General features: G+C 35.9%; 13 protein-coding genes and 2 long non-coding RNA genes across 25 annotated transcripts; 6 read left to right on the top strand and 9 right to left on the bottom strand.

The window, feature by feature from the left end:
- Window positions 1–3,346: 3,346 nt before the first annotated feature.
- Window positions 3,347–5,726, bottom strand: LOC147472720 (DNA topoisomerase 3-beta-like). Of its 2 annotated transcripts, none has more exons than XM_086588378.1 (4): window positions 5,559–5,726; window positions 5,200–5,328; window positions 4,815–5,027; window positions 3,347–4,216 (listed from the first exon to the last, which is right to left on the bottom strand). In XM_086588378.1, exons 1-4 carry the CDS (start codon window positions 5,643–5,645, stop codon window positions 3,590–3,592), a joined length of 1,056 nt encoding a protein of 351 aa, XP_086444504.1. In that variant the 5' UTR covers window positions 5,646–5,726; the 3' UTR covers window positions 3,347–3,589. The 2 variants fall into 2 exon arrangements, with proteins under 2 accessions (XP_086444504.1, XP_086444505.1); XM_086588379.1 differs by having other exon boundaries at window positions 5,200–5,309; window positions 5,559–5,692.
- Window positions 5,727–19,464: 13,738 nt separating this feature from the next.
- LOC147472719 (chaperonin 60 subunit beta 4, chloroplastic-like) lies at window positions 19,465–25,314 on the bottom strand. The gene is given in 14 exon segments (XM_086588375.1): window positions 19,465–19,957; window positions 20,143–20,266; window positions 20,833–20,924; window positions 21,038–21,130; window positions 21,485–21,589; window positions 21,670–21,771; window positions 21,830–21,888; window positions 22,574–22,750; window positions 23,095–23,329; window positions 23,418–23,605; window positions 23,608–23,659; window positions 23,957–24,052; window positions 24,329–24,466; window positions 25,058–25,314. Coding segments are annotated over 13 exon segments (1,509 nt in total). The 5' UTR covers window positions 25,211–25,314; the 3' UTR covers window positions 19,465–19,957; window positions 20,143–20,247.
- A 1,575-nt stretch (window positions 25,315–26,889) lies between these two features.
- Window positions 26,890–28,053, top strand: LOC147472718 (F-box protein At5g07610-like). The gene has a single exon (XM_086588368.1). The coding sequence runs from the start codon at window positions 26,890–26,892 to the stop codon at window positions 28,051–28,053; it is 1,164 nt and encodes a 387-aa protein (XP_086444494.1).
- A 3,327-nt stretch (window positions 28,054–31,380) lies between these two features.
- LOC147472717 (pentatricopeptide repeat-containing protein At4g21300-like) lies at window positions 31,381–34,278 on the top strand. The gene is given in 2 exon segments (XM_086588374.1): window positions 31,381–32,304; window positions 32,307–34,278. Coding segments are annotated over 2 exon segments (2,544 nt in total). The 5' UTR covers window positions 31,381–31,400; the 3' UTR covers window positions 33,947–34,278.
- A 4,085-nt stretch (window positions 34,279–38,363) lies between these two features.
- Window positions 38,364–41,493, top strand: LOC147472716 (transcription factor bHLH62-like). Of its 2 annotated transcripts, XM_086588336.1 has the most exons (8): window positions 38,364–39,697; window positions 39,787–40,032; window positions 40,130–40,195; window positions 40,289–40,357; window positions 40,458–40,529; window positions 40,619–40,840; window positions 40,919–41,018; window positions 41,099–41,493. In XM_086588336.1, the coding sequence occupies exons 1-8, from the start codon at window positions 38,828–38,830 to the stop codon at window positions 41,134–41,136; spliced, it is 1,683 nt and encodes a 560-aa protein (XP_086444462.1). In that variant the 5' UTR covers window positions 38,364–38,827; the 3' UTR covers window positions 41,137–41,493. The 2 variants fall into 2 exon arrangements, with proteins under 2 accessions (XP_086444462.1, XP_086444461.1); XM_086588335.1 differs by having other exon boundaries at window positions 38,370–39,697; window positions 40,130–40,357.
- Window positions 41,494–45,561: 4,068 nt separating this feature from the next.
- LOC147472715 (kinesin-like protein KIN-12B) lies at window positions 45,562–53,991 on the bottom strand. Its single transcript, XM_086588342.1, has 16 exons — window positions 53,514–53,991; window positions 53,282–53,419; window positions 53,100–53,183; window positions 52,872–52,997; window positions 52,716–52,775; window positions 52,578–52,631; window positions 52,393–52,485; window positions 52,000–52,095; window positions 51,682–51,827; window positions 50,036–50,185; window positions 49,831–49,960; window positions 48,397–49,473; window positions 48,202–48,300; window positions 47,874–48,026; window positions 46,985–47,785; window positions 45,562–46,070 (listed from the first exon to the last, which is right to left on the bottom strand). Exons 1-16 carry the CDS (start codon window positions 53,856–53,858, stop codon window positions 45,768–45,770), a joined length of 3,855 nt encoding a protein of 1,284 aa, XP_086444468.1. The 5' UTR covers window positions 53,859–53,991; the 3' UTR covers window positions 45,562–45,767.
- Window positions 53,992–59,229: 5,238 nt separating this feature from the next.
- Window positions 59,230–60,746, bottom strand: LOC147472714 (aspartic proteinase nepenthesin-1-like). Its single transcript, XM_086588367.1, has one exon. It carries the CDS (start codon window positions 60,628–60,630, stop codon window positions 59,230–59,232), a length of 1,401 nt encoding a protein of 466 aa, XP_086444493.1. The 5' UTR covers window positions 60,631–60,746.
- A 4,757-nt stretch (window positions 60,747–65,503) lies between these two features.
- On the bottom strand, window positions 65,504–68,362 carry LOC147472713 (uncharacterized). 2 transcript variants are annotated; one of them, XR_015210718.1, is made up of 5 exons: window positions 68,188–68,362; window positions 67,958–68,080; window positions 67,456–67,669; window positions 67,158–67,302; window positions 65,504–66,985 (listed from the first exon to the last, which is right to left on the bottom strand). It is a non-coding gene; the product is annotated as an uncharacterized LOC147472713 (long non-coding RNA). The 2 variants fall into 2 exon arrangements; XR_015210717.1 differs by having other exon boundaries at window positions 67,958–68,045.
- A 376-nt stretch (window positions 68,363–68,738) lies between these two features.
- LOC147472712 (uncharacterized) lies at window positions 68,739–69,352 on the top strand. The gene is made up of 2 exons (XR_015210710.1): window positions 68,739–69,005; window positions 69,081–69,352. It is a non-coding gene; the product is annotated as an uncharacterized LOC147472712 (long non-coding RNA).
- A 1,596-nt stretch (window positions 69,353–70,948) lies between these two features.
- LOC147472711 (putative xyloglucan glycosyltransferase 6) lies at window positions 70,949–76,477 on the bottom strand. The gene is made up of 5 exons (XM_086588344.1): window positions 75,599–76,477; window positions 74,110–74,418; window positions 72,820–73,110; window positions 72,618–72,731; window positions 70,949–72,035 (listed from the first exon to the last, which is right to left on the bottom strand). The coding sequence occupies exons 1-5, from the start codon at window positions 75,635–75,637 to the stop codon at window positions 71,397–71,399; spliced, it is 1,392 nt and encodes a 463-aa protein (XP_086444470.1). The 5' UTR covers window positions 75,638–76,477; the 3' UTR covers window positions 70,949–71,396.
- Window positions 76,478–77,823: 1,346 nt separating this feature from the next.
- On the bottom strand, window positions 77,824–89,631 carry SEC (Tetratricopeptide repeat (TPR)-like superfamily protein). Of its 2 annotated transcripts, XM_086588373.1 has the most exons (29): window positions 89,528–89,631; window positions 89,239–89,452; window positions 87,840–87,985; window positions 87,560–87,658; window positions 87,386–87,436; window positions 85,786–85,902; window positions 85,645–85,701; window positions 85,193–85,312; window positions 84,900–84,962; window positions 84,725–84,803; window positions 83,374–83,483; window positions 83,216–83,269; window positions 83,055–83,122; window positions 82,843–82,945; window positions 82,530–82,732; window positions 82,344–82,440; window positions 81,585–81,656; window positions 81,399–81,475; window positions 81,198–81,314; window positions 81,001–81,085; window positions 80,706–80,873; window positions 80,390–80,500; window positions 80,215–80,301; window positions 79,588–79,715; window positions 79,410–79,492; window positions 79,195–79,300; window positions 78,749–78,895; window positions 78,402–78,522; window positions 77,824–78,230 (listed from the first exon to the last, which is right to left on the bottom strand). In XM_086588373.1, exons 2-29 carry the CDS (start codon window positions 89,429–89,431, stop codon window positions 78,105–78,107), a joined length of 2,988 nt encoding a protein of 995 aa, XP_086444499.1. In that variant the 5' UTR covers window positions 89,432–89,452; window positions 89,528–89,631; the 3' UTR covers window positions 77,824–78,104. The 2 variants fall into 2 exon arrangements, with proteins under 2 accessions (XP_086444499.1, XP_086444498.1); XM_086588372.1 differs by lacking the exon at window positions 89,528–89,631 and having other exon boundaries at window positions 89,239–89,515.
- Window positions 89,632–90,733: 1,102 nt separating this feature from the next.
- Window positions 90,734–95,969, top strand: LOC147472709 (uncharacterized). Its single transcript, XM_086588337.1, has 6 exons — window positions 90,734–91,011; window positions 91,683–91,882; window positions 92,199–92,339; window positions 92,427–92,507; window positions 94,759–94,886; window positions 95,009–95,969. The coding sequence occupies exons 1-6, from the start codon at window positions 90,786–90,788 to the stop codon at window positions 95,049–95,051; spliced, it is 819 nt and encodes a 272-aa protein (XP_086444463.1). The 5' UTR covers window positions 90,734–90,785; the 3' UTR covers window positions 95,052–95,969.
- Window positions 95,970–98,057: 2,088 nt separating this feature from the next.
- LOC147472708 (oleoyl-acyl carrier protein thioesterase, chloroplastic-like) lies at window positions 98,058–102,240 on the top strand. Its single transcript, XM_086588351.1, has 7 exons — window positions 98,058–98,549; window positions 99,572–99,705; window positions 99,791–99,904; window positions 100,495–100,590; window positions 101,366–101,453; window positions 101,563–101,631; window positions 101,757–102,240. Exons 1-7 carry the CDS (start codon window positions 98,184–98,186, stop codon window positions 102,033–102,035), a joined length of 1,146 nt encoding a protein of 381 aa, XP_086444477.1. The 5' UTR covers window positions 98,058–98,183; the 3' UTR covers window positions 102,036–102,240.
- Window positions 102,241–103,171: 931 nt separating this feature from the next.
- LOC147472707 (RING/U-box superfamily protein) lies at window positions 103,172–106,672 on the bottom strand. The gene is made up of 5 exons (XM_086588343.1): window positions 106,460–106,672; window positions 105,849–106,166; window positions 105,679–105,751; window positions 103,837–103,955; window positions 103,172–103,607 (listed from the first exon to the last, which is right to left on the bottom strand). Exons 2-5 carry the CDS (start codon window positions 106,125–106,127, stop codon window positions 103,368–103,370), a joined length of 711 nt encoding a protein of 236 aa, XP_086444469.1. The 5' UTR covers window positions 106,128–106,166; window positions 106,460–106,672; the 3' UTR covers window positions 103,172–103,367.
- A 2,371-nt stretch (window positions 106,673–109,043) lies between these two features.
- LOC147472706 (uncharacterized) lies at window positions 109,044–115,107 on the bottom strand. Of its 7 annotated transcripts, none has more exons than XM_086588400.1 (6): window positions 114,989–115,107; window positions 112,033–112,105; window positions 111,592–111,947; window positions 111,162–111,497; window positions 111,002–111,059; window positions 110,442–110,825 (listed from the first exon to the last, which is right to left on the bottom strand). In XM_086588400.1, exons 4-6 carry the CDS (start codon window positions 111,222–111,224, stop codon window positions 110,611–110,613), a joined length of 336 nt encoding a protein of 111 aa, XP_086444526.1. In that variant the 5' UTR covers window positions 111,225–111,497; window positions 111,592–111,947; window positions 112,033–112,105; window positions 114,989–115,107; the 3' UTR covers window positions 110,442–110,610. The 7 variants fall into 7 exon arrangements, with proteins under 7 accessions (XP_086444524.1, XP_086444526.1, XP_086444527.1 ...); XM_086588401.1 differs by lacking the exon at window positions 114,989–115,107 and adding an exon at window positions 112,516–112,942 and having other exon boundaries at window positions 111,592–111,907; window positions 111,990–112,105; XM_086588403.1 differs by lacking the exon at window positions 114,989–115,107 and adding an exon at window positions 112,516–112,942 and having other exon boundaries at window positions 111,592–111,907.
- Between the last annotated feature and the right edge of the window lie 869 nt (window positions 115,108–115,976).

Here is a 115,976-nt window from a genome sequence, read left to right as displayed (position 1 = left end):
AGGCTCCTTCCATTTTTCGGTATTTGAACACTATATCCCTACTTCTAAAAATTGTGTTCGGTTCATAATGAATCAAAAGACCATGAATTCAATATTTTGGTCACAAAAGTCGTTGTAGCAGTACAATAAGGCTCTTGCCTTGTAAGTGCAATGCCGCGAATCAGGCAAGGCAACCCAGTAGCAAGATGACGCACGAAGTAAAGAATGGGGCTCGTAGATATTTCACTACCAATTGGCTTTTTACTATCATGCTAACCCTTTGTACTCACTGTACATTTCCCTTTCATATCATATTTAATAGAAATCCCTTTTACATGCACAGCATCTCCATATACAAATAAGGCAAAGATTCTTGGTTGAATGGTAACGACAAGAATTCGGCTTATTTTCACAGAATCTGTCAAATAAGGCAGACCAAGTCTCTAATACTGGAATTGCAAACTGAAGATAATGTCCTACTACATAGTCAAGCTGATATCTCCCATTACATTGTCCAATATTATACCGACAAGTTCCTGTATAAGGAGGTGAATATGGATGAAGAGCTACTGAATTTGATCCCACACAAAGTAACAGATGCAGGCAATATGATGTTGTGCGCAATTCCTACAGAGTGTGAAATTTGGACAGCAGTGAATAACATGAAGGCTACCAGCTCTCCAGGCCCCGATGGATACAATGGCCACTTCTATGTTCATTGCTGGGATTTGATCAGGTATGATGTTTGTAATGCGGTCAAATCTTTTTTCAGGGAAGGTATCATACCCAATGGTGGCAATGCGAGTTTCATTACTTTAGTTCCAAAAGATAGGAGTGCTTCTAAGTTATCGCAGTACAGACCTATATGTATGAGTAACTTTCTGATCAAGATCTTCTCCAAAATTATGCAACAAAGGCTCAATACTATCATCGATGACCTGGTTTCGAAAGAACAAAGTGGATTTGTCAAAGACAGAAACTCTCAAGCTAGTATTGGTTTTGCATCGGAAATGATAAATGAACTGGATAAGAAGAGATATGGTGGGAGTATAGCCATCAAGGTGGACATAACTCAGGCATATGACACGTTGAGTTGGGATTTCTTGTTCGAGGTTTTGAAAAGATTTGGTTTTTCAGAAAAATGGAATAGGCTAATCCTGGCTCTCCTTAGCACAGCTAGGTTGTCTATTTTGTTGAATGGAGGTCCTATTGGGTTCATAGCGCCAAAAAGAGGTTTAAGGCAGGGGGATCCTCTTTCCCCGCTGTTGTTTGCACTAGCAGAGGACTCTTTGAGCAGGGGTCTCAACTCATTGAGGGCGACAGGTTTATCTAAACCTCTTACAGTGGTTAAAGGGACTGCTAGCCCTACTCACCTTTTGTATGCAGATGATGTTATTATTTTTAGCAAAGGGGATGCTAGAAGTGTGTCTAACATAGCTGATCTTATGGAGAGATATCAAGTTTCGTCGGGTCAGATTATGAACAAGAATAAGAGTAGGATGTTTGTTGGGGGTATGAATATGGAAATAAGACATCACTTGCAACAACTCTTGAATATTCAAGTGGGAGCTCTACCCGAGAAATATCTGGGGGTGCCGTTGATCAAAGGTAAGGTTACTAGAGTTGTGTTAGCTCCCTTGATAGACAAGAAAAAAGAGGATTACAGTTGGAGAGGAAAATTACTATCCTTTCAAGGGAGGAGTGTTCTCATAAAGTCGGTCCCCGCCTAGTATTCCGGTGTACAACATGGGAGTCTACAAGTGGCCTGTAAGCATCATAAAAGAAGTCGAAGAATTGTTAAGGAATTTTCTCTGGACGGGCAATCCAGCTACGAAAAGACTAGTGACAACCTCGTGGGAAAAAGTTTGCAAACCTCAGAAAGAGGGTGGTCTCGGTATCAGAAGATTGAAGGAGTTAAATCTGGCTTTGTTAATGAAATTAGCTTGGTATATAAGGTTTAATGATGATGATTATGCTGTTTTCATGAGAAAGAAGTTCTTTACTAGAGACGGAGAGTTGATAAACTATTATGCAAAGTCTACTATATGGCTAGGAATTAAGTGGGCTTTGCCTGAAGTTTCTTCTAGGGCTCAGTGGATTTTGGGCTCAGGTGAGAAGGTAGATCTATGGAGAGACTGCTGGATTGGGGAGCAATCAATTCAACAGAGGCTACAATTACACAACCGTGAGGTTCTCAAGGGATGTAAAGCTAAGGTTAGCAAGATTTATCTCCGATGGTGCATGGTCTATCCCTCAAGCTCTTCAAGTCATTCTTATGATTGTGGTTTAACTTAAAGGGGAAAGCCTATTATCAATGGGGCGAAAAAACCATGCGATTTGGAAGCCCGACCAACAAGGTCAATTTTCTGTTCAATCTACATTTGAGACAATTAGAAGGAGAGCACGAGGCTCTTGGTGGTGCAAACATTTGTGGCACAATTGGTTGCAACCAAAGATCTCGGCATCGCTTTGGAAGCTATTGAGGAACCTGTCGCCACCGATGAGTCTCTCCAAAAAGAGGTGTTAAACTAGTTTCCGTGATGCTACATGGGATGTAATGCGGCCTGATACACTCCAACATATTTTGTGGGATTGTACAGAGGCAAAGAAGTTATGGGAATGGGCTGGATTTCAGTTTGGATGTAACGACAATTTTACAAATTTTTCGGAGGCACTTAGGCTACATAGAAGAAGTGGTTCTCGTTAAGCGGTTTGTGGGTGTCGACGGTATTAGCGGTGCATGGTCATCAACTGGAGAAGTAGAAATCGATGCATCTTTGAAGGGGAACAACCGAGTCTATGTCAAAGAAAAGCACAATTGAGGACTAATATCCAATTCTCTACTTGCGTTACTCTGGTCCGGATGAAAAGAGGGGGTAGTGAGTCTCAGATCTTGAAAAATTGGGGTTTGCAAGACAAGCTAGGGAGGGCACCTAGGATTAAGGATTGCAAATGGTACCCACCGAGGGTGATATCATAAAAGTTAATGTCGATGGGGCTTCTTGTGGTAATCCCCGCCCTTCGTGCTATGGTGTGTGCTTTAGAAATTATGAATGTGTGTTCCTAGCGTGTCTTTGCGGGAATATTGGTCATAGGACTAATTTCATAGTTGAATGTTTAGCAATTCTAGAGGCGTGGAGTATGCTATTAAGAGAAATTGGAGGAAGGTATGGGTGGAGTCGACTTCGACATCCTGCGGTTAATGCTTTTGGAACTTCAAGTGTACCTTGGTGTATGAAGCAGAGATGGCAGAGATGCATAAATCTTTTAGACTACTGCAAATTGACTCCAGTTTGGAGAGAAGCCAATTTCACAGCAGATCAATTGGCAAAGTACTCGGTCAGTTTGCAAGACAATGATCAAGTTGTTTTTATTGTAAAACCCCCATGGATAACCAAATGGGAGGTTCCAGAACATGTTTATTATAGGTTTTGTTAAGTTCTTATAGTGTTACTGTGTGAATGTCTGAGTAAATCAACCACTGTGGACCAGGACCAAAAAAATTCTGTGAAAAGAAATTGTCCACACCACAGATGTCAGTGAAAAAACAATCACTGCTCGAAGATCAAACCAAATAGCAATAACTGCGATTCAAATCTCTGAAGCTCACTCAAAAATCTCTGGAGCTCATCTTTGGGCCTTCCCTTTTCCCGCCTCTGCCCCTTCCTCTCCCTCTTCCTCTGCCTCTTCCCCCGGTGCGCTTGTAGAATGACTTGCCATGCTTCATTTCCACAAGGGAATGCAGTAGGTCATCACAGAGAATGCACCCACTATGCAAACTGGCTCCATCACTTAATGGTGTTGTCTTCTTATTGAAATCCACTTCCAAGATTGTTGAGTTACACTCCACGCATCTATCTCTCGTAGTTGAGATCCGAGGAGCACCCTGAGGAAGGAAGACAAGGCAGTTGCACATGTTGCAATAAAGGCGCCATTTAGGACCACTTACTGGATCAAGGACAAGAGTACCATCACACTCGGGGCAGGCACAGACTCCTTGTGCTATTACAGAGTGTTGACAAGTAGGATGTGGGCACATGAAGCACGGCATTCCAGCTCCCTTGCCGATCTTGCCTGAACTACTAGTCTTACTGTTGCTAAAAAGCGTGTCTATCCCTTCAAATGGAGGATTATTGTAGCAGTAAGGACAGAGAGGGAATGACTTGCCTTCTGGACCAGCCATGGAGAAGATCAATAGCTCAAAGTTGTCAAGAGGACAAACAAGTTCCTTGAATAGCTGCAGAAGCATATCATCAGTTCATCAAGAATGTGATAGCAAACAAACAAAACAGAATAAAACAAAAAACAAAAAGAAGCAGCGAACAACAAACAAAAAATAACATGAATTATGGACTAAATGGAAGTGTGTAATGTTTCAAAAGTAGCAACAAAAACTATATTTCCTCTACCAGTATCCAAGGTCCTCATTTTCCACACATAAACGATGTAATGACAACTGACAACATTTTATAATTGGCAATGAGTGGAGAGTCCAAGGAACTTATGTATTATTATTCAAGGCTTTCAATGTCCCATGATGGACTGTACTATACATCTCAACACGCCCCCTCGTGTGTGGCATCACTTGAGCCTAACACGTAGACAAATAAGCATACTGGAATGACGTGAAGTAAACGGGCCTTACGACCAAACACAATAGCCTGCTCCGATACCATCTTAAGCTTTGGAGCATCCAACCCAAAATCAATTGGCAATGAGTGGAGAGGCCCAGGAGTATATATATTGTTATGCAAGGCTTTCAATGTCCCAGGTTTGCAATGACGCCAACATCTGCAAGTAAACTCCCCTGCTTAACAGATTGAAATAAATGTTACCTGCTTAACAAAATAAGAGTACTTCTGTCTGAATTGCTGCAGTACATGTTCCACGACACAGGAATGGTTTGCTTGGCCCTTAGCAATTAGGGTGATCTGTTGCTCAATAAAGCTGCGGATATCTGGCAAACAGAGGTCTGGATCAATGGTTTGATATCCCCTTATCAGGGTAATTCCCAGTGTAGTAGGCACCAATCTCCTTCCCGCATGTATCTTCAGTTTGAAAGAAAAGTAAAACATTTAAAGGAGATATGATGTAAATTATAATGTATCTATATCAATTCAGATGTCCAAAAAGAAGAAATGCACCTGCTGTGCTCATTATAACAATGATTAAAGGTAAGTGCTGAGTCAACAGATATACGGCAGTAGGAAAAGACTATACCTGCACAAAATTACGCTCACAAATGTTGTTTATATGGACAGGTATGGATGCATCTGTGCCTATCCCATTCTTTTCCATAAGGGATATCAGCTCACTCTCACTGAGGTAATCTGGAGGTGATGTATTCCCCTACAAATACATATATCATCAGCACTTCCATTCTAAAAAGACTTTGCTAAAAAGGCGGTTATACACTTGAAGGATGGCATAACATGTTATTGAGTTACTGTGCAGATATACGAATTCAGCTATCCTTGACAAATTTGTATGGCATACGGATACCAGTATTACTTTCAACAGAGTCACAAATACAGGGCAAGGACCAGTAAGATCCTTGAAACAAAGTTTTCGACTTTTACCTCATAAAGTTCAACTTTTGAAATTTTCATTTTTTCTCCCTTTGCAAACTGAGGTAGATTCTTCTCATCTACTGCCAACCAAGGCATAATACACGTGAAACCTTTCGATATAACATGCTGACCCGTATAGTAAACACTTCCCTGCCAGTAGAAAATTCAACTTTTTTTCTGAAATGAGCATGAAGAGGGGTGTTAGCTACGAAGAAGTTCACAGCATTTAAACGCAATTGAGTTATTGAGTTAGTATCACAAGTCATTAATACCTTAATACTTGCAATCAGGACTTACTGTCCCCATGAAATGTTGACATATGTACTGGTATAATCTCCATGCATCATTCCCTAACATGTCCTCAGTTGCTGAACGCATTAGAGTAATTGGAGGATGATCACCTGCATCAGTTCCCACTCGTGGCTGAAGAAAACCAGTAGCTAGTAGAGCCCTTACATAATCTCCCCATGCTGCGTTATTACGTTGTGCTTCAAGCGTACTCTTAAAATCGAATTAGAGAGGGTAAGCTGTGCTCTCTGTACGTGGATAGCTACAGAGACCAAATAAACACAGATTGTTGAGCAAATACACAGAGGAAGTGAAAATGAAGGAAGCATGTCAATTATATTAAATTCTTTAGCTATTGCATATTGGAGGATAATTTAATCTCATTTGCTTGGAAATATTGATACAACAAGAATTGATGAATTCCCCATAGTAGTTATCAAGTATTTATTAGGCAAGAAATTCATTTGTCTGACTTCCCCATCTGTCTTTCATCTCTAGTCTTTCTGGGTATTGATGTATATATAAGGACAAATTTTGTAAGTAGAAAACTGAGAGAGAACATATGGAGCACGAAATTAATTGCTGCAGCTGGACGTCAAAAGTCTTAATAGGATAACCCACAGCACCATGACCATGAGCAGTAGGAAAACTCATCTTATCTACTATAACCCAAGTGGCATGAACACTTCATGTTCTTAAGAAAATCCGTGTCGGACACACAAACACTCATGTCGGACACATTGTGCATACATATTCAAATATTAAAATATGCCAATCAACATAAAATACATGTTGGATTATATGCCAATCAACTTAAACGCGTATCTGTGTCAATATGACGTAGATTATAACAAAATTATGGGACTTGGGTTATTCTTGAATATACAGACATACATAAAGAAAACAATAAAAATTTATAAAATGCTATCACTATTGACTATTCAGTATTCACACACAAGAATCTGATCGCCATTGCAGAAAAACTCCAACTACATCAAGACAATAATATGTGTAGATCATATAAAAAAGATGGCATAGTTAGGTTCACTCCACATACATTAAAAGAAAGGAGAAAAGAAAAAAAAAAAACACAAAAGGTATAATGAATAGGACACAAGAAAACCTGATGAAACCTTGTGTATACAAGCGCTCTGCTAACTGCATTGCTAATTGAGGTCCAAACCCTAGGGCACTTGATGCAATCTGTAAATAAAACAGGACGCCAAATTATTAAAAACAATTGCACGTTAATTCATACAGTTATTGAGATCAAAACATATTTAGAAAAAATAAAAGCAATTTAGAAAATTGATATGATCTGTAAAATCTATGAGCTATAAAAGTAACTCCATTAACCAATTGTCTTCTTCATATTCATATATAATAAAAAAAAATCATCAACTAGTATTTCCTGATATCTCACTTATGTTTCCATCTACTGGAATACATTCTAGTCCTAACCATCATTCCTTCAACTACACAGAGAAGCTCACCAACTCCATGAGTGGATATTTAAGTTACTTCACTTATCAAAAAAAAAAAAAATACTTCAAATTCTTACAAATTCCACACATAAGAGAATATTCCATGCTTCCACCATAGTACTTACAAAAAATGAGCCTGCATACTAAGCACACTAAAATACTCTATCGTGCCACTGATTACTAGATTGTTTGTGGATTAGTGCTTACGGCTTAGTCATAGTCGTTTCATCTTACTTTCGAGTTTCGACAATACAAGCTCACAACAATGTTTGCGACAGGGTTTGAAATTTGAAGGAACCAAGTAATGGAAAGAAACGAGGGAGGAGATGAGTTATTATTATGCAATGTTTTGGTTATAGAGATACTCATTAGAGCCGATGCAAGAACCATATTCAAGTCCAAGTGTGTCTCAAAAGGTTGGGAAACTTTGATATCTGAACAGTCTTTCATTAACAGATACATAAAAAGATCACTCCCAGTCCCACCAGTTGTCACTGGTTTCTTTATTTGCAGTACAGGTAAGATTACTGATTCAGATGGAGGGAAGTCTCACTTCATTAATATAAGTTCAAGTGGTGAGGATGTAGTTGTTGTAGAACAGCCTCTAAGTTTTATTAGTTCAGTGAAAGGACGACAACTTATCATAGTCGACTCGAATAATGGCCTTTTACTCTGTGCTAATAAGAAGCGTTTTTCTGAGCCTCTGAATACTATGAATACTAAATGCTGATTGCTGAATTATGAAAAATATGTTTGTTTTATGTTAAAATAACTTGCCTATGAAGGCTTAATATAAAACAATTTTACTTATGCTATCTATTTTAAACACTAACAAATATATATTATATTTGAGGAGGGGGAGATGGATTATTGAAGAAAAAAAAATGATAAATAAATTTATTTAAAATATGCTTTCACAAATATATTTTAACGGTTTATTTTCATATTTTGTTTATTTTCAGAAAATATATATATAATTCTATTTTTAACAAAGTGGATATCATTCACCCAAAAAAATGAAAAAACCAGTGACGCCAACATCAAATTTTGAATAACCTATTTTGAAGCCGTAAAAGTCAAGGTAAGAAAGTAGATGGGTTCTTGAGATTGGGTTCTTAAGAAAGGGCAAGAAGAGACTTTATCGTTTCAAGTATTAGAATTCAAAGATTCAGGGGAGAAACTTTGGTCTTTGAATCTTTGAATCTTGAAAGTACCACTGAATGCTTAAACTATTTAAAAAAAAAACAAGTTTTGAGCCTCTGAATGCTTAAAACTTAAGTTTAATAGGCTCTAAATACTGAATTCATAAAAAAACAAACAACCCCTAAGTGTAGTTAGTATGTAATCCTTTTACTACGCATTGAATTGCCTTGCCTGAACCGCGTCGTTGCACTAATATGGAAAGTGCCTTATTGTCCTGCTACAATAATGCCGACGAGTTTTGTGCCCAAAAGATTGAATTCATGGTGCTTTGCTTCATTAAGGATAGCCTACATTTTACACAAGTAGAGATATTTTGTTCCAAGACAGGAGAATGGAAGGAGCCTAAAAGACACAATGATGTTTCATATGATAACTTATTTAAGTGCATGACATTATATAATGGGTGCGCTTATTGGCTGCAAGCCAATAAGAGAATAGTTATTTATGATTTGAAGGAGGACAGTTTGCGTTCATTAGAATTCCCTGGAATTCTTCGTTCAACAAGTAGGTCGCTAGCACATTTGGGAGTTTCAGCTGGATCTTTATATGTTATTGAGATTTTTCGGATGAAGTTTCGTGTATGGAGTCTTGTGGATGGAGTTGGATTTCGTTTGAAGCACATTATCGAAATGAAAAGCTTCCTAGGTCATCCAAATTTTTTGGCCTATCATCCGACCAGGGCCGGCCCTAAGTTTCCAAAGGCCCAATGCAAAGTCCACAACATGGGGCCTATTTGCTTACTTTTTCTAAGCTATTGTTTGGGGTTTTAATACCATAGTGGGCTTTGTATAGTTTAATGGGGCCTTTAGTTTCGGTTTAAGGGGGCCCTATCAATGATCTCGATCCGACAAATAATCCGAACAATTACTTATATGCTTTTATATCGAGATCTAGGGGCAAGACAAGATTATTAAAGCTTATCAATGATCCTTAGTATACTTTCCAGCGATGAGCTCAAGCTCTGCATTCCACTCATAAAGAACATTCCATCATAAAAGAACATCTAATAGCGGATATTGGATTTGCAGTTTTTTCAATATATACATTTACATTTTTTTTTTTTTTTTTTTTGGTACATGTATGTATTGGTTTTAGATCAAGTGTAGTTAGTTAGTCATGTGCTGTGATTTTTATGCAAGGTTTTTAGTTAGGATTTTTTAGTATTACCCCCTACTAGATGAGCCAATTAGGATCCCTACTAAATGGGGAAATTAGGGTCTCCTCTTGAGTACACAAACAAAAAAAACACGGTCAACCTGAGAATCCTAACTGACTCATCTAGTAGAGGGTAATACTAGTTAACCCTTTTAGTTATCTGGCAAGTTAAAGTAGATGTTGCAATAAATAGGCTCCATTTTATAAATCAAAAGATTCTTGAACAAGTCTTGATTATATTAAGTTATTAATAAAAATGGTATTTGAGATCAAGATGGGAGGTAGTCGATCTATTTTCCTGGCATAAATCTCATTCCAAACGAAAGTGATATATATGTGTATAGATGTCAAATCCAAATCCAACCAACCAAAGATATTCATTCCAATTGTTTCTTAATTTTCTCTTTCTTTCAACCACATTAGCTTCTATACGGTGAATTCATCTTTCACTTATCTTTGATGTACGTATTTTACTGGTATTAAGTTCATGCCGACCACACTCCCTGAACCACCTTTTAATTATTATCGGAAAAAAAAGTTCATGCGGGCCAACTTTCATATATGCTATTCATCTAGCTTGACAAATAGGAAATGTACTTACACAAGGTATTCTCAAAATTTTGATTGCAATTTTTTAATTTTTACGCCCCAATTTAAGCCTACAATTCTTTACCCGTTAGGCACATCGATTTTTTTGTTTTTTTACTATTTTTTTATAATGAAAACTAAATACTCGTGTTCTACAGTAGACGCCCTTGTCAAGCCTAGGTATGATTGATTACATAATAACCAACATTTTACAATCGCAATTAAAATTTATTTATTTTTCCTCGACACATCGAAACTTGAAAACTAAATATTTATTTGCTACGATGGCCTGCCCTACTCCCCTCTACCCAAGCATATCGTAGTGTTTTATACAAATATTGATTCATTAAAAATTGAATACTCATTGCTAAACAACCAACATTTATGCCCCAATTTAAACCTACTATTCGTTACTCCTTGGCACATCGAATATGTTTTTTTTTTTATTATTACTTTTTTATGAAAACTAAATACTCATGTTCTACAATAGACGCCATAGTCAAGCCTATGTATGATTGATTATATAATAACCAACATTTTACACCCGCAATTAAAATTTACTTTTTTTTCCTCAACACATCGAAAGTTGAAAACTGAATATTTATCTGCTACGATGGCCCCTACTTCCCTCCACCCAAGCATAAGTCTGATTTGTTACTTAAAACCCACATTTATAACCTAATTTAATTTGTTTTCCCTCAACACTACACATCGTAGTCTTTTATACAAATATTGATTCATTAAAAATTAGATACTCATTGCTAAACAAACAACATTTACACCCCAATTTAAACCTACTATTCGTTACCCCTTGGCACATCGAATGTGTTTTTTTTTTACTATTTTTTTTTATGAAAACTGAACACTCATGTTCTACAATAGATGCCATAGTCAAGCCTAGGTATGATTGATTACATAATAACCAACATTTTACACCCGTAATTAATTAATTTTTTTCCTCAACACATCGAAACTTTTTTAGTATATACTATTTTGATGAAAACTAAATACTAATGACATATAATAGACCGCAACCATGCTTATGTTTGAATTGATTACTTAACAACTAACATTTACGTACAATACCAATTTAAATATATTTTTCTCTTTTTCTCACTTACGAACTATAATAGGCTCCCTGCTAGACATCGATCACTTATCGCCCTAATTTAAATATAGTATTGTTTTCCTCAGCACATCAAACGATTTTTTTTTTGTTTTTATCGACAACGAAATACTTATGGTCAACAATCCCAACCAAGTCTAGGTGTGATTGATTACTTAATAAACAACCTTTACGTACACTTCAATTTAAATATAATTTTTTCCTCGACATATTGAAGTTTTTTTGTTTTTTGTTTTTACTATATATTGTTTTGTTAAAAACTAAATACTTATGATATATAATAGTTCTCATTGAATATTTTTGAGGTTCTTTGTGAATTGAATATTTTATACTTGTATGGAAAACATGTTAATACTTTGCTCGACTTCTACCCCATAATGTCTAATGTCGCATACATAATAAAGAATGTAACATCTTTTTATCTTTTCTCATACCTGCTCGAAACTGTCCACATACTCTTCTAACGAAATGCTCAACAGGCTAAGCTGGACCGCCCGAAAGATAGTACCCCTGAGTGCGGCACTAGGAAACTCACGGTACAAGACAACAAGTCCCGCTAGTCCGCCCTTGCGCCAGAGAGACACGCACACCTCCCCCAAAGAGCTGACAGGTGTTCGTGCTCGTAGAAGGACTACATTTAAATATGTGTTATGATGGTGCTTACTGTTTAGTCGTTTACTTTCTGTCGCAAAAATCCTCAATTTTATTCAGTTTTACAAAAACTTGGATACATAGATAAAGATTAACAAAATTGAGCTACATTTCAGATGAGTAGGTGACAGTAGAACAACCCATTGTCATACTATAACTGGATCAAAATTTGGATGTAGTTTCTGCAACCAGGTATCATACTTGGAGACTGGATTGAAGTACCAAGAGAAGCCTGCCCATGCTCTTTAGCAAAACCAATTAACCTCAAATACTAATTCAAAAAGAGTCCTCATGTGTAAGATGTTATTATTGCTGCAAACATTTCCTGTGAAACAGAAACAAACAAGAATGTCAACAATATTAGAGCAATAAAGGCTTAAATCCTGTCAATTAAAGTTTATGACAGGAGTGTCGTGTCCTGATAGTTGTTACAAGTAATGATATTGATTGGCATATGATTGAAATCCTGATGTTGTTACCAACAACTTTTCATTCCAAAATGGTAGTTGTAGTATATATAGAGATAAGTTTTTTATTAGCCATCTTTAGAACCAAATAGTAGGATTTCCACAATGCATTTACCTAACTTTTAGTTTATTTGTTTTTGGTAAACTTTGTTGGTTACTCGATACTGTTTGAATGTTCTATGGAGTATAACTTTCCATTTCAAATGTTTATATATCTTTATGAATAGTTTTATTGTTATCCATTTCTAATGTTTGTTATATATAATATAAGAGTTATTAATAAAAATATGCTTTCCAATAAAAAAATAAATAATAAACAAATTTTTTCAATATTAAATAAACAATCCCCATCATGGGCGGGGCAAAATGGCTAGTTTTACTTAATTTCTAGTTGTTCACTTAATTTAGGCCTTCGGTCTCAACCAAACAAAAACACATAATTTCTAAACATCTATGGGAAAATGAGGAAATTAACCAAGTATATATAGATATATTTTCTAGTTTATTGGAATTTATTAGTTACTGAATGATTCAACGAAAACTTTCATTTCCCTACATCAACCTCATATCATTCGTATATTCAGATGACACATAATCATTCTGACAGTCCATTTGTCCCTAGCTAGTATCCAAAAGCTTGGAAAATGATTTAAGGGGAAACTACTATGCTATATACTAGCGGTAACATTTACCTATTCTCCATCCAATTGGCTACAGAAAAACGTTTTATAATCCATTGGCCTAAAAAGAACAAGTCCTAAAGTTCCCAAATTCATTAGTTTGCAACAACATTAACTTCTAGGTACCCTATACAACAAATCACCAATTACAAGCTCGTATATTAAAAGAAGAAATCAAACCATCAAAATGGACAATACTAAAATATTAAAGAAATAATTTGACAATATTCAATTTATTTATCAAATTCAACAAAACCAATTTTAAATTAAAGTAATTATATACTGTTAGAGCATCATCAACGCGTTGTTATTTTTTATTTTCATTGTGACAGTTGACAATGTTTATAGCAATTTGAGTCACCAACGCGTTGTCAAATGATCGTTTCTATTTTAAGAATTGTCAAAAGTGGAGCCAAATTGGTTAAGAAAATAGAAATGGTTCGCACGGTAAAACTAGACCCGTCCAAGATTACGCACGGGAAAACTAGACCCATCCAAGAGTAGAAATGTGTGCACGATTCTACTTTAGCCGTCCAGCATTTTTTTTTTTTTTTTTAATAAAAAATTAAAACGGTTCGATTTTGTACCGTTGAAATTAACGGCTATATTAACGACTATATTTAGTTCCGTTAGACTGGGCCTATATATATTCCATATATACTTAACTCATTTTTCACTAATTCACTTCATCTTCTTCTTTCTTCTTTTATTCTTCACCAAAATCACAAAATGTCTTCACAAAGATCTAGAGGTAGAGGAAATAGAGGTGGTAGAAATAGTGAAAACCAAAACCAAGAAAATAGCCAACATACCTATGTTCAAGGTCGTTCAAAAAATTTCACAACTGTTGAAGATGAAATTTTATGTCATAGTTGGATTTTTATTTCAGAAGATGCAGTTGTTGGAACGGGCCAAAAGAGGCATGTTTTTTTGAGAAAATTGTTGATGAAATGAACAAGTGTATGAGCCAGCTTGGTCATGCAGGGCAACCACGAACTGGTGGATCGGTTCAAGCGCGTTTTCACATCATCCAACATGCGGTAAGTTTATTTCAAGGTTATTATGATCAACAATTGAGAATGAATACTAGTGGTACTAATGCGGATGATACAATGTCACGAGCTCGTACTATATTTTTAACTGTTCAAAAGGAACATTTTAAATTTGAGCATTGTTATTGGATTTTAATTTTAAGTCCAAAATAGAATCATTTATATCAAGCTAGAAGTGATAGTAGTTCAAAAAAACAGAGAACCACTTCTAGTAGTGATGTTAGTGGTGGCATCAGTGGTGGATCAACCGCTAACAATATTGGAATAGCCAATATTTCATTAGATGAAGAAAGTCAACCATCGAGGGAAGTGCCCGGATCAGAAAAACGGCCAAAGGGAAGAAAGTTTAAGAAAAGAGATGTTGATGAAGTTGCACACCAAATGGCACAAACTCTAGAGGAGGTCAGAGACAATCAACTTACAACTGCAAAATATCTGTAAGAACAAACAGAGCTAAAACGACAAATGTTCCTCTCAATGAAAAAGGAAAAAGAAGACGAAATATTGAGGCTTGAAACACAGAAAGAACAAGATATCATGATGCTTGATCTAAGCAAGTTTAGCGGTATTCAACTGACATTTTGGGAAGCTAAGCAAGTAGCTATCTATCGTAAGTGGGTTGAACAAGAACAAGGTATTCCTGCTGCTCCTTCTATTCCTAATTATCCAACCTCTTCTACTCCATACATTCCAACCCCTCCTAGTCCATACATTCCAACCCCTCCTAGTCCAAACATTCCAACCCATTATTCTCAACAGTTTGGGTCTTTTTCTTCTTCTGGATCAACAAACAGTGCTAGTCAGTCTCGTGGTACGCAACCATGCTCTCCTAATCCATTTCTGAGGGATGAAAATGAAGAATATGAAGATGATGATTTTTAGTTGTAACGTTTTTAATTCCAAATATGTTGTAACGTTTTTAATTTCAAATATGTTGTAACGTTTTAAATTCCAATTATATTGTAACGTTTTTAATTTCAAGTATGTTGTAACGTTTTTAATTTCAAGTATGTGCAAATCTTATTCAACAAATCACAATCTTATTCAAACAAAACAAACTTGATAAAATTACACTTAACAGAAAATACATAAAGCACCAAAACTTGATGAAAGTACAGTTAACAGAAAATTCAACTAAGACAAATCAAACTTAAACAAACATGATGAAAGTACAGTTAATAGAAAATACATAAAGCACACTTAAAAAACACAGTTAACAAACTTAAACAAACTTATTAGTTGATCCTTTGGTTGTGGCGTGCACCATAACGTGCCCAATGATGTTCAACCAAATCATTCTTCAATTGTTGATTAGTAGCTCCACAACGAATACTTAATATCCTGGCTACCATGTTTTGCACAAACAGATAGTCATTACTCTGCATCTCAACTTCATGCCGCAACCGTTCATCTGAAGGTGGTTTCCACTTTAGAAGTTGTACATTACGTTCATTCTCAACAATCATGTTGTGAAGTATAATACATGTCTTCATTATACGGGATAGAGCTCCTCTATCCCACTGATGAGCAGGCCTGCTAACAATTGCAAATCTAGCCTGTAAAACACCAAAACCACGTTCCACATCTTTACGAGTTGCTTCTTGCGCTTTTGCAAAATTAGTATCCATAGGAGTAGCAGGAGATGGGATTGTTTGAATCAATGTAGCCCATGGTCGATATATTCCATCAGCAAGGTAGTAGCCCATATTGTAAGGATTGTTATTAACTTGATAAACACAAGCTGGAGCTGTTCCTCTGACTAAATTATCAAATAAATGAGAATTATCTAACACATTAAGATCATTACACGATCTAGCCATTCCAAAGTATGCGTGCCAAAACCATAGCTCCTGGTCTACAACTGCTTCCAAAATCACAGTCGCTTTTCTAGCATGGCCCAAATGAGTTCCATGCCACGCAGTTGGACAATTTTTCCATACCCAGTGCATACAGTCTAAACTACCCAACATACCTGGCCAACCGCGTTCTTCACTTACTGTAAGCAAACGTGTTACATCTTCTTCCGTTGGGCTTCTCAGGTATTGTTCTTCAAAACAGTTGACAACTGCATTGCAGAAATGATGAAGTGATTCTCGGGCCGTACTCAAAGCCAAGTTTTATCCGGTGATCCATTGAATCAATTTGGACAACCATAAGCAAGCATCCATTGCGGTACCGTCATTTTTTACCAAACCCGAAACCCCAGGCAAACCAAGAGCATCACAAGAAGGCTTAAAATATGCATCAAAATTAGTGACAACTTCCAAATAATTGTTAAAAAGTGATCTTCTCATACGAAACCTACGATGAAACTTACCTGCTTTATAAGTTGGTCTATCAGCAAAATAATCAGCCAACAACCGTTAATGCACACCAACACGATCGCGGTTAGTGTATTCTCTACCATCAACAGATCCACCCCATTTTGGTACAGATAAAGCGTTGAAAGCCGGAATCATTGACGCCACAACAACTGCATCATTTTGCATTTGTTGAACGATTATGGTATTTTCATCATCATCGTCGAAAATTAGTTCACTTACTCTTTCGCACCAATTGCTATTATGACTACTAGAACCCATGACAAAATATAAAAAGTTTGATTGATGAGAGGAGATGAAGAAATGATGGATGCTTCAACTGTGATTCATCTGTGATATATAACGTAGAAAGTGGAGGGAAACAATGGGTGCGAAAATGGATTGGCACCATAAAAATGGGGGGAATTGATGGACGGGACAACTTGTGCCGTTTATAAAAGAATCATGTCTGCACGGGACAACTTTAGCCGTGCGAAATGGAAACAAGAATTTTTCTTATTTCGCGTTGGTACTTGATTCATTTTTGACTTTTTTGATTTCCTAAAAACGCTGATGTGTCACAATTGCAAATAGCAATGCGTTGATGATGCTCTTAAATTGCCAATTTCTCCATAAGCTTAAACTTATGTGAAGGGTCAATTCTATTAATATATTAGAGTAGGCTCAGAAACACTCATATATGTCAACACTACTTCTCAGCGAGACACGCTGGAAATACACAGGTAGAAGGACTAAACATTTTCACCTAGTCTGCAGGAGTGGAAATGCACAGGTAGAACTTCTGTGTGAATTCTGTTACAGTTGTTCAAGAAACATTCTGGGAGCTTGAGGATATGAAAGTGGTTGACCTTTTCAAAAATGATGGGACTGGCTGGGACCATGAGGTGCTAGCTCTACACTTTGAGCCTTTTATAAGACAAAAGATTCAGGAAGTGGTAGTAAGGCCTTTGGGGGCTAGCAAGGATAGGCTGATTTGGTGTGCGGATAGGTGTGGGAGCTTTAACGTGGAAATCTGTTTACTCCCCAATCACAGCAAGTGGGAGGGACGGACTTCCAGCCTATAGCTTTCGAAGACCATTGCCCACATCCGAAGGCTAGACTCCAAAGAAACACTATCTTATTCCTATGGAAGTCGTGATATGCTTGGTCTCCCTATGGGGGACAAACTGATCCAAAAGAAGGTCCAAGGGGACCTATCATGCCCCTTCTGCTACAAGACCATTGAAACTGACATACACTTGTTCTTTGAGTGTGATTGGGTGAGAGCCCTTTGGTTTGCATCTGGCTTGGGGCTAAGGGTGATTGGACCTGAGAAGGGTACTATAAAAAAATGGGTGGAAACTTTTCTGACCTGGAGCCAGAGTACCAAGGAGGACATAGCCTATGCTGGGGTGTTGGTTTGCTGCATGCTTAACAACATCTGGAGGATTATAAATGAGACGATTTGAAACGTATGTGCTAATAGGGATAGGGTGCTCAGGAGGAGCTCTGTGGAGGCCATGAAATGCTTTCAAGCTTTCAAGGAGGAGGGAGTTTCTTCTAACTTTAATATAGATATGCTTTTGAATGCTTATCCCAATCGACTTTTTTTGATATCCCTAATGATCGTGTAATTATTAGGTTTGACATTTGCTTTTACCAAAGAAACGGGATGGGCATGAACTAGTCTGCATTGCAAAACAAATGATGAAGGCAGAATGTGGGAGCAAAGAACAAGGAGGTGTAATATAGTAGAGATGTTGGAGTTTTAATATGATATGACCCGGAAAATACCGGCCGGAAGGAAGTCATTTTCCAAGGAGATTGTGCTGAGGTGATTAAAGCTATCACAAGTCCAAGTTGCTACTGGGCTTTGGAGAGCTTGAGAGACTCGATACACAATCTTGTATCTTCCTTACAGTTTCATAGGTTTAGTTGGATAAGTAGGATTTATAATGGGGAGGCTCATGACTTATCTGGATGGGCTATCCAAGAGTTAAGTTTGAGCCATCTTCCGAAGTGTATGCTTGAACAGAACATACAACCTATGGTGTTTTAAGTTAACAACTATGAGATGGGTAAGTTAATATCGAAAAAAAAAAAAAAAAAAAAAAAGAAACATTCTTGGCGCTGAACAAGAAAGCAGCAGAACATAGAATTGAAGCAACAAATGCAAAAAACCCCAACCCAATCACCCATGAAATCCCAGCTACCAACATGACTATCATACACTGGAAAGAAAAAAGACCCAACATCTCTTTTCTCTTCACATGTCTTTGAGAAGTGGGAATTGAGATTCGAGCTACAAATATATAAAGAAGAGAAGTGGGAATCTTTGTCTTGACTTTGTAACAAATGTCCACGAATGCATTGTGACATTGTGTCATGTCTTTTGTCTTCTCTCTGTCTCTCTCCCAGTTTAACTAACTTGGCAGTTACTGTTAGTTTCGTCATGGGCTTGTTCTTTTTTTTTATTGGGCCCATAAGAAAATCATCTGGGCCTGTTAACTTCAATCTATCTAGTACTTTAGTTGCTTCTGATGACGCATCGTGTCTCGTTAAATCTCATCAATTGGATGAAATTTTATCAAAACTTTGCAGTTCTGATGGCTTTGAGCTCCAACATTCCATGATTTAGTACTGGGGTCGTATGATACAAAAGCACTCTTTTGTTTATAACAGAAGTCATGCCTAGGTTATGGTCTTATGGGTCACATTGTTGTTCCCGGAGTTACTGGGGATAACAGCTGAAGAAACATATTGGTGTAAAATTTAGAAACTTCTGGATAACCGGTAGTCTGGTTCTATCAGTTAGCAGTAACCATACAATACAGAAACAGGAAAACAATGTAAGAGATTCAGTCTTAAAATTTTGAAGTTCATGCTGAAGCAATAGAAGCTACATAAAAGTAAGACATTACTAATCTAACATCAGGAAACTTTGATTGCCATTACTGTTTACACATGGACATACATGCACAACTTCAGCTGATAGGATAGCAACTGAGTGCAGAATCAAAAAGCAGAAACAATTACAATGATACATCAATTGTACATTTTGCCTTAATACAAGAAGTATTCCTACTATATTGCAAAACTGAGCTTGCTTTGCAGCTTTCCTCTGCTTGCCTACTCAAAACTGGGACCAAAGCTTTGCCTCACACCTTATCAAGCAGCTTACTCTCTCCACTAATCTTCATCGAAGTTACTGCACATACTAGAAGAATGAAATTCCCTTTTACATACTAGGACCATCCGTCTAATGAGATGTGAGTGATCTGTAACTATCCTCTAACACACTCGATGCCCTCTTTTGTTGCACGTAAAAGTCTTTTGCGCTTGGAAGCGGCAATGAAATGAGAGTTTGAACCATCTAACTCACTCCAAGTAACTAGAAACCAATAGGCCCAACACCTATATCAAAGTCATTTGATTTTAACAACTGATAGAAAATAAGTGTTCTTCATGAGTGTGTGTGTGGGCGCGCTGCTTTTCCTGGCCTTTGTTACTACTATAAAAAAAAATGCAAATATCAATCGTGATCCTTGTGTTCAATGAAATGAGTGAATGCAAATGCATATTCAAGTGACAACGAATACCCGATCATTGCATTGGCTTTCTCATAGGAGTAGGCTCACTGTCCTTAACATCAACAACTACCAAATCGGACATGAGAAAAGTCTTTGCAACTGAAGCAGCATGCTCTACACAACATCTGACCACCTAAACCAAATTAAAAGAAGCATGAGTACGTAGACAATTTGAACCTCAGCTTAACAGAAACTGAACCTCTGGTGCTTACACAAGTCAGGTGACCAGTTATTTTCTTTGTAGATAGAAACGTAAGACCTAATGTTTATTTATCTGCACAACTCCATTGCATTGTCCTAATGTGCAGACCGTGTGGTGAGGGTAGAGGCCTAATTTATTTGGACCAACTTGACTCTGATGAAAGTACATCAAGAATGTTTTCACTATTTCAAGAGACCAGGTTACCTTATGCATCTTAGTGATCATTAATATGCTACTATATATATCTTCAACGTATTCCATTTCACTATCTATTTCAAAAACTAATGAGTTTTGAAGATATGCGTGTAATACTAATATCTCTGACGTCTGAACATTTATCACATGACTGGATGGAGATGTCAATGTAGGGTTTCCTTAGTCACAAATATTGTTATCCTGTATACCTTCCGGTCTTTATCTATAATAGTAACAATATACAATAGTCAATAACTCAATATACAATAGTTATACATCATCAACTTATTCCACGATGTTACCTTGATGGATCCATTATTCCAGCAGCCATTAAATCCTCGTAACAGTCTTTTGCAGCATTATATCCATAATTCACGTCGTCACTAGACAGAACCTGAAAAATGGAAACCAGACATTCCAATGGTCAACTAAACCATGACGAAAAGGATAACTATTTTTAGTTTCGGAACTGTAAAGTTACAAGATACATGTCCTCGTGGAAGCTACCTTCTCTATGATAACACTTCCATTTACACCTGCATTTTTAGCTATAAGTCTTGAAGGGTATGTTAAAGCCCTTTTAAAGATATCAGCACCAATCTGCAGTTAGTGAAGAGTAAAAATATAATAAATCTAAAAATGATAATTACCAATATGAGCGATATAATGGTTTAAAAACCAAGGGAAAATGGGGAAAGCAACCAAAGGAGCATTCTCTATATGAAAGGAAGTATGGAAACAGTTCTGTTTAGGGATAGTTTTTAACTCAGCACGCTGATCCATTAAGAAGACGAAAAATGTATATTACACCTCTAACCAAATTTCGGTACCGGCATTAGAAGAAGAGAATATTGGTTAGGATTGATAGAAAATTCATGCACTCGGATATTCTTGTCTCGTGGCATAGTGCAGAAGAGACTGATACAAAAAATGGAAGAGAAAAGGGAGATTTGCCTTCTGCTCTTCATTCTCCAAACATTCCTTGATACTATCCACCTTCAGAGATAGCCTCAACAGACTACAGCCACCACCAACCACAACACCTTCCTCAATAGCTGCCTGAAAAAAGAAAATATGTATCAAATCTATGTATTAGCAATGCCATTTAACAAAATGAATTGAGAAGAGCGACATATGACCTTAGTTGCATTCAGAGCATCTTCAATCCTCAGTTGCTTATCCTTCAATTCAACTTCTGTTTGTGCTCCAACCTGCCAGTCAGTTGACAATATAATAAAGCACTGAAGGGCATCCTATGCCTTACAAGCAGATATCCTTTCATCATAAAATACCTGTAGCAATTCCACCACTCAGCCTAGCAATTCTTTCATTCAGAATTTTCTTTTGGAAGTTTTCGTCTGAGTCCTGCATATAAGTCCCATCAGCATTATAACTACACATTACAAGACTAGTGATACACTCATTAATTCCAAACGTCAGAGAAAATGTCCTGTATATTAAAGCTCAGAAATATTGCAACAAAATTCTAAAAGTATGACCCCAGAATTAAGTAGGTCACTTTGGCTAGTTAGGAGTGCATAACACAAAGATCTGAATTGAACACTACCTCCAACAGATGTTTCTATAGGTGCTTGAGGGTGGCATGTTCCCATGTCAACACTAATTGAAACTTGTGGGGTAAGTGTTAAGGGTTTAAGAGGTTCTCAGGTTTTCTTTAATTCCTTGAAATGCGCATCCCGGATACAATTTGGTGGAGCTCAAAAAACCTAAGGAACTAAAGTATGATGTCACACACAAAAGACAGAGCAAACTACAGTCTACGTTCACATTATGTATCAAACAGACAACTGAGAGAATCTACTACATATGAACTTCAAAACACAAGATACCCTGGAATAATTGTTTGTGCCCTCATATATGAAGTGACCTCGCATACAATTTCTTCTTCTTCTTCTTTTTTCCCTCTTTTTTTCTTCTTCTTTGATTTCTCTAACTATATAAATTCCTTGCTAAGACATTGAAGAGCAAACTATCTTAATTGCATGCTAGGTTATAAGATTGTCCAGGAGAAAGATCTGTAACAGCATACCTCAACAAGATTTCGCGTCTGAGCAACCCTTTTGTTTACAGCTTGTTGGGTGCTGCCATCTGTAACTATCAATGTTGAATCCTTCGTTAACACCACTTTTGTGGCAGTGCCTAACACCTCCTTTCCGACCTTTTCTAGGTTTAAGCCCATCTCATCTCTGACTACCGTAGCTGCAATACAAGCACAGAATTCAATTACAGGACTTTCCTACATTATAAGAGGAACACTAAGGACGCACTCCTCAAGGGAAAGCCCGGAGCTAGGCCTCATCAAAACAAGGGGATTTCGAGACTAAATTTTATATTTTTATTTTAAAGTTTAACAAGTCATACAAGTATACAACCACAAACGTTTTGTAATTTAGAGGGGTAGCATGGTGATACCCCTTATAAGATTAGCTCCGTTGCATTTACCAAATCATAATTAATGGAAAAATCTTTATAGTACGGAAATTGGCGATTGATGTATTTCTCATTCAACTTCTGAATCTTTCTCTGACCAACTATTCCATTACCTCCTGTCAAGATAGCAATGTCATCTAAGTAATGGCTCTTTCTCTCTCCAAATGCTGGAGCTTTTATAGCAACTGCCTTCAGCGCTCCCCTGAGTTTGTTCCTAATTAGTGGAGTGAGAGCATCCTTCTCTATGCCTTCTGCAATGATCACAACTGGATACTTCTCCTTCATCGCATTATCCAGTATTCTGAAGAAATCTTTCGGGTGGATTACCTTTTTGTCAACCAAAAGTATCTGCAAACAGAAAAACAATCGTGTGACTAGTAACTACTCCATAGGGCCAAAGTCGCCATATCTATAAACACAGTAGTTGGAATTATACCTTGCAGTTGTGGTACTCAACTAACATCTTTTTTCTATCAGTAACGAAATAATGGGACAAGTATCCATGATCAAACTGCATTCCTTCTACAACCTGCATGCTATTCTCTGTAGATTTCCCTTTCTCTATTGTGACCACACCTTCCCTACCTACTTGACAAAGAGCATTTGCAATCATGTTTCCTACTACATAGTCGTTCCCGCACTAACGGCAGCAACATCAGCAAGCTCGTGATCTTCAACCTTCAGCACATAAAAAGTTTGAAGAATTATAAAACTATAATATATGTAAATGATACTTTGTAATTGTTGTCATCTCTTTTACGATCTTATTTTTCTAAACTGAATAAATTTGGGAATAACATGTTGATAATTGGAACGAGGGATACATGTTCCGATGCCAGTACTTCATCCTTTGGCTGGCATTAATTGGACTATGATATTAAATTCCCTTGCTGAAGGTAGGCATCTGTCTAACTACACCAACTCCATGATTGAAGTGGAGCCATGAAGATAAAGATGCTTCACTCTGGAAAGTACCGCTCTGGACATTGCTTTCAGTTCAGAAACAAGGGCCTTTGCAGTTTTCCCTATTCCACGTGAAATTTGAACAGGGTTCATGCCTGCTGCAATCACCTAATAAAAATAAAATACACTTAATACGTAAACAAAATAGCGAGAGGAAATTTACATGACTAAGTGCATTTTGAATACATTATTACTTAAACTGACACTGTTTTCAGTTGAGTGGCAATTCTTCACTTTTTCTAAATTATGCAAGCTTTACAAAGGGTAAAAATGTGAAATGCGCACAAAGTATGCCGCAAAATTTAAAACAAGAAAAGAAGATAAAAGCAGTTTTGTGTTTATTAAAGAGGGAGCCAGGGAGGTTAATAAACTTTCAGTACGTACCTTCAAGCCCTCAGAGATTAAACCTTGAGCCAGGATGATAGAAGTAGTAGAACCATCACCAGCAAGATCATTAGTTTTTGCACCAGCTTGCCTGACCAGTTTTACACCAACATTCTCCAGGGGATCCTCCAATTCAATCTAAACATGTAAAACTTAAGAATTACATATTAGGTGAAGAAATGATTAATCCATTAAAACGTCAAAGGACACATCAAAAGATTTATCCTTTTTCTTTTTTTTAATGCCTTTCCAAAAACAACCACCAAATACCACAAATTATAAAAGACGTACCCCTAATGACAGGAGTACCTCCAATTTTGAAATAAAAGAAATGGAGGTATTGCAGATTCCAACTACTACCACCAAGTTAAAAAAAAAAAAGGAGTACTCCAATTTCTTTGAGGTGAAAAATGTTCCATCTTATAAGAAGCAAAACAATTTCGAAATAAACCAAATATAGGGTTTTGAGGAATAGCCTCCACTAGTAAAGAAACATACTTAGTATCATTATCGTCCAAAAATTAATACGTTAGTCCTATTACAAAATGAGAACATTAAAATGAACTTTCCATTTCATACAAATTTGAATAACAAATGAAATGCATTAATACCAAACGATATCCATTAGAGGTAACAAATTAAAATCTTAAATGAACAAATGTGATAACAAAATAACAGTAAACAAATGACAAAAATTAAATAAATGGAACATGGGCATCTCTGGTTCACCTCCTTAAGGACAGTTTCACCATCATTAACAATCTTTGGAGGACCATACTTGTTCTGCAAAACCACATTCCTTCCCTTTGGACCCAGAGTCACTCCAACCAACTCTGCCACCATATCTACGCCAGCATGCATGCATTTCAACGTACAGTTCATAAAAACTCATATATCCACAAAATGATAAAAACAATGTACACCCATCACTTATTATTATAACCTGTAGCTTCCTTATAGCTGAACCATCATGGTTGAAGTGAAGCTCGTTAGCCATAGGTTGAAGTGTTCAAAGTAGATAATAAATGTTTTCTTCTAGTTAAAGTGGTGAGTGTAAGATTAGAACATGCAGACATAGATGTTCGTGTTGGAAAACATGTACAAGCCAATGAAGCCATACTTAGTACTGTTTCTAAGCTAGACTATCATGTAGATTTCTAAGGTTGTTTTTTCTTTGACTTGAAGTTTTGAGTTGGATAAGAGAAAGATATGAAGTTTTAAGCAGTACTGATTTTATTACCCCACTCAAAGTTTAAAATCATGACATTGAACTCCTGCTATATCGGAATATATCTGATGACTGTGTCGGCAGATTACAACTTCAGATAGAGAAACCTTTCTGTCGTATCCTTTTCTACAATTTGCCAACAACAATATGTAATGTATGATGCCAATCTCTAGTATCAAATTCACAATTTTAGATTGAAGTACTAATAGCCTTATACCTTTTTATAGTTACAGGTATATAACAATGTTCTTTGCTTAAACGTATGACATTGGAAGAACAACTCTTGCAATATATCTTTAGTTCATTCCAGTGTACGTAGTGACTATATAAGTGATTATCCTGGGCTTACAAGGCATCATCAACAGGCAATTCATATCCACTTTTTTTCCCAAAGTAAGCCAAGGTTAGGCAATTCAATTCGATACTCAGTACAATGTTCCCACTTGCACTTGGTATTACATTTGGTATAGGCCCAGCAACCATTGAGAAGTATAAGCCACCGGTAAGAAAATAATAAAGGTGCAGTTCTTCATTCCACTGTAGAAACTGATTAGAATTACAATTGGGTTAGGTTAGTAAACAAGAATTTAAACAAAGTGGAAATGTGGGATTCTTTGTTCCATAGACAGGAATTAAACAAAGTGACATGCTCTTGGTTTCCAAGCCGCAATGGGCAATTCTAGTACTGATAGGTCCAACCATCTAAACCATGCAGAGAACAGTGTAGAAAATCTTGCATTAGAAGGCCAGTCTGTTGTGGCAATTAATTCTGAGTCAGTTGATGGTGATTCTCAAATAGTTCCAGTCGCATCTCTCCGTGTAGACATCTGTACCATGTTGTGAGTAATTTATGTTTCTAAACTAGTTCAGTGTCTTAATTAAGCTAAAATTAATAAAAAAAAAAAAAATACTTACACGACCATTAGAGAGTGCAGACGCAATTGAAAGAGCAATGCTTGGTTTCTCTTCCACATGTAAAAAAAACAGTCTCAAACTTCACTAAGCACAAAATAAACAAACCGAAAAACATGATTCAACAGTGATGTTTCTCACCATGAGTACTTTGGGTGGTGCCAGTGAAACGTTTCGGAGTGTATCATTTTCTTTCGCTCTATTTGGGCTTTTTCTTTGCTAAATTGGGCCCACTTAGGTCCACGAAATTGGGCCTAGATTTTTTCTCATGGGCCTAACACTTAGGTTCACGAATTTTGGAAAGAGAATAGGATTTTGATGCCCTTAGGAAATTGGAGTCCGAGTTATTGAGGGAGTCAACTACTCTAAAAAAGGCTTATAAGAGTTTGCGGCAGAGTTTGAAGTTTGAAGGAACAAAGTAATGGAAAGAAACGGGAGAGGAGATGAGTTATTATTATGCAATGATTTGGTTATAGAGATACTCATTAGAGCCGATGCAAAAACCATATTCAAGTCCAAGTGTGTCTCAAAAGGTTGGGAAACTTTGATATCTGAACAGTCTTTCATTAACAGATACATAAAAAGATCACTCCCAGTCCCACCAGTTGTCACTGGTTTCTTTCTTTGCAGTACAGGTAAGATTACTGATTCAGATGGAGGGAAATCTAACTTCATTAATATTTGTTCAAGTGGTGAGGATGTAGTTGTTGTAGAACAGCCTCTAAGTTTTATTAGTTCAGTGAAAGGACAACAACTTATCATAGTCGACTCGAATAATGGCCTTTTACTCTGTGCTGATAAGAAGCCAAGTAAGTGTAGTTATTACGTATGTAATCCTTTTACTAAGCATTGGATTGCCTTGCCTGAACCCCGTCGTTGTACTAATATGGAAAGTGCCTTATTGTACTGCTACAATAATACCAACGAGTTTTGTGCCCAGAAGATTGAATTCATGGTGCTTTGCTTCATTAAGGATAGCCTACATTTTACAGAAGTAGAGATATTTTGTTCCAAGACAGGAGAATGGAAGGAGCCTAAAAAACACAATGATGTTTCATATGATGGCTTATTTAAGTGCATCACATTATATAATGGTTGCGCTTATTGGCTGCAAGCCAATAAGAGAATAGTTATTTATGATTTGAAGGAGGACAGTTTGCGTTCATTAGAATTCCCTGGAATTCTTCGTTCAACAAGTAGGTCGCTAGCACATTTGGGAGTTTCAGCTGGATCTTTATATGTAATTGAGATTTTTCGGATGAGGTTTTATGTATGGAGTCTTGTGGATGGAGTTGAATTTCGTTTGAAGCACAGAATCGAAATGAAAAGCTTCCAAGTTCATCCAGGCAACACGAACTTGTTTTGTCCAAAACTTTTGGCCTATCATCCGACTAATAATCGGCTTTTGCTGGGGTACAGTTCATCTAAGTGTGCTTTATATCGTATATCTAGGGGCAAGATGAGGTTATTAAAACTTATCAATGATCTCGATCCCAGTATACTTTGCGACCATGAGCTCAAGCTCTTCCCTTACTCCCTTCCAGCGTGGCCTACTTGCATTCCACTCATAAAGAACAACATCTAATAGCCGGCATATTGCGCGTGGATTTGCAGTTTTTTTTATGACTCAATGTATACATCTTTTCATTGGATTTGCAGTTTTTTTTATGTCTCAATATATACATCTTTTCATTTTGGTACATGTATGTATTGGTTTTAGATCGAGTGTAGTTAGTTAGTCATGTGCTGTGATTTTTATGCAAGGTTTTTAGTTATCTGTCAAGTTAAAGTTGATGTTGCAATAAATAGGCTCCATTTTATAAATCAAAAGATTCTTGAGCAAGATGCCAAATCAAAAGTAGAAGTGTAGAACTATTTTCCTTGGCATAAATCCCATTCCAAACGAGAGTGATATATATGTGCATAGATGCCAAATCCAACTAACTAAAGATATTCATTCCAATTGTTTCTTAATTTTCTCTTTCTTTCAACCACATTAGCTTCTATACGGTGAATTCATCCTTCACTTATCTTTGATGTACATATTTTACTGGTATTAAGTTCATACGGACCACACTCCCCTTAACCACCTTTTAATTATTATCGAAAAAAAAAAATCATGCAGGCCAACTTCCATACATGCTATACGACTAGCTTATCAGATAGGAAATGTACTTACACAAGGTATTCTCAAAATTATGATTGCAATTTTTTAATTTTTAATTTTTACTCCCCAAGTTAAGCCTACATTTCTTTACCCATTGGGCACATCGATATTTATTTTATTTTTTATTTTTTTATTATTATTTTATTTTTACTATTTTTTTTACTATATACTCATGTTCTACAGTAGACGCCCTTGTCAAGCCTAAGTATGATTGATTACATAATAACTAACATTTTACATCCGCAATTAAAATTTACTTTTTTTTACTCGACACATTAAAACTTGAAAACTGAATATTTATCTGCTATGATATCCCGCCCTACTCCCCTCTATCCAAGCATATTGTAGTCTTTTATACAAATATTGATTCATTCAAAATTGAATACTCATTGTTAAACAACCAATATTTACGCCCCAATTTAAACCTACTATTCATTACCCCTTGGCACATCGAATATGTTTTTTTTTAATATTTTTTTTAATGAAAACTAAATACTCATGTTCTACAATAGACGCCATAGTCAAGCCTAGGCATAATTGATTACATAATAACCAACATTTTACACCCGCACTTTTTTTTCCTCGACACATCAAAAGTTGAAAACTAAATATTTATCTGCTATGATGGCCCCTACTCCCCTCCACCTAAGCATAAGTCTGATTTGTTACTTAAAAACCCATATTTATAACCTAATTTAATTTTGTTTTCCCTCAATACTGCATATCGTAGTCTTTTATACAAATATTGATTCATTAAAAATTGGATACTCATTGCCAAACAAACAACATTTACGCCCCAATTTAAACCTACTATTCGTTACCCCTTGGCACATCAAATGTGTTTTTTTTTTACTATTTTTTTTTTTTAATGAAAACTGAATACTCATGTTCTACAATAGATGCCCTAGTCAAGCTTAGGTATGATTGATTACATAATAACCAACATTTTACACCCGTAATTAATTTTTTTTTTCCTCAACACATCGAAACTTTTTTAGTATATATAATAGACCGCAACCACGCTTATGTTTGAATTGATTATTTAACAACTAACATTTACGTACGACACCAATTTAAATATATTTTTCTCTTTTTCTCATTTACAAACTATAATAGGCTCCCTACTAGACATCGATCACTTATCGCCCTAATTTAAATATAGTATTGTTTTCCTTAGCACATCAAACGATTTTTTTGTTTTTGTTTTTTATCGACGACGAAATACTTATGGTCAACAATCCCAACCAAGTCTAGGTATGATTGATTACTTAATAAACAACCTTTACGTACATCTCAATTTAAATATAATTTTTTCCTCGACATATTGAAGTTTTTTTGTTTTTTGTTTTTACTATATATTGTTTCGTTAAAAACTAAATACTTATGATATATAATAGTTCTCATTAAATATTTTTGAGGTTCTTTGTGAATTGAATATTTTATACTTGTATGGAAAACATGTTAATACTTTGCTCGACTTCTACCCCATAATGTCTAATTTCGCATACATAATAAAGAATGTAAAATCATATATTTTTATCTTTTCTCATGCCTGCTCGAAACTGTCCACATACTCCTCCGCGCTCAACAGGCCAAGCTGGACGCCCAAAGATAGCACCCCTGAGTGCGGCACTAGGAAACCCACAGTACAAGACAACAAGTCCCACTAGTCCACCCCTGCGCCAGAGAGACACGTACACCTCCCCCAAAGAGCTGACAGGTGTACGTGCTCGTAGAAGGGCTACCACCTCCAAGTGGTTAAACAACAACTGGGTGGCTAGGCCAGCTGTATCATTGAGCACGTACACCTATCATACTGGTGTACGTGTTAGAATTGTTACTGTTCCAATGCAAATCATACTGGATGGATAGTTATTCTTATAGGAGTAACGAATCACATAAAAGGACAAAGATATGGATTGATACTACTTTTGAAGAGAAGCTAAAGGAATTGGCAATGTTGAGGGTATGAGTTCCTTTTTTATTCTTAATGTGATTACTGTTCTTTGATTATTTATAGGGTTGATTTAGGGTTTTCTTGATGTGGATTAGTTGATTCCCTCTTGTTTATTGGTTTTCAAGTGCCTGGAGGTTAGTTATTTTTTTATGATTTAAAGAGGAGAGTATTCATGACAAAAGATTGTCCCTAGGTTGTCGTGGTGCTATAGCACTTACAGGGGTTTCAACTGGATCTTTATATATTATTGAGATAAAGAGGAATCGAACAACTGTGTACGGAATCTTGTCGATGAGGGTGCTCTGTATCGTAGAGACAAAGCAAGGTTAGAACATATCAAAGATTTGGATCCCAGACTGTTCTCTCAAACTCCTCCCCTACTCTCTTCCAGCATGGCCTACTTGCATTCCATGCAAAAACAACAAAACAACTAAAAGCCTAGTGCATATTTTGAAGTTGTCATGTGTGTCTTGCCATACATCTATTTATTTCCGATCATGTTATAGTTTTATAGCCTAGTTAGTCACCTATATGTGCTATGATTTATGTATTGGAGTTATTATGCAAAGCTTAGTTTCTATAGTAGATTAGCAGATTGCAATAGTTTCCAGCTTCAGTTTTGGTTTAGATTAGACTTAAAACTCGTACCCAACTAAGTTTTGATTAGCTAACCACGGCCCAAATATCTGGTCCGGCCCAATTGTTTGGGCCTTGGCAGAAACTTCAAAACTTTAAAAGCCCACCAACTTTCCCTCCATAAAAGAGAAAAAAAAACAGACATGCTCTACTTCTTCAAAGTTTCTAAGAAATGCAAAGAGAAAAAATCTTATTAACACTTAAAAATTTCACTTGCATTACCTCAAAACCAATTCACACACACACTAGAAACATAATCACCTCATCATCATCTTCATTTTCCAACTTAAACCACCAAGTTTCATCAACTAACTTGCTATCACTCTTACAAACTTGTTCAGACACTTTTTCTCTCAAACAAGGACACCAAGTCCATGCCCAAGTCATTATTAATGGATATAGTAACATGGATATCTTTGGAATTAAGATTCTAGGAATGTATGTAGTTTGCAAGAGTTTTAAGGATGCTACTAATATTTTCTTTGGGTTGGAATGTTTGGGCTATTCGCCATCGCCTTGGAATTGGATAATTAGATGTTTTACAATGATGGGTAGTTTTCAAGATGCTGTTTTGTTTTATTTTAAGATGTTGGGTTGTGGAATTATTCCTGATAAGTATACTTTTCCTTATGTTGTTAAAGCTTGTGGTAGTTTAAATGCTGTTAGGCTAGGTAGATTAGTTCATGATAAGGTTTGTGAAACGGGGTTTGAGTTGGATTTGTTTGTTGGTAGTTCTTTGATCAAAATGTATGCTCAGAATGATTTTGTGGACGATGCGCGTCGTTTGTTTGAGAAAATTCCTGTTAAAGATTGTGTTTTATGGAATGTGATGCTTAATGGTTATGCTAAGAGTGGGAGTTTTGAGGAAACTATTGGGTTGTTTAAAACAATGAGGTTTTCGGATGTTAGACCTAATTATGTCACGTTAGCTTGTGTTTTATCGGTGTGTGCTACTAGGGGTTTGATTGGACTTGGTACTCAGCTTCATGGACTTGTGATTAGATCAGGTTTTGATTCAGATTCACCTGTGGCTAATACATTGTTGGCTATGTATTCAAAATGCCGTTGTTTGGATGATGTAGGTTATTTAGTTCGTTGCCTCAAACTGATTTGGTTACTTGGAATGGGATGATTTCTGGTTATGTACAAAATGGTCTTATAAGTGAGGCTCGGGATTTGTTCAGTAAACTCCTAGCTTCTGATGTAAAACCAGATTCCATCACATTTGCAAGTTTTCTTCCTTCCATTTCAGATTCTGCGGGTCTAAGACAAGGCAAGGAAATTCATGGTTATATTGTTAGACATTCAGTATGTTTGGATGCATTTCTAAAGAGTGCACTTATTGATATTTACTTTAAATGCAGAGGAATAGACATTGCATGTAAGCTTTTCAATCTTACGACTACAGTGGATGTTGTTATTTGCACGTCGATGATTTCAGGCTACATTCTAAATGGGATGCATAGTGAAGCTTTGAAGACTTTTAGGCAGCTTATTGGAGCACGAATGACTCCAACTGCAGTAACTCTGGCAACTCTATTACCTGCTTGTGCTGGTTTGGTTGGTTTGGAGTTGGGCAAGGAGCTACATTGTAGCATCTTAAAGAATGGTCATGATGGAAAATGTTATGTGGCAAGTGCATTAACAGACATGTATGGAAAATGCGGGAGATTTGATCTTGCTTATCAAATTTTTGAGGGAATGCATGAGAGAGATTCTGTAGCATGGAATTCCATGATCACTAGCTGTGCCCAGAATGGAAAACCGGAAGAAGCCATCAGTCTCTTTCGCCAAATGGGGTTGGCAGGAACCAAGTATGACTGTGTCAGCATATCAGCTGCTCTTTCTGCTTGTGCAAACGTACCAGCTCTCCACTATGGGAAAGAAGTTCATGGTTTCTTGGTGAAAGGTTCCTTAAGATCTGACCTCTTTGCCGAGAGTGCTCTTATAGACATGTATGGTAAGTGTGGGGAGTTGGTTCTTGCACGCCGCGTCTTTGACTCGATGAAAGAGAAGAATGAAGTATCTTGGAATAGCATGATTGCTGCTTATGGAATCCATGGTTTTGTTAGCAATGCAGTTGAGTTGTTCCATAAAATGCTGAAAAATGGGATTCAACCAGACCATGTAACTTTTCTTGCTATAATATCTGCTTGTGGTCATGCAGGCCTTGTTGACGAGGGTTATGGTTACTTGCATTCTATGACTGACGATTATGGAATAGTGGCTAGGATGGAGCATTATGCATGCATGGTTGATTTGTTTGGACGTGCTGGGCGGTTAGATGAAGCTATGAAAATCATAAAGAGCATTCCTTTTGATATAGATGCAGGTATTTGGGGAGCATTGCTAGGAGCTTGTAGGGTCCACGGCAATGTTGAATTTGCTGAGATTGCTGCAAAACATATCTTTGAGTTGGACCCACAGAACTCTGGTTACTACATGTTATTAGCAAATGTTCATGGTGATGCCGGCCAGTGGGAGAGTGTCACAAAAGTTAGAAACTTGATGAAGACTAGACGGGTTCAGAAAATACCGGGTTGCAGTTGGATAGAGATTAACAGCTCTACTCATATGTTTGTCGCCGATGACAAAAGCCATCCACAGTGTTTGGAGATATACTTTTTGTTAACGAGTCTTTTTTTAGAGCTGAGAAAAGAAGGATATGCTCCTCAACCAACAACCATACATTCCCAAACTAGGCCAGGACTAGATTGAATCCTTCTTGGAAATCTTGACTATTCATTTAACGAAATTAGTGTTAAATTCTTTTACAGAACAAAACAGTTCTGTATACAAGAAGAAACTGAAAGCCGATATGTTCCATGGATGTATATTTATCGATCTTGGTATTCTAACGGATTGATCAGATTTTGGAGAAGTTAATAGTAGTAACACGTAGGCAGAGATAGATATTAACTATCTCTTTGATAATGTGTATAGTCATTTTTAGCTCATGTTCATTGTGAGTTGTAACAATGTAACATTACGCGGAAAAGTTGTTGTACATGATTTTTTCCATCTAATTGCTGTAAGAAAAACATTCATCTGCTCTGTTTTCAGGCTGACATGGTGTGTTTTAAAAAATTAACTTCTTCTGATTTTGTAATCCTGTTACCAGCTGGTATTTTTTCCTACAGGACCTGCTATGTATGCTCTAGGCCTTCAAGGTATATGACCAGGCTATGCTTGGTATTACCTTTTGTTTTACCTTGAAAATTGAATCGTTGTGTACATCATCAGTACATGACAAATTGGTTCTTGGTGTTCCTACTAATAGGCAACCTAAATGACACGGGTGACGTCTTTGACATTTGGCTGGTCAATTGGTTTGGCCGTTTGGCTAATATTTGGTTTGCCTAGTATATAAGTCGTTAACTAGCTAGAAGTTGACGTAGGTTAAATAGGCATTTGGTTTATCAACCTGTCTAAATGCTGCCATGCAGAACACCAACCCGAAGCGTTTCTAGGCTGGATTGACTACAGTGTTATTTAAGGTTTAAGTACTTGGCATTGGTCAATCTGAGCTTTTTCCCATTGTTTGATGATGTCGGTGATGATGAAGATATTTGTACTTGCATAGATACGTCGTATGGCAGAACTTGATTGTCGGCAATGGATCAGTAACTCGGCATGTCAAATACAATTTCAAAATTTTGGTGTGAGCTGAGTTATTGACAGCCAACATACCCTACAGTGACCATCTGTACAATATCCCCAACAAGTCATCTTCAGTTTTCGAAAAAAGTGAATTAAACTCAACGTCTCAACCCCCCACACAAATCTATTAAGTATAGAGTATAGACATTGTTGGTCAAGAATTAACAACCACCCTTATTTCCAAGGCTGACCCGGAACTCCACCGCCCAAATATACACACATGACACACGCATCTGTCTCTCTTCTCTTATTATTCTTTCTTCTAATACATATGTAGTCTTTCGTTTCTATAAGACTGTAACAAGTTTCTTCAAACTGCAAAGATGCTTCTTGTTTAAAAAAAGGCCTAATAAATTCATGCAGATCTACATTTATGGTAATCATTGACGCACACATATCAATACATGTATCTCCCCTATTTGACCATATTTGTTTTCTTTGGTAGTTATTGGTTCGTAAGTTGTTTTTCTCTATACATAAAACAATGGGAGGGAACTTTAAATTCCTGAATCATAAATAATGGGATGGCAGGATGATATGATTTTTATAGTTTGTTTTTACTATTCTATTGGTTAAATTATAGGGCATGTCAGTCCTATTGATGGTTGTATATATGCATGTGAGATGGGTGCAAGTACGTAGTATAATAAAACATGTATAATTGAGGTGTTCAAATTTTTTTGAAGGGGTTAAGGTTCACTGTGGTTTGTGTAGAGATACCATGGAATTGAGTTCAAAGCAACAATAACTCCAGAGGCCATGTTGTATTGTTGAAAGCACAAGACAATTTCGCATACCATTTGGATACATGAGCTAAAGGCACATCCCCAACTTGTTTATAATTGTGAATTTGACGAGGGGCCTAAATAATTATCCATTTACTAATCATGATGAAGCAACAAATAACAGTATAACGCGATGTTTTTAGCTGAAGTATGAGTTTTCATTTTTCCTGTTAATTTTAAACAGCACATATGAAACAGACCAAAACCTTGTTAATTGGTGCAGCTAGAATTTGATTTAATAACTCAAATGATTGACTCTGTACGAAAACACATATTCAAATAAAATGATACAGCATTGTTTATCTTCCTGCCTATTAAATATCATTTTGATTCCGGAGGAATTTTTTTTACTTCAATCATTGAAAAGATAAATGTATACAGTGACTTTAACTTTCATTTACCATTTGCTAAAAGTCAATGTAAATGCAAGAAAAATAAATGTTCTTACCAAAAAAAAATTCAGATAAAGATAATTTTAAAATTTTGAGGTCCATTGGTGCAGTGATTCCGACCACTTACCAGGGAACACGCTTCACTGTCAGGTGGATTTATCATATTCATTGTTTGAAATGCCAAGCTACCTGTTGGTTATAGAACTTCGATTTATTGTCTTAACAAAATTCAATATAGTATGGAGTACTAATGTACTATGGCCCTGTGTAAGGTACTTAGGTACTGTGTATTTTAAGAATTTAATTTACATATATTGGCTCAACCCTTTTAGGCATCAAAGGCATCAAACACACCTTTGTACCTTTTTTTTTTCGATAATAAACACAACTTTGTACTCAAGAAAACATGAAACACACAAAAGTAGAAAATGTATGATCCACCTGAAGGGCTTATGTTGAATTAAGCCAGAACAAGTGCATACCTGTCTAGATTCATTTTTTATCAATTGGCCAAATTTGGACGAAGCTATAGGCTATAGCCAAAAGCCTGAAAGCATACCAAACCTATGTTAGAAGTCGGTATTTTTTTTTCCGCTAATTAGTCAGGATATTGATAGTTACCAAAAGAAAAGTTATACATACTAATGGTTTCTCATCATACTTAGTATAGAGTTATCAGTTATAGACATAAAATCAGATAAATTCCTTTGACTCAATTGTATACTCGTATGTAAACACCGCCCTGCCCAGTTCCCCAGTGGCAGTGGCCACCTAAAAATTTAAAGTAACCATAATTTACCATATAATTTAAAACAAAAAAGTTTTCAACTCAGACATGATTTCACTAAACACCTCACTTGCTAAATTCCAAGCATAAACCAGTCGGATCTGCTCAGAATATGCCCTACTTAAAACCAAACAAATGAATGTTTAGTCTGTAATTAAAAGGCATTTACAGATTCACTTAAAGGTAAGTGGCATTTCACACCAACTCCACTACCATGTACTATTTTTAAAGCATTTAGATAGAATCTATCCCAACTCAGCAAAGGGTAGTTTTCCTCTCCTACAGTAAGAGGCTAAGAGCTATATCATACAAGACTTGCTAGCATGTCTGTGAACAGAAGTAGAATGAAGTAATTAGCTAGTGGAAGCATAGCTAGGGGCGTTTTCTTGGGAATCTGAACTTCACATAATATATTATCTTCTATATATAGCATAATTGCTTATAAAATTTTAAAGAGATTCATATATCTGATTAGATCCTTATGGATGAGAAACAATGTTATCTGGTATATTCAATCCATGAGGATCAAATCAATTAAGGCCCCAGTTTAGATTATGGGATTTGAGCTTTTTCACCAACAAATTATGCCCCTCCTCCACATTCCAAATCCAGGTCTTAAATATGATTATTATTATTGGATCAGAATCATATCTGGCCCATTTAAACCATCTTGCAAAATACCAGATAACAAAACATTTACAAGGAAAACTTGATGCCGGCTGAATTGAAAAAAAAAAAAAATATCCACAACATTTCGTGGTCCGAAACATTGTCTAATATCACAAAATTTCACGATGTTTCGAGTCATTTGTACAATATTCTGCTAGCATGTGCATACCACGTCACTACAAACGTAGATAGTAATAAACTAGTTGAATTAAAAAAGAAGAAAGCAAAAGAAATGGTAATAAGTGGACAAAAAAATTATCTTTGTTTAATGGAACACTTAAGAAACACTATTCTTTTTGTAATTTGGTTCCTTTTTTTTATATATTTTATCTCTTTCACCATCCTCTGTCTCTGTGCATTAATCATTGAATTCCACCTTATGACAAGCAGTAGTGTTTTTAGGACAGCCAGAGCCAGTAGATCTAGAAACAAAAAAATCCACCTATGCCCATTTATCTACTTTCTTTTTTATTTCCACTTTTCAATACAAGAACAAAAACTTCTAAGCCTACCCTTTAACTAGTTGCACTCATGCAACACATACTAGAATCTAATATATGTAACTCAAAAAACTCATAAATCACATGTAAAATTGGGGGAGTTCGAGTCTCAGAACTCTGATATCATCACCCAAAAATTTTACCGACTTTGCATCAATAATACGGATAAAGTACAAACTGTACAAAGTATGGTGATAAATGCATTTTTTTTTTGCGTAGGTCTAGAAATTTATAAGCATGGATTGAAACGGTGCAATTCTTTAAAATGGTTGTTTACTAACAATCTCTTTCCTACAAGAAGCTATGAAATAAAAATTATTAGACAAGGCTTATAGAGAGACCACTCTCTTTCAAGATTTTCATGGCAGAGACTAGAGAGTGAGAGACAATAAGCTAATCAGAGGAAACAGGGGACGCCATTAGCTGGGTTTGGCGTCCAAGACCCGGCATCCTAAATATTCACCTTCGATTACGGACATAGAAAGTGAAACAAGTCATTGCATTAAAAAAAAAAAAAAAAAGGTCAAAGAAACAATTGAAGAAGTGGCATTTTTATATACATTTTTCCCAATCTTTATTACTCACTACTCCATCACAATTCACTCCTCTTCTTTCGAAAATTCTTCATTCTCTCCATTTCTTCTCTCCTTGTACTCATAAGTCTCATATACAGCACTACCCTTGTTTCCTTTTGTTGCAAGTCATAGCAACTAGTTACACTTTGCTGCTGCATTTGCTTTCTGCTTCAATGATTCTGTTTGTTTGATTACAAACTAACATACCCAAGGCAATTTTGTTACACTTCAATGGAGAAGGAGTTTTTTATGAATGCAAATAGTCCGCCAACTCATTTAAGGAGTTTTAGACCACAAGGCATGGATGTTGAAGCTACTGAAGAGAGATTGCCCAACTGTTTTCTCAACCTCAACTGGGAGAATTCAATGGATCACAGTGTCCCTTTCGAGTCGGCGTTAAGCTCATTTGTATCCTCACCGGCTGGTTCGAATTCTCGTGGACAGTCGGAGAGTATAGTTATTAGAGAATTGATAGGGAGATTAGGAAGTATATGTAATTCAAATGATATATCTACACAACAATCACAGACACTGAATTATATGGGTGAAAGCAATAATAGTACTAATACTTCTTGTTATAGTACTCCTTTGAATTCTCCACCTAAACTTAATAACAACCTTTCTATGCTTGATCATCAATTGTCAATGCCTGCTCATCCTAGTTTAGCTCCATTTCCAGCTGATCCTGGATTTGCGGAGCGCGCTGCCAGGTTTTCTTGCTTTGGTACTAGGAATCTTGGAGGAGTAATGGGCCAATTCGGGTTCAATGAAACTACAAGGCAGATGGAGAATGGTAAATTATCAAGAGTGTCTAGTAGTCAATCTCTTAAGGCTACTGGATCTCAAATGGGTGGTCAGGAGAATAAGGATTATCAATTGCAAGAAAGACTAGAGTCTGAAATGAGATCCATCTCAGCTTCAGATAGGAAATTCAGTAAGTTATCGCGGTCTTCGTCACCTGAGAATTCGGAATTCACCAATGCAGTGGCTTCTGAATCAACTCCAATTGAGGAGGCCAACTTGAGAGGCTTAAATGAAGTCAGTGCCCGAAAAAGGAAAGCAGCATCCAAGGGAAAAGCAAACTCTTTCAAAGAAGCCAAGGTATGCATTTTTGTCCAATTCTTCTCGTTTTGTTTGTCAATTTTGTTGGAATTATGCATTGGAATTGAACATGAGTACTTCTTGTGCAGGAAGTGACAGAGGATGATAAGTGGAATGCAAAGAGATGCAAATCAAATGAGACCACTGGAACTGAAAAAGTTGCTTCCAAGGCAAAAGTGGAGGCAAATGGGACTAATGGTACTGGAGGTAGTGGAGATGGAAGTAAGAAACAAAACAAGGAAACACCAAAGCCTTCTCCAGAGCCACTTAAGGATTACATTCATGTTCGCGCTAGGAGGGGTCAAGCGACGGATAGCCATAGTCTTGCTGAAAGAGTAAGTTAGAGCAAGCTATTGTAACGAATGTGTTTTTCAAAATAACAATCCCCATTAAAATTAGGAGCTTATATATTGTTGGGTGAATGATTGCCAGGTCCGAAGAGAGAAAATTAGCGAAAGAATGAAGTTCCTTCAAGATCTTGTGCCAGGTTGCAATAAGGTGAGGGGCTCAAAACATGTCAATTGTGATTTCTATTGCAGGTATGGTTCAGATAAAATCAAGAGAATTAGTCTAATTTGGCCTTGTGCACAGGTAACTGGCAAAGCACTTATGCTAGATGAGATCATTAACTATGTACAATCCTTACAGAGACAAGTTGAGGTAAATTTTGGTTGTTAATACTGTATTAAATTTGGTACAGAGTGATCCTTTAAACCATAAGTCCTTTAAGTAGACTTATAGGTTGAATTTTATTATGCAGTTCCTCTCTATGAAATTGGCTACTGTGAATCCCAGACTGGATTTCAACATGGAAGCAACACTCACAAAGGATGTAAGACTCTATGTCCTATTTTTTCTTTGTCGCCTCTATTGATGTGCGCACGGATGTTCTTACCAATTGTTACTTGTTGCAATCTTTAGCTACTTCAATCGCGCGAGTCTTTGTCCCAAGCCTTATATCAATTAAATTCATCAGCAGCATCCTTTCATTATGGTCACCAAGCTGAAGGACCTCCTCTGCAGCGTCACATATCTAACAGGGCCGAGACCCAGTGCTCAATAAACCCAATAGACGCTGCACTTCATCGAAATTCAAGTACGGAGTTGCCTCCCCTTGATGGATATGGAGAAGCGGCTGCTCATGTAATTGCCTTGTCTGGTTTCCTATCTGCAAACTGCTTTTCTAATATTTATCTAATTGATTGGTGTGTATGATTTCAGTTCGCCAACTTTTGGGAGGATGATCTCCAAAGTGTTGTTCAGATGGGTTTCGGTCAAAATCAGAGTCATGAAACAATCTTTGAGTCGCAAAGTTTCCATGGTACCAAACTAGTTTCCAGCGAATATGGTGGTATGTAACTCTTAAAATTGAGTAACTGACAACTGATTCTTCTAATGCAGGCTCATTGTCTACAGCTAACATGAAAGTTGAGCTCTGATCACCATTTGTTCATACTAAATTATACTAAGGTAAAAATGGCCTTTGTACAGAAAGATGTTGGTTCAAGCGCGCGACACCAACTCTTGGATTATTGATCTTCAGGCCCCAAGCAAGCGAAACTCTTTGTTTTTGTTCCATTTTATTTCCAATTATATCAATCATTTCTGAGGCTGATTATATAGCGAGTTGAAACAGATCTATTGTAAACTTAGAACTGATTCTTGTTAAGAGGAAGAGGAGTGGAAGTGGAAGATGTACAACCACCCTCCCCTCCTCCCGTCCTGTTGTATTGAGCATATTCAAATAACACTAATTTAGTGAATTATATAACCAGATGCATCTACCTTTTTGTTAATCTAATTTATTTGATGGTTTGATTTCTACTGAGCTTCCAATATTCCTCTTCTTTCTTTTGCTGCACTTGAGGTAATTGAAAAGAACGAGCCACTTTTCATTTAAGAGTTTTATAAGCTTCTACCACAATGCATCTTCCTCCACTACCTGGTTTAAATATGTCTGCAAGTTCTGTTGTTTTCCTGTATTATGGTTGGAATCACCTAAAAAACTTATATTCACATTTAGCTAGATTGCTAAACTCCAAACTGAACGACAAACCGCCAACTGATCAAGGAACATTTTCACTCCTATAAGCAAATTAAATCACATGCAACCCCCTTGGTAAAGATTACCAACCAATCCATTCACTAGCAATACTGAACTCTTGTATCCTGCTTATGCCCCCTTGTACTAACAATGCACACCGAAATGAAAATCTAGCGCTGTTACCAATGCAAAAGGCGTCACAGTAGAACTTCACATCTTTGATCTTGGGATAATTAACCTAATATGGTCTATCAAATTTTTACACACACTACATCAACCAAAAAGTTAATAAGGTGTTAATGGTCGTTGTTGTGGACCAAACTGGAGGCAGTTGGGCCTACTCAAAATCACTGTTCTAAAAATGGGTCTAGGCGGGCGCATATGCGGTGTCCAACCGACTCGCCTAGGCCCTAGTCGTTTAAAAAATCGGTGAATCGACTAGGCGGGCTAGTCAATTTTTTTTTTTTTTTTTTTTTTTTTTTTTTGAATGATTAAAATGTCGAAAAATAAAAACTCGTGTAGGCTTAAGATTTGAATGAGTTTAAAAGACTCAATTCTAATGTAAATTATATGCCATTATAACAAAGAGTATGTTTTTATATGAAGTCAATATTCCTCAACTATTACGCATTTTTGTAATAAGTATCTTTGTTTGTGTTTATTTTTTGAGTTATGGTAAATAATTTTCTTCATCTTATAGTATATGTGTGTATTACTATATATATTAGGAAAAAAATATCCCGACTACCGCCTAGCGTTTTTTAAAACACTGAGGGTACATTGGCAAAAGCTTTCGGACTAGGTTCCTTTCGGGGTTTAGAGTCTTTGGGGTAAGTTCCTTCAATGTAACCAAGTGATAACCCTCTAAATATTTCAAAAAAAATAATCTTACTCTAGGAAACATAAATCAAACCCAAATGTCAACCGTACCGCATGCCAGCTTTGAAACCACGACATCTCACCCACTTTGATAGTTTGATATTTAAACAAAAATGAAAAAGTCTTTTTTACTAATTTTTGGATTTTTTACTGATTAATTTTGTGGAATAGCATTTGAGAGTAGACATTATGGTTCGTGCGTACAACACTCTTCATTATATTTTATCCCATGCAAGCAAACTTGTTTACTTCCAAGATTCTTATGATTATTAAGCTTGTGTTGCACAGGAAGGTACTTGTCCGGCAAATGACAATTACAATTATTTCTATTTCCTATGCCTTCGCTTTCACATATACACGCTTTCTTCTCTCTTTCTTTTTGTCTTTGCCATTTATACGCCTTGAATTAAGATGAAATCTTAATCTAAGTCCTGATAATAGACTTAGAGATTTTTCTTGCACTCGATCATTGAAAATGACATTGGGTAAAGACAGTTAATCCCAGTCTGTCATCTATAACAGAATTTGAATGGCCAAGTACATCATTTTCAGCCAATAATCCTAACCATTATTATCTTTCCAAATGCCCATTAAGTTGTATTATATAGTGGGACATGTGCAATCTATGGTGCACCCCCACTAACTACAGATACTACCCGCTGTTTTATCTAAAAATTATTCATAAAGCCAGGTTACACTCACTTACACCCGGCCCAATTGAAGGATTGGTCTACTTTAATCAGCACCTTGTTTTAGAACTTGGGCACAAATTAATATTGTGAGTTTACGATTATCAAATGTTTTATGTAAATTAATATTCCCAGAAAATAGTGTTTTTTGTGTACGTTTATACGGATTGGTGTCCTTTTAAACAGGAAGAGTCTTTACTCTTGAGTCGGTACTTTGGTTTATAAGAGAAAGGCTGGACATGAGTCAGTACAAGACAGTAAATGGGACCGAATGAAGGTAATTGCAATGGTTAGGAGTGATTGTTGGAAAGTGGTTGCTTCTATAGGTTATAATCAATCATCATTAAGGGGTCCATTAAACAGGCTGTCTAGTACTCACTGTTTCAATCAGTAAGACTATCACGTCCTTGTGTCTCATCTTTCATCTCATCTGATGTTAGCTATTACCTTGGTTGGTATGAATCAATCTTTGCAAAGGTAGAAAAAACAGGAACTGAGAAGATAGAAACATCATTGTTTGTACCAACCACCATGGTTGCTTCCAACTGTACTAAGAACTTTTGGTACTTGGATGCAAAGTTGTGTTACAAATGTTTGGAATCAGAATTGTTTAAACCGATTCTGAATCCTCTTTTGTGTGAAATACATTAGTATTATTAGCACAATCTCGCCTTAATGTAAGCTCCGTAAGCGAGAATTAGTATGCGAATAACTATGAACTAGCCAGATCAACAGAATAATGCAATCTTACGTGCCGAGAAACGTATAATCCAAACTAAGCAGGCATTTCTGATGAATCATTTTCGTCTCAATTTTCTGCAACTATGAATGCATATGATTGAGCTTAGCAAGTGCTCAAAATGCAGATTGTTATAGTCTAACTCACTTATTTTCTTAATCTTGTTTCCGTATCCTATTTCATATGCATTGACTTGAGAATACCTTTGGAAATAAAAAAATCAATGACAACCAAGAATTTAGATTCCAGTTTTCAGTACCTCAGGAACCGAACCAAACCAAACCATGGACATTCCTAGTTGGTGCATTTTGAAGGATCACCCACTAGAACCAATTTGTCCCACTTTTTATCTGGTAGGAGAGCATTAATTTGTCACGATCAGACCAACCTTTTACCCCTCACATAAAATCAAATCAATATAGTTGTTGTATTCACCATACTACATCAATTGAATGGCTGGGACATTTTACTCATGAATTTCACTCTTTTTCATAAAACAAATGGTTGGTGTAAAATGTAATAATAACATTGTCACTTTCAAGTCACTTCCCTCATTGTATAGTATTCTACAGGGTGATACTTTGTTGCTTTCTCCTAAAGAATAATTACATGTTTATAAAAATCTTAACGCAAAGAGGAAAAAGATTCGTACATTATATAGTGATAGATACCCTTTGGGCTAATACTGTTCCAATTTCTTTCTTCCTTCCCCTCATCCTAATATTCTTTAGAGTTGAAGAGTCACAAAGGTACATTCATGTTAAAAGGGAACCAATGCCATAACTTCCTTTGTCTTATTGTCTCATTTTTAGGAGACTGCCAAAGTAAGTGTTAGTTGCATTGTCTTCTTTTGCCTCCCATGTGTGCAAGGTAATGAATGAATAACGTTTTGATCTACTCAATTGGAAATTGGAAGCCGCTTGTCCTACTTCTGAGCCTTTCCGCACCTTGCAAAAAAGAAAAAATACCTATCATTTTGAGATCTATCAGTGCCAAATATGTCCGTTTATTAGCTTAGTTTTAGCATATTTCAGCGATTCCTACCATGTAACATTAACTCAGGACTCTTGCCTAAATGGAAACGATTGCATAGAAATGAAATGAGAAGAGTGACAATGAAAATGAGTAACTGCATCAACATACACACAAAGTTTCAAAGAGAAAAATGTATGAGGCCTTGTTTAGCATTATGTGTGACTTGTTTAGCATAATGTGTGACTGCCTAAGGATATTTAGAACGATCCTCAACATGCTGGTATGAAAAATCCACTAAATTTTGCATGCTGGCTGGCACTGGATAACTGCTCCATAAGCACCACTGTTTTTTGTCATGATCTGATATCAGTTGTTTCTCTCCTCAACTTCTGCTGTGTCACGATTCATTATAAAAAACTCAACTTCGAGTTCAAGTTCCCTTCCCACCATATGAAATATCGTCAGTTCAACTCTACCTTCTGAACCACACAAGGCAACTAAGAAATGGAGAACCCGAATAAAATTAAAGAGATGTAGAGACAAAAAGAATCAATTATTCAACTCTTCATTCTGTAAAGAAAATCAAGTCATTTAGGACTTGAAGCCCAGACAATAGGAGAACCAATACTGTGGTCCTCGCAAGTAGCAACGAGTGAAAACTATGGTATGGAACATACGATAACAGGTACAAACAGTGCTATATAACAAATAAAAATTAGTACACAACCTTCGATTACAATTTACTTAGATATTGCACCTATCATAACCAGAGAACCATGAAGAGGGCTCTGTTAGTCTTGATAATTCTTGATCTTCTCCAGGGTATAAAGGTTCAAACTCTTCCCTCCAGTTCTCAGCACCTAGGCTCTCCGCAACATCATATTTAACCACATCAGGATCATTGTAAGGTCTCAGAGCCTCTTTAGGTAGACGAGACTCTCCCAGAAACTGGTTTAAAGTATTGATCTCAATTTTATGTTTGTTCTTCAGATTATCAATTTGTTTGTACGCCTTCTCAGCTGCCTGCTCTGCTTCCACAGCTCGGTTCTGCAAGACATTGAAAGATAATGACAATAAATGCGATTCAAGTCATGCAAAAACAACAACAATTTCAAGCGTTTCTGTTGATCCAAAACTATTTTTTTTTAAATAATAATAATAATTCAAGTATAAATGTACATATTAATCTAGAAATAAGAAAACAATATCAATAAGATGCAGAAGTATTGCTTTTGTGCCTGACAATCTGACATATAGGAACAACAAAAAAAAGGCTTCCTTTATATCAATGACACCGATATAGTAGACCTTCACAAACATATCAGAGGTCCTGGCATGTATGCAATAAATCCAAGTAAAAGTTGTCTTCAGAATCTCTTAACTGGTTACAAAAAAAATTGTAACAGAGAATTGTGCTGTCAAATTTTTTTGAGAAGAGTAACCTAACTCCTAGTGTTGCCACAAAATAATGTTCTCATTAATATATAAAACAGTTCATAAACGATGGAATTTTAGAGTGCTGTTTTTCAGTTTACCATTTTTTGTTCTACAACGCCTGTCTGCTCTTAACTCCTTTAAAAATAGATGTTTAAATCCTACTACAAGAGGTTTAAAGGTACTCCTAGTGTTGCCACAAAATAATGCTCTCACTAATATATAAAACAGTTCATAAACGATGGAATTTTAGAGTGCTGTTTTTCAGTTTACCATTTTTTGTTCTACAATGCCTGTCTGCTCTTAACTCCTTTAAAAATAGATGTTTAAATCCTACTACAAGAGGTTTAAAGGTGCCTGTGCAACAGAGTTCTAACTTCTGATGCTTGTGGAGTCTAAAGAATACTTCTGAGACGACGAACAAAAGCTACAACCAAGATTTTCTTGATGTTATAAGCTAATTAATTTGCAAGCGAATAAATGTAGATACACTACTAATATAGGTCTATAGGAAGCAACTAAAATACCAGAGCAATATCAGCCGTTTCTTCTGCTTCTTTAAGCCGGACAAGTAGCTCACCAGCGGCCTGTACAGCCTCAGCTGTATCTCTCAGTTGAGCCTGAAGTCCCTTATTTTCGTCCATCAAGTACCGCTTTTCTTTTTCTCTTTCAACTTTCAGTGCTGAAATTTCAGCAGCAAGGGAGTTAATGAACCTAGATTCAGCACCCTTCACCCCTGCTTTTGCAGCTGCTTTTTTGACATTTTCTATGCCTTCTTGCATCTTTCGGTTCCTTGCAAGCAATGCAATATGCTTCTCCTCAAGCTCAGCATACTGTTCAAGAATACGTGTATATCCCTGCATTGCCATCTGCATGGCTTCCTTCAGCTCCTCAGAGCACTTCTTCTCGCAATCAAGTTCCTGCTTCTGCTTCTCAGCAAGAGAGCGGCTTGCTTCCAGTTCAATCCTCAACTCTTCAGAAAGAGAAATCCAATTACTCTCTACATCAGTCCATCGACGTCTCTCTTGTTCAAACTTGTCTTCAGCACTTTCCTCAGTGGATTCTGGAATTGTAGACAAAGGTGCTGAACTAGGCTCAGAAGAAGATGTCAACCGAAGTAAAGGACTTCGGCTTTTAGCAGAAACGGTTGGCGAAGAGTCCACATAGTATTTTAGCTGGCTTCTCAAATGCTGAATCTCTTCAACAAGCACATCCTTCTCTCCCATTTCAAAAAAGTTTCTATAGTCATCCAGCTCATCTTGAACTCTTTTTAGCTCGATTTTTGTTCTCAACACCTCAGGATGATTATCATATTTTGCCTTTAAAAGCTTTTTAAAAAAAAAGAAAAAAGAAATGTTAGTAATAAAGAAGAAGAAAACAGGTTCCAGAGCTGCATTTATAAAGTAATAAATTTACCTTATGCTCATTAGTAAGTGAAAGTAATTCTTCTTCCATGAATTCTTCAGTTGGTAAAACTCCATCCATAAGGCTTTCGAGACGGATAATCTTGTCCTCTCTTGTCTGTTCTATTATAGCATTGCATTCCCTCTCATGTTTATATTGCTGAACCTGCAACCCCAATCAAATAAGAAAAGATTTAGAAAGAATAGTGATGTCGATCACGACCAGGGTAACATATATTAATATGAACAATAGAAAGAAAATATGGTGTCAAAATATGAAGAGCATAAGATTAATGCCTAAAAGATGTTCTCTTTACAACAACTGAATTCTTAAAACTCACCAAACGATTGAGTTGTGTAATTTCTGCATTCTGCTTTGTGCAGACTTCTTCGAGTGCCATTTCTCTCCTGATAGCTCCAGCTAAGACCTTTTCCACTGCCTGAAAGAACAAACGGATTTCAATCTCCAGAGGCCTTCTTCATAACAACAGATATGTAAGAAAATTTTCGATTACATGTTCTGTTAACAGATATACCTTGGGAACTTGGTTTTTGGACTTATCAATGGAGGGTGAACCATCAATAGGTACTAGTTGCATTTCTAATGCATTGGCCTCTTTATCTTCAATATGATTAATTCTGCTCTTGCACTCACCACACAGAAATCCTGATAAATGTTCTTCTGATTCAACAGAATCTTCTAGAAGAGTTTGCACACCCACATCAACCTTCTCGACAGGCAAAATCGACTTGAAGTCCACTGGTTTATAAGAAAATCTGAAGGAAGACCGCCTCAAAGAAGAACTCTGACGATGGTTATCAATAATTTGAAGACCCCGATGGAGACTTTCTGCCAGGTGATCAGTTGACGCGCGTAAGTTCTTACTGGTTTGAGTTGAGGGAACATTTGAAGAAATACTTCTGCAAGGCTGTGCAAAAGATAGACGTAGAGCTTCCGTTCCTAAGACTTGTTCCTCCATTAGATCCTTCTGAGAAGCAGATGACATTGATAATGTCTTCAGGCTTTTCCTGCTGCTGTTGTTCACTCTTGGTGAAACACTCAAGGTTGGTGACTTAAGGACCGGAGACACATCAGAGGGCATTACGATAGGTTCAGAAGGGAACACCGAATTTGGAGAAGTGATGAGAGAATTATGAGGTAGAGATGCGACTGGAACTATTGCAGAATCACCACCAACTGACTCAGAAATAATTCCCACAACAGACTGGCCTTCTGATACAAGATTTCCAGATGGATCATTTGACTCCTGAATCCTTAAAACAATTTCATCACTAGAGCTTGAAACTATCTTATCTGCAGTTTTTAATCTGTCACATGCAACTTGTGAGTCTGAATGTGGATGTTGCAGCTTGCTCTCCTCATTAACATAATCTTCTTTACACCGTAGACCAAACTGAACAGACAGCCTCTCAACAGCTTCCTCATCAATTTCCATCTCCTCATCACTATCTTCTTCAACATGAGGTAATGACATGGGACGGTTGAGGCTCATTTTCAGCAAATTCAAGCTTCTCCGAGCATTCCAACTAGTCGCGTAACTACCATTCGAGTCTGTCAGGTTGCCATTTGCTTTAATCCTTAGAAGTTCATCCTGTTGATCATAACCAGAAAAAAAGTATGATCGTCATTTGCTAGTATAATGGGCAAGCCAGTTAGTGTAGATGAAGCTACAGCTTTAGTACAGAATGAATGGCCTTTGCTAAATTCTGTGTCGAAGTTGATGCGAACTTCAAATTTGAACACAACGAAAGTTAACTAGGGAGAGGGCAGGATTGCAGAAATAGATGCAAATTACTCTTGGAAACCTAATTCAGGTTCCAAATGCAAGTCCTTTGGCCATACCATAGCCAAGTTTGCAAATTATTGACTTGAATAAAATTTCCACTTGAATAAAAAAAAAACGAAAAGGAAACAAGGTCAAGAATGTGCATAGCAGAGTAGTTGATACCTTTAGTTGACGTATCACTTCGTGTAAGACTTTCACATCATCCTGCATTACTTCATTGACAACTGCCTTGTTCTTAATCGTTTTTGCTCGCTGTGCAAATCTCAACGTACTGAGCGTTTCACTCTTACAGCTGCAATGTGGAATGAAATTCAAATTAAGGAAAATTTTGGGGCAATGTCGAAGATAGCAACACCTATAAACTTACCTTTGTGCTGGAGATATAGCACAAATCATTGCTAACTTTGCATTTCCACCAAGAGATTCCTGCAGTAAGAATGTCAATCTTGAATCTCTATAAGGAATATGCCTTTGCTTCCCCGACTGAGAAACTTCAGCTAGAATGTTTATCAAGTTCCTGCGACACCCATTAAAGATAACATAAGAACGGCTAACTAGAAATAAATTTCGGCTAACTAGAAACAAACTGCTTTAAGAAATAAGGAAATGCAAAAAGGTACAGCATAAGGAAGAGTGCATATTATTACTTCACCTACACTCCCTCATATGGAGATTATCAAAATGAAAGTCTAATAACCCTCAGATTTACACAACTGTAATAAGCCCAAAATTTAAAAACAATGGTGCTTTTAAGTATAATCAGTTTTATTTTTCCTCTTCCCAGGGGCCCATTGGGTGGCAGGCGCGGGGATTATAATAACATCATTCAATGAATCATCAATACTTCTGTGTAAATTTTAACAGATTGATCTTACAAAATATAAAAGATAGGCTTAGCTAGAGAACATACTATAGACCAGGACACAATAGCCCTATCTGCAAAACCAAGTGTCACATTTCTAGGGAATCCTATCAACCTTTTGAATTATCTTGGCCCATTAGACTGACCATGAAACTATAACTAGCATCCATGCAAAAAAGTGAAAGGTCTTTCTCCAAATTGATTTAAAATTTTAAATGCCCATGATTGGCTCAATATATATTATGAAACTCACAAGAACCAGTCTGAATCAATACCACGTGACACCTGCACACTACCGCAACATTGGTCATTTTTTCTCTCCACAGTACTTTGGTCAAGTGTCAATATTAGGCAAGTGAATACACTCCAAAATAAAAGGGAATGAACCTTTGTGCATTTTCTTTAATTCTGCCCGTTATATGAACTCCACTTATACGAACTCCAGAAAAACTCCACCATAAAAACAATGAATTGGAAGCTGATTTTTGGTGGAGATATTCTCCCCACAACATAGATTATCCTTAGAAAAAATCAACACATTTGAAGATGTCTAGACGTATCAAAATTTGTTTACAATGTTATAAAATTATCCAACGGTTCAGATTTTTCAAATTTCAAAACAACTTCTGACAAGGATAAACATTTTCGTTTGGGCTGATTTTCTAAGACTATCTTCACCAAAAATCAGCCTCAATTCATCTTATAAATCCCATTTTGGTGGCAGAGTTCATTTGGAGTTCATATAACGGGCTCGTTCTTTCATTGCACTTCTTTCTATAGGTTACACTCATGCATTTTTTGCTCTTCTTTCCAATCAGTTATGTTCACTGATTAGCTAAACTTATGCTAATACTATATAATAATTGTCTATGCAGATATCATGTTGAATAGTCTTTTATTTTTTTTAAGATCGTAACACTTAAAGTTTAAACCAGCGTAACAATCATGAGAGCTATTCATGTCTGCAAGCTCTCACCACATTAATCAGGCTTTCTTAACTGGTTCTAAATCTATATCATCACATAACTAACTCCAGTACTCACATTTTTATTTTTCTTGATTGGTTTAGTTATCAGTTGTCACATTCATGCACCACATTTTCCAACTTAAGTTTCGTTATAAAACAAAACACATTAGAAAAAAAATTATACCCGAGCTGGGAAAGAGAACGATTAATGTTCCCTGCTTCTTTCAGCCGCTCTCCTGCTGCACCAGTTAGCTTCTGTCTTTCTGATCCAGCAAGATCAACTAGATTTATTCTACTTATTCGCATGCTGCTTAAACCATCAGATGCACACTGTTGCATATACATTTATGTTAGACAATGCTCTATAGATCACTATCATTCGCAAGTTACACAACACAAGTCCAATTGTATGACCATATTTGTAGTTTGATAACATATTTGTAGTTACTAATTGACATGCCTCTAAAGTAAAAGTGCTTCTAAATCAACCAACAAAAATTACCTTGCATCGTGACTCGACAACACAAGTAAATACACTGTGTGATCGTGAACTCTCTGCATTTATACTTGTTGCACCAGTCTTCCTGTTTGAAAACCCCTGTAGCAATGTGCAACAGAATGGTAAACTTTTGTATTGCTAAGCAATTACTGAGATAAAAATCCTTTCAAATTAAGTTTTCAACAAAAACATGGAGGCAAGAATGTGTAACAGAAAATCAAGAGTTTCAAGCAAAAAAATGAGGAAAATGAAGCAAAATGCCCTAACCATGCACAAGTTAGAATTTTAAACAGGGATACGTCACAGTGAAATCTTTTACAAGCAAAAACCTACTATAAGTCATCCTACTATTGCAGAACACAAATTTGATATGGAGCAAAAGATCAATTAAATTACCTTAATTAAAATTTGTGTCACATCCTCCATTGTACAAACTATCTCCTCGGTCAAATTCTCGACATATACACCAGATTTGACATCTTCTCGGATCTGGAACAAAAAAAAATGAAAACAAATAATTGGCCCACTATAAAAGCCTAGAAACATTGATACAAGTAGATACGCAAACAAACTATTCTTACCAGAAGGTTCCTTTGAGTTGGGTCCAATAAATCAGTGATTTGTTCATTGTAAATCTGTCAGAGATATGTTAGAAACTATAAAGTGGAAATGAAACCAAATCGTATGTACTAAACAAACAGAGTTTAATTAAAAGCTACCTCAAGAAAAGAGCAGCGGCATTGATACTTAAGTTGTTTGTCGATATGCTTAACTTCATCCTGGTGAAGGAAGCAGAAAAGAGTATGATTACCATTCAAGCATTCCACATATTTACCTTATGACACATTCCAAAACAAAGAAATACAGAATCTCACCTCATGTATACGTGCGAACAGCTGCTCAAAAACTCGGGGTGTTAAACCCTGTTGACTGGTAGCAAGACTTCCTTCCAACAAGGCGTTGGCCGGTCCCCACATGGTGTAAGTCTTTCCGCTCCCCGTCTAAATAATCAAAACAATGTAAGAAGTCTAGTACTAACTAACTCTTGTTAACATAAATAGTATGAAATGAAATTGAGGTCTCATGTCAATTGAATTTTATACCTGGCCATAAGCAAATATGGAGCTGTTAAAGCCAGCAAGGCAGTTTTCCACCAAAGGCACACCTACAAGCTGGAAGATTTCTTGCTGCAAGGAATAACAACGACATTAAACACAAATTAACGAAAACCTTTCTTACAATCACAATCACAATAACAACAAAAAATGTTAGTAGTAAGTTTCACCTGCAACGAATCCGCATCAGCGACAGAATCAAACGTGAAAGTCTGATTAAGTATCGACAACGAATCACTCGAAACTTTCTGCACTGTCATCTCTCCTTCCTCCTCATTCTTATTCAGAGGCCGCATTCGTACAATAACCTTAAATCACAACACAACACTAAAATCAGTTCCTATCTACTTATAACAACCCAATTACTACTAAATCTAACAAAATTCAATAAAAATTTTATACCTTTACACCAGAATCAGAAGAGCCAGCAACAGAATGTTCAAGAACAGTCTCCATATTAAGCTTTCTTTTCAAAGGATTATTATTTGAAGATGGTGGTCTAGGTGGTAATAATGGGCTTTTACTAATCTTTCCACCAGACAAAGGGGGCTTCCCAATATCATGTAATGTATTGAAATCTGAAGGTAGTGGTGGGGCATTTTCTTTAAAAGATTTATGCTTTCTTGAAGAAGAAGAAGAAGAAGATGGGGATGGGGATAATTTGTGTTTTAAAGAATGAGGATTTGGTGAACAAGTTTCAGTTTGTTCTCTTAAGATTGCGTTTCTTGGTAACATGAAGTTCTTCATGTTTTAGAAGAATGAAGAAAGAAATGAGATGCAGACAATAAACAACAAGGAGTGGGAGTGGGAGTGGGAGAGGGAGTGGAATGGAATGTAGCCGTTGAGGAGAGAGAGAGAGAGAAAAGAGATGTGAAATTTGAAATTTTTGGGTAACGGGCAATGAAATAATAGATACGGATTTGGATGCAATTTCTAAACTCTCTGTGTCTTTATTCAATAATTTATTTTGGGCTTTGTTTATTTATAGGAAGGGGTTCTAGGGACATATCTTATAAACAAACTCAAAAATTTTATGGCATTTATAAGTTTTGGATTAGACTATTTTTTTTTATAGATATGATTTCTTTACTATTCTAAATACTGTCACAAATAATCAAAAAAATTAAAAATTTCTAAACTTACCAAATATAATATTAAAAATGGTGAAAATAAGCGGTCTACAATTAGCCAAATTTTGTAAAAATCGGAGCATCGGAAATAGCTCCAAGACGAGCTAGTGTAACCTCTCTATCATTACACTGCAACAGCCAATGGTAAGATTATATATGAAACCAACTGAAAATATGAAATCACTAACATACAATATTAACATGCTTTCAAGATTACAAAAGTATTTAATCCGAGTGACCACACTAATGAAAATAATAATTGTGTCACTCTTTTCAATAATTGTGTCACACTAATGAAAATAACAATTTCAATGTGTCTTCACCATTCCATTTGTTAAAAAAAGGGGCTACTTTACCAATGGCTAAAACCCACACGAACCAGAGTGATTCCTATTGCCTTGGTCCATAAATATTCAGCTTTGAATGAAAACAATATATAGTAAAAACAAAAAACAAAAAAACTTCAATATGCGGAGGAAAAAATTATATTTAAATTGAGGTGTACATAAAAGTTGTTTGTTAAGTAGTCAATCACACCTAGATTTAGTTGGGATTGTTCATCATAAGTATTTCGTTGTCGATAAAAAAAACATTTAGTTTTTTGTTAAAAAATAAATAAATAAATAAAGATTGTTTGATGTGTTGAGGAAAACAATACTAAATTTAAATTAGGGCGCTAAGTTATTGATGTCTAGCAGGGAGCCTATTATAGTTTGTAAGTGAATAAAAATAAATATATTTAAATTGGTGTCATACATAAATGTTAGTTGTTAATTAATCAATTCAAACATAAGCGTGGTTGCGGTCTATTATATGTCATTAGTATTTAGTTTTCATCAAAATAATATATACTAAAAAAGTTTCAATGTGTTGAGGAAAAAAAATTAAATTTTAATTGCGGGTGTAAAATGTTGGTTATTATGTAATCAATCATACCTAGACTTGACTAGGGCGTCTATTGTAGAACATGAGTATTTAGTTTTCATAAAAAAAATAGTAAAAAAAAAAAAATCTTCGATTTGCCAAGGGGTAACAAATAGTATGTTTAAATTGGGGTGTAAATGTTGGTTGTATAGCAATGAGTATCCAATTTTTAATGAATCATATTTGTATAAAATACTACGATGTGTTGAGGGAAAACAAATTAAATTAGGTTATAAATGTGGGTTTTTAAATAACAAATAAGACTTGTGCTTGGGTAGAGGGGAGTAGGGGCCATCGTGAGCAGATAAATATTCAGTTTTCAAGTTTCAATGTGTCGAGGAAAAAAAAGTAAATTTTAATTGCGGGTGTAAAATGTTAGTTATTATGCAATCAATCATACCTAGGCTTGACTAGGACGTCTAGTGTAGAACACGAGTATCTAGTTTTCATAAAAAAAAAAAAAAAAAAAAAAAACTTCGATGTGCCAAGGTGTAAAGAATTGTAGGCTTAAATTGGGGCGTAAATATTGGTTGTTTAGCAATAAGTATCTAATTTTTAATGAATCAATATCTGTATAAAAGACTGTGATGTGTTGAGGGAAAAATCACGTGTATCCCATGAAAGAGATTATTGTGTTAGGGCAAAGGATGTCTTGTATTCAAAGAGTCGAAGGCCATAGTTATCAAATCGTATATTGTCTAGAGTATCGCACCGTATCGTGTATCATATGATATTCGTAAAATAAACTTTATATAATATTATGTGTTTGTGTATGTGTATCATATGGGGGCGCTTGGGCTCCTAGGTTTGTGCTTCTGGTGTTGTTCCATTATGTTTGCACAACCTTTGCAATGGTGGTTTTACCCTTCGATTGTATCAAGAAAAGGAGGCAGCAAAACTTGAATATCAAATTGACGACCATACAGGTAATGCGCTTGATATATAAAGAGACACAAAGTAAGTTGGTTCATATCTCTTTGTAAGAATTGTGAAATAGGCGTTCCTGCACTGTTTATTTAACTTGTTTACGCGTTATCATTTTGCTATCATCTCACCCCCTCCCCCAGGTAATTCATGGTGATTCTTGTACCTGTTTTGTAGAGGTGGCAGCAAATTGTTTTTGGGTTGGCACTTCGCAGCAGATTGTTTCCGAGAGTGATGCAGTTCATGTCCTTTTATTGAAAGAAGTAAATGTCCTTTAAGGTCATATTGATTACCATCTAGCATCTCACACTTTGTAATATTTGTAGGTTTTTTGTGTATACTGGAATTAGCTTAGGATTTTTGTTCCGTTATTTATGAGAGATGGTTGGTAATGTAGCATCAAGCATCTCACACTGTAATAATTGTAGATTTTTGTATATGTGGATGATGGAATTAGCTTGGGATTTTTGTTTTGTTATATTTGATAGATGGTCGGTAATATAGTTCAAGAATTTTGACTTGTTATTTTTATTTTTTCAAGGATGTGGGCTAACACCAATGTCTTTAACATGAGTTAGGTCTATCTGTATAATTGTCTACCAAGCTTAGGCCTAGGGTAGCCCACAAGGAAGTGTGCCATGGATAAGCCCCATAGGACACTAAACCCAAATGATATCCCATGTTAGATGGGTACTGTAATAGAATTTACAGCGTATTGGGAGATAAAAGATGTGTTCTATCTAGTATAGTACAAAATATTCCGATATATCGTGATATTTGGGGATATCTATCCAGATTTTAGAGAAAGATATATAAATATCATGATATATTCAGAGATATATACGACTGCAAATATCGGCACTAGTTCGACGATATTTGCAATCTTTATGATATTTTATGATATTTAGAGATATTTGGCGATATTTTGTATATATAACAATTTTATTTAATATTTACTATTATATTTCAAATAATTATAAATAATGTATTATGATATATCAAGAAATATCCACAATATTTACTATATTTATCGATATTTTGGATATATCCACGATATTTGCATGTGAAATAATATCAAATATCTCCAAAGAAGAGGATATATCTACGATACATATCCAGAAATTGAATATCGATAAATACCCATATCCTGATATTTTGTACTATGCTATTTAGTAAGTTAAAAGAGTAGATGTTAATGTAATGTACACAAACCAATAGTAGTCAAATCTAGGACTACGGGCCTAAGGCCCCTTAGTCTTCACACCACGTACGACCCAAAATAACATAAAACCACCGTGAGAAACTCTTTTTCCATTCTGGTTCTCCCTAATACTTAATAACTCTTGATTGTATTTGAACTTCCTACATGAAAGAATAAGTTGAATTTAGCCACATCTTTTTATTACTTCTTCTTTCTTACTATATTGATATTGACTGGTTTTCTTACTTGCATGTTGCATTCAACTATTTGTTTTTCTACTTGGCAGAATGTCTTTTTTTAGACCTTTGCTGATGCTGCCTAACAAGGCAGCAACAAACGCTGCCCGCAATTTCTCCACTCATCTCCTCAGACAACAACGCATTAATACTGCTTTTACTACGAGGAATCATCATTCTCAATTTCCTTGGAAGATGCAGAAGCGCTTTTTTATGAGTGGGGAAAATTTTGATGCTTATTCGTACTCCTTATTAGGCAGGCCCTCGGCTGTAAAGAAGATTTCGTCACTCGTGTTTGGAGGATGTGTAGTCTGGAAATGGAGGCGACGGAAAAGGGGACGGGGAAAGCCTCTCCCAGCTTTTCATCCTCGAGGGGACTTCAAGCTTGCACCACTAATCGTGGAGGATTCCTACTTTATCTCCTTGCTCTATTCATTTTTGGAGTGCATAGTTATGCTAGCTAGAGCTATGTACCTCTCTATTCTGTTTACGCCAGCAATAGCAATGGCGCCGTTTACAAATTAACCCATCTCTAATTCTATTATGATAGAACTATAATCAACCCAAACATAATTCATGGAGATCCAGTTTGGGAGATGGAATGAGAGATGGAGGAGGTGGAGTAGATCTAGCCTAGCATCCTCAAGGTGGAGAGAGCCCCCATATTTGATAAGTCTCTTCTTTTTATAGTCTTCTGCATAACTCTTCCTCTTCCTGCGTCTTCCTCTCAAGACTTGGCTATGAATGCCATTAATATCTTTAATGTGTGTCATCAATTCCGTCTTATCCTCTTGTTTGATCTTCTTGATCTTATGCCCTTTGAATGTAACTGTCATCTGTCATTAATATAATAGAGCTAGTATGAACGACCTACGAAGTAGCGACTTGAGTAGGTATATTTCTTATAAGCCAGCGTAAGTCGCTGATGGTGTAGAACACTAGTTGAGATTCATGTTCTGGAGGAGATCGCTTGATAATGGAATGTGATGGAATCGTGTCATATATTCATTAGATATGAATATAAGGTACTTACAATCCCTCTCCTCATGAAAGAGATTGCAAGTTTGAATTCTATATAGTGTTGGTTGAAATTTCTTTCTTGTGTAATTATGTGATTGGCCTTTGGGCGAGGTGAGCCTTCGGGCTAAAGACAGGATGCTACTACGATAGGTGGATCAAGCAGCAAAAACAAAGTTTCATGGACAAGATGGAAGTGGTGGAGTCTAAAAACAATCCATTCATCACGACACACAAAGAATTCCCATTTCATTGTCTTATTAGCCAATTACAAAATAAAGATGCAATAAAATGTATTTTAACCTTTGAAAAATTCCCTATCATCCCACCTGTTTATTTGTTTCATTGGAATATAGGAATTTATATATGCACATATATGCTTCTCTTCCACGGCCACCACCATTCAAATTTGATAAGAGTTTATTATTGTCGCAACCACTATATGACTGGACAAGCTAGGACACTACCGGCCTATTTTCTCAAATTCTAATTTGATAGCAAAATCTTCTAGAAATAGATGAATTGGAAAACAAAGAGTGTCGTTATAAATTATTGACAAAATTATAAAGACATTTTTTTATAATTCGTTATAAATTATTGACAAAATTATAAAGACGTTTTTTTTATAATTGCCGGGAACTATATTTGAGATTGAAGGATCCAGGGTTTTACAACCACTGATCAGATCATGAAGCTAGCTTACAATCCTCCCTAGCGAAGGCCAAGAAATTGTACTCAGTATTATATATAAACCTTCGGTTGGTTTGCATATGGTTTCCAATGAGAACAGAAAAAAAATCATGATCGTGGGGACCAACTGCTAAGCAGAAACCGTCTACAAGGGTCAGAAATAACTGGTTAGGATCAATTTCAAAATCCGTCAGATGAAAATGGAACGTCATGGACGGATATGAAATTTCTTCTTGATTCGGATTTATATAACATAAATCAAACAATCCCTGGCCCAGAGGTAGTTGCGCCACATTAAAATCCCTGAAGTATGTTTGCATTGCAGCTCGAACAATGTCATATTCTTTTCGCTGAATCACTGTCCACGGGGATCCAGTATCGAGAAAGCACCCACCTTTGCCATCTGGCGTACGTGCAAAAGCTCTTGCCTCAATTGGGAGTCGAACTCCTTCAAAGGAAATTCCCTCCAGAGTCACATAGTAATGTGATCCATGTGGATCTAGTGGAGTGGTATGTATTGTTTGGCCACCTTGGAAACGTACGTCATTGCCCATACGCAAGAACGTACTAATTTTTTGAATTCCACCTTCATTATACCATGGCCGTAGACAGTATGAGAAATCAGAAAGCTGTAATTGGTTTGGAAATGATGTTGGTCCCCTTCCTAATCCAAGAATCCCAGCTATCTCATTCTGCATTGGATCCGCGAGCTCAAAATCAAAATTGCTTTGTTTGAAGCCACAACCAAATCTCAACTGATCAAAAGCTTCAACACCCCCATCATTTGAATTGAATGTGAACTTTTCGAAACCAAGACCACCCTCTGTTATGGCACCATTCCCATACTCCAAAGTATAAGTGCATTTACCTTCTTCGCAAATACCAAATTCACATTGACCCTCACTATCACAAAGAGACTCACTAAAAGTTGTTGATTTCCTATAAGGAAACAACGGTGGCTTTTGATAAAAACAGGGATTGCATCCTTCGCACTGAGTCCATGTGACTGAACTACCAGTGTCAACAAGAAAATAGTATGACTCAAAATATGGGTAAGGCTCAACCTTAGTTGTACCAATGCCCACCAATGCTAAGTAAAAGACGCCTTGTAGTGTTACCGGTGCATGTATAACGCCATTAGGATCTATAGTCTGGTTTGGTGTCGCTGCTGTCCTTGTCATTGCTGCTACCAAAGCCATCTGTTCCAAGCGCACCTTCGACTGCTGGTTAAGTCTAACAATTCTTTGTTCCATGGTGAGATTACCAGGATAGAGCGGCGACTCTATTGAATCCCTGTGGATTAGCTTAATAGTGAGCCCATCACGTCCTGCAAAGACCCAGTCTAGTAGTAGTAACAAGAGAAAGCATGAAAGAAGATACTGAGACAAACTCCTCATACTTCTTTGTTATAGTTCTGAATTGCATTTGTCAGGCATTGAGCAACGATATATATATATAAATTTGTAACTCAAGGCACGACGATTATGTAATGATTTGTTACTATAGATATCAAAACAGATGGAAGGATAAAGGATTGTTAACAATTGTTCCTATCTTCAAGTTGATACTCTAAATGAATCAAAACAAAAGGCTTTTCTACCATTTCGAGGGTTTTAATATCTTCACTTTCTACAAGAGAAAGATTTCTCAAAAGTCGTCATTAATACTATGAAAACTATTTGACTGTCGAATGGGATTTTCCACTTTTGACCAATATGGTAAAATTTGGTTAAACTGTTAAAGTGCCTGGGTGTACAGTAACTAGTTTTTAAACTAATAATAACTAGTAAACGGGCACGTGCGTTGCACGTGCTAGGAAAGAAAAATTGGGAAAAAATAAATGAATGCATGTATATTTTACCATCAACTCTTTTTTTTGTTGGTTTAAATAAGTAGGTAGCTTGGACAGAGAAAGAATTTGTAGCTAGCTTAAAAAAGCAATTTTTATTTATTTATTTTATTTTTATTTAAAAACGATCACATTTGGAAACAATTAGAAAAAATGCATTGGACAGTGGACACTGTTAATATTTGGAGTGAATATGTGGAGTGAATTGAATGTGTAAATAATTGCTTTCCGGAATATGGTTATGGAGCAAGATTACAATTTAAAAGCTTTCAATATAATGTGGATCTTATTTCATGTGTATGGAGCGAGATTGAATGATTCAAATGTTGGAGTGTTGATTTTTTTCAAACCATATGTATGGAGTAGCTAGTTGTATCGCTGAATTCTTACATTGGTTATTGGTCTCCATTCTGAAAATGTTATTAGCACCCAACGCCACATGCAAAACTTTGGAAGGTTTTGGGCTTCAACTTGATTAACATAATGCAATGGAATGTTGGTTCTTTGAGAGTCAAATTAAGTGTAATGATTGAGTAGTTAGGAGCAGGTGCAGAGTGCATGGTGAAAGAGTGCAGAGGCATTATAAACGTGATCCATTGTGCATAAGCACTATGCTATGCCTAGATGATTATAGAAACACTTTGTCAAGCGGCAACAATTTGATTATAGAGACATCCTTATTATAGACGGGTGTGCTGGGAAAAATGGTAGTGTTCTTCGTAAAGAAAAAAAAATTGTTGGACTGGTATTAAAAACTCTAATATTGCTTCCAATAGACGAAACTTCTGTATGTTAGACGTGCGATGTTGAATAAAAACCTTGTCTAAAAATGCCTTAAAACGAGGTTTTCTTCTATACGTTGGTTTCCTATCATTTAGTACACTGGAGTCAAAATAAAGAGTCTCCATGTTCAACAAAATTTTCACCATAGATATAACTTGACTATCGTTTGATTCCATGACTGAAGAAAATTTAAGGCAACAGAAAACAGTAGTATAAAAAGTAAGTTTATTTATAATAGTGCAAAAAATAAACAAACTACATCACACTTACATATGCAAGAAGGAAATAATGAGATTGGAACCTAAGCGTATTGGCAAAAAAAAAAATTTGATGCACTTTCTAAACCCTAAACCCTAAGTTTTACTGATAAATGCACGGGTTTTGTATCAGTGCAGTGAGAAACGCATTGTTTTTTTATAGCTAATGTGAAAATATGAATTTACCCTAAGTAAAACTTATTTAAAAATATATCAGTATATATCAGCAAAAGTGCAATGTGATTGACATATATTATTATGGATTTTAAGAGGAAAAACTAACAACCTGACAGAATGAAATTGTGCAAAGGAGCACTTAATTCGTTGGTTAGTAAGTTGCTTATGACTTGTTACATATGATTGGTGCAGTAAGACATTTAGACCAATAGGTACCAAAATTCTTCGAAATGGTTTCATTTAATAATAAGTAATTACTTCAAACATGTATAGTGTTAAAATATATCAATAACGTTTCAGTATAAATCTAACATTTAGGCCTCAAAGTATTCCAAGTATTCAAAAAAAATATGAACATTGAAACGCATATCATGTCTCGGACAATTTTGCGTTCAGCAGTGCTGGTGAACATGCATCCTCTCTCACTTAATATCTTCATCAGAGAGTCTGTTAGATCTTGTCATGCAAGGTCAAGACGAAGGATGGCATGGGACCGCGTGACAAACTCCATCACCAAAACCCATACTTTAATATATATATATATATTTATCTTAGTTCCCAAACGTAATGACAGAAGGTCAAATACGGTTGTGTTAAATCCTAAAAGCACCGACCTGTTCTCTCCGACTCTCCTTGTTCTTTGACTGTCTTCTTTTCCTTTTCCCTACTAAATCCTCTTCTTTTCTTGCTTAGTGAAGATCTCTTCATCTTTTTTCGCCTATTCGAGATTCTCGAGTCATCACACGATCAGACTCATAATACTTTAGTTGAGACTCAATGTGGGAGGAGGTGGCACACGGCATGTCAACATGACACTCATAATGGGATTCCCTCTCTCCATACACTGAAGCCGCATACACCCACACCAATGTATGTTTGTGGAACAATAGTTAAAGACTTATGTTTGTGGAACAAAATTTGTATCAAGAAACTATAAATTCTATTCTGATGTCCATCCAAGATGATATCTTCTATTACAATTAAACTTACAACTTCTATTTTATCTGGTTTATTTGGGGTTTTCTTTTGCTTGGAGCTTAAGAAACTCATGTTTTTTAGGCCTTTAGAGCTTCCATTTTCAGTAGCTGTTTTCGAGTTTAAATCGATTCTACCTCTATGGTTTTTATCATTCAATATTCAATAGAAAGGAACAACATCCACTCTAATCGTAGCAAATTGGCTATGAAAAAAAGTACATACACCAAAAGACCCAAAAAAAAACACACATTGAATAAACATGTACGCAAATATGTTAGCCAAAGCCCCAGACAATGGATTACACATAGTACACACTGGGCTTGTGATCGGGTTCCAGTTTTAAAGTGCCACAGTATAATATATAATCAACATATGCGGTTGCGCGTTCACCCATACGAAGGACCCGGTTTTCTCCTCATCTTCACTGACCTTTTCTTCTAGTTCCGAATGCTGAGGCCTGAACTTGAACCCAACAAACACATACAACAAACATGTTGTGAATTCCCCAAGCATAACACTGAGCCAGAGGTAGCGAGGCGTGGGTGGTAATGCCTCAAATCCAACGATAATTGAAAGCAGAATACAATTGTAGAGCGCAAATACCATGTAGAGTAAGCAGAACTGTCTGAGCTTACAGGAACTTTTCCCTATAGCCGTAATGGTTCAGAAAGCAACACTCGTTTGATGGCCGAGCCTCATAATCAGCTTCAAATGTGCCAAACAGACACAAAGCACAACCTAGTCAAATTATTTTATGAAGCCAATTTCACCTTGCACGAAACAATCTCATAGTCTCATAATTGTACGCACAAACTTACAGTATGCCTCCAGTTTAATCCTTCTATTCTAGACCTCTAGTATCATCACCCAAAAGTTTTACCGACTTTGCTAGTCAACACCTGTCTTTGGTTATGCCTGTCAATTAATTGAAGAATGTTTAATATGTGTTACAATGTTTCGCAAAGGCAGGAGCACTCACTTATTTACACCATCATTCCTTATCATGATTCACTCAATACAGGTATTGTAAAATTGTTAGTAATGCTGCATTTGCAACTCTTCTGGTCCTGGTTAAGTTTTCTGGAGAACTGTGGCCTTGCTTCTCTTCTTCAAGGATTTGAGTTTCCTATTGGTGGTGTGGTAAATAACATTGATAACTATAATGCATAGTTTTATTGTTGTGCTTCAGGGAAAATGGCCACCTCTACACACTCTAGCTGCATCAGGAGAGTTCTATCTTGTGGATGCATTGCTGAAACACGCTATTGATATAAATGCAGTTGATAAGGTATATTTTCTTATCACTTGATGATAAGGTTTTGTTTTGTAGACCACTATTTAGCAAAATTCATCTGTAGAACTCCAAGATTATGTTGGTCATTGACTCATTGCATTACATCATTTATCATTAGCTTTGGTTTTGAGTTTTGCGGTTGATAAACCAATTTCCTTTCCAAGATGGTTTGACTGCATTCCACAAAGCAATATTATGCAGAAAGCAAGCTGTTACCAACTACCTTTTGCGAGAATTAGCAAATCCTTTTATCCGTGATAGAGTAAGCCCGAACTTTCGAAAGACCACTATTATTTTCCAGTAGTAGTTTTCAGTGACGCTGTCATTTTCCTTATTTCCTTGCATTTCAATACTAATCACTGATGGTTATTATTGCGGCTTATAAAAAGAAGAAATATAAGAAGGAACCAAAGTTACGATTGAAAACTGCTGATCAAATAATGAATTAGCATTATGTAATAAAAAAAAAAGAGAAAAAAAAAGAATAGCAGTCAAATCTAAAACTTTCCTACCTGATTCAGGAATGCTCATGCATAATGCATAATTGTGTCTTTGTAGTGGTTGTGGTAGATTCCTCTGAGGCTTCTTCAATTTGTGTTTATATTGTTCTTTGAGAACATAGAAAAGATCAATATGTCAGATAGACTCTTTTGAAATGATTTTTATCCATTCAGTGACTAATATATTGAGAACAATATGCCTTTTAAAGGGGCAGTTGGGGAAACAAATGTATACACTTTGGGGTTTCTCAGGCACTGCTTAAGATGCTCTGACATAGGAAGATATTATATCTGGATTACCAAACAAATACCACAATGTTCTCTTTCACCCTTTCACCCTTTCAAAAATTGTAAACAAACATATATTTATGTCCACTGACAATGATCTCCAACTACAAACTAAGTGGGATTTGACAGCAAAACAGAAATATAGATAGGAAAACATCAACAGTTTATTTGAACTCACAGTTTTCCTGACAGCATAAGCATAAAGTAATTTTAAATATAAAGATACACATTACTAAATATAAAAGCAAATTCGACAGACGCTTGATTCTAGACGGAAAATAAAAGTAGCAAGGGCATACCATCTCCATAAAAGAAACCCAATACACAGATGTACCAAGTCATTCAGCTGCCGTCAGCATTCCTTCGCGGTTTTTAATGATTGCAACTACATCCATATTCCAGACAAATATATGAACTTCCTCTAGTGGCCCTTCTGCAACCGACATCATGTTGTACGGTGGTTGCTTGATGTTAATTCTGCTCAGTAAGAACCCAGTCCCAATTCAAAATTCTGTATCTGATACTGACCAATAGAGACTGATTGGCTTCAATTACCAATGTACTGATTTCAATGTATTCTGATTCGCTCTTTACCTTTTTCTCTTAGTAAAATGCTACTTAATCCGAGTCTCTCCATCAGTATATTATCAATTGTATCATGCATGAGAAACCAATATGAACACCACAGATTGGCATCGCTTTCAATAGAGCTTCTCCATTAACCTATAGCGGAACAAATTTACAGAATACCATTGTTGTAGATCGTGAAAGAAGCTTTATGCCGACTCGCGTGAAAGTATATAAATCCATATACAGAAGCAGTGATGTTTCATGTAATTTTTCCAAATCACGTTTACTGATTCAAAGCAGGTTAAGGGCTGAATCCAAACATGTAACCCCTGACAAAACCATAAGGATCTATTGGATGATCCAAACAGATACTTCATAATCCAAATGTAGATATACGCTAAGGAAAGTGAACATATGGGGCAAAAAAGGAGCCTACGACTGCATCATCGAGCCAGAAGGAAAAGCAACTTCCAGGTACTATCAACAAAGGACACAACCGAAAAAGCGAAAGTAGAGTAAAATATATAACTGTTTAAGCAACGAGCATCCGTAACAGGGCCAAATTTGATAACATTGTCCATAACCAAATCAGTGTAAGACATCTGAATTTGGCAAGCCAGAACAAAGATTAGCAGAAGGACATCCCATATTTTAAGGTAGGGTTTCATGTGAGACCAACCAACGAAGATGAGAACCATCATTGTGACCGGAGGTGCTGTACTCAGAAACAGTGTAGCAGCTAAGCAATATGAGGATGACGAACATTGGGAGCAGCCAGTGAGAGAGATATTATGTTCATTGACAATTTCCAACAGCAAGCTAATTGCTTTAAAGATCAGAACAAAAAAACATAGAGACATGAATCCTACACACTCGGGATTCATATTTGTGTAGAAAATAGGCCCACAGAAAAGCCAAAGAGACATAAAGTAATAAGATGCAGAATGGAATTTTCTAATGCAACATCTTCTCCATATCAGCCCAGTTGGTAACAATCCCATGCTCAATTGGGTATTTCAACATAAGGATACCTCTTTTAGACTGGGCTTCATCTTTCTGCCCCATTGCAAAGAGAAGAGAACCATAAGTGCATGAGAGTTGCATCATAAACACACTTAAGTGGAATCAATCGAACATAAACATGGAACTATGAAACATTCATATGATCATGAACGAAAACAAAACAAACATACAATCCATTATCTAAAAGCACTTTAATGAAACTTACTTTGTGCCATTTTTCCGAAAGCTTGTTGCTACTTGCAAGAAAATGCAAGGTTAAACCTCCTGGATGTGATGGATTCATTCATTCGTATCCAATAAAATTTCTTCTTTCCTTAAGAGCTGCTATCGAGCATGTTCCGTCATTCTTCCTATTATTTATGTTAACGAAACTATTTTCAGGGAATATTAGAAAAAAGAAAAGAAACCGACTATGAACATAAAGGTAATATTTGGCTCCTTGTTAAAATCTAGACACGAATGTTGTGCACTGTTTAACGTAGTTGTGGTTGTCGTAGATGTACCATCCTTATAAACAACGGTATGAGAATCTACAGAAACTGCAGGTGCCGAGTTATTAGAACGTGGCAAACTTGGTGTGGTCCTTTTCCTCAAAAACTGATCGCACACACAATTACTCTGCCTTTTGTTGAGTTTCAAAGGAAGCTTGACTTCCTGGCCTCCTCCCTTGTAACATAGACCATTGTTGCTTGAAGCAATCTGGATTCAGAGCAAATACTGAAACAGAAATATCAAATGATAAAATTGACAATGCTGAACAAAAAAGAATAAATTTAAACGATAAAAAAGAAATATCAAATGGAACTAAGGAAACCACCATTATTTAAAGGGATAAAAAGTCGGAGTATAGACTAAATTAAGCAAATCATTTGTACAACCCCATATAAATCAGGAAATGAGACGAACCAGTCCAAAACTCTAATTCAATTGCAAAATGGAAAAACGAAATCAGACCAAGCACTCCAAAACTTTAATGTAACTGCAAAATGAAAAAAAAAAACTAACCATTTTGACCAATACCCTTGACAATACACGATATATGTTTTCAAGTTTCGCGCTTTCACCGCTCCAACTCCTTTCCCTTCCTTCAAAACTGGAAGGAAGCAAGAGAAACAAAAAGTTTCGTACCTTTGAAATTTAAACGATAAGAACGAAACGAAAACCCTACATATGCATTTTAAAATTGGTTGCAGTAAGTTTCGGTGGAAATAAGATAGAAAAAAGAAAACCATTACCAGCGATCGAAAAAAATTCGGCGTGTATTTATCGAGTTTTGGTGGGAAGAAAGTAGAATGAGAACATAAGGAATTTCGATTTTAATGTTAATTTGGGAATGGGAGTGTGGGGGTATTGGTCAGGAACGAAGACGACGAACCGTTTTCTTTTGTCTCAATTGGGAAACCGCGAAACGGTGTTTCTGTTTTCTACGTTGAGTTTTATAGTCTTGGGAAATAATGTAAATTACCGACTTACCCTTTCTGCGGAGAACAAAAAATAAGTGGCCGTCTAACTTTCCGGTACCCTTTCCATTAAAAACTTTGATGTAAAACCGAAAATACGGGAACTAATTGAGAAATCTGGTATCCGCTTTATATATAAGATTACCGACTTACCCTTTCTGCGGAGAACAAAAAATAAGTGGCCGTCTAACTTTCCGGTACCCTTTCCATTAAAAACTTTGATGTAAAACCGAAAATACGGGAACTAATTGAGAAATCTGGTATCCGCTTTATATATAAGATAAGATAAAGTATAATATGTTTCAAACACTTGTCTTCTGTGTGTTTCACTTCCAACTAATAACAACCTTAAAACTTATCATTATCATTATTATTACCTTAAAACCTTAAAAAAACAAACAAGTCACCGCTCAAAACCTTATTATTTCCAAACACTTAAAAAGAAAAATTGCCCATTCCTATTTTTTCCACACTAGAACCTGTGTACGGAGAAGGATCACAACAAGAAGAAGCTCAATTACGTTTCAACATTTTAAAAACCAAATTCCTCGAAAATTTCGGTCACCAACCTGATCTTTTCGCCAGATCTCCAGGTACATTTTTTTTTCGATATTTTATTGAAATTTTGATGATGGTGTTGTTGACTTGTTGGTTTAATGTGTGTTTAGGGAGAGTGAATTTGATTGGAGAGCATATTGATTATGAGGGGTATTCTGTATTGCCAATGGCAATAAGGCAAGATACGATTATCGCGATTCGGAAACATGGTGTTGAGGAAAAGCCTTTGAGAGTGTACAGCTACTTAAATAAAGTTCATGTATCCTTTTAAATTGCACTTTGGTCAATTACAACTTAATCAAACTGAGAAAGCATTTGTGGATTATGAAATATAAAGGAGATGTTGTCATTCACAATGTAAGAAAGCTAAACCGATGGAAAATGTGCTTAAATTTTCTATTAGTCATTTGCGATAAATGCAGATGCCGAACAGGTCATGATTTAACCAAAAAATGTTTTAATTGTATAACAAATAAGACCCAATTCTCAAAAACTATAACTGGATAATTGGTGTTTGATACTTTGATAGTGGGAAAAGATTTAGAGAATTGGGTCTTATTGTATAACAAATAAGACCCAATTCTGCGCACCATACATCTCGCGCACTGAAGAAGTGCTCTTAACTAATATGTTGTTTCTTAACTGATTTAAAGTTGAATTAATGACATATATTTAGAAATATTTTTGCTGAACTTATTTAGCCATGATCCTTCGTTCAATAGAATGTTGAAATACATTGATGAGAGTCAAAGGCACATAGGGAAGAGACACTTCGTTGGCTGATACTAGTATAAAATATTATGTGATACAATTGTGAACATGAGAAAAAGATGCTTGACCACATTTGTTTGCCAGAGCACCCACCTTGTTCTTGTTATTATGCAATTCCCTCTGCATGTTAATAAATCTTTTCAACCAAACTATTGGTTATATTGTTTGTATTGAAGTTTTGATAGGCAATTTTTTTTCCTGTCATTTTTACAGTGTACTTTAATGTATACCTATAATTTGTCTTAAATAACTGATTAGGACTAACTCCATAAGCTGATCAAGAACTGGTGACTTTCCTTTGTTGTCCTTGGGAATATGAAAGTGCAAGGAGTAACTCATACTTTCATCTCGCCTTTTAATACGAATTTGGCAAACGCTATTGGGAATATGAAAGAGCATATCAATCGCTTCATCATGTCGAGGAATAGGAAACAACAAGGAATAGTATTAGTGTATTATAGTTTAAGAGCTCTACAATCAATGCAGAATTGCAGATACGCCATCCTTTATTGTTAGGCATCTCTAATGGGGTGTAAAATTACACCTCCACCTAAACTCCACGTAGGTGCCATTAAGATTTTACACTTCGAATTGTATACTATTATATAGCTTATAAATATCCACACTCTATACTTTCCAATAGAGAAGTGTAAAAAAAAATATATTTTAAACTCAGATATCACTTTAGGTCCCTCTTTAATTTAAACTGGGACATCACTTAAAGTGACGTCCGAGTTAAAAAAATTATTTAGAATTAGAAAGGAACATTACTCCAAGTGACGTCCAAAAATTATTTCACTCAGATGTCAATTCGAGTGTTGCCCGGACTTTTTATTAACTAATAGCGAGAGAGAGAATTCCCCACCCTCTCTATTAGCTAATACACTATTACCTACGGTATAACATCTCCATTGGAGAGAGTTTTTTTATATTTGGGGTGTAAAATTTCCACTCTATACGGTTTACACCCCCCATTGGTGATGCCTTTAGAAGTTTTTACCACTGTTTCACTAGTAGTAGGGGGATAATTGATTATTCTCCTTCAATGTCACTGGGCGTGTTCACTCGCTCAGGGAAACGGAAACTATTTAGATAATGGCTGAGTACTTCAGTGGTAAAAAGTAAAACTTAATCTTTGCACTGGGGGTATAGATGAAATAAAAAAAGTAAGAAGATATCTTTGTACTGTGTACTAACAACAGAAAACTGAACGGAAGTGATCAATACTCATTGACAGAACTGAACGGAAGGGGCACTTTTACACTGATCAATATGTGATTGATTTAATAAAAGTAAGTACATACACATAACACATGACACATACACAAACAAATAAATTCAGAAAATTTTCTGTCCTGTGTCCAAGCCTTACATTTTATACAGTTTACAAATTTCATCTGGCAGTTCAGAAACAAATGTATACATTTGCAGACACTTGATGCTTGGTCACGTAGTAAGGTTTTACACCTGACGATGCAACCAAGAGTCACAACTCACAACTTCAGATGAGCTACAACTGTGGCTTTGGTTATTTGAACTTTGGCATACAATCGTTACAGTCAATGTGACCTTTCATCCCGAGCTTAAATTTTCATTCGAGTGCCACTTGAACAAGCAACTTTAAAAGAAAGCCACAACGGAAGCTGAAAATTATGTCAACTCACCTGCTCCCCTATCAAATCGAGACCAACAACTAGGAATGTGATCCCTTGGAACAGCAAGAAGTAGAAGTGAATTCCCTGTGCAGACAACAAGCTTCTAGCAGCAGCAGTTAACAGTATAAATGCAAGAGCAAGTTCCTTCCTATACAAATGGTTTCGTTTCTTCTTCCCAGATTTCTTGGTCATTTCTAGCTTGTTGAGCTCGTCAAGACCAGACTCTGATGAAGCCCTATGGAGCACTGTGTTTTGCACTTGTGGATCAGCTTCCTTTTCTGCAAAGGCAACTAAATCTGCTTCTGATGACCTTCCCAATTTTTTAGTAACTATCCATTCGTAGGAGCTACCAAATTTGAACAACCCTGATATCATAGCATTGAATTTGGTGACGGACATTGTGTTCTCAAATAGAAGATAAGGAACTATGAAGGGAAATGATCTCGGTGCTGGAAGAATATTCAAGATGGACATTATTCCGGGTACATAACACACTACCCAAGCTGGTAAATGAGCTTCTGGCAGGAACATGGTGAGAGGCAGAATGATGCAGAAAAGAGTGAACGAATAGAAAGGCAGGATAAGTTTCCGCAAGAGGAAAAAAAGGCATATCAAATTCATCTTCTTTGGAAAACTTACCTGAAAAGGCAAGAAACAAATGTCAGCTGAAGAAAGGATATAAACCAACTTTAAATGAAATACAGAAACAAAGTTTCTGAATGGCCAGAATGGACTTAGTCAGTTTATGCAGTGCACACATTTAAGGTGGAATACTATACAGGGTACACGATAACTCATGACATGAATTCCTTGTGGGGGTAATCTTAATTAACCCTAGTATTTTAAATCTTCTAGTCTTCAAGTCTTCTTGATGTATCTCGGAAATTGATACTTCCAGTATATGTTTTGACAATTCCAGTAGATGCAATTATACAAGCGTGCTTCCCTCAGTGTGTCTGTCTTTTGTATGTAGAATCGCATGTTTCCCTTACATATACTGGAATGATCAAAACACACCACTGGATATATCGAATACATCAATCATATGTTTATGCATGCATATATATGTGCTTAAATAAATATAAAGAACTTAAGTTGGAAAACTTGGAATGGCAGTATATGCACTCCCCAAAAATAAGATTTGTAAACTGTAGAGGACATAAATATTCTACGAACTTCCACAAGATGATAATAATGGGAGGAAGATGACATCCTCCTCACCTTTGACTGAAGGATGTCAAAGAAGCACAAACGGAATAACTGCATTGGACCTGAATGCCAGCGATGTTGCTGTTTCTTGTACGCCTCATAGGACTCGGGGAGCTCACAAAGGCACTGCATATGAGAAAGGGAAGAAAGCTCGTGAGAATCCCGGCTATTTTATATCTGAAAAAGCTAATAAGGCTTAAATCAATTAACAAACCTTTACATCATTCAGATATATGAACTTCCATCCACCAAGGTGAGCACGGACGGCAATGTCCATGTCTTCAACGGTTGTTCTTTCCAACCATCCTCCAGATTCCTCAAGAGCTTTGATCCTCCAAACACCGGCAGTTCCATTGAAACCAAAGAAATTGATGAATACACCATTTACTTGTTGTTCAACCTCAAAGTGGAATGATAAATTTATATTCTGCAACCGCGTAAGCAGGTTCTCATCCTTGTTTACAAAAACCCATCTGGCCTGGACCAATGCTAGATCGTCGTTGGCCTTCAGAAATAGTAGAAAGAAAATAAATTTTAACTGTTTTTTAAAAAAAAGAAGCTATAACCAGTATTACCTTTTAGTTTCTCTTCCTTAAAACTATGTTCTTATATGTGGATCATGTCACCAGCAGCATATGTAGCTTGCATCATATAATACATATATATTTACTGATCCTAAACATTTTTTATCCTCATTTGAGATAGATGGATTTTATTCTCTGTAAAAAACAAAAGAACCTATCCAATGAAAACTATAAGATATCAGATGCAATGGAGGTCACTAAAATAGCCGATTGAAGTTGTGGCCTGACACTTCTGTTATGCATAAAATGTCAACCATGTGAGTCACTGAAACCAGATGCAATGTTCCAAGAGAAAAAAATACAGATGAAATGGAGGTAATGAAGTACTGATACAATGTGGGTGCTACACTGCTACCATGTCAAAACAAAATACTCTACCATAAAAAAATATATATATATCTGGCGGTGCAGTTTACATGTATATATATATATATATATATATATATATACATGTAAACTGCACCGCCAGACCTTGGTTTACACCACCCATTTAGCTTGGGCCACAAATTGGCCCATGGGTCTGGGTTTATATCCTGAAAGGACCCTGGTACTAGTAAAGGCGAGACCACACTTGATTAAGCCATGATGACTTGTCTCTTGTCCCATGTAGGAATATTTTAACCCATATTCTTAACAAAAATATTACATGTGTATCCTCTGTCGCATTTAAAGGTCGTGATAGTTAACTATACCAAATCGCCTCTAAACTGTCTATATATCCATGAGTATGCGCTTATACATACATCCATCTAAATAAGCTTCAAACAGACTGGCATATTCAAATATGAGTATTCACACGAAGTTAGGGAAATCCAAAGTTTCCATTTTCAAATTCCAATAAAGTATGAATCATTGAAGAGGACAAACTAGAATGTGAGAAGTTAGAACATTTAGAAACTGGCAAAATAGCAGTGTCATACCTTGAAATGGGGAACAGTTTTCTTCAAGAAGTCTGGTCCAGGTTGGAAATCAGCATCAAATATTGCCACAAACTCGTAGTCCTTAACGTACTCACAGCTCATAGCAGATTTTAGGTTCCCTGCCTTGTAGCCTGTGCGAATAAGACGATGTCTGTACAAAATTCGCACACCCTTCTGCTGCCACTTCTGTACTTCAGTCTTGATGATGTGTTGCACATCCATATCATCAGAATCATCTAGAACTTGTACAAGCATTCTCTCCCTTGGCCAGTCTTGGATGCACACTGCTGCAATTGATTGCTGGTAAACCTGTATACCACCCAAAATATCAGTTTCTTATCACCACAACTTCAACCCAATAAATAAACCATTAACAACAACATGTAGTCACTAAAACTAGCAGACCTATTCATAATAACTAAACCAGCAGTGATGAAGCTAAGTACTTGTTCATTCAGAACCCAATGCATATAACTCTTCAAAGATAGTACACATAAACTCCCACACAGGTTAATTGACCGCTTACTTGTTGAAACATTTTATGAAAAATTAAAATGTATAATGATATTTAACTACAATGAAAAATGAATGGAAGGTGACCCAGACGCCAGCACACTTTACTAAACTGTTTTTATTTATATTTTCACAGCTGGGCTAACTTACTAATTGAATGGATTTTTATGCATAATCTGGAGTTACGCCATCCAATAAACATTGTGGCAATACTATTATAAGGATTCACTAAGCTGCTAGATATGCTCCACACACTAATTTCGTAGAATATCAGGCCATATTCAAGAGAAACATTCTCCTTCAAGAGCTTCCTGATAGAGCTAGAGTTCAACTATAAGTGAATGATAACTACTCACTTAAGGTTTTAGGAAGGAAAAAAAAAAGTGTCTTGTGTCTGGAAGGGAAACTAGTGGTACTAGAAGTGACACCATCCAGTGGTGTATGTTAACGGTACGTGTATAATAAGTACTCTAAATCCATCTCTAAGGTGTAGTGCTTAGTTGGGATGTTCTTGGTGTCAACAATCTTATTGGAGGAAGGGATAAGGAGCATTGATTTGTTACATAATGTAAGGCCATCTGAAGCGGGATGGGATTACCTTTGGAGGGTGTCGTATACAGTAGGAGTTTTCAGCAGATATAATCATCTGGTGTTTGGCCAAAGGTTTCAACGTGGTAAAGCTCTCATGTTATTGCAAGGTCTTTTTTACATGCATGTTTTGTCGGAACTCATAAACCTGCATAATCTTATTGATCTGCATTCCTCAGTGGCATGTTCAAATTGTTCAATCTCTACAAGTTTTTGGCGGATGGCCTTTTCTTACCTCTAACAGGTGCCATGTTTACTGTCTTACACAAATACGATTTACATTGAACATTTACACTTGTCAATGAGTAATCATGAACAAAACACAAGTATACAACCCAATATTAAACAAAACATCAAGTAAGAAATTACGAGACCTACATGTTCTTACCTCCCTCTCATTGCACATTGGTATCTGTATAAGCACCATTGGGTAGTCCTCAACATTCCCACTCTCAACATCCTTATCAAGTTCCACCACAGGAACCGGCTTAATCCTTCGAAATTTAATCCAAAAACACCCAAGTAACAAAACTATCCGATCCACAGATTGAATCAAGAACAAAACAATACAAACATTTCGTAATAATCTGCAACGGTGGGGCTAAATAATTGGCGCGAATAAATAACCAATTCGCGTAAACCAGCTCAACTAATCCCAACACATCAGAAGAATGCAATGTAGGTGGACTAAAATGCCATCCTTTAAAATAAGCCAACAGCTCAAATAACAACAACAATATAACTAGTCCTAAAAAAAGTTTAATAATTCGATACAGTCTATACTCAGACCATGAAACTGAACCATCTGGATCAGAATTGGATGAATAAATTCTCCTTTTCGCTGTCCGTAAAATCGACAGTAGCCCATTTGAGGCCCAAGATAGGAAATGTGTACACTGTTGGAATTTTAATAAACAGACCCAAGACAATTGCCTGGCATTTCGTGTTCTGTGTTCTTTCCCTACAGAATGGTCTTGGTCATTAGTGTTGATTTGAGTATGGATCTCGAGGTTGGAGTTGTGGGATGAAGTTGGGTCTAGAAATAATTCATTGTTTTTAGCTCTTTCTTTGTTCCACCATTCTTGGAATTCATAGTTTGGTGGAGCCATTAAAAGTGTACGTTAAAAAAAGTGTTGCAAAAAAGAGGCTTTATCTCAAACTTGTGTTTGTGTTTGTGTTCGTGTTATAAGTTAGAAATGATTATGAGTGTGTGTTTGTTTTTGTGTTTTGTTTTGTCAGTTTGTGAGTGTGTTTGTGTTTTTCTTTTTGATCCGGCGTTTGAGGAAGGAGATGGATCAGGGTCAGGGTCAGGTCAGGGCATGGGTCAGGGTTTAACCCCAATAGTGACAACATTTTTTAACTAGTACCCCACTATAAATACATCTATATACGGCTGTCAACTTGAACATAATTCATCTATGTCTAAGTCCCGTCTAAACTAGTATACTGAGCGGAGCTGCGGGGGGGGGGGGAGAGAGAGTTGGGTGATGCGGGGGAGAGAGAGAGATGGGTGAAGGAGAAAAGGTATTGGGGGCGAAGAAAAAATGAGAGAAAAATTGAGGACAGACAGATAGAAACCAACTAACTTGGTTTTTGTCCGCATACCCCCCCTTCTGCTAAGATCGTTTTGCTCCGCTCACTTGATTATATTTACATTTAGAAGGTCCAAGTCTCGGTCTAGATTTCGTTGGACATGATCGGATTCAGGTTTGACCTAACCTAGGTCCAATAAGGTTACATGAAAATAGTGTATTTTTTTATTATTTTTCTAAAAAAAATTGAAATAGAGTGTAGTAAGAGTGTAAGACTCAAACTCAAGCCTTATATATGTGGCACTACAACACTAATCCATCAAGTCTCTTGACATTTTATGTATACTTGTAGTTACAAATTTAATAGTACTTATTTGAAAAACTAAAAAAATAACCTTAATTTTCGGGCCGGACAGTTATCGGGTCGGACGGGGTATATCCATAGCTGACTCAATAGTTTTATGGGAAAACATTTAAGTTCTAATTCCCTATTTTATCTGTTCGAATTCAATTGGGTTTTGGGCCTAGGCCGGCCCATTTACAGCCCTACATCTATACGGCTATCGTCACCCTATATATCACGGGGCATTTATTTTAATGGGACCAGGAAAAGATATACGTTAAAGAATGTGTATTGCATGTGTGGGTGTCGTTGTCCACCGGTTGGTTTTTTCAGTATGGTTTTTGGTGGTATGGGTTGGTTGACTTGGCTGTCACTCAACAACACGTCAACACCTAGGAACATAATCAATGTCAAGCGAGAAAGGTAAACTGTATGATGAGTTCCATTGGCATTGTAATAAAAAATAACGTCAATGGATTGTAGTGTGAAATGACTCAAATTAAACATCTGAGCATTTGTGACTGTGTAAAGCCTAAGTATAGTTTTATCTTGCAAGAATTGAGATCATGGGAAAGATCTCCTTTCCTGTACAATCATAAGATGAGAGTGCCATTCTTCTTGGACAAATACTTCTTGCCATCATATTTTAATCATGTCTTCCAAAAATGAAGAGACCTTTTCAAGCTCATCGAAATACAACTGCTACGGGAAACAGGGAAAAGAAAAGAAACAAAAGAATTGAACAGAAACTTTCTCTTTAGAAAAGAAAACCAACCCTGCTGAATGGTTAGCTTCACAGAATGAGTACCACTTTTTGCATCTTTCCAAACAACATGCCCATACATAAAATCACTAACCTACCCAAACTTTACGTAATAGTATTTCAGTTACATCATCTATCCATCCACACTGCATTGTATACAAATACATTTCAGATGCATCATTTGGACATCCCAGGCAACCTTAGCTCCCTAATATATTACGTTTCTCTTAATTTATCCACAAAGCCGTTTTCTATGTCATTCACCATCTAATCTGTTGCAAGGAAACTCTGCATCATTTTCTGTTACTTTAAAAGGCTGGGGCTGCCTGCTCGAGCAATATATATTCCACATTTTGAAATATGCCCTCTCCAAGTTCTTCACCTGCAATATGTTTGTTCACACGTTAGATGAATGTGAAAACACCATCCATTTCTAATACAAGCGCGATGATGCATGCACATGCTCAAGTGTGTTCCGTTTTAAAAGAGCACGCTTGCCTTAAGATGATATAGACAAACTTCAAAACTCAACACGAAATTTATAGTTACTTACCCAGCGGGGCGTATCAAATAAGGGGCATGTCAAACGAACTGCCTTGAGTTTATTGGTAAGTGCCTGAAGCTTTGGACGGTTCTCAGCCAACGATACCGCTCTCTCCTCATATTCCTTCATGCTTGGTACACCAAAGGTAAAAGCAAGCAATGAACTCAGTTCTTTCATCTAAGCAGAAAAATGAAACAACAAAGCTAAACTTGGTGAACTATTTGGCGCCACGGTGGTGCCTAATAGACTCCAGGCTATTAGGAACATGTACCATTGCACATGTCAGGTACCATTTATGACCAACCAGCTAGAGGAAACATAATAGACACCACCCTATCGTAAACTTTTGAACTTACCTGCTCACAATCATCTCCTCCCCAACTCCAGTTGCTAGACACAATGAGCCAGCCACTCTGGTCGCCATCTTCTCAAGTGGTAGTGTCACCATTGGCAAGCCAGCCCATAAGATGTCAGTGCCAGTAGTATGGGCATTACATAACGGCCTGCAAATGTGAGGAACAAATTAAATACATATATAGATTGGTATATCAAGTGAATAAAGTAATAATTTTCAGTGTTTGTTGGATTGCATGGGAGAGTTTAAATGGGAAGAATCTTCTTCCCAATTTATCAGCTTATGATTCGAGTCTCACCAGCAAAATGGCAGTGTCGTGTCTACAGAGGAATAAGTACGTTTGCATAATTGATCTCGAGTCTTGAGGGATAAGTATGAGAGTTGATAGATTTATATCATGTCTGATGAAGAGGAGGTTGAAATACATACTAACTACTGCAAACTTACGTGTCAAGAAAGAGATCAGCTAAAGCACTGCGCCTGATATGTTCATTTTTCATTGCAACATCCGTAAAAATAATTTGCTCGGGCTTCACACCCTGTGCAGCAGCATCTGGAAATGCAACCACAGAAAAAAAATTACAACCAAAATTATATCGATCCCCCACATTCATAGTACGCCTAGTATAGATATGCATCTATTTCCAATGCTCTAGACATACATGCCCTCAGTCTCGTCTCGCCTGCAGCAGGGAACCTGAGAAGCCAAAGTGCACTGTTTGGGACACGCTTTAAAATATTGCACCTGAAATGAATATGATACAGACGAGTCATACACAGAAATCCATGTGAGACTGACAGTAAACATAATACTAAATTTCAAGCGGATTTTCATGTTACCAGGTTGTAAATATTTCAGGATCCATTTTGTACAGCTGATTGAAACATGCAAATATGAACTTGTCTTCAGGTAATCCATAGTCTGATCTCTTGTGTTGGCAAACAGGATCCAATACATCACGATTTTTCTGAGAAAATTCCTTGGTAACGTCAAAATTTAATCTAACCAGAAATGCTCAGAAAATGTGACAGAATTCAAAGTTTAAATGCAAGAGGTCCTCTTGAAACGGTAGTGAAATATCCTGAACGAATAAATAGCAGTCTCAAATATCAAACTTCCAACTGTAACTGAACATGATTAGTAAGATACTTCAAAAATGTAATATTCCAAAAAAATTGGATACAAACATTCAAAATGGTATCTTATGTACTAGCCGGATATGAATATCATCTTCAAATTCATAACTAAAGCTTATGTAATCATATCCAAAGTCCAAACAATTGAGTTAACCAAAGCATTTAAAACAAGTTCTTTTCAGCAGAATTTGACAATTCATACTAACTACCATGCACAAAGCATCTTCAAGAAGGCCACATACTCGCATGAAGCTTACTTATCAGACTCACATGAAGTTTACTTATCAGACTATCTGAAGTAAGTAAAATACATATCGGTGGCGTAATTACCTGCTTATAATCATTTACAAAGTAACAGTGAGGAAGATGGACAAGCGTCTCGGAATAAATATGCGCATACCGAGTAGGAGAAACAAACTGCAAGGGGGAATATGCAATGTGTCAGGCCCAACAGAAGTTTATTTTCCGGAAAAAAATGACAAGTAACTTGAACCTTGATGTTCACCTCATCAGTTACCAAATAATCTATGTAGGTTGCTCCAGTAGTTCCAGGAAATCCCATATAAGAAACCTGTATCGGTGCTGGCTGCATTGCAAAAATTTCATTCCTTGCACCCTACAAAATTGGTGAAAACAACAATAGTAGGTAAAACATACGAAATAGCTCTTGGCTGAATCTCGTCATCGCCATGTGGTCCGTTCCCCAACAGGAAAGATCATATGAAAGACATTGAATAGAAATCAATTTTCTTGTTTTCTAAGGAAGAAATCAATTTTCTTTCAAAGTAAGATAAAATGTTGACGACCATTGGAAGCAGTACCTTAGTATAACCATTAAGGTTAATGAGGATTTGTATCTTATCTTCATAAATCATTCGAGCAATCACATCAGATGACATAGCAGAGACATCAACAAAGTGTTCAGCTTCAGATTGGATACGTTGTCTCCACTCAGTGCCATCATTCTGACTTAATGCGTAGCAGAATACCTGCGTGACTCAATAACAATTAGGATGCTATAACATGTGAGAGGATAATTATAACTATCTAGAAACAAGGCAGTAAAATTTCATTCATGTGAGAGAGGGAGAGATAGAGATAGAGACAGAAACAGACCTCAACATTTTCCCTGCTGTGCATACCAAACACTGAACCCATAAGATGGGAAAGAGGATGATTCCCAAAGTCACTGCTAACATAACTGGCATATACCATGATAAAGCCAAATTAACTTGCTAAAAGATATAAAGAATCAGAGGTGAATCATGAGTTCATGACCCAATAATCTTTGAAATCAAAATGTCAAAACTTACCCAACTCTTAGACGTCCACTCCAACCCGCACTAATTACAGGCATCGGAGGGGGATGGCTGAAGGGAGGCAACCCATAACGGGATGCAATCAGAGAGCAATGTGCTGCATATTTACAACTAAAACAACGAAAAAACAGCGTTAGTTTAAAAAACATCAGTGTCTTCCTTGTACACTCACTTCAAATTCATATTTCAACATGCCTGATTTCCAGAGCAAGCTTCGGATCGATGGGATATGCAATTGCGTGAAAAGGTTGCACACTTGGAAGAACAGACATCTGTAGGTTGATCATAAATGAAATTATAAAACAAAAACTCTTAGAGAAAAAACACATAATACATGGATCAGTAATTAGATATATACAAGACAAGATTCCAAGTGTGAACCTTTATTTGTCTTCTTATAATCCCTTCAACTTCAGAAAACTTGCTTTCCCGGTCATCCCAATTGCAGACACACTGAAAATCAAAAGATCACATCAAACATTACAACACAGATATCATACATGGTACATCACATTAATTGCAATCACAAATTGGGTTTTCTCTTAAAATTGGAACGTCCAACGCTAATAAGAATTTAAGAGTTGACGTTTTTAAGAAACGATTAAGAGTGGACACAATAGTCTCAGAAGAATTTGTAGGTCTTCCGTAATTGAACAATGAATGAAATAATTAATTACAACAACCGTAAAAAGAAGAAATATCACAGTAGATCTTTAAGTGGGTAACCTATATCCATGGCAAGGATTGAGATTAATAGCGAATTGTATTTTTCATTATGTATATATATCCCTAATATCTGAACTCAGAGACAACATAGAAAATCTATGTACACACACAAGATGAGTATGACCATGTGACACGCAACTAACATATACGCCTACCACCAATCTGTTTGGACTTTGAATCTAAAACCCAAAATAAATAAAATAAAGTTGAGATAAATTACTGCTTGCGCCACATATGCACCAAATGTTTGATATCAAAATATATGTGCATCACCAGCATATGTTCGTTTCAGTTTTGATAAGCACTATGGAAGAAAGGAAATTGTGAACTAATATAAGAAAACCAAGAAATCTCAGTACTATACCTGGATCTCAAGGAAATTGAGATAGATCAAATGGATCGTCAGTACTTTACCTGCAGAGTGTGAAGGAGGTTACAAGTTGCTTCTGGAAAATCAGGTCGCAAAAGCAGTCCCTTTGTATAGCTAATTATAGCTGCCTCCACATGCCCACTGCAAAATTCCCAAAAATTAATATCCTTCTACACGGTAAGATGCTATTAAAAAAACATTTTTCTACAAGCACATGCAACAGCTAACACCTGTCCTTGTAAGCTGATGCAAGATTTGCATGAGCTTCAGCCATAGATGGACGGACATTAACAGCTCGTGTGTAATCCTGAATTGCCTCACTAACTCTACCAATCTCTTTGAATGTGTTGCCCCTGTTGACGAGCACATCAGCAGCCTGTGGATCTATGCGGAGTACTTCATTATAGCAAGATATAGCATCAGCATAATTCCCCTGTAGTAAGAACCGAAAAAGTGCCATCAGCTAGCTTTGCGCAAGTACAGACCACACTGGAATACAATTTTCTATCATAAAGATTAAAAACCGTTCAAATGTGCCAGTACCTGTTGTTTGTAAATGATAGCTAAATTACTAAAAGGAGCAGACAGTCCTGTTGTTACAGACAATGTTGCCTTATAACATGTAGCAGCGTTACTCAGCATGTTCCTGCAATTTGAAAAGATAAATCTAAAACCTTTGACCAGAATCAAGAGATACTTTTGAACACCATCTATAGCTCATATGACTTGCAGCAAAAGATGTAGTGAGAGTATACCATTCCATATATATGTTTCCGAGATTTGTGAGAGCCTGTGGGTGGTCAGGTTGGAGTCCCAGCAAAGACTAAACAAGACCAATGACATGGCATTAGAACAAAGTCCAGGAGAAACAAGACAATATCAAAACAACTTCTAGTAAAACCTGTGTTGAACTTACGCGATAGCAATGGATTGCTTCCTCAACCCTACCCGAATCTTTCAGTGCATTACCCTACCAATGGAAACAGATTAAAGGTTACAAAGCAGAAGATGATACCAACTTCCCCCCCCCCCAAAAAAAAAACATGATACACCAACAAAGACAATAGAACCAACCAAATTGCTATATGCCTCCAAGAATCTAGAATCACATGCAATGGCTTGCTTGTAATGGAGAATGGCCAAATCAAGCTGGCCCTGCTCAAAATATGTAGTTCCTAGGTTGCCTGCAACACATGATAGCAAATATTTTATTCTACGAGGTGAATGACCAATGCATACTAATTATAGATAAAAAGTCAATGCAGGATGATTACAGAAAAATCAAGAGAAAACGAAAACAAAAGCTGCCTCAAGGGCTTGACCCTCAAAATGCAATCTTTGACAAGAACATGAAGAAGTCGAAAATATTCTTAGACTTCCTCCATTGCTTGCACCAAAGGACAGGTAGACCCTTGACCCTTGATGACAAGGATCCTATGGGGGGTATCGAGACCCCGCACTGTCTGGACCATATAAATAAGAGCTCACACACAGAAGTTATACACATGCAAGAGACCATGAGTGGAAGCAAACAAATGAACACAGAGCTGCTCTGTGGGCTCTTGAAAAGCATAAGACAGGAGGACAAAACATTGCACCAATTGTTTTCTCATACAAATGTTATCTAGGGTCGAGGTCATACCCAACCAAATACAATGGTTATCTTCAACATTTCTAATGTCATTGGTTACGCATTGTAGAGACTAGAGAGTGACTGGGAAGGAACCTTAATGATTTACAAATGGTTTGAAATGAAAATAAAAATATATTATTACCATAATGTTGATATCTCGATGACACTTTACTGTTGATAGGTCCTTCTAAGCTAACTATGATTATTCAAAAAAATTCCTCTTAGTCAACTTAAGGACCATATTTAGCAGAGTGAATGTAACATTAACACGTTATCTTGTTCAAAATGACTCTTTTATTGTTCTTGACTATATGACAACAGGAGTCATACATTTAAATAGAAAAAAAATATGACGGCAGGAGTCGTACATGTATTGTTCTTGACTCAGTAAGTTGGGGTCAACTTGAACCGGATTAAAAAGATAAAGAGAATATATACGAGTATATACAGATTTCATAGATATTACATACAAATAAAACAAATTATTTAACAGCTTTAGGTGTTTCAAAGTCTGTAACTCTGTATCCGACATGTGTACCAAAGTTTGACACCGAAATACACAACGGCTTAGTAACTAAGGCATAAGTGTCTCAAAACCATTATCTTTCAGTGAGTAAGAAAAATATGCAGTTCTATGAGGCTATTCCTATGGTTGGCCTATCAGCAGTCATACTAAAACGCCCTTTTTGAGACTCAATATCATGCCATGCCATCAGCTGAAAAGACAACAAACAAACAGCTTGAGCACCATAGCAAATGACTGTACACATATCATTTGGTAAAAGAACTCACCAAAGGCCACAGCACAATTTGGTCGCAGCTGTAGAGCACGCTGATAACACACAATAGCCTCTTGTGGCATTCCCAAGGCCTGGAAAATTGTAAAAGAAAAAAACTTGTTTCTCTCCAGACACCAGTCCTGGCATTTGCCGCTAACTGATTATTGGCACAATACACGATCACTTACCTTATACAAATTTCCCATCTTAATATAGGTATCAACATGTGTTGGCTTGAGCCTAACTGCTTCCTGCAGAAAATGCAATGCATAAAATTTCTGAAATCAGTAAAGTGAATATAGATAGGGCCAAAGCACTCTAGAACAGTCAATGACATACAGTTTGTAATTAAAGACTGACTGTAAATAGTTTAGAAACAAATTCGACCTGAACATGAAGTAAAGCAAAAAGCTAACAGTAAAGCTTCTTTAACAGAAGTGCATCTTATCATATGTTGGGAATCGGATCAAGAATCACATACCTTATAACATTGAAGGGCTCTGTTTGGATCGCCTGCGTCTATAAATACAGAGGCAATATTTGACCAGGCTGTAGCAAAGTTTGGTTGGATATGGAGAGCCTCAACATAGCAATTGTAAGCCTGAACAAAGCGGCAGTGTTCAGTTACTATAATATGGAAGCAACAAGAACAAAAGAACCTTATTTATATTAAAAAAAGAACCATACATTTGTATCTCTAAACCATAAATCAACACCTGACACCTTAATAATCCATACCCAGCACACACAACAACAATAATAGGAACTCAAAAGAACCGAATAGATGACACATATCCTCAGTTGTGACTAATATTCTAAAAGTTGTGATTACTCAAACAGAAGAACACAACTTGATGAAGGTATCAAAGTAAGGAAATGGCGAAGGCAAACACCAGTAAACTTTTGGAATAAGAATTAATTTCTACTACTTACATCTTGCATTAAGCCTTGAGCTTTCATCAGATTTCCAAGGTTAGTGTGAGCTTCAACCTGTTACAATTACCCGAAAACTGAGTAACTCGCATCTCCAAGAATCTACAAATCATGTTATAGAAAATGATACATATGAATTACCGATCGAGGATTTAAAGCAAGAGCTTGGCGAAAACACCGAACTGCCTCATTAGACCTTCCTTTTTGCATGTATGCACCAGCTAAATTTGACCAAGCATCACAGAAACTGGGACGGACCTGCAAAGGAAAGTAGAATCAAGGATCAAGGATCAAGTGAACCTAATAAAGAAGATGAAATGGTCAACGAGTTCGTAAGATTTTAAACACTTGCTTGATACGGATTCCACTATTGTGCAGTCAAAACTCAATCAGTTATTTGCTTATTTCCACAAACGTAATTTCCCAAGTTATATATAGCTGGCATGGAGATTGTATCATTCTTAAACATATCAGTAATACTACAGTGGAGTGATTCCAGTGAAGTAGAGCGACCTTAAAGGATGTGGACATGCTATATCGGGCGGATCATCAAAGAGATGATGCAAAGGGGAACTTCAACCATATAGCACTACAATGTATAAGGACAGGAGTTGATGTTGGACTCTCTAGACAAATTAATTTCTTACAATCATCATCGAGACTCGAGAGGACTGGTTGGTGACTTGGTTTCATATACTGATGGCTGTCTTATCTGTTTTTATTTTTTATTTTTATTTTTTAGTTTTTTGGCTTAGTAGCTGTCTTATCATCCACAAGCTACAATGAAGTTTTAGAATCCAAAATGGTACACATAAATTTCTTACAGTGGAGGTACATTCTAAACCTCTATACAGTACATTGAGATCTGTTACATAGGCACACCATCTCTTAAAAAAGTCCGTGTCCGGACACATATTGTATATGACATAACTCAATCTATGATATTTTGCCATGTCAGACACTTCATATCCGTGTCAGATATGATACATGTATCCGTGTCAATGTAACTTAGTTAAGAAAGTTGGGGAAGAGTATGATTCTCTTCAGTTCCCCTGAATTCTTAGCCATAACAATATTTCAAGTTGTAGTAACAAATTGTTAGCTATTGAAAAATTGAAATGTTAGCTATTGCTTTAAAAGCTAAGTTACATTGACACGAATAGGTGTGTCTGTATCCGACACGGATACGAGGTGTCTGACACTGCAAAATTTCAAAAATTGAGGTTTATCACATACAATATGTATCCGACACGGACACGTGAATACGTATCCGACACGGATTATTTATGAAATATGGTGTGTCCATGTTACATAGTTTAAAAGTAGTTAAGTATGTGAGCTGTAAGAAAGTTGGGGTAGATGTGATTCCCTTCAGGTCTACAGAATTCTTAACCGTAACACTATCACAAGTTGTAGTAAGAAAATGCTTACAAGAAGATATCAGGTCACTATAGATTTTAGTAGCAACCATATGAAACGATTTCGTTGCTGATGCTCTAGCTAGAGCTTGCTCCTAAACAGGCAATTTTATGTTGTGATGTACTCATGCACCATCAACAACAAATCACCTATCCTAGATAATGTTGCAACCAAGATCATAAACAGGAAAACCATTCAACTTAAGTTGTAGCCAAATTTGTTTTTCCAAAGAGCTTTCATGTCCTAGAAAGATTCTTTTTTTTTTGTTCTTTCAAGTCAAGAATGTGAAAATGGAGTACCATGCCCAGAAGAATGTACAAACCTCGATGGCGATCAAGTAAAATTGAATTGCAAGATCAAGATTGCCTTTCTCCTGCATCCGGATAAAAGAAAAAAGAATGACTGGCTTTAAAACAAACAGAAATTTACAGATGTAGGTAAATGAATAAAGCGAGTCCACAACATCAATGAATATATAAAGCACTGTAGAATCTACCTTCCAAGCATTAGCCATGTTCCCATAGCACTCAGCAAAACGTGGATTAAGGTGGAGGGCTTCTTCATTCTTGGCAATGCACATATCGAAATTACGAAGCTGGAAATGAATATGGGAATTGATTAGACTGAAATTCTCAACCAATATAACATAAAATTCCATAATCAAAGGCAACGCCAAAACAATTTCAATACAGGATAAGTTGCACAATTCAGATTTATAGACAATCATGAAATTCATAAGCAGGACATCTTCAGGATTAAGAAAAAAAAAGTAAAACCTGATAGTAAGTAGCACCCAGAAGAAGTAGATTATCAGTGCGACAGGGATTACTTTCATAAACAGCACTGCAGTTCTCCAATGCTTGCTTGTAGTTCCCCTCCTGGTACTTCTGATGGGCAAGATCCAACAGCATGTCCTCATCAACTACACCAATGAAAAGAACCATACAACAATCAGCGAAAGATATTATTAGAACATTGAAAGCAAAGGAAAGATTCTATGACCCAGCCAAAAAGGCATTAATATGAATTTAACAGGACAGAATGCACTTAGATATCTATAGGTCCATACCATTACTACTTCATCTAAACTTTTACAAGGGTACATAGGAAAGAACCTTAAAATGTGATGAGGACCCATGCATTTTCCTCAAGTGTCTCTTGCCTTTATTTATCATATAGAAAATATATACATGTAAAACTTGTTGAGAATGAAAAAAGGAAACAATGAAATAGAACAGGAAATATTTTCACATTGTCAACTATATACCTATGCACCCATTTTCTAAAGCATGGGGATACAGTTTAATGAATTTGCAGTATTTTAGGCAGGTCAGCATATGAAATATTTTGTAAAAACCCGGGTTGGCATTGACATTATAAAGCATATTAAAGAAGAGGATACAAGTGCACTACTTGACTCCAAAAACAACACAAGAGTGAGGACAATGTCTTAACTAAAAAAACAAACGAAATTAGAGGAACCCATTCTCCAGAACCTGAATCTAGAAACTAAAACCTATACTGTATTTGCATCTTTTCAGAAGGGACTCAGAGGTAGAAGAACCACCTATGAACACCTCGGAAGATTCCTATTCTACTTCAAAACCATCCCGATTTCAGCTCAAACTTACATTGAAACTCTTACAAGCAAACAAGTAGAGCAAAAATTGGTAATTATGAATTAATTCCTCAGCAAACTGTACCAACAAAGACGTTCCGCAACAGGGATAAATTGGGAAGCTATAAAATAACTATTTGCTCAAGAAACATCACAAAAGTAGCCTTATATTCAATTTTGTGTATGCTAAAAACACAAGTATGTAAATTTCCAATAATTGTCGCGCCAACAAATTTTCCATTAATACATCATAAATGCGACAATAGTATGATACATTTTTATCGCGCCTTCATATTCTCCGTGTTACAAAGTTTCAAAAACATGCGTTTTGAAGCTATTTTCTGCACAACTACTAAAAATTTGAAGCAATTCATACAACAGTAACCTTATTTCCTCATACACCTATGCTAAAAAACATGTGCAAACATTTCTCAGTGAAGCCAACTCATCCCAACATCAAAATTCTCACTGTTTCTACATGATCAAGGTGCAATTTAAGCTATTTTGACTACAAATTCAATTAAAAAAACAATCTTTATACCAAAACTAACTCATACCTTCACGTGCATCAGAACGTGCATCAGAAGTTTGAGAATCACGATTATTCAATATAAAAGAATCATCACGACCCAACATATCAAACGATAGCCCATTATTTGATCCACCCGATAATTGCAATTGCAAGTGTTGATTCTGCTTCTTCTGTTGCTGTTGTTGAAAACGAGTATCGTTTTGCAACGAAAGCATCATCTTTTTTCTTCTTCCTCAAAACTTTTAAAAAAAATTAAGTTAAAAAAAAAAAAAAAAAAAAATCACCAGATCCTAAACAGAGAAAAAAAACCAAACCCCAAATCTTGTATCACTCTCTATTATAACATGGATTTTTTTTCTTTTTAAATTTTTTCTCTGGTAATTTTTTTTTTTTTTTTTTTTGTTGCGTGTGATTCTGTTTTTAGTTCATCTATTTTTTTTTTTTTAAATATTTAACACGTCATTAAATGTCGACCAGTTTTAGTAAGACTAAAATTGGTATCAACCGTTGATTTAGGGACACGTGGGGATTGGATGGTGAGGGTGGAGTTATTTGTCGGAGGTAGAGTGTGGTGCAGGTTATAAACGAAAGTAATTTGAGTGTCAGGAAAATAATTAACAATTGTGAATTTTTTTTTGACACTTGGCTGATTTGAGCGTAAGGCATATGACACAAGGCCCATATTCAATATTTGTTATCACAATCAAATAAATAATCTGTATCGACCTAATTCATGACCACCGAGACGACAGGTGACGAGCCGACATAATAAAAAAAAGAGAATGAGCACAAAATCCAGTCTGCGAACAAACAGAGAAGTACCGCGGAATCCGGAAAGGCATAGGGTCAACGGAGTGTCAATGCCCCAAAAAGAGATGCTGAATAAGAAAAAAAAAGAGCTGGAGCACCATAGCCAGGACGCAATAATGTGAGAGACAGATGGACAATGCAAGAAAATGGGACACGAAAGGAGATCGTGGAGAAGATGGGAGCAGTTAGAGGAAATGAGAGCAGTTAGAGAAGAGAAGACGGTTAGAAAGGATATAAGGAAGAATAAGAAAGAAAAGAAAAGGGGAAAAAGGGAGAGAGAGAATAGAACGAGAGAGAAAGAAGACTTAATACAAAAGACTAAAATTAGAGTTCTATGTTCTTGTGGTTTTTTTGGTAACTAGTTATGTGTTCTTGTTACTCTTATTTTTGGCAACACAATCATATAAATTAAAGGGATCCTGTATGGTACATATTTGCCGGGTATCTGATTTTTTTTTGTTTATTTGGTACTTGGGTTGTTGAGGGCCAATAAATATCATTTTTATGAAGATTAATTAGGCAAGCAAACACAATATAGGATGGTAAATCTCACAAAATCTTTTGTAAATCCACGTGTCCAAATTTGATATCTTAAAATTTAATGTAAAAAATATAACATTCCAAAATTAGTACATTTACACTGATTGCATGCGTTATTCGTGTCTCAGTTTTTATTTTTTAACTTTAATATAATTAAGCTTCTCAAACTTTGAAACATCAAAGAAAAAAGAAAAAACTTGAAACACTTCTCATTGATAGATCATGGGGAGAAGAAGGAATGCCACTGCAAGCGTCATGTTTGGATGGATTGAAAAACAATCTTTGAAAGTAAAAATCTTTCTTGGTGTTTCATTGGCAATATTATTGTTAGTAGCAGTATGGTTTACCCTGAATCATCACTTCCATCTGTTCGTCTTATCTCAAGCAAGTCATGCACTTGGAATCATGATTTTGAGTTATAAGCTCCTTAAAAAGAAGACTTGTTCTGGTACACATATAAATCTTACCATCTCTCTTTTCTCATTTCTTTTTAAGGTTTATGTATGGTTTACGTTTTTTTTTTTCTTCATCTAGAGTAGTTATCAGTTATACAGGGCCACTGTTCCTTACAAATTATCAAAGTAACATTAGCACAAATTATTTACAGTTATATCTATAAGAAATAAATGTGTTGTCACATTGTTTTCCTTCTTTGATTGACGTTTGTGGGTTTAGGACTTTAGGGTCATACAAATATCTATATGTCGGTACTACATTCAATATCGTTACAAATATTGGGTATGCGAAAAATTATTTTGACTTTTTTTAGACTCTTAGAAAAAGTTGTAAATTGCAAAACATTAGACGTATTTAGTTCCCAACAGACATTAAAACATTAGAACATTAAAACATTAAAAGTAAATGCTGACATCGTGGGAATCACATAGAATTTTGTTGCACGAATTTGCAACCCTATGCTCTTAGTTGATAGAAGAACACTCATTTTGCCATGCGATATTATCAGATTGCAAATTATGCTCTATACTTGTACATTAGATATACTAGTAATTCTTTTGGTACATTTCTTGAAACATTTTATTAGAAATTGTTCCTCTAAATTTTTGGTTACTCGTAAAACCATTTCTCCATCTAATGACGTACATACGTTTTTTTTTTCAGGTCTATCGCTCAAGTCGCAAGAGGCAACTGCCCTATTCCTAGCTGTGAGGTTGTATTGCGGCCTCACCGTGTATGCAGATATCAGTATTATCCTCGACTTTACAACACTCGCCTCAACAGCTTGGGTTATATATATGATACGGTTTAAATTGAAGTCAACATACAGCAAGGATCTCGACAACTTTGCCTTATATTATTTGGTAACGTCGTGTTTTATCGTTAATCTCCAAAAACTTAATTTGTTCCATAGCAATATAGCATTGCATTTCCACTTGTTCATAAAATTCAGTTTCATATGTAAATGGGTGAGTGTCGTCCTTTGTTTATCTTGTTTCCTTACACCATTTTGTTAGATTGAAGAATTTAGCCAAGTCATTGCTTCATGCCTTCATCTCTAAAGTCGGTTTGCTAATCCATGCATAGAGTGGAATCTATGGTACAATGATTAGTAGTAATAATTCACCAGGGCATTTACATTAATTTTCTGACTACGCACATTGTAAATCGCTTATTCAGGTAGTTCCTGCTGCTGTTCTTGCCATATTGATCCATCCAGCTTATAGAGCTTTTAGGTTGTCGTCAGTGCTTTGGGCATTTTCTGCGTACTTGGAAGCTATTGCAGTGCTGCCTCAACTTATTCTAATGCAGAATGCGAAGGTATGAATCCCATTATTGGACTACGTTTGTATGCAACAAGTGTCGTCATACTAAGGAGTACTGATGTTATACATGCTGTGTTTTCAGATGTTTGAGCCATTTACTGGTCTTTATGTTTTTGCTTTGGGCGTGGCGAGGTTCTTGAATTATGCATATTGGATCTTCATGGTAAGTCTGTGCGTCGGAAATTATACTGATGCAAATTGACACATTGACTTAATTTATCTCAGTAAATTCACCAAAATTCGAAAGCGAGCGCAACTTAGAATTAGTCCAGTAGATATATCAACATTTTTAAGGTTGACATATATCGTGGTTAATGTGGTATATGTCAATTGAGTTTCCAATGTGTTTCACATAATGCTAGCTGCAGTTAGGGGTGTAAATATATAGGTTCAGATTCGGATATGTCTGTATCCGAATTCGACTTCGAAAATTTATTCTGACATCTCAATCCGAATCCGAATCCGACGGATATTAAAAAATTTATTCAAATTTTGATTTTGAATATCCAAATTGGTTATCGGAAATATGAAAATTAAAATTAATTAAAATTTTATTTGTTTTGAATAATTCATTTTACCACTATATTATTATTATTTGGTTAGTATAGTTTTATATTATTAGTTTGTGATTTTATATAATATTTTATACAATAAAAAATAAATAAATAAATTATATATAATAACTATTAATTTTTTAAATCGGATCGGATATTATCAAATGCAGATATAACAGTATCCAAATCCGTATCCGGGACATAAAAATTTATCCCAATCCAAAATTTTCGGATAATATCCAATTTTTCGAATATTTGGATATCCACTTGCACCCCTTATTGCAGCCTCAAATGACATTTCATTTTCAATTACTCAATCTAAATAACATTATTGACTCTCATCAGAAGTGCAGATGTCTCCATTTGTTCTTGTAATTGTAATTGTTGTTGACTTGTTGTTGGGCCAAATTCGAAAGTGAGCGCAACTTAGAATTAGTCCAGTAGATATATCAACATTTTTTAAGGTTGACATATATTGTGGTTAATGTGGTATATGTCAATTGGTTTCCAATGTGTTTCACATAATGCTAGCTGTAGCTAGGGGTGCAAATAGATAGGTTCGGATTCGGATATGTATGTATCTGAATCCGAATCTAACGGATATTAAAAAAATTATCCGAATCCAATTTCGGATATCCGAATTGGATATCATATAATATCCGATCTGAAAATTAAAATTAATTAAAATTTTATTTGTTTTGAATAATTCATTTACCACTAAAAAACTAGTATATATATAGTTGTCATTTATTATTATTATTTTGTTAATATAGTTTTATATTATTAGTTTATGATTTTATACAATAAAAAATGAATGAATGAATTATATATAATAACTATTAATTTTTTTAATTGGATCGGATATTATCAGATGCGGATATAGCAGTATCCAAATCCGTATCCGAATTGACCAGTTGGACATAAAAATTTAGGTATTTGTTATTGAGGGACTCCATATTGTGTTGGGCAAGAAAAAAAAAAATTTATTAAAAGTGTGTTTATTGGTCCCAAAATTAAAAAAAAAAAAAAAAAAATATATATATATATATATATATATATATATATATATATATATATATATATATATATATATATATATATATATTACAAGTGTGTCATTGGTCCCAAAAGTTGAATTCGAAAACCCCAAACTTTAAACGACTGGACTAAGTCGATTTATTGTGCAAGCCCAACGAATCTCCACACGATTTGGACTAAATCTCCACACCGTTTGAAAAAAATATAAAATGATATTTTTGGCCTCACCGTTTGGGCTTAAGTCTCCAACTAATCTGCGCGTTTGTGATTTATGATTTGAAAAAATAAAAAATTATGTTTAAAACGATGTGCATATCATACATCGTTTGACTTAAGTCCCAAACGTGTGTATATCGTCGTTGAGACAACGAAATCCAAATCCAATGCCATATCGTTGGAGACTTAAATTCAAACTTCGGTTATCGTTTTTGGGACCAATGATTAATAATTGTTTTTTTTAGACTTTTTGGGACCAATGACACACTTGTAATAATTGTTTTTTTAGGTCTGCCCAATATAATATGGAGTCCATCAATAATAGGACTCAAAATTTATTATAATCTGAAATTTTCGGATAATATCGGATTTTTCAAATATTTGGATATCGACTTGCACCTTGCTGCAGCCTCCCATGACATATCATTTTCAATTACTCAATCTAAATAACATTATTGACTCTCATCAGAAGTGCAGATGTATCCCTTTGTTCTTGTTATTGTAATTGTTGTCGACTTGTTGCTGGGCCAAATTAAAGTACGTTATAACTCACCATCAGTCGTCTCTAGGATATCGTACTTACACGTCCTTAATTGTAAAATTCAGGTAATTGAGACTCGTGGAAGTTTTCTATACTTCGCAGGATATGGGAACCTTTGGATGGTGACTGCGCTCATTGCAGAAACTGTTCAGAGTTTCATCTTGGCAGATTTTTGTTACTACTATGTCAAGGGGTATGCTACTAATTTCCTACTTATTGTTCCTCAGTAATGTCATTGAAATTCCTACATCAAACCTTCAGAGTTAGAATATTACTTAACACACATACAATGTCTTCACATGCATTGTTTGACAGCGTCAGGGAAGGCCGAATTTCGATGCTACCTTTACCTGTCTAGAAGTTCGTTGAGAAACTTGGATGGCGCGATTTGCTCAGTTCAGTGATACTCTTGTAGTCCTTTTGTGGCATCAAACATGGCCTGTCATGAGTTTGATTTTCAAAATTTTGATATCATGGTTGTTGATGGCCAGTTTCTTCCCTGATACTATACATAGTTACATACTAATGTAAACAGACAGGGCAGATCAAAGGGTGCTCTAATCTGCAAAGGAGTTTTGACCTGTGTTAGAAAATTTGGTTTAATCAATTCATTTTCTTTTAAAGGGATAATTAATTAAGTTTTACTGAATAATGTTTGAGATGTATTATTAGTTGATATTTAAGGTCAAGGGAGACACGCACTAGATAAAAGCTTTTTTTTTTTTTTTTTTTTTTCTAGAGAATATAATACACTTTCTGATTGTCATCTTCGGAACTACATCGATCAACTACTGGAGAGTGTCGTCAGTAAGATATATAACACATCAATTCCTCCATTATTTTGGACAACGACGGAGTTGAGTTAGTTGAGCATCTGTGTATTCATTTGCTAGTCATGAAAATAGTGGTTAGGCCTGAAACTTTGTATATCAGTATCACTTAAAGTTGATGTCTACTAAACATGGTCTGAAAATTCTGCGATGGAGGCTTACGCCCTTGATACTGAGGTATGCTTCAAGTCTTCAATCAACAACGCCTCAACGCTTCAACCACGCCTCACACAGTGAAGCGTACGCTTCTGATGCTTACACGCTTTGTTCAAGGCTTCTAGAGCGTTACAGGTACGCTCAAGGAATGCCTCGAGGTGCTTATTTTCAAAACATTGATTGAAAGTGTTCGGGAAATAAATCAGATATCTTACTGATTTGAGCATCTGTACATATAGCAGCTGCATTTTTCACAAAGTTCTAATAACTCAGTTTTAGAATGACATTAGCTTTTCTCTCCTTCGTTCAAGATGCAAAGTTCTTAGTATATAGTTTAACTAGCCATGCAGCCCGACCTGTGGCCGGGCCTGTTATTCTTAAATTCTTAAACCCATATTTATGCGAAAGGCCTATATTTAACATAAGCTGTTATTCTTAAACCCATTTAACATATCCATATCCACTTAGAAGTTTAACATATCCATATCCAGTAAGTAATACATATCATGATCCATTAACTAATACATATCCATATCTATTAACTAATACATATCTATATCTATATCCATATCCAATAACTAATACATATCAATTAACTAATCCATTGTTTTTTAGAATTTGTTTTTTTTTATCCCATTTGAAATAATGAAATAATGCGTAGCTTTGTTTTTTGTTTTAGCATAACACATGAAAGGACAATTTTAATTTATATTAAATTAGAGAGTAGGCCAAATTCAGGGTTAGTTTGGTAAAAAGGCAAGTAATTATTTTTCAAATAGAGGGACTATTTTAAAAACTTTAGCTGATGTGGCTCACTATGAACATCTTGGAGAAACGGATATTAATATAGGTAGGATTAGTTTTCTATATGCCACGCAACTAAATGGTAGTGATATTTGAGATCATGCTTTTTGATATATATTACTGATATATGTGATGCATCTAACACACGCTCATATATAGCAGATGCAGCTAGTTCTAGCTTGGAGATAATTTGGTCATCTTCCAATTATTCAGGAATCTCAACAACTTAGCCATAGGGAGTCAATGAAGTTGTTGCAAGAAGAAATAAGATTAACAATAACAGTAATAAAAAACTGAAACAGAATCTCTGAACTTATATTGTCACACATAAGATCCCTTTTATCAGGTCAAATATGAAAAAGAACAATTTGGAAAAATGCTATCATCATCATCCACTGAAGCATATAAGATTTCATAAATAGTTTTTCTATGGTTAGGTATTTCATTTGAACTACTAGTACTGCAATTGCTACTCATTTTTTTAAAAAAACTCCTTGGTTGTTACAGAGTTACAACAACTTCAACAACATCATCTAATAAGTGACAAGAAGAAACGTCCAGGTTTTTCCTGTGTCGGGCGTAAGTTTGCAATGGCATACGTATTAATTTTTGTAGAATATTCCTAGACTATGCATGGAGCCATAAATAGCTGGATGTATGGATGAAAAATAGGTAAAAGTGAAATCAAACTTTGGTACAACCAATTTTATACGAAAACCAAAACTAATATAGTATGAACTATGAACTAGGAATATTACAACAGAATCTATCCCCCCTCATGAATGGACAATCAATTAAACTCCCTTCAAGTCCAACAAAGAACATCAATTCCTTCAAACATGCATTAAAACCATATTTTGAATAAATTACGTTTAAAAATTCAGCCAAAAATTCAAAAAATTTTCCCAACCATAGCTCTAAAAAAAATATACTTTGTTGCATTACAAAAAATGTAATAATAAATTTTTGAATAATAACACGTTTAAAAATTCAGCCAAAAACTTCTAACAAACATACAATTCATCTTTTATGAAAGGTTCTATTTAATGGATTAAAAAAAAACGAATATACTTTGTTGCATTACAAGTTTAGAATGTAATAATTTGTGTTTGAACGCGCCTTATTATTAAGGATATATGTAGGAATATAATTGCTCATTGCTTATTAACTACACATACACAACTCAATTTTTCATTTATATTTACTTACTAATACTTTTAGTTCTTCAATATTCTATTTTATAATTTATGGAAGGTTATAATTTAAGTGGATCTTTTTTTTCAAAAAAACCTTCCATATTATTTAAAATTTTGAAATTGCATTCTTGCATTATATCTTTTATAATATATTTTTTTCATTTAAAAAATACGGACCTTATTAATTCATAGGTTTGAAAGGTTCGCCTTATTATTCATATTATACGTAAGAATATATAAAACGGGCCACCTAGTCGGCTAGTCCAATTTGATTGATATATATCAAGAAAATCAAAATCTCAAGACGAAATAGAAAATTGAAATTTTACAATTTTACACTTGTTCAAATACCTCGGTGGTATCGTAACCACATGCAACAGCTACAACATATATAAAAAATAGGAAACAGAAATTTTTTAACTTGGAGAGTTTTGAGTTTTGAGTTCCTTCCTCAAAAAAAAAAAAAAAAAAGTGTTCTTTTTTTCTGTGGAGGAAGAGAAAGCAATGGAGAAACATCTCTTGATGATGAAAGGAACATGCAATGCAACAACAGATTTAACTCATTACCGTTTCTTATCATCATTCAAAATAAAGACCACTTCTTTAACTCGTTTTCCATCTTGTTCTGTTCGTAGTAATGGTGTTTTTTCAACTACTTGTTCATCTTCAAGAGTACAAGCAACAGATCTTGTTGTATCTGATAAACAAGTGAAAGGGTTGAGTAATGGGCCTGTTAGTTTAGCTGATAGACTAAGGTTAGGTAGTTTAACAGAAGATGGGCTGTCTTATAAAGAGAATTTTATTGTCAGGTGTTATGAAGTTGGGATTAATAAGACTGCTACTGTTGAAACTATTGCTAATCTGTTACAGGTAATTAAAGTTTCAATCTTTTTAGATTAATTTTGTTTTGTTTCTTGTTTCAGTTTTGTTTATAACATTGATTTGAACAATGGGCTGGTTTTAATTTATAGAATTTGTGTTGATTTGCATGTTTGAATGTATTGTTACTGGTTTTTTGCATGTATGAATGTATTGTTGTTACTGGTTTTATGATCAATTGGAATAGTGGACTTGCTTGAAATCTGGAAGTTGGGATTGTTTATAACAGTGAATTGGACAATGGGTTGTTTTTAGTTTGGCCAGTTTATGTAGAATTGCTTACTTGCATGTATTGCAACTGGTTTCAGCTCAGTTTTTTGTCAGATTTATTATTAGAAAAAAAAAATGTGAAACTAATCTGAACTCTGAGATCTGTGTTCTGGTTTTGTTTTTATCTCTGTAAAATTCAGAAATTGGTTTTTTTATTTTTTTTTTTTTATTTGTTCTGTAATTTTTAGGAGTTTTAAATTTGCATGTTTGTCATTTATTGATGCTGGTTTCACAGGCAGCTAGATAACAACTTATCAAATATTTTACTCTTTTTTTCTAACTTGTATGTTTGGGTTTATATTTGCTGCTTTCTGTTGTTTTAGAAAAATATCGTAGTTTTATAACAAAAGTACAAGACTACTGTGGTGATGTAATTGGGTTCACTTCTTATAATTTTCTTTTGCCAGATTTGAATTTGTATGTTTGCCATCTAGTTGGTCTTCTCTGTTTAGTTGGAATATTTGTTTTAGTTTTAGTATGCAGTTAAGATTCCAATTTAAGTTTAACTTATGAGTTTTACTTTCACACTACAATAAAAAACGAATTGTTTTTTATTCATATGTATGTGTTTTGCCTGTTTTGGTTCTTTTGTGTATGCTATACACTTTGAGGTTGTCCAAGAGAAGTTCTTGATGGTTCCTAGTGTATTTTACTCAAATGCTACAAGAGGATTTGTCCCCTCTTGTGTTTCGATTTTTAATTACACACTCATGCTTATTGTTTGATGCACCAACTCAATGTAGGAGAATGCATGCAACCATGCTCAGAGTGTTGGGTTTTCAACAGATGGGTTTGCGACGACCCTCACAATGAGAAAACTGCACCTCATATGGGTAACTTCTCGCATGCACATTGAAGTCTACAAATACCCCGCTTGGTGAGTTGATTGTGTTTCATTTACACTCTTGGTTAGACCTGTTTGGGGATATTGATATGTCAATGGTGTTAAATGCAATTGATAGGGGTGATGTGGTTGAGATTGAGACATGGTGCCAAAGTGAAGGACGGATTGGGACACGACGAGATTGGATTATCAAGGATTATTCTACTGGTACTGTTATTGGGAGAGCTACAAGGTACTTTTATTTGTTTCGTCACCAGCCACCCTAATCTAGTAATCTTTGCCACTCAATCTATATCCAAAATTTAAGTGCAATTTTGAATATAGAAACATATAATCTTGTACAAAACTGTTCTATAACTAGCGATGTGTTTATCCAAAATAACATCAAGAACAGGGCTAATGATAATCTCTAAAACAAGCTTTCTGCCACGTCACACGTGTCGACTCTCCATTTGAATAGTTAGATCTGGCTTTGATTGTCTTTGTGGTTGTCTTGGGACCTTCCTTGCTTGGTGTTTCTTCTTTTGGTCTCTCTCTTGTATTTTTTTCTAATATGTTTTATTTCCCCTACCCTTCTCACATAATGTATGTATTCCAAGAATCTTTCGTCTTAGGATATGCACCTTTTGAAAATAAAATATCTTTCTCCGTCGTATTTCTTTTGTGGCTTCGTACAACTATTGATCTTTTCTTGTTGGTTTCATACTTTCGTCAAATACTAGAATTAAGCAAAGTATCAACAGACTGCACTCAGAATAATTATTTCTGGTTGTATGTTATTAAGAATCTTTTATACATTACTTCATACTTTTTTGGCTGCAGCAAGTGGGTGATGATGAATGAGGACACCAGACGACTTCAAAAAGTTAGTGATGAGGTTCGGGAAGAATATCTGGTCTTTTGTCCACGAACACCTCGGTAAGATGGTCCGTTTTTGAGTATAGACTCATGTCTTACTTTATACTTCAAGTTTTTTTTAAAATTAGTAGTGAGGTGGATAACAGGACAACTACTGTTTTGACTCTGTTCTGACTAAATCCATCATTGAGCATGTGTTTTGTGTGTCTGTTTGTGTTAGTGAAGAGACGTGGTGTGGTAAATACACAGAAAACGTCATGAACTCATGATACTGAAATGCACCCTCAGTAACTCCATAGTACCCTTGAAAAAAATCCCTAGGGATGTTATTGGTCCTTTTCCATGTAAAATTTTGATGTTGTCCCTTTTTCTGATGGATAATGGTAGTGGGATGTGAATTGCATCACCCATTTTAACACACTTCCAGCGGTTAATTGGTTGAACTGGGTCAACATGGCAGTGTTAATTTACCATATACTTTTTGTTAGATGATCATGGTTTATCCACCAGCTACTTTACATTGCAGCAACGACTCAGATGGAGAACTTTAAACTTATCGAATCAGCGTTAAAGTTTATGACTTCAATATCATGTATGAATCACTAAGCGACGGAACAATCTGGCTTAACCACTGACACCACTTCACGGCCCACCTAAGTACTGTCCATCACTGGTCTTAAACCACTCTAATACCAGCCACAATCGCCATGATACCACTGAGCACATTTCTCCAGTTCAAAATATTAAGGACCAACATTTAGTATTTATGTTTTTAAAACCATTTTATGAGTTAAGGTTGTCAATGAGTACTCATTAAATTACTTTTTCTATTCAGATTATCATTCCCAGAGGAGGATAATAGCAGCCTGAAGAAAATTTCTAAACTTGAAGATCCTGCTCAGTATTCTAAACTGGGGCTTGCGGTAAATGATTTGATTGTCTCCTTGTTGCATAATATGTCTGTTTCGTTGTAGTTTTCTACAATCTGATGAAACCCTTGTCTAATCTCTTTTCTAACCCTGGAATTTGTAGCCTAGAAGAGGCGATCTGGACATGAACCAACATGTGAACAATGTCACCTACATTGGATGGGTTCTCGAGGTTAGCTGGAATACATTCTTACTTTCGTACTTTATATCCATGAGCAAGTCCTATTTATTTTCAACTCCCGCATTCATTTGTCTCTTTCGTTTTTTATGATCTAAACATTGTTCCATTCGTGACAGAGCATCCCTCAAGAAATTATTGAATCCCATCAGCTGGAAAAGATTACACTGGATTACAGACGAGAATGCCAGCAAGATGACATGGTTGATTCCCTTGCTAGCCCAGAAATAGAGGGTGTAGGAGGGAACTTAGATCTACAAGGGACCAATGGGTCTAAATTCCTAACAAGTTCAGATGAGCAGGACTGCTTCCAGTTCTTACACTTCTTGAGATCAGCTGGCAGCGGGCTTGAAATAAACCGTGGTCGAACCGAGTGGAGAAGGAAAACTAGAAGATAAGGTCACCTTCTCCAATTTTTTCCATTCTTCTTTGTTTTGAAGGCAGGCTCTGGTAGCGTTTGTTCTTCTTTAGGCAGTTAGGGATCTGGTCCATTGAGTGATGTGTTAGTTCCACCATTTTGATCTTTGTATTCAATATAACCAGTGTGTATGTTGTGATCAACTTTAGCGTTGCTTGTATAATAAAACCAGATCTTTTAGTTCACCGTGGATTTGAGAGCTTTTAAATTCCAGAAACCATGTCAAATGTGACTTTCAGTTTCATGTTTTCTGTTATTTTCTTTTTGAGTTCAAGGCCAATATTCTTCATATTTGCCAAGGATTCGCACTTTGATAAAAGAAAAATGTGGCATACCTATCCTTTATATTGTGTCATGCCATTCTCCTAACCGTAGCCATTCTCATTAAAAATGCAACTTTTAAGTTTTAACCCTCGTAACTCATAACCACTTTACAGACTTCTAAATCGTGCTGTATCTCATTCTAGTATGTGAAGCTTTCCCTTTTCATTGACATGTCAGGCATCCTCAAATCAGATTGCAACTTATTGGTACTTTTAAAATAATGTCAGTTAGTCAGTATCGATAAATTTTCTACAGCTATTTTGTTTTCCTTTACTTAACCCTGGTGGCTGGTACTGCTGGCGCACTATGAAAGCAAAAGCTTGGTTCTTCTACTTCTGCAGTTCTGTCGCTAAAAAGACCAAGTATCACCTCTGTTGCACTTGTGTCTGTCTTGGTTTAACATATTGACTTCTTGCTTTTGAAATTCAATTTAATTGCAGACCAGACTGTGGTCCCTGAGGAAATCCTCTATATCTCAATTTACAAACCAAAACTCGGCTGATGCGTCTAGTAAAGGTGTTTTCACACTTCCTTTCCGACCTCCACCATTTTTCTTAGGATGCCCAGACACATGTTTAGTAATGTAAAAAACTGCTATGGGTAAGCTTAAACCAGGTTTGTGTAATGATTACTAAGCTACTATATCCCGATTCCTAAGAAAAGGTAAAACTGCAGGCCTAGTTCTGCATAGCACAAGTCATTTAAAGCCGTTCATTCATAACAAAGTAAACATGTACATCTATGAGAAGACGCAATGGTACAAAACAAAACAAAACATAAAGAAATCAATACTTTGAGCACCAAAAAACATCCAAAAGATCAATTAACTTGTAACCAGATCTCAGCTTTGAGAGCATTCATGTTCAAATAGAAATGTGGGGGAACAGAACGGATATGCTGAAAATGATAAAGCTTTTCTTCTACTAAATCAGAAGATTCCATTCTTTTTCTAAAGGTATAACAAGAGTAACTCTGGGAGAGCCTAGAATTAACTGGTGGTGGGAAGGTAGACCCTGATGATGTCTTTCATAGTGAGTTTTCGCCTACAAATAGGACATTTGTTCTGAAAAGATATAGAATCCTTGATGCACTTCTTGCAGAAGATGTGCCCACACTTTGTCGTCATCTCCTCAACCAAAGTATTGGTGCAAATTGGGCAAGTGAAGACAGGCTCTTTTGGTGGTGGGATGATCTGGACAGGCTCCTGAGACTTCTTTGCAGTTTGTTCCTGCCAATGCAGTATTAATACGCATCAGCTTATCTTCAAACTTCCATATCATATCGTTTAGTAATTTGTGAAAAAAGTTGATGTTACATAGACATGAATGCAGACATGCACGCATAGTGCTAAGATGACTCAAAAGTAATTATTAGACAATTTTCATGCCTGAAAGTCAGTGTAAACATAAACTTAAGAGTTAGGACATACAAAATGCAAAACACTGTATACCATTTACCTTTGCAGTGACAGTGCTTTCTATATTGATGTATTGTTCACAGTCGATAATTGTCTGGTTTGGTGGAACTCTTCTCCTCATGTTATAGCTATTCAGAGAGAGCCTAGTAATCTCTTCCTCTATTTAGTTCCAAAGAAAGAAACTATATGTTAGGCAGCCCACAAGTGCATAAAAACAAGTAAAATAGAAAAATAACACACCAGAAAAAGTAATAAACTCAACTAGGCACACTTGTAAGTGTATAACATAAAAACATACCATAACACAAAGCAAGATGTCTGACTTGACCAATAAGCAAGAAAGGCGCAATCTAATTGTGAGACACATTACAATGCATCTGACATAAACATAAAGACACTATATGGTACACAAAAGCAGTAAACAGACCAATTTTCAAAGTCAGTTTCATCACATTCTTTTGCTGTGTTTGAGACACAATGGGGATATAAAGGGGTTCACACTCGTGGCAAACAACACAACACATGTTCAACTCTATACAGTTTAAACAGAGCCTAAATGATTATATCCAGTAATATATCGGCAGTAAAATATTGAGGAATTCAAGCAGGCAACTCAAGAAATGAGTCGCATGTATGCTTATGCACTAGAAAACAAAACAGATAACTTGCTAGTTGTAACTTTGAATTGTGTAACTCCACAAGCCCTTCTATTTATTTTTCCGGTCACATTTTATTTATTGGACATTCGGACCCATTTATAACATTACTTATTTCATTATTTCTGAAAATACTGCTCCTAAATTGAACCCCACACCCACCAACGTGTTCTCTTAATACTTTTGTTTATTTTCTTTTCTTCTCAATCCTATTGGTTAAAATGAACTCTATCTTTCTTTTCTTCTTAATCCTTATGGTTTTTCCCCAATCTAATTTACCATCCCAGCAATACCACCACCACCTCATGCTCCACCAATCTCCAATGCAAAAGGGAGGAGTTCTACTAATTAACTAAAATTAATGGTAACCAAACAATATATAGTTCGTTTTCCTCTAAGATTTCTATATCCATTATCAAACTTCATAATCAATGAAAGTCAGTGAACAAATCCACAAACCAAGCTTTGCTGAAAATAATATAAATACAGAAGTTCCAAAACTATCAAACTTGGGATTAAAGTGGTCTTGGTGATAATTTAATAATAGACTTTAAGATTCCATCTTGATTGCAAACTTAGAGTGAAAGAAGGAAGAAAGTATACAATTCCTAAACAAAAGTGATTATAAGGATGTCGACATGGATATGGTTCAATATATACGAAAGAGCAATTGAAAGAATATCAAGGACATCGACAAAGATAGTAGATGAGATATTGGGTGTAAGGAGATGCATACGTTTTTTACTTTTGGGTGCTTGGAGTTAACTGTAAACACAAAAGAATATTGCTATTTTGATAGACTTACTCAAATGCTATGTTACATGGCCTAGCCATATTTTAGAAATAATCTGTGTCGGATAAGTGTCCACGTTGACACGATGCATACACAAATAGTATGTGATATTCCTTAATTCGGTACTTTGCCGTGTCAGACACTTTGCAACCATGACGGATGTGGACATATGTGTGTGTCAATGTATTTAGATTGTTGTGTATACTGTATATGTATGCAACTCACAACTTGAGTAGCCCGCTAGCAGTCATCTACAGTATTTCATAGGGTAAATTCCAACAAACACCTATCCATGAGAAGGACATGCATATAAGAATGGTAATCAAACCAAGTTAACCTTATTCTTCAACAGGCATTTCTATAACAGCACATTCTTTCCTTCACGCTACAGCGTATATGATAACATGTAAGTTCGAAACAAAAGATGACAAACCTGAATTTCCTGGGTGCACACGTGGAGCTTCAAGCACAACTACATTATTGTTCCTTCTAGCCTTCTTCTTTGCCTGAAGTAATCAAATCAAGAATTCAGTTCCACCAAGGCATCTAAAGCTAACATCAACACAGTGTCACAAACAAAAAACAAATAGTAAGAAATCATACTTCAGCAAAACGCCTAGGAGAGGATATGACAACTTCATCATCAATTGCCTCTACATCTATCATAGCAGGTTCTTGCAAAACCGGAAAACTACAGCTGCCTCCTGATTCTTGCTCGCCTCTCTGTGGTTGTGGCGGCAGCAGCTGTGGATTTGCAGCATTTCCTGCCCTCTCTTCCAAAGCTTCACCTGGAGGAACATTGAGGTCAACATCTAGCAACTTCCTCCTCCTATTGTTCCTTACATACCCTTTTAGAGGACGCCTCACCTCAGGAGTGGTCATAATTATCAAATATTTATCCCAAATTAAGAGTCCAAACCCCTAAAACCAAAACAAAATCACAAGTTACAAATTATCACTGATAAAATTGCATAGACAAGTTAATATTTAGCCAAAAAGGGAAAAAAAAACCATATCCACAAACAATGAGTAGCATGAATGAATCATCACAAACAACTAAACCACAATAAATGCATAAAAATATAAACTTTGCACAAAACTAATAAAAAAACCACTAATTTAACAATAGCCCATCATTATTAACAAGATAAAAAACTATACAACTACAAAAAGTTTGCAAATTTTAAACAAATAGAGTAAAATAAATAAATTACCTTTAAGTAATTGCGATTGTATGTATGGAAGAAGAAGAAGAAGAAGAAAGGAGGAGTTGTGAGAAAGGGGTATTTAAGGAAAGGAGGTGTTGTATTTAAAGAAGGTGACTCGTTTTCAGACTCGGGTTGGTGACGCAGGCAATTACAGTGTGTGGAATTCAAAGAAAGAAGAAAAATGAGTAATGCTCTGTTTTTTTTAAAAGCGCCCAAAAAACTAATTAAGAGCGCCCCCTCTCCTCTCTTTAAAACTTGGTCAGATTTGTTGGGCTGGACTATTTTTTAACGCCAAATTCCAGCCCAAGGTTAATGTTCAACAACACAAACGCCCAAGTCCACCTCTTTTTTTTTTTTTTACTAAAATAAATATTGTGTTAAAACCTCTAACATAACTCTCTAACATTTTTTTTTCTCGGCCCTACATTGAAGTTTTTTTTTTACTGAATATATATTGTGACCTACACTTTTATATCAAAATGATCTTTTAACAACTAATCTTTACACCTTTTATATTTTATAGAAGTCTAATTTTTATTTTTATTTTTATGATTGCTTCGAAGCCTTTTTTTTACTAAATATATAGGTGTATTGAAACTAAATACTTATAAACTAAATACAGTAGGTCATAAATCACGCCTAAGCCTAATTAAATGATTATTTAACAACTAATCTTTACACCGAATATAAATATAACATTTTTTTCCTCGACCGCATCAAAGCATTTTCTACTAAATATAAGTAAATATTGTGTTATTGCAAGCTAATTATTACTTATGTTAAAAGTTAAAACCTCTAACATAATTCTCTAACATTTTTTTCTCGGTCCCGCATTGAAGTTTTTTTTACTAGATATATTGTGACCTACAAGAGGCCGCAAGTCACTCCTACATCAAAATGATCTTTTAACAATTAATCTTTACACCTTTTATATTTTATAGAAGTCTAATTTTTATTTTTATTTTTCTGATCGCTTCGAAGCCTTTTTTTACTAAATATATAGGTGTATTGAAACTAAATACTTATAAACTAAATAGTAGGCCATAAATCACATAATGATTATTTAACAACTAATCTTTACACCAAATATAAATATAACATTTTTTTTCCTCAACCGCATCAAAGTATTTTCTACTAAATATTGTTTTTATTTATACGATGGCCTACAATATAAGAGATCTTAAATCACGCCTAAGTCTAAATGAATATTTAGTAATTAATCTTTAAACCTCTAAAAAAATTCTACTACTGTTTTTTCCTCAACCGCATCGAACTCATTTTTTTACTAATTATTGGTGTATTGAAAATTAAATACTTGTGGTATATAATAGGCCAGCACACATTAAACTAATTCTTAGAAACTAAACTTTACACCTTTAACATACATCTTTTTTTTCCTCGACCGCATCAAATTGAAAAAGTAAAAAAAAACAAAAAATCCACAAGATACACCATATTCTAACTTTGAATATATATTTTTTATTTACCTAGTTGTGTATGTTTCGCAAATGTATATAAAAAAAAAAAAAGTGTTAACTAACTTTGAATATATATTTTTCTAACAACCATTTTGATTGAATAAAACTACATCATGCCAGATTCCAAGACTGAGTAAATACTATACTTCGTTTCAATGTTATACTTTATTGTGTTGGTTGGTGATCTATTCAATTGATTGTCTTTTTATGCATGTTATCTGCTGTCGAATGAGTCTTGAATTTAAAAGTAACAAAGATTAAAATCTAGTTTGAAAATAAAACCAAAATTTTAATAAATTATCTCTAGTAACACAAATGCGTACAGTTGTAGTAGCACCGCCCTCCCACAGAGTGAACAGTCCGTCACGCTGTACTCTAGCAAAAAGGCTAGAGTAAAAGTGCTACCACTAGACCTACCTGTCTGCTCGTCCACCTGTACAGCGGTACAAACAAATAGGCAACAAACCCTGCAGTGCCTGGGGAAACAGTCAACGAACCAGATCGATCAGCAATGTCGCTACTTTTTTATTTTGTGTGGGATGGGTTGGAAAATATTTGTTGGGAGAAGTTTGAGACTTTGACATTTTCTTTTTGTTTGTTGTTCCTATGCCCAAACATAAATTTATATAGAGTAAAACAATACTAATTTGAGACATCTATTTTGTTAAATGAAATGAGTTCCCTCCATCTCCATCCGTTGCAAATTCTTTTCCTTCACCATATATCAAATTCTCCTACGATAAGCGATTCTTCCTGAACTTGTAAAATTGAATTGAGAAGACATGCTCCAAACATGATTTATTGATATTTGTGACTGATTGATAAAGATTGAAACTAGACTTTTTGGTTATTTGTTGAAATCTGATTTTGTAAGATTTTGAGTTATTAAACTTGAATCTTTCCATTGTAAATTATGAGTTGGGCTTTTTTAGTTAGTATTTTTATCTTCTAGCTCTTTATTTATATTCTTAGTTGGGTTCTTGGCAGAGTTGCTTTTGTGATCAAGTAACAGTGGTTCTCCAATTAAAGTTTATCTTGAATCAACAAGCCGGCCACCAATACAACAAACAGCCGCAGCACAAACTAGTGGTGACCTAGGCTATCAAAATTACATTCAATGACAATCATCTTACAAAATATGACAAAATAAACTATATTCAAAATTCATGTAACCATAATAACAATCATCTTACAATGAAGAACCCCGACCATGATTATGGGGAGTTAGAAAAGGAATGGTACCTAAACTTAATTCTTCAAAGCCTTGCCGTCGTGAATAGGTTCTTAAGTTCTTGCTGGAGAGGGGTAGTCATGGAGGGAAAATAGAAGGGATGGTGGTTACAACCCAAGTAAATTTGACTTTGTCAAAAAAAGGCTTGCCATGTTCTTTGGTACAACTTGTTGGTGCATTTTCTTAGTAGGTATAGTATTACTCAGCCCTTCCAAGAGCTGTGGTTATCAACAAGAGATTTGTTGGGGATAATGTGCAGAGAGTATCAGAGATGGTACATCTTCTCTTGGACATCCTTCAGGCACCTTGATCCCTCTAATTTGGAAAGCTTTCTTGGGAGGTACCAATGGTGTTTAATCTTGTCATCCTATCCCTTGGAGCCCCCACACGAGTTGCCACCCCAAACTCAGATTCATGGCTCCGTCTTCTTGCCTGCAACAGTATATAACAACACCTTTTTTATTTTCTTAAAATGTTTGTCTTCCTTGAGACTGAATGTGTTTCAATTATTGTTTAATATGTAAAGGCATTACTAAACAAGATTATTTTTTATGAGTGCGTGCATTGGAGAAAGTACTTCTGAGAATTCAAAAACAAGGATTGAACTTCATAAGTGCGTGCATTAGAGAAAGTGCTTATGAGAATTCAAAAACAAGGATTTAAATTTTCTCATAGAATACTAATTGTAAGTATGATTCACTGATCTCTTCTTCAATCATATCCTGATAGTAAACCAGTTGTTCGATTTCTCCCTTGATCTGCCTGGATCAATTTAAATTTTGTTATTTTTATCTAAGGTACTGGTGTATTGCTCCACAAAGTACTGTCCGAGGGCCTAGAAGCCTGCGCACGAGTACACCTTGCGCACCCTAGACGTCCTGTATATATATTTCCATTTTGACCAGTTTTCCCATTTTGAACTGCTCCCTTAGCTTTTCCTGCTGTCTTATATGTTATATGATGTGATGTCTCTTCCCCATATTCCTCATCACCATCATTCTGGACATCTTCATCCACTAAAGAATAGTGGGATGTTTCAGGAAGCACGTCAATTAGTTTCTCCAGTCCTTCCAACCGGCTCGTCAACAAGTAAAGAAGCACCTGTCCTCTTTCTCAGCCACCTTGATGATTTACCAAATGCATATACCTTATCAGCTGCTACTGAAGTTCTTTTATCCAGGCTCTCTCGAGAAAATTCTTCTACATTCTTTGAATTAACTTTCCTCGCACATACTTTTCTTTACATACTTCTAATAAACTAATAACAAGTAAAACAGGAGAATCAGAACGACATATAAAGATCTAACCACATGGTTGCATTTGAGAAAACAAATGACTAATTGGCCATAGGTACAAACACACAACTGCTGCAGATACGCAACCGTGCACAGAAAAAGAAAAAAACCACTGTACCACCTTGCCAGAGATTGTGGGCATAGCCAGTGGTTCTACAACTTCTTGAAGTGTGGAAACATTTGAGTATTTGACCCAGTAGCATCAACATGGTGTGTCAAATCTTCACTCAGTTGAACATCAGATGGACGATAAGGCACTGCAGTATGAGAGACGTTCATGGTTAACAAATCAGAAAAATCATGATCTGCAGCGACAGGATGCAGATAATCATCCATGTTCAATTCACAATGATCCAATTGAGCATCCCCTGCAAAAGAAGCACATTTTGGTATCTGGATCAATGCACGAGTGATGAGCATTATTTCCTACCCTCAGCTTTGGTACTAAACTATTATTTCCGCCGGTTTCCACCAGGAAGTGCACCCTCGAACCAAAGAAATGTGATAAAAGAAATTATAACACAGAATTGACATTTTCACTTACCAGCAGTGGTGGTCTGAAGATTAACATTAAGAGATTCCAAGCCACGAAATGGCAGCTCCTGAAAGGGAACAAAGTTTTTGATATGTTATCCAAGATAATGACCAGGCCACCAAGGAGAGGGGGAAGGGGGTGTAGAAGTGAAAAAGAAACAGAACTTTACCTGTCTTCCCACGCTTTCAGCATCAAACAGAAAGTTCCCGACTTCCCGTCGTAGACAAAACATCCAGTCTCCCTGTGACTTAGTGTCTGTTGGGAGACAAGTTCAGAGGAAGTGTTAGTGGGGCCAAAGGTAATTGTTGGACAATCAACAGTTGAAAGTGATGCAAGTCCAGGACCTCCCTCCAAGTCCTTAGCATTTGAGGCATGAAAATGGGGAGCCTCAGCATGATAAATGGAACCCTCTGCTGCCACAGAAACAGCATGTGAGGCAGGAAGCTTGTCTTTTGGCTGCGCAATTCCTTTGACCCTATGCTGAAATTTCTTGCAGTATTCACTGCTGATAACAAATATCATATGATTGAAAGTGGTAAAAAGTTAGAAAGTACCTATACATGAAAGATTCAAAATCGAAAACATGGCTCATGTCTTACCATCTGCAGCTCTGGAATCATGGATGATATCGTCAAGGCCAGAAAATTTCTGCAGTCCGAGAGTAATTATATTACCAAAAATGCATTAACGTCAATACAAGAAAAGGAAAAACTTAAAAAGAGAATAATCAGCATTTGATACAGGAATGAGAATTATGACTCCATACCTCTTTTCCTGACCTTGTGAAACCTGATTGCAAGTATCCATGAGATCTGGAGATTGTTGACTCTGAATGTAAAGTATCTATTTATCCGAGAGATGCTGGGACGTAACGTCCACTGGTGCAGAATATTTGTCGCAATGAGGCAGGCAGTCCTGGATGGAAAACTTCAGTGCTGTTAACCAGCTCTTGATTCTGAAGAAGTCTTGGGCAAAGAATCAGTTAGAGGGGTGGTACATGACAAATAGTCAGGCATCTGTGTAAGAGAAACAGGATGTACAGTGTCTTGGCGGTTTGTGCTTGTTGTGACAGAGGTCTCCTTTCCAGCATTGGTAAGCTTCATGTGTTGTGTTCTGCGGACAGACGGAGAGACAAACTGGGATTAAACACCAAGTCAAAAACATTAATCACATCAACCACTATTGTGTATTCTAATTTCTAAACAATGCTTCACACCATAATCAAAACCTCGGCTCAATTCAGATAATAACTATACAGCTATTCTAATTTCAGTGATTGTTTCTTCAATAATCTAACAGTTATAAATTCCCAACCATCAACAGTATAGATAATTACGTCAAAAAACACAAAGTCTATGAACTTGCAATGGGCGTTGTCAGAAACACGAACTGAGAAACAGTTATAGATAAATCTTAACACTTTAGAACAAATTAACCTCTTATTAATCTTCACTAACAAAAATGTTTCTTTACTTGTGTTGCAAGTTAAAACCCAAAATTAAAAGAAAAAGGAAAGAACGTACCTGAATAAACAAGGTGGTTGAAAGGCTTTATAGAACTTTGAATAAACAGGGAAAATCTTGTTATGAATAAACAGGGAAAATCATAACAAGGTGTGAGGTTATATCAATAAAAAAGCTGAGGTGCTACTATGAATAAGCACTTTTGATCTCTCATATCAAATGCATCATCAAGGTGAACTTTCAAATTTAAATTGCAATTCATACATGGAGGGTTGTGGTCAAGGAACATGTTAAAGTGTATCACTTTAGCACATTTGTCACTAACTATTCCATGCAATGTATACCTACATGGTGAGGCCAATATGTTGAGACAAAACATACTTTCCTTCTCTCAGTACGTGCAAGGGAAGAAAAACTTCCCATTTTCAGCTGAGCCTCCTACAGAAGGTACCTTGGTTGGCACTTAGATTCATTGCTCCTCAGTAAGAGGCCGATTCATTCTCAAACAGTTCAAAGCCAAGGCTCCAATCAAAAACATTTTTCACCTAACTTACTGAAGTCCAAGACCTCTCTACAACTCAGTACAATCAAATGAGCTATTGGGTACTTGTTTAATAATTGTGTGAACTTTGATTTGGAGTCCACCCCTTCTTTATAAAAAATGGTAATGTAGTACAGTAACAAGAGTAATAATAACAACATCATCAACAACAACGACAATCAATGGTGCAGATTCTAATACACGAGACATCACAACTTACTTTTTGTATGGTTACACAGAGAACTACTCTGTTAGTAAAAAACTTCCACAGTTACACTGATTTACAATGCCCTTGGACTCCAGATATATAGAATCCCCTACTAGGTGATACTAAAACTCGTAATCAGAACACAGTATTAATCAACAAAGTTATGTTCACTCTAGAATTCCTGATGGGCTACATTAGACACGAAACATCAGAATGATACACAACATTGCCTCCAAGCCAGACAATTTTCTCAGCATAAAAATTTATCCCATACTAATTCCATAGCGTCACGAACCATATTCGTCATGGGGTTAAGCTCCAAGGTCCCATCCTGAAAAAATGAATGGTAATCTATCAAAGACAAATGTTACCAACATTACAAAATTCAAAACTACCTTAATGCACCAACCACTCTTTACTATCTATTTACTGTTCATTTTTCACCATCATATTAAAGAGCAATCTCGGTTGGTCAGAACTCAGAAACTTCAATGTGGTCTACACGAGGTGCTGCATAACCTCGGTATCCTTTAGAAATTGAAAGTTTTACTAATGTTCGACACTCAAACGCCCAAGTCCACCTCTAATTATTACTTGTGTTAAAAGTTAAAACCTCTAACATAACTCTCTAACATTTTTTTCTCAGCCTAGTTTTTTTTACTGAATATATTGTGACCTACAATAGCCCGAAAGTCACTCATGATCTTTTAACAACTAATCTTTACACCTTTTATATTTTATAAAAGTCTTTTTTTTACTAAATATATATAGGTGTATTGAAACTAAATACTTATAAACTAAATACAGTAGGCCATAAATCACGTAATGATTATTTAACAACTAATCTTTACACCAAATATAAATATAACATTTTTTTTCCTCGACCGCATCAAAGTATTTTCTACTAAATATTGTTTTTATTTATACGATGGCCTACAATATAAGAGATCTTAAATCACGCCTAAGTCTAAATGAATATTTAGTAATTAATTTTTAAACCTCTAAAAAAAATTCTACTACTGTTTTTTCCTCAACCGCATTGAAGTCATTTTTTTACTGATTATTGGTGTATTGAAAATTAAATACTTGTGGTATACAATAGGCCAACACACATTAAACTAATTCTTAGAAACTAAATTTTACACCTCTAACATACATCTTTTTTTTTCCTCGACCGCATCAAAGTCAATTTTAATGTTTATTATTGGTGTATGGAAAACTAATAAATATTTAGAGCATTTCTAGGTAGTGGAGGCATCAATTGCATGTTTGAGGCAAGTATTCACAAATTTTTACCCTCTAGGTAGAAGTAAATAATAGTCTCAAATTTGGAGTAGGACCTACCACCCTATAACACTCCCAATATCACTCCAAATGTAAAATAATAATAATAATAAAAAAAAAAAAAAACACGACATTCCCACTGTCACGCCAAATTGAAAAAGTAAAAATAAACAAAAAAATTTACAAGATACACCATATTTTGACTTTGAATATATATTTTTTATTTACCTAGTTGTGTATGTTTCGCAAATGTATATTCAAAGTGTTAACTTCAAGTATCTAACAACCATTTTGGTTGAATAAAACTACGTCATGGCATATTCTAAGACTGAGTAAATACTATACTTCGTTTCAATGTTATACTTTATTGTGTTGGTGGGTGATTGATTCAATTGATTGTCTTTTTATGCATGTTTTCTGCTGTCGAACGAGTCTTGAATTTAAAAGTAACAAAAATTAAAATATAGTTTGAAAATAAAACCAAAATTTTAATAAATTACCTCTGTAACACAAATGCGTACAACTGTAGTAGCACCGCTCTCCCACAAAGTGAACAGTCTGTCACGCTGTACTCTAGCAAAAAGGCTAGAGTACAAACTGTTATGACTAGACCTACATGCGCTTTCGTCCAATTGTGGCTTTGCAGTTACAGTATAAAGCAGTAAGCAAACAAACCCAAAGATTCGAGGAAGCGATCAACCACCCGGATCGGTGATCTCGCTGGTTCGTATGGCTTCTTCAACTATTAAACACACTTAGTTAGTACCCAAAATTAGTTAAAAAGATAAATTAACTAATTGCTTTTTTATTTGGTGTGGGATGGGTTGGAAAATATTTGTTGAGAGAAGTTTGAGACTTTGATATTTTATTTTTGTTTGTTTTTCCTATGCCCAAACATGAATTTATATAGAGTAAAACAATACTAATTTAAGACATCTATTTTGTTAAATGAAATGAGAAAAAACTTACTAAACATGCCCACCTGCAAATTCTACCAAAAGGACGTGACAAACATTTTTTTTGACAAAGTCAAACTGTGACTGTTTGCTCAATAGCTTTCCCAAATCGCAATCAGTCCCCTTCTATTTTCACTCCATTTCCATCCGTATCAGTTGCAAAGTCTTTTCCTTCACCATTCATCAAATTCTCCGGCGATAACCGATTCTTTCCAAACTTGTAAAATTGAATTGAGACGAAATGCTCCAAAACATGATTTATTGATATTTGTCACTGATTGATAAAGATTGAAGCTGGATTTTTTGGTTATTTGTTGAAATCTAATTTTGTAAGATTTTGAGTTATTAAACTTGAATCTTTCCATTGTAAATTATTAGTTGGGCTTTCTTAGTTAGTATTTTTATCTTCTAGCTATTTATTTATATTCTTAGTTGGGTTCTTGGCAGAATTACTTTGTCAAAAAAAGGCTTGCCACGTTCTTTGGTACAACTTGTTGGTGCATTTTCTTAGTAGGTATAGTATTACTCAGGC

The sequence above is a fragment of the Coptis chinensis genome, unplaced genomic scaffold (assembly GCF_015680905.1).
Source record: "Coptis chinensis isolate HL-2020 unplaced genomic scaffold, ASM1568090v1 utg912_pilon_pilon, whole genome shotgun sequence".
In the NCBI taxonomy this organism is placed as follows: Eukaryota; Viridiplantae; Streptophyta; class Magnoliopsida; order Ranunculales; family Ranunculaceae; genus Coptis; species Coptis chinensis.
The sequence above is the reverse complement of the archived record's forward strand: the minus strand, read 5'-3'. Positions and strand labels throughout refer to the sequence as shown.

What these genes read in the sequence shown, in the direction of transcription:
- LOC147472720 (XM_086588378.1), bottom strand. Translation starts at nt 5,645, where the DNA reads ATGCCTTGGTTGGCAGTAGATGAGAAGAATCTACCTCAGTTTGCAAAG. An exon ending in GTGAGCGTAATTTTGTGCAG is followed by an intron (nt 5,028 to 5,199) that starts GTATAGTCTTTT and finishes TTCAAACTGAAG; the next exon opens with ATACATGCGGGAAGGAGATT. An exon ending in ACTCTTATTTTGTTAAGCAG is followed by an intron (nt 4,217 to 4,814) that starts GTAACATTTATT and finishes ATGCTTCTGCAG; the next exon opens with CTATTCAAGGAACTTGTTTG.
- LOC147472718 (XM_086588368.1), top strand. Translation starts at nt 26,890, where the DNA reads ATGGAAAGAAACGGGAGAGGAGATGAGTTATTATTATGCAATGATTTG.
- LOC147472716 (XM_086588335.1), top strand. Translation starts at nt 38,828, where the DNA reads ATGGAGAAGGAGTTTTTTATGAATGCAAATAGTCCGCCAACTCATTTA. An exon ending in CCTTACAGAGACAAGTTGAG is followed by an intron (nt 40,358 to 40,457) that starts GTAAATTTTGGT and finishes TTTATTATGCAG; the next exon opens with TTCCTCTCTATGAAATTGGC. An exon ending in AAGCAACACTCACAAAGGAT is followed by an intron (nt 40,530 to 40,618) that starts GTAAGACTCTAT and finishes TGCAATCTTTAG; the next exon opens with CTACTTCAATCGCGCGAGTC.
- LOC147472715 (XM_086588342.1), bottom strand. Translation starts at nt 53,858, where the DNA reads ATGAAGAACTTCATGTTACCAAGAAACGCAATCTTAAGAGAACAAACT. An exon ending in CACTTACTAATGAGCATAAG is followed by an intron (nt 47,786 to 47,873) that starts GTAAATTTATTA and finishes TTTTTTAAAAAG; the next exon opens with CTTTTAAAGGCAAAATATGA. An exon ending in AAACGGCTGATATTGCTCTG is followed by an intron (nt 46,071 to 46,984) that starts GTATTTTAGTTG and finishes AATGTCTTGCAG; the next exon opens with AACCGAGCTGTGGAAGCAGA.
- LOC147472714 (XM_086588367.1), bottom strand. Translation starts at nt 60,630, where the DNA reads ATGAGGAGTTTGTCTCAGTATCTTCTTTCATGCTTTCTCTTGTTACTA.
- LOC147472711 (XM_086588344.1), bottom strand. Translation starts at nt 75,637, where the DNA reads ATGGTGCTTATACAGATACCAATGTGCAATGAGAGGGAG. An exon ending in CAATGTGCAATGAGAGGGAG is followed by an intron (nt 74,419 to 75,598) that starts GTAAGAACATGT and finishes GGTGGTATACAG; the next exon opens with GTTTACCAGCAATCAATTGC. An exon ending in TATATCTGAATGATGTAAAG is followed by an intron (nt 72,732 to 72,819) that starts GTTTGTTAATTG and finishes TCTCATATGCAG; the next exon opens with TGCCTTTGTGAGCTCCCCGA.
- SEC (XM_086588373.1), bottom strand. Translation starts at nt 89,431, where the DNA reads ATGATGCTTTCGTTGCAAAACGATACTCGTTTTCAACAACAGCAACAG. An exon ending in ACGTTCTGATGCACGTGAAG is followed by an intron (nt 87,986 to 89,238) that starts GTATGAGTTAGT and finishes TCATTGGTGTAG; the next exon opens with TTGATGAGGACATGCTGTTG. An exon ending in TTGTAAATGATTATAAGCAG is followed by an intron (nt 79,716 to 80,214) that starts GTAATTACGCCA and finishes GAATTTTCTCAG; the next exon opens with AAAAATCGTGATGTATTGGA.
- LOC147472709 (XM_086588337.1), top strand. Translation starts at nt 90,786, where the DNA reads ATGGGGAGAAGAAGGAATGCCACTGCAAGCGTCATGTTTGGATGGATT. An exon ending in TTCTAATGCAGAATGCGAAG is followed by an intron (nt 92,340 to 92,426) that starts GTATGAATCCCA and finishes CTGTGTTTTCAG; the next exon opens with ATGTTTGAGCCATTTACTGG. An exon ending in ATGCATATTGGATCTTCATG is followed by an intron (nt 92,508 to 94,758) that starts GTAAGTCTGTGC and finishes TGTAAAATTCAG; the next exon opens with GTAATTGAGACTCGTGGAAG.
- LOC147472708 (XM_086588351.1), top strand. Translation starts at nt 98,184, where the DNA reads ATGGAGAAACATCTCTTGATGATGAAAGGAACATGCAATGCAACAACA. An exon ending in CTATTGCTAATCTGTTACAG is followed by an intron (nt 98,550 to 99,571) that starts GTAATTAAAGTT and finishes AACTCAATGTAG; the next exon opens with GAGAATGCATGCAACCATGC. An exon ending in GTCTACAAATACCCCGCTTG is followed by an intron (nt 99,706 to 99,790) that starts GTGAGTTGATTG and finishes TGCAATTGATAG; the next exon opens with GGGTGATGTGGTTGAGATTG.
- LOC147472707 (XM_086588343.1), bottom strand. Translation starts at nt 106,127, where the DNA reads ATGACCACTCCTGAGGTGAGGCGTCCTCTAAAAGGGTATGTAAGGAAC. An exon ending in TGTGCACCCAGGAAATTCAG is followed by an intron (nt 103,956 to 105,678) that starts GTTTGTCATCTT and finishes GGAACTAAATAG; the next exon opens with AGGAAGAGATTACTAGGCTC. An exon ending in AAAGCACTGTCACTGCAAAG is followed by an intron (nt 103,608 to 103,836) that starts GTAAATGGTATA and finishes CTGCATTGGCAG; the next exon opens with GAACAAACTGCAAAGAAGTC.
- LOC147472706 (XM_086588400.1), bottom strand. Translation starts at nt 111,224, where the DNA reads ATGTTTTGTCTACGACGGGAAGTCGGGAACTTTCTGTTTGATGCTGAA. An exon ending in CTGAAAGCGTGGGAAGACAG is followed by an intron (nt 111,060 to 111,161) that starts GTAAAGTTCTGT and finishes GTTCCCTTTCAG; the next exon opens with GAGCTGCCATTTCGTGGCTT. An exon ending in TCTTCAGACCACCACTGCTG is followed by an intron (nt 110,826 to 111,001) that starts GTAAGTGAAAAT and finishes CTTCTTTTGCAG; the next exon opens with GGGATGCTCAATTGGATCAT.